Source organism: Brassica napus, chromosome C7, assembly GCF_020379485.1.
Source record: "Brassica napus cultivar Da-Ae chromosome C7, Da-Ae, whole genome shotgun sequence".
NCBI classification, from domain to species: Eukaryota; Viridiplantae; Streptophyta; class Magnoliopsida; order Brassicales; family Brassicaceae; genus Brassica; species Brassica napus.
The window spans coordinates 35,179,779-35,295,610 of NC_063450.1; the positions used below are offsets into that span (position 1 = coordinate 35,179,779).

General features: G+C 37.1%; 13 protein-coding genes, 1 long non-coding RNA gene, 1 other non-coding gene and 1 pseudogene across 23 annotated transcripts; 11 read left to right on the top strand and 5 right to left on the bottom strand.

Moving 5' to 3' along the window:
- The first annotated feature begins 4,784 nt into the window (after positions 1-4,784).
- Positions 4,785-4,891, top strand: LOC125590786. Its single transcript, XR_007326788.1, has one exon. It is a non-coding gene; the product is annotated as a small nucleolar RNA R71 (small nucleolar RNA).
- A 2,632-nt stretch (positions 4,892-7,523) lies between these two features.
- On the top strand, positions 7,524-9,818 carry LOC106411144 (nudix hydrolase 8). Of its 2 annotated transcripts, none has more exons than XM_048762564.1 (7): positions 7,524-7,913; positions 8,020-8,288; positions 8,382-8,447; positions 8,726-8,866; positions 8,988-9,116; positions 9,209-9,379; positions 9,466-9,818. In XM_048762564.1, the coding sequence occupies exons 1-7, from the start codon at positions 7,793-7,795 to the stop codon at positions 9,688-9,690; spliced, it is 1,122 nt and encodes a 373-aa protein (XP_048618521.1). In that variant the 5' UTR covers positions 7,524-7,792; the 3' UTR covers positions 9,691-9,818. The 2 variants fall into 2 exon arrangements, with proteins under 2 accessions (XP_048618521.1, XP_013707292.1); XM_013851838.3 differs by having other exon boundaries at positions 7,562-7,913; positions 9,209-9,352.
- Positions 9,819-30,374: 20,556 nt separating this feature from the next.
- On the top strand, positions 30,375-32,448 carry LOC106411392 (deSI-like protein At4g17486). Of its 2 annotated transcripts, none has more exons than XM_013852145.3 (5): positions 30,375-30,530; positions 30,760-31,018; positions 31,407-31,694; positions 31,790-31,867; positions 31,939-32,448. In XM_013852145.3, exons 2-5 carry the CDS (start codon positions 30,844-30,846, stop codon positions 32,127-32,129), a joined length of 732 nt encoding a protein of 243 aa, XP_013707599.1. In that variant the 5' UTR covers positions 30,375-30,530; positions 30,760-30,843; the 3' UTR covers positions 32,130-32,448. The 2 variants fall into 2 exon arrangements, with proteins under 2 accessions (XP_013707599.1, XP_013707600.1); XM_013852146.3 differs by having other exon boundaries at positions 30,415-30,660.
- Positions 32,449-36,244: 3,796 nt separating this feature from the next.
- LOC106409183 (palmitoyl-protein thioesterase 1) lies at positions 36,245-38,250 on the top strand. The gene is made up of 7 exons (XM_013849859.3): positions 36,245-36,575; positions 36,658-36,784; positions 37,077-37,190; positions 37,301-37,366; positions 37,464-37,502; positions 37,591-37,713; positions 37,794-38,250. Exons 1-7 carry the CDS (start codon positions 36,400-36,402, stop codon positions 38,085-38,087), a joined length of 939 nt encoding a protein of 312 aa, XP_013705313.3. The 5' UTR covers positions 36,245-36,399; the 3' UTR covers positions 38,088-38,250.
- A 7,453-nt stretch (positions 38,251-45,703) lies between these two features.
- On the bottom strand, positions 45,704-47,873 carry LOC106407198 (pentatricopeptide repeat-containing protein At5g47360-like). The gene is made up of 2 exons (XM_048762263.1): positions 46,040-47,873; positions 45,704-45,952 (listed from the first exon to the last, which is right to left on the bottom strand). Exon 1 carries the CDS (start codon positions 47,752-47,754, stop codon positions 46,321-46,323), a length of 1,434 nt encoding a protein of 477 aa, XP_048618220.1. The 5' UTR covers positions 47,755-47,873; the 3' UTR covers positions 45,704-45,952; positions 46,040-46,320.
- A 2,471-nt stretch (positions 47,874-50,344) lies between these two features.
- On the bottom strand, positions 50,345-51,950 carry LOC106411533 (homeobox-leucine zipper protein HAT2). The gene is made up of 4 exons (XM_013852317.3): positions 51,552-51,950; positions 51,155-51,444; positions 50,986-51,065; positions 50,345-50,893 (listed from the first exon to the last, which is right to left on the bottom strand). Exons 1-4 carry the CDS (start codon positions 51,697-51,699, stop codon positions 50,587-50,589), a joined length of 825 nt encoding a protein of 274 aa, XP_013707771.2. The 5' UTR covers positions 51,700-51,950; the 3' UTR covers positions 50,345-50,586.
- Positions 51,951-63,852: 11,902 nt separating this feature from the next.
- LOC106411176 lies at positions 63,853-67,391 on the top strand. The gene is made up of 5 exons (XM_048761857.1): positions 63,853-65,487; positions 65,611-65,757; positions 65,980-66,096; positions 66,399-66,920; positions 67,151-67,391. The coding sequence occupies exons 1-5, from the start codon at positions 63,991-63,993 to the stop codon at positions 67,238-67,240; spliced, it is 2,373 nt and encodes a 790-aa protein (XP_048617814.1). The 5' UTR covers positions 63,853-63,990; the 3' UTR covers positions 67,241-67,391.
- A 69-nt stretch (positions 67,392-67,460) lies between these two features.
- BNAC07G20190D lies at positions 67,461-69,663 on the top strand. The gene is made up of 10 exons (XM_013851887.3): positions 67,461-67,686; positions 67,957-68,016; positions 68,094-68,133; positions 68,213-68,391; positions 68,510-68,548; positions 68,646-68,735; positions 68,896-68,956; positions 69,043-69,170; positions 69,267-69,358; positions 69,424-69,663. Exons 1-10 carry the CDS (start codon positions 67,639-67,641, stop codon positions 69,536-69,538), a joined length of 852 nt encoding a protein of 283 aa, XP_013707341.1. The 5' UTR covers positions 67,461-67,638; the 3' UTR covers positions 69,539-69,663.
- A 1,869-nt stretch (positions 69,664-71,532) lies between these two features.
- LOC106411382 (formyltetrahydrofolate deformylase 1, mitochondrial) lies at positions 71,533-73,283 on the top strand. Its single transcript, XM_013852129.3, has 7 exons — positions 71,533-71,794; positions 71,877-71,989; positions 72,083-72,307; positions 72,382-72,541; positions 72,726-72,824; positions 72,901-72,987; positions 73,081-73,283. The coding sequence occupies exons 1-7, from the start codon at positions 71,645-71,647 to the stop codon at positions 73,225-73,227; spliced, it is 981 nt and encodes a 326-aa protein (XP_013707583.1). The 5' UTR covers positions 71,533-71,644; the 3' UTR covers positions 73,228-73,283.
- LOC106411383 (VAN3-binding protein-like) lies at positions 73,281-78,505 on the bottom strand. Its single transcript, XM_013852130.3, has 6 exons — positions 74,642-78,505; positions 74,185-74,578; positions 73,926-74,102; positions 73,804-73,853; positions 73,665-73,722; positions 73,281-73,575 (listed from the first exon to the last, which is right to left on the bottom strand). The coding sequence occupies exons 1-6, from the start codon at positions 74,936-74,938 to the stop codon at positions 73,334-73,336; spliced, it is 1,218 nt and encodes a 405-aa protein (XP_013707584.1). The 5' UTR covers positions 74,939-78,505; the 3' UTR covers positions 73,281-73,333.
- A 601-nt stretch (positions 78,506-79,106) lies between these two features.
- LOC106409614 (aquaporin TIP2-3) lies at positions 79,107-80,680 on the bottom strand. Its single transcript, XM_013850212.2, has 2 exons — positions 80,219-80,680; positions 79,107-79,635 (listed from the first exon to the last, which is right to left on the bottom strand). Exons 1-2 carry the CDS (start codon positions 80,594-80,596, stop codon positions 79,258-79,260), a joined length of 756 nt encoding a protein of 251 aa, XP_013705666.1. The 5' UTR covers positions 80,597-80,680; the 3' UTR covers positions 79,107-79,257.
- Positions 80,681-81,332: 652 nt separating this feature from the next.
- On the top strand, positions 81,333-83,046 carry LOC106410117. The gene is made up of 3 exons (XR_001282266.3): positions 81,333-82,409; positions 82,557-82,686; positions 82,775-83,046. It is a non-coding gene; the product is annotated as an uncharacterized LOC106410117 (long non-coding RNA).
- Positions 83,047-85,530: 2,484 nt separating this feature from the next.
- Positions 85,531-87,211, top strand: LOC106407630 (protein NONRESPONDING TO OXYLIPINS 2, mitochondrial). 7 transcript variants are annotated; one of them, XR_001281846.3, is made up of 5 exons: positions 85,531-85,826; positions 85,949-86,123; positions 86,362-86,412; positions 86,675-86,719; positions 86,952-87,211. XR_001281846.3 is itself a non-coding variant. In XM_022705778.2 (4 exons), the coding sequence occupies exons 1-3, from the start codon at positions 85,648-85,650 to the stop codon at positions 86,692-86,694; spliced, it is 318 nt and encodes a 105-aa protein (XP_022561499.1). In that variant the 5' UTR covers positions 85,533-85,647; the 3' UTR covers positions 86,695-86,719; positions 86,952-87,211. The 7 variants fall into 7 exon arrangements, 4 of the variants coding, with proteins under 4 accessions (XP_022561498.1, XP_022561499.1, XP_013703958.1 ...); XR_001281848.3 differs by having other exon boundaries at positions 85,540-85,826; positions 85,949-86,067; XR_001281847.3 differs by lacking the exon at positions 86,675-86,719.
- LOC106407629 lies at positions 87,180-89,678 on the bottom strand (annotated as a pseudogene).
- Positions 89,679-96,812: 7,134 nt separating this feature from the next.
- On the top strand, positions 96,813-98,854 carry LOC106409639 (WAT1-related protein At5g47470). The gene is made up of 8 exons (XM_013850234.3): positions 96,813-97,052; positions 97,127-97,366; positions 97,448-97,513; positions 97,596-97,712; positions 97,790-98,012; positions 98,087-98,251; positions 98,335-98,486; positions 98,559-98,854. The coding sequence occupies exons 2-8, from the start codon at positions 97,179-97,181 to the stop codon at positions 98,683-98,685; spliced, it is 1,038 nt and encodes a 345-aa protein (XP_013705688.2). The 5' UTR covers positions 96,813-97,052; positions 97,127-97,178; the 3' UTR covers positions 98,686-98,854.
- Positions 98,855-101,156: 2,302 nt separating this feature from the next.
- LOC106410692 (protein transport protein SEC16B homolog) lies at positions 101,157-107,647 on the top strand. Its single transcript, XM_013851247.3, has 13 exons — positions 101,157-103,245; positions 103,396-103,719; positions 103,822-103,947; positions 104,048-104,170; positions 104,254-104,415; positions 104,677-104,802; positions 104,912-105,046; positions 105,218-105,345; positions 105,431-105,539; positions 105,654-105,974; positions 106,054-106,206; positions 106,286-106,572; positions 106,835-107,647. Exons 1-13 carry the CDS (start codon positions 101,668-101,670, stop codon positions 107,280-107,282), a joined length of 4,020 nt encoding a protein of 1,339 aa, XP_013706701.3. The 5' UTR covers positions 101,157-101,667; the 3' UTR covers positions 107,283-107,647.
- The last annotated feature ends 8,185 nt before the right edge of the window (positions 107,648-115,832 follow it).

The following is a 115,832-nucleotide window of genomic DNA, read 5'->3' on the forward strand; positions in this document are numbered from 1 at the left end:
CCGAGTACTCCCCAATTTTTTGGTAACTCGCTAGGTCCGGAGTTACCGTCCGACTAGCGTCTACCGTAGTTCCGTGATATTAAGAGTTTTCAAGGCTCCTAAGGCAAATGTTGTAGTATAGTGTTTGTCGAACCAGTTCTGAGGGATATCAAAGCACTGAGAATGCAAGTACTCACTTAATCTAAGTGCAACCAATGATTTAAAAGGTTTCTAAACTAATGATTAATGATAAATGAAATGACTTTCTTTACTAAGAGAAAAGAGAACTCATGGGCATAGGGATTAGACCTTGGGTGATCAAGTATCGAACTAAGGATGGCAAATGATCAATCAAACTATCAACCTTAAGCCTAGACACAATTCTAAGCAAGTTCTATGTCTAGATGAATGCTCATTTGCTAACATATCTCAAACATCAAATGTCTTTGGTTGAATAATATGAAAGCAATCATTACTAACAAGTCTATTAGCTATCTTAGCACCTTTAACAACAAATGTCTTTGGCAAAGTATACTAAAAGCCTAGGAGAGTTGTCTCAGGCATTTCATCAAACACCTTTTGGGTGGGAAATGTCTATTGATCAACTTTTGAGTGGCCAACTCAGAAGATGCATTATGAATACTCTACTAGCAAGGAACAAGAATGATCTACACTAAAACATCCTAGAACTAACCTAATCACCCTTAATCTCCCTAACCCATGAATTCAAAAAGTGATTACTCACTAATCTCCATGATTCCTCTTAAACCCATATTGGATTTCAGATTAATCATGTAGAGAAAAATATAAGAAATCAACAATAACACAAGAACATAACAATCAAAATCCAAGAGATGAACTTCTCAAGAGAGTTTTTGTGTATTTCTCAATAGATCCAAGATAATCAGCCTCCGGTGGCTACAAAAGATCTTTAAAACATAGGTTTTTCCAAGTACAAAACGTCCAAAATAAATTGCAAAAAAGTCCTTGAGAAATCATGATTTTCGGCAGCAGAACAACGCGGAGCGACTTGCAGGTGTCGCTCCGGGAAGTCACTCCAGGGCCGATGGTCGCGAGCGACTTTGGTGTGTCGCTCCAACGGGTCCCTCTGGATCGGGAGCGACCTGGTAGGTGTCGCTCTGAGAGGTCGCTCCAGGGTCATCTAAGACTGTTCGGAGTAACGAGAACGCGAGCGACTTCATGGTGTCGCTTTAGGAAGGTCGCTCTGAGAGGTGGGACACAACGACTTCGTGATGTCGCTCCGGGAGGTCTCTCCCATGCTCTGATCGTTTAATGATCACCTATTTCACCTCCTTTGAGCTCCAGATGCATCCAAATGTCCCCAAGAACTCCATGTGGCACTCCAGTACCTAATAGAGACTCATGTATGCAAAATGCAACCTAAACATGTCTAAATCCTAATCTCTATGATGAAAATGTTTATGAATGAATGGATAAAACAATGCAAATATGCAAGATATCAACTCCCCCAGACTTGTTCTTTTACTTGTCCACAAGTGAACTTTCTAGAACTCATAGGGAGAGAGGTTTGAAGATGGGAGCTCTTAGCCAAGAGAAACACAACTAGCACTCAATTCAACATCTAATCCAACATGAGCACACTCTCTTATTACACTCTAGCTTCTCTAGGCCTATCTCAACTCCTTTTTGCCCTTATACTCATCATCAAGCATGCACACATTCAAATCAACCAACTCTCACATTCATTAAGCATAAGACATCAAGTGAATTCTTGCAAATGGTCAGTTGGTCCAAGTCATTTGGTTGGGTAAGGGAAGGCTTTTTAGTCAAGTGAGTCAAGAGGTTCAAAATATATGATCTTTAAGGTGGTTTACTCTCAAAACAAGTAGCCTTGACATTGCACATAATATATCTAAGAAAGGGACCAACTCATGCATACAATGCTCAATCTCCATTGTTCTACCCTTTTCCCAAACATACAAGTTACACAATCATTCCCAAATGTCAAACCCAACTCACATCTCTCACCAAAGATCCTAAGAACATTAACTCCTTCTCTTTGAAATCTACAAGGATTTTTCACAACCTCAAAACATTACTTAGCTCCTAACAACTTTGCTAGCCCCTTTTTCTTTCTTTTTCTTTTCTTTCATTTTTTTTTTTTTTTTTTTTTTTTTTGATGGGGGCCAAGACTTTTCATAACTTGAGCTAGAGGTTTTTCTACTTATCCCAATAAGACAATTCACTTAAACACAAAGAGTCATTTCTTTTCCTTTTTCATTGCTCCCAAATCATAATCACAACTCTCACCCCCACCTATAGCTAGACAATAGAGTGCCTAATCTAGCAAGAATGAAGATCAAGCATTGTCGTTCCCGATACTCTCAACATTATGCACATGTAAGACTTTCCGAAGAAGGCCTCACTCATCAAACAATGAAAGCTTAAAAGGAGGGAAAGGTTTTGGGAGTGGTCTACCACTAGATTTTGTCAAAATAAGATTGGCATAAAGAATGTGACAACTCAGGTGTGTATAGCCATGACTCAGTACACAAGGGACCATGAGCAAGAAGCATTAAGTTCGTTCAGTTCAAATAAGGTTGTAGTTGGCTTCAAAGACTGAGTTTCAGCAACTAATGAGATTCAGGAAGAGTCTTCAAGGCTCGAAGCATACAAGTGTTTTTGAGGGGTGGAAAAGCTACTCAAGTGCAACGTAGTGTTCTTTACAATGCATTTAAAATCATTGCTCCCAATGCAAGTGAATGCAACCTATATGCTCTAGACTCTCCTAAAAATGCAAGTGATGCAATCTATATGATTTTTTTTTTTTTTTTTTTTTTGCTAAAAGGTATGTATGCAAGACTCAATGAAGATCATCAAAGCAAACATGTCAAATAATTGGTACCTCCCCCAAACTTAAATGACACAGTCTCTGTGTTGTCAGTAGAGAGAGATACCCAAAAGAGAAAGCTAATATGCAAAAATGAAATGGTATATACAAGGGAAAGTAGAGAAGTACCTCAAGTGGAAAGTGGAGAAGGAGGATCCTTCTCAATGTAGGGGTCTCCACAAGTGATGGTTCCACAATACTCAACATCCAGTGGAGGCTGAATTGGGTAAGAGACAGCTTTGTTGACATTGAGGAGTGTGACCTTCTTGTTGGCGAAATCGATGCAAGCACCCACAGTAGTAAGGAATGGTGTGCCCAGGATCAATGGAACTCTCTTCTCAGTTGCCATCTTCAAGACAGTGATGTCTATAGGGATGGTGCAAGATCCAATCTTCAAAGGGAAATCCTTGATGAGACCAATAGGGGTAGTAGAAGAAGAATCCCCAAACGTGAGAGAGGAAGTATCGTGCTCCATGTGTTCAATCTCAAGACTCTTCACCATCTCCATTGAGATCACATTCACAGTTGCACCAGAATCAACAAGAGCATCATCAAAGGTGAGCTTACCAAGGGAGCAAGACAAGGTGAACTTCCCTTGGGATTCTAGTTTAGGGAGAGACTTTGGTGTGATGGCTGGATCAAGTTTCAAAGTTGAAATGTTGAGAAGCTCTGCTACTTCTGCTTGGTGGTCTACAATGTCCTTGATGAGCATCATTTGGACATGAGCCTCACGCATACCCGAGATCTCTGGAAGCTTAACTCCAATATCACTTAAGTCTTTTCTGAACTTGGAAATCACCTTCTTTTGAGTTTTGGTGAGGACCCTTTGTGGAAATGGGAGCTTGTCATAGGGTGACTGCTCAACCTCAATGGTGTCCTCCAGCTTGACCCCTTTCAGCTTCTGGGTAGCTCTCTTCGCAACTGGTTTCTCAGGCATGGGTGCATCTCCCTTCAAAATCTTTACTTCAACCATTTTGTCAGCTTCCTCCACAATCTTTGTTTCAGCTGTTGCTACAATCAGATGCTGAACCTATTCAATCTCAGCTCCAAACACCAATCTTTCAATTTCATCTACCTCTTTCTTGTGGTTACTCAATTCAATCCCTGAAGAAGTTGTAGAGAGGACAACATTGCAATACTCCTTGGGTTTTTGCTCAGATTTTCCAGGTAGAGACCCTTGCTGGCGATTCTGGTGAGTTGTCATGGAAGCAAACTGGTTTTCCAAAGCCCTGAACTTGTTGTTGAGCTCATTGTAACTTCCATCAATCTTGGAGTGAAGGTTCTTCAACTCATATCCAACCTGCTTTTCACTTCTAGTCTGAGACTCCAAGATCTGTTTCAGTAGAACATCAGTGCTGCTTTCCTGAGGAGTAGAGGTAGAAGGATTAGGTTGTTGTTGAGAAGACTGGTTCCCTTTGTTGGAGAAACCAGAAGGAGGGTTTTGCTGAGGCTGATAGTTGCCTTGCTGGTTATTCCTAGGCGGATAACCACTCTGTTGGTTGTTAGGATAGGATTTCTGTTGGTAGTTGTTGTACTGAAAGTTGGGCTCTTTCTTGTACCAGCTACCATTGTTGTTGATGAAACACAACTCTTCTTGCCCTTCCAAACCCTCAACTTCATGGACAACATGTGTTGCTTCTTGGTTTGGGTTACCAACAAAGTGCAGCTGCTCTTGTGTGGCTTTATCAGCAAGGAGGATGTCTATCTTATCCTGGAGAGCTTTGATCTCTTTCCTCGTCTGCTTATCATCACCCCTACTGCCCTGTCGTGATCTGCACTGTAGACTGCATCACTCTTCACCATGTTGTCAACCAGCTCTTCTGCATCATCTTCAGTTCTTCCTAAGAAGAACCCATTGCTAGCTGTATCCAATCTGGCTCTGTACTTAGGAAGGGCACCTCTGTAGAAGGTACTGAGCAAGCTCTCCTTAGAGAAACCATGATGTGGGCATTTGGTTTGATAGCCTTTGAATCTCTCCCAGGCTTCACTGAATCCTTCCAAGTTCTTCTGTTGGAAACTGGAGATCTCATTTCTCAGCTTAGCAGTTCTTGAGGATGAGAAGAATTTCTCCAAGAATGCTCTCTTACACTCATCCCAAGTAGTGATAGAGTCGCTGGGTAGAGACTTCTCCCACTGACGTGCCTTATCCCCCAAAGAGAAAGGGAATAACTTCAGCTTTAAGGCATCCTCTGACACACCATTGGTTTTTGACAACCCACAGTAGCTGTCGAACCTGTCCAAGTGATCGAATGGGTCCTCTAAAGCCAAGCCATGATATTTGTTGTTCTCGATCACATTGAGGAGTCTGGACTTGACCTCAAAGTTTTTGGTTGCCACAGCCGGTGCTCGGATTCCCAGTCTGTGACCATGAATGTTGGGCCGGTCATAAGTACCAATGGGTCGAGCTGCCCGCGGTTGGTGTTCTGCCCCTTGCGGTGGATCTGCCATATCAATATCCAATCTCTGCAAGTGGGCTTGTTGTTCTTCTTCTCTTCTAGATCTAGCACACTCCCTCTCAAAAGCTCTGATGTCTGCTACTATTGGAACTAGGTTTGATGGACCCCTGCTCCTCAAGTTCATACACCTGAAAGTGAAAGGTAGGTGAAGAAGAAGAATCAGTAACAGTACAAAATTAAAATGACTTAGTCTCAAGCAAGTGACTAAATCTCAATGTTTAAATCTACTCAGAATTTGGCAACGGCGCCAATTTGATATTAAGAGTTTTCAAGGCTCCTAAGGCAAATGTTGTAGTATAGTGTTTGTCGAACCAGTTCTGAGGGATATCAAAGCACTGAGAATGCAAGTACTCACTTAATCTAAGTGCAACCAATGATTTAAAAGGTTTCTAAACTAATGATTAATGATAAATGAAATGACTTTCTTTACTAAGAGAAAAGAGAACTCATGGGCATAGGGATTAGACCTTGGGTGATCAAGTATCGAACTAAGGATGGCAAATGATCAATCAAACTATCAACCTTAAGCCTAGACACAATTCTAAGCAAGCTCTATGTCTAGATGAATGCTCATTTGCTAACATATCTCAAACATCAAATGTCTTTGGTTGAATAATATGAAAACAATCATTACTAACAAGTCTATTAGCTATCTTAGCACCTTTAACAACAAATGTCTTTGGCAAAGTATACTAAAAGCCTAGGAGAGTTGTCTCAGGCATTTCATCAAACACCTTTTGGGTGGAAAATGTCTATTGATCAACTTTTGAGTGGCCAACTCAGAAGATGCATTATGAATACTCTACTAGCAAGGAACAAGAATGATCTACACTAAAACATCCTAGAACTAACCTAATCACCTTAATCTCCATAACCCATGAATTCAAAAGTGATTACTCACTAATCTCCATGATTCCTCTTAAACCCATATTGGATTTCAGATTAATCATGTAGAGAAAAATATAAGAAATCAACAATAACACAAGAACATAACAATCAAAATCCAAGAGATGAACTTCTCAAGAGAGTTTTTGTGTATTTCTCAATAGATCCAAGATAATCAGCCTCTGGTGGCTACAAAAGATCTTTAAAACATAGGTTTTTCCAAGTACAAAACGTCCAAAATAAATTGCAAAAAGGTCCTTGAGAAATCATGATTTTCGGCAGCAGAAAACGCGGAGCGACTTGCAGGTGTCGCTCCGGGAAGTCGCTCCAGGGCCGATGGTCGCGAGCGACTTTGGTGTGTCGCTCCAACGGGTCACTCTGGATCGGGAGCGACCTTGGTAGGTCGCTCTGAGAGGTCGCTCCAGGGTCATCTAAGACTGTTCGGAGTAACGAGAACGCGAGCGACTTCATGGCGTCGCTTTAGGAAGGTCGCTCTGAGAGGTGGGACACAGCGACTTCGTGATGTCGCTCCGGGAGGTCGCTCCCATGCTCTGATCGTTTAATGATCACCTATTTCACCTCCTTTGAGCTCCAGATGCATCCAAATGTCCCCAATAACTCCATGTGGCACTCCAGTACCTAATAGAGACTCATGTATGCAAAATGCAACCTAAACATGTCTAAATCATAGTCTCTATGATGAAAATGTTTATGAATGAATGGATAAAACAATGCAAATATGCAAGATATCATTCCGAACACGGGATATATCCGATTATCCATAACCTTGGAACTCCTGAAGATTCCTTGTTACAGACAACTCTCTCGAAATTGTTGAAGATTCTCTGATACCAAAACTTTGATTCCTTTTTCCTGCAAAGTTTTTTTTTTTTTTTTTTTGTTTGGTACTGGTATAACTTTATTAACAAAAAAAAATATGGCACACTAGTGCGTCAGTTTACAATAGTTCTTTTTCATCCAAAAGCTTCGGAATGTTTATGGACTTCATAGGTCATGAACTGTTTCTTTTATTCCAAGTTCAGACCATGTGGTGGTTACATTAGTGTAAGCAGTTTCCGGAAAGATGAGTATTTAAAGAAGACAAGTTAATTAGATACTGAAGCAAATTAGTATTCCCGTTACTCCAAATTATAAGAATCTAAATAACGTAAATTAAAATGTAAATTTTAGATATTTATATCGAATTTAAACCATTGTGAAAGATAATATATATACATCTATGTAACTCACCCTAACCTTTATTAAAAAATATCTCACGCTGGCATTCTCTGGTCGGTTGAAATCGTAGCTCGAAGAAACCACGTGCATTTTGTCTTTGATGTAAGATATTTGAACTGTTCTTCTCTTTCCTTTTCTCATTTCTCACTTAACCACCACTTGGCTTCACTCCACACATTATAAGCGTGTCCTCAAAAAATCTTTCGTTACTCTCAAAACACGTTCCTCTTTCTTCTTCATTTCCTCCCTCAGCTTCTTTTCATTCTTAATCAAGATAGGAAACAAATATCTGAGTTCTCTAATCAATTTCCTTTCTTGGAAAACTGTTTTCTTGTTTTCACATAGATTTTCTTGACCTCCAATGGATTCTGTTTCCCTTTCTGAGGTTACTGTGATGAGAAAAACACATTTGGGATTTATGCACAGTTTCAGACAACCATTTTCAGGTGTTACAATATCTCCCAAGTTCTGCCACTCCAAAGGTAAAATTGATACCTTCATATCACTTCCTCTTCACAAGAATCTACATTCAGTAACTTCTTGAAGTTGAATTAGCTTCTTTTTCTATATTTGTATTTGGATGAGAAGTTGTAGGATCAAGGGCAATATCTTCAAGTGTTTCCAGTACAAAGAGCCAATATGTTTATGGAGAAAGCTTAGCTGCAACTGCAGATTCAGATTATAAGATGAATGGACTAACCCTAAAAAACAGAATCAGTTCTGTTAAAGAAAGATTATTACTTGATGCTTTTGATGATGAGTATGGTGGAGTAGTAGTTGATCATGGAAAATTACCATCAAGCCCTACCGTTTTCACATCAATGCTTCAAAGCTCTCTATCGGATTGGAGGAGAAAGGTGAAGCTAGTTAAAAAAAAACCTGAAAATCTAAAACCATTTTCCTTAAAAAAGTCATTATCTTTTAATCAGTTTGTCAAAAAATATTTGTAGGGAAAGAAAGGAGTTTGGTTGAAGTTACCTGTGGAACAATCTGAATTAGTCCCAGTTGCTGTAAAGGTAAACAATAAATTTCTTGATTACCTTGTTCTGTGATCAGGGCCGGCCCTGAAAGTTTGGAGGCCCAAAACCATTTAGTAAAGATTTTAAAAATTTGGGGGCCTAAAAAATTTTTTTTTACAAATTGGGGGCCTATTTACATATAAAGATTTTCAAAAATTTTGGGGGCCCAAGGCGAATGTTTCATTGGGCTTGGCCCAGGGCCGGCCCTGTCTGTGATTAAGCAGAGAAACTTGTTTAATATGCATGTGAATTAAAAAAAATTTGGGATTGTGCAGGAAGGATTTGAGTATCATCATGCAGAGAAAGGATATGTGATGTTAACTTATTGGATACCAGAGGAGGAGCCTTGTATGCTTCCTGCAAATGCTTCACATCAAGTTGGTGTTGGAGGTTTTGTCTTAAACCAATTTAAAGAGGTATGAAATATGAAGATCATTTTGTTAATTTAAAATCTGAAAATCAAACCAAAACTTTTAATTTTTTTTTATAGTTCTTTTAAAGATTTTCTGATTTAAAAAAGGTGTTTGATCTTATTAGGTGCTTGTGGTGCAAGAAAAGTATTGTACTTCCTCGAACACAGGTCTATGGAAGTTGCCAACTGGATTTATTAATGAATCAGAAGAGATCTTCTCAGGCGCTGTAAGAGAAGTCAAGGAAGAAACTGGGGTAGCTAATTTTTCTTAAAAAACATTAGTTTGATTTAAAAATTCTCAAGACCATAACCATAAATTGGCGTTGTGTTGTGGTGTGTGCTTCAGGTAGATACAGATTTCTTAGAGGTTATAGCTTTCAGACATGCTCACAACGTCGCGTTTGAGAAGTCTGATCTGTTCTTCATCTGTATGTTGAAACCACTCTCTGATAAGATCATCATCGACAATCTTGAGATCAAAGCCGCAAAGGTAATCATCACAACTAAAAATCTTGAGGTCAGATCACTGACATAACACAAAAAAAAAACAGGATAACTAGTTTTTCGTCCCAAATCATAAGATAACTCGTGTTGTTGTTTCAGTGGATGCCATTGGTGGAGTTTGTGGAGCAACCGATGATAAAAGGAGACAAAATGTTCAAGAGAGTGATTGAAATATGTGAAGCGAGACTAAAACATCGTTACTGTGGTCTTTCTCCTCATCGACTTGTATCTGCTTTTGATGGCAGGCCTTCTTCTCTCTACTACAACGTTGTTGATGATGATGATGATCCTTCCCACTCCAATTGTAGAGCTGAATTTTATTAATAACCGGATCAAACCGGACCGGATCAAAATCCAAGTGGTAATACTCTGTGTATATATACTTCCTCCCCCATGTAATGTATATTGTCATTTGAACATTCTCTCCAGTAAAGTAAATAGTGTTAGCTCCTCTGCCAAATCCATCTGCCACACCAATTGTATATGCAGTCTTTAGAATCAACCGGTTAAACCGAGCTGGCCTAAAATAACTGTAACAAATTCAACCGAATCAAAATAAAACAATTCTGAATTCTCTTTTAAAAGTTTTCATACAAGTTTACAAAATAACTGTAACCTGAATTCTCTCTTTTAAAAGTTTTCATTCAAATACAAGCTTAACAAAAATTTGGAAGCATGACCAAATTGATATTTTCACAAAATATATGTGCCTTCTTCACCAGCTAAGGGCCATTTATGGCATAACCCTGATGACCAACACAGATCAAGTTGCAAGTACTCCCTCCGTTTTTTTAATATAAGTCGTTTTAGAATTGTACGCACAAATTAAGAAAATCATTAATTTCTTACATTTTCTAAACAAAAACATCATTAATTATTTATCTAACCACAAATCAACCAATAATAAAACAGAAGGTATATTATTATTGGTCATATAACATTAACTGTTAATAAATTTTACACAGAAAACCGAAAATGACATATAATTTGGAACATAAAAATTTATTTAAAACGACTTATATTAAAAAACGGAGGGAGTATTTCATAACGAGCATTTATGGCATAACCCTGATTCTCTTCTCCTGAGTTTTTTTTTTTTTTTTGCTAAAAACAAACACACATTATTCTCTTCTCCTGAGTTCTCATCATAAATAGATAAGACTCTGCAAAGATGGACCGCAATAGTAAATATGTTAGTATCACCACCAAAGGAAACCGTCTGACCAAAAGAGTTTCAAAGGCAGCCAGATAAAAGGTTAAGAACAGATGTGTCGTCTTTGTAGTTCATATAATCAAGATGCAGAGTATTAAGGGACTTGAGACAGATCTTGAGAACTGGCAGTGGGCTCCTAATATTTTAGTTATCTGAAGATGAACTATCTTATGCCGTTAAATTGTTTTTAACTAACAGCTAGAAAGGTGGATATGGAAGAAAAGGCTCGAAGTTTGCATGAAGATGTGACAAAACATATATGCATGTTGCTAACTTGTTTTCTTTATTTGACATATATCATGTAGAAGCCGGAAAACCGGACTGACATAAACGATAGAATAAAAGCGATGTTAAGGAAATAAACGAATGTAAAAGACGAATACAAGAACGATAATAAATCGTATTCGCAAAGAGACATGGAGTCGAGATATGATCTCTTTCCTTAACTCAAAATATTCGCTCCGTTAGTGAGACGGGACTGTACAAATATAGAGTCCCAGGATACAACCATGGCAGACGAATCACGTCTCACTCGTGATCGCCCTATCGAACTATAAACTCTACGAAACACTCTCTAGACTTACGTTGAGGGATTTGGTGATTTTTTGTTGCGTAAAAACTTAAAGAGAAATGAAGGAGGAGACGAGTTTATAAAGAAGAGAAGACGAGCCACTTTCCGTAACTGATGCCGCACGTTGGCGGAAATCTCGCGAGGATCTCGGAGGCGAGGCGTTACAAAACTTCCTCCACAAGATCTTTTCTCGTTTAAACTGATCGTCAAGAAGAGAGACAACGTGTTGTTTTTAAACGAACTACGTGTTGTTTAAAATAAAACGCATGTCGTTTTTCGGGAATTAAATGGCAAAACGTTGAGCTTAACTTGGTCAAAAAGAATATTCTTATCGGGCCGGAGGCCTTCCACCAAGACCCAAGCCCACGCCCACGCCCACGCCGAGCCGAGCCGAGCCGAGCCGGCCGGACGGTGGCGGGGCGGCGCGCGCGTGGGGAGCTCTCTCTTCCTCTGAGCCGTTTAATCTAGTGTAAGTGTACACTTATATATACTGCTCGTTTTCTCCTCAAGTAGCCGATGTGGGATGTCTCTAACCTTCTTCATTAAAGTCATTTAAAGGCTTCTTTAGTTAACACCCGCAGGCTCATTTCTTTTCATCATTACCAATTTTTATTAAAGCCTTTGTGCTTAATAGATTGGTCCAACAATCCCCCACATGAATAGAAATGACTCTAGACATATGCAGACTAAATGCAGACTCGATAGACTCTAAGGAAAAACTATACTTATTCTAATCCTGACTAGACTAGACAGACTTATCGAGAGTGTTTGCGAAAAATTCACTGTGTTTGAGTTGGTGGCATTTTTAAGCCTTGAACCACTCATAGTTAAAATCTGTTGGGTTTACTTTACCAGAAGGTGAACATGATGTCTTGAACCAACCGGTGTTTTATGTAAACCGAGACAACAGGCATAACGCAGCTTCATTTTCTCGTAGAACTTAGTTCTCTATTGTGTTCATTGTGGCCCTGAACTATTCCTGGTTTTCATGAGTGAACTTAGAGAATATAGCCTTGCATTCATTCTCCTAGAAACGACCCCATTTCACACTCATTAGGTGGTTGACCATGAAAAGTATTGAGTAATACTCCGCTTAGAAGCTATGGAATCATTAAAAGCTTATGCTTATCCTTCACACATTTGTTAGCACTTTTATCATTTTTGGAGCTGGGAAGAGACTACTTTGTCTCAAGTGCTTTGGTTAGATTCTGCTTGATTTTGTTTTCCCTTTGAACCTACGTCTTGGGATCTCTAGTCATGATAGGTAGGGTTGCAATCAAGCATCCTCATTCGTTATAGGCTTTAAACCCATTCCTTTTGATGATTTAGCAACAACATCTCGTGGAAAACCTTTAGTAAATGGATCCGCTAGGTTGTTAGCCGATTTGATGTAGTCTATTGTGATTACACCAGTTGAGATAAGTTGTCTAATGGTTTTATGTCGTCTTCTGATGTGACGAGATTTACCATTGTAGAGATTATTCTGAGCCCGAGCTATTGCTGATTGACTATCACAATGTATGCGTATAGCTGGCACAGATTTCTCCCACATAGGAATATCTTCCAAAAAATTTCTAAGCCATTCAGCTTCTTCTGCTGCTTTGTCTAAGGCTATGAACTCAGATTCCATGGTAGATCTGGCTAACACTGTTTGTTTGGTAGATTTCCATGATATTGCTGCTCCTCCTAGTGTAAAGACATATCCACTCGTGGATTTTGAGTTTTTAGAATCTGATATCCAGTTAGCATCAATGTATCCTTCTAAAACTGTTGGTTCTTTACCATAGTGAAGCCCAAAATCTTTGGTGTAGCGCAAGTAATTGAGTACCCTCGTTATAGCTTTCCAGTGTGTATGACCAGGATTACTTGTATATCGACTAAGTACGTTTACTGCATGCGCCAGATCCGGTCTAGTACAATTGGTCAAGTACATGAGACTTCTGATCACACGTGCATACTCGTTTTGTGAAACAGCTTCACCTGAATTCTTTGTCAAGTGCATTTGGGGATCTAACGGAGTTTTTGCCGTATTGTTATAGTACTTTTTAAATCTCTCTAATATTGTTTGAGCATAATGAGATTGAGTTAAGATAATTCCGTTTGAATTTCTTATAACTTTAACCCCGAGAATTACATCTACTAATCTCAAGTCTTTCATCTCAAATGTCCATTTGAGCATGTTCTTTGTTTGATTGATAATGTCTTTATTGCTTCCAATAATGAGCATATCATCTACATATAAACATAGCAAAACATACGCATTTTTGGTAGTTTTGTAGTATATGCATTTGTCACATTCATTTATTTTGAAACCATTTGACATCATTGTATTGTCAAATTTTTCATGCCATTGTTTAGGAGCTTGTTTAAGCCCATAAAGTGACTTTACAAGCCGACATACTTTGTCTTCCTGTCCGGGAATGACAAAACCTTCAGGTTGTTTCATGTAAATTTCCTCTTCTAAATCACAATTTAGAAAAGTAGTTTTTACATCCATTTGATGAATTTCTAAGTCTCTTAAGGCTGCGATAGCTATCATCAGTCTTATTGATGTTATTCTCGTCACTGGAGAATATGTATCAAAATAGTCAAGGCCTTCCTTTTGTCGGAATCCTTGAACTACAAGCCTAGACTTGTATTTTCCACCAGGTTTTCGTGTCATTATCCATTTATTCCCTAGTGCTTTGCAGCCAGGTGGTAAATCCGTTATGTAATAAGTATAATTTTGCATGATCGAATCAAATTCACGCCTGACAGCTTCATTCCAAAATGGAGCTTCTGGTGAAGCCATGGCTTCTGCCAAAGTTTTTGGAACATTTTCTACTAAAAATGCCATTAGGAAATCTTCTCCAAAAGATTTTTCTTTCCGAGCTCTTTTGTTCCTTCGAGGTTCATTTTTTTTCTTCATTTTCTGAAATATCATTTATAGAAATCTCGACGTTTGTCTCAGTTTCTAAGTTTTTGTCATTGTCTCTTTCTTCTCGAGTTCGTTTTGAACCTTGTTTTTCCTTATATGGAAAAATATTTTCGAAGAAAGATGCATTTCTTGATTCCATGACTGTATTTTCATGAATGTCTGATATTTCAGATTTATGTACCAGAAATCGATAAGCATTACTGTTATGTGCATATCCGATGAAGATGCAATCCACTGTTTTAGGTCTAATAGTGACCCTCTTTGGTGGCGGTACTGCAACTTTTGCCAGGCAACCCCACACTTTGAGGTATTTATACGAAGGTAAATTACCTTTCCATAATTCATATGGAGTTTTGCCAGTTACTTTGTGTGGAATTTTGTTGAGGATATAATTAGTGGTAAGCAATGCTTCCCCCCCCCCCCCCCCCCCACATGTTCTGGGGTATCCCAGATTCCTGCAACATTACATTCATCATCTCTTTTAGAGTTCGATTCTTGCGTTCAACAACTCCATTAGATTCTGGTGAGTAAGGAGCTGTAGTTTGGTGGATTATTCCATGTTCTTTACAGAATGCATTGAATGGACCATCATACTCGCCTCCCCTGTCGCTTCTAACTACTTTAATAGTTGTTTTAAGCTGATTTTCGATCTCGAGTTTAAATTCTTTAAATTTTTCTAAGATTTCGTCTTTGCTATGTAATAAATATACATAACAATATTTTGTGCAGTCATCTATAAAGGTCACAAAGTACTTTTTACCACCTCTAGTTTGTAAGTATTTTAAATCACATAAATCGGTGTGAATTAAATCTAGGATTTATTAGTTCTTTCAACACGAGGTGATGGCGTTTTCGTGAGCTTAGCCTGTACGCATACTTCAAATTTTTGTTTACTTGTTTTGCTTTTAGGAATTAGATTTAAATTCATTAATCTTTGTATAGATTTGTAGTTTACATGGCCTAATCTTTCATGCCATATATTAAAAGACTCAACCAAATAAGCAACTGGCTCTTTCTTATTCATTGAAACTTTTGAAGCTACAACTTTCGAAGGGACTGTCATTACGTTTAACTTGACAAGTCCACCCTTAACATACCCTCTTCCCAAATACATCCCATTTTTCCTAATCAAGAGCTTGACCGCCTCAAAATTTGTGGCGAATCCATTCTTGTTGAGCAAGGTTCCCGAGACCAGGTTCTTCCTCATGTCAGGAACATGCTTCACATTCGTCAGAGTGACCTCATGTCCAGATGTCATCTTCAAAATCACATTGCCGCGTCCTTCAATCTTGGAGACTGCAGTGTTTCCCATCTTGAGCTTCTCCTCAGTCATGCTTTTCTGATAGGTGCTGAACATCGCCCTATCGGTGCAAATGTGGGTGGTTGCACCAGTGTCATACCACCATTTCTTGGGGTTGTTGCTTTCAACCATGTTGGCTTCAGTCACCACAGCAACGAAATCCTCCTCAGTGAGATTTGCCTGAGCCTTCTCATCCTTGATCTTTTTTCGACACTCAACAGTCCTGTGCCCCACTTTGTGGCAGTAGTGACATTTCCCCCTGAACTTCTCCACATTCGCATTCGCATTGATTTCAAAGCCTTTGTTCTTGAAATTTTTTCCAGAAGCCTTCAGGGCTGCAGCAGTTTTGGAAGGCTTGGCAGGAGAATGGGCGTGTGCCTTTCCTTTGCCTTTGTGCTCAGCCATGTTGACACTGTGCTCCTTAGTAGTGACCTTGTCAGCAATTCGGTTTCTGGATTCCATCAGAAGCCTCATGATGAGCTACTTGAGCCCCATCTTCTTCTTCTTGTGCTTCAAGTAGTTCTTGAAATCCGCATAGCTTGGAGGAAGCTTTTCCATGAAGCTGGGAGTTGTGAATGTCTCGCAGATGGACATTCCTTCAGCAGCGATTTCATGGCAAATGAGCTGAAGCGCTTCCACCTGATCCATGATGGGTTTTGAATCCACCATTTTGAAGTCGTGGAACTTTGAGACCACATACTTCTGGCAGCCAGCGTCCTCACCTCTGTACTTCTTGTCCAGTGATCTCCATAGCTCTTTCGCCGTGGGGATCTCACTAGACACGGTACAATGGGTCAATGAGAAGACCCAAAATGTAACCTTTGCAGATGAAGTCGGAATGCACCCATATGTCAACAGTTGCAAGACTGTGAACATCATCAATCCCGTACGGAATCAGCGGCTTGTCCTCCTGGATGAACTTGTCCAGTTTCATCATTGTCAGGAAGAACATCATCTTCTTCTGCCACGTTTTGAAGCCTTTGCCATCAAACTTGTCTAGCATCAGTCCTTGAGTGAACAAGCTAGGTACAGCCGAAGGAGTTTGAACTGCCACCGGACCACTTGCAGTTGCTGATACTGAACCCGTCTGATAAAGACCAGCACCGAATAGGCTACGGCGAGTGGTTTCATCAGCAGCATTACCCACAGGGAGGATAGTGCTCGTTGTTGCTGCAGCGGTTGTCACACCAGTTGCATCAGTTGCTGCAGCGTTGAGTGGAGTCTGAATGAAATCCGTGGTGTCAATGGGGGTGTTGTTATCGTTTGTCATTTTTCTGTAGAGAAAACATGAAAAAACGGATTAGTACTCCATTCATCAAATAACATATTATTTTTAAGAAAATAATAGTGTAATATCGATGTTCATTTTTGGTGTTTGAACCAAATCATATCGATATACGTCTGGAAAAACGTTTTGCAAGCTCGCTTAGAAAAACGTTCGCAGAAACCGTTTTGTGTAGACTTAGAATGTTTCATAAACTCGCTTAAGGAAGCGGTTATGAAAACGATTTGTATACTTTAGTTTTAGGAATCGTATATCAAAAAACGATTTGCGATAATGCTACAAAGCAATCCGCAAATCGTTATGAAATAAATAAGAAACGTTTCGCGGAAGTGCTAGGAAGCAAATCGCAAACACCGTTATTAGATAAGAACAAACGTTTCGAGGAAGTGCTAGAAAGCAAATCGCAAACACGGTTCCAAAACCCGTTTTTATAAATCGTTATTCAACCCGATTCGAGCTTTTGACATAAAGCGATTTTGAGTTAAGATTGTAGAAGCCGGAAAACCGGACTGACATAAACGATAGAATAAAAGCGATGTTAAGGAAATAAATGAATGTAAAAGACGAATACAAGAACGATAAGAAATCGTATTCGCAAAGAGACATGGAGTCGAGATATGATATCTTTCCTTAACTCAAAATATTCGCTCCGTTAGTGAGACGGGACTGTACGAATATAGAGTCCCAGGATACAACCATGGCAGACGAATCACGCCTCACTCGTGATCGCCCTATCGAACTATAAACTCTACGAAACACTCTCTAGACTTACGTTGAGGGATTTGGTGATTTTTTGTTGCGTAAAAACTTAAAGAGAAATGAAGGAGGAGACGGGTTTATAAAGAAGAGAAGACGAGCCACTTTCCATAACTGATGCCGCACGTGCGCACGTTGGCGGAAATCTCGCGAGGATCTCGGAGGCCAGGCGTTACGAAACTTCCTCCGCAAGATCTTTTCTCGTTTAAACTTATCGTCAAGAAGAGAGACAGCGTGTTGTTTTTAAACGAACTACGTGTTGTTTAAAATAAAATGCATGTCGTTTTTCGGGAATTAAATGGCAAAACGTTGAGCTTAACTTGGTCCAAAAAGAATATTCTTATCAGGCCGGAGGCCCTCCACCAAGATCCAAGATCCAAGATCCAAGATCCAAGACCCAAGACCCAAGACCCAAAGCCGAGCCGGACGGCGGCGGCGCGCGCGTGGGGAGCTCTCTCTTCCTCTGAGCCATTAATCTACTGTGTAAGTGTGTACACTTATATATACTGCTCGTTTTCTCCTCAAGTAGCCGATGTGGGATGTCTCTAAACTTCTTCATTAAAGTCATTTAAAGGGTTTTTTAGTTAACACCGGCAGGTCCATTTCTTTTCATCATTACCAATTTTTATTAAAGCCTTTGTGCTTAATAGATTGGTCCAACATATCAAAGATTTACCCTCACTCTATTTATCTCACATTTGAAAGTGACTATCATGGTAACTTATGCAGCACACAATACTCTTAAGATGATAAACCTAATACTGTTGATATGTCAGATTGTGTATGAAGCCGCAAACTTTTATTCAGAAAAAGTGATTTATGTTTGTATTTCCATAACTCTCAAACTTTGGGTATGGGAGGCGTAGGCAAGAGCACCCTCTTCACTCTAAGTAATAGAAAACAAGTTCCTTGATGCTTATATCATTTAGGTTAAAGTGTCTAAATATACTGAACCGGGAAGATTCAAGGTAAAACGGGGAAGCATCTATATGACGAAAAGTGGTGCAGGAAGGGAGAAAGCCGCTGAAATATGCAGAGGGTCCTAAACATACGAAGTCGTGTTTACTACTCGTTTTATGAATATATGTGGGAGGGGGGGAATTTTGACATAGAAGCTTAATGATTAGGCGTCCATGGACGCAAGGGAATTGTTCAAGCAAAAGTCAGATGACACATGTTAGATGTCATAAGAGATTGTGGAGATTTGTCGTGGTTTTTTACACATAGCAGATATTCCAAGAGATCTTCCTTTTTTCTTAAGCAAAAAACTGGAAGAGGTCCTTCTTCTTAGACAGGGCTACTCCTCAGAGTTCGACCATAGCAGTTAAAGGCTTATGTATTGACATCCCAAAGGATAGTCATGCCATTTTTCTCCACCGAAGAATATTTTCTGGTTGATTAACAAGAAATGGTTTGGAACAATTTTTACAAGTCTATTTGGCCGAATAAAAATGAGCATCTCTGAATATAATTTTTACAAACCTAATACACCGGATAAAAATCTAGTCTAATCTGAAATAAATGTTAGATTTTATATGGAGAATTATCACTACATTTTGTATGCCCCTGACCGGATAAAATGTTGAAGTTGTTTTTGGACAATGAAAAAAACTTAAACTAAACTGCTAACTAAGATAAATCTATTTGGTGACAAATAAATAACTTAAGATAAATAAACTCGAGGATTAAGCTAACTTAATGACTAAGTTAAATCAATTTAGTGATAAATAGATAAAATAAATACATTTGGTGAATAACTAAGGTGGGGGTATTGGATTTAGAAATTTGATAAGATAACTTTGGGACAAATGGCTAAAGCTTAGTAAAATTAGTGACAAATGTCTAGTTTACTGTATGACTAAGCTTGGTAAATCTCTTTTATATATAGACATCTTATATCTCTATTCTAATTCACTCTCTTACAGAATTACAAGTATCATATGCTTTGATAAGCTTTCACATACTGAATTCCAACAAAATCTCTAATCTTTTTAAAGTAAATTTTGAGAGCATAGCGTAGATGTTAAGTTCGCTAATTCGGTTTTAGGTGAAGCAAAACAGCCTCATGTGATTTTATCATGAGACTCAAAACTCGAACAATCTATAGACGATTTATTGAATTAAGGAAAGATATCAAATTTCGACTCCGCATATTATGCTATTTTCTTAATGTTTTTCAAACTTTTTCCGTTATAGTTTTCTACTCATTTGTAATTTAATCCGAATTCTCTGCATCCTAACAGAACGAGGGTTTTTCCTTCATCACTTCGATTATATGAAAACATAACATATGTTGTAGATCTTCGTAGAGCTCACTCTACAAGAAAACATGACCTTAACGACTATAGTATTAGTAGCTAGTTGGTCATAATATGGACATTACGACCAATTAACTTCGAAAATCGATTGGTCGTTAGAAGCTGGTCGTAATTAATTATTAGAGGCACATTGGTCGTAATATTACGACTAGACATGTTAGTCGTAAATCAGACGTATCTTTACGACTCAAACAGTTGGTCGTAAGTTAATCGTAAATACGTTAGTCGTAAAGGTGACGTACATTTACGTCTGACATATTAGTCGTACACTAGTCGTAACCTTACGAAAAATTTACCTCTAATGTCGATGTTAATTAGTTGTAAGGTAACGACCACTTTACATCGACTTTAGATGTTCATTGGTCGTAAATTTGACCAACTTTATTTATTTATTTTCGAATTTTATATTTATTAACGAATTTTATATATTAATTAAAATCAAATACTTAAATTTAGTTTGATTTAATTTTTTAAAATTTGATAAAATTAAAAGAAAATATCTAACATCCGTAAACATAATAATATCCATAATATAAAACATTCAAAATACAAATTAATTAAAACCGAAAAAAAACTAAGCATTAAGGTTTATTTCGTCGAAGAAGTCGGAACTATGCTCATCCGCACGTCGCTCTAAATCCGCATGCCCTTCCAGAGTGGGGTCGAGGATAAAGGTCGGACGTAGTGTCTGCCACCTAGAGGCAAGAGCCGGGTTTATGTTTGGGTTTGACTCTATCATCAGATCGAACATATTTACCATAACCGTAAATTTGTCCCTGTGGTCGGCTATGACTCTGTTGGCAGCTGTCAAATCCCTCCGGAGAGAGGAATCTTCTTCCATTCTTACAGCGTGTTCAGCTCTCGCCTCGGGACATCGTTCGCAGTCCGATCCCGACCATACGTCCCCTTTTCTTCGAGACAACCTTCAATTAATAAATATATATTAATTAGTACATATGTAAAACTAAGTTAAAGAATAAAAAATGTATATAAACATATATTTTAAAGATCGAATATTTTACCTGCTCAAAAATTTTGTCTTGTTCGACGGTGGACAGCTGGACCGGTGCACCTTCCGGATTTTGTTGCGACAACTAAGTCTAGACCTCCTGGATCCGAGCCTCAACATTGTTGCAGATCCTCTCTGCTTAAGGATGCGAAAAGGTGCCATCAAAATGCTGGTGTGTCGTCTTGTAAAGTCGGGCCAGAGATGGTGGTGCTCCTTCTTGGGCAGCCTGTATTAAAAAAAAAAATTTTAATTAAACTCACGCATTCAATAATAAATACTTAATTAATATATATTTAATAAAAATTAAGAAAGATCGAAGAATTACAATTTGTAGTGCCCTCCCAACGTGTGGAATCTGTCCGGAAGTATGAGGTATTGGCAGGTTACCATCATCATCACGGGTCAACCGAGCCGTAGAGCAAGTGAGAGACCTTTGAATTGACTTAGGCAAATTCCAATAAGCCTTCAAGCCCTTCCAAATGTCATTGCTGAGGTAGACTTCTTTTGCGTCATCCCCCATAACCCTCCACTTGTCCTTCCAATCACCAACAAATTTCTTTAGGCGAGCCATCGCCTTTTTGTAGAACGTTGCCTTCACTGTTTCGTTGACAGCAATGGACCAATTCCATTTTTGGTACAAAAAAATCTTTAATTAAAAAAATTTAATTAATTTAATTATTATTTTTTAAATCAAAAATAAATAAAATTATATTTAAAACTAACCGCGAAGCACTTGAACCAAGTCTTCCGAACGTGGTCCGGTGTAAGAGACCAATTCGGATGCGCTTCCCGGAAGTTTGCCCTGATGATATCTCCAACGCTCTGTCCCACACAATTGTCCGTAAAAAACATACAAAATTTGAAAGAATACATATATTTAGACCAATATGTATAATTAGTATATTTAAATACAATAAAAACTTTAATATATTAAAAATTACCATTAAGTGTTGGGTGGTCGATCTGGATCGATCATTGGTAAACCTTCTCGTCCCGGCATCTGGAGAAGGTCTTCCACTGTATATCTTGCATATGGTGCATTCGGTGGCACCATCAAATCTGGATGAACAGCTGCAGGAGCCGGAGCAGCTGCAGGAGCCGGAGCAGCTTCAGGAGCAGTAGACTGCTGCTAAGGATGGTGTGGAGGATGATGCTGATCATACCGAGGCTGCTGTGGAGGCTCATCGTACTAGGGACAAAATGGAGCAGGGTCATCAAACTGTGGATAGTAAGCTGCAGGGTCATATGCATGTGGAGGCACATACGGAGCAGTAGGAACTTGGCTCTCAGGGACATTCTCTTGGCCGGATGATGTGCCGGAGGTAGAAGCTGATGGATTCGGCTGTCCGAGAAAGGTACTCGCGTAAGAGTTTTTAGGCGCAAGGTTCCTAAGTCTCTGTCTACCGCCAGCCATAGCAATATCGTCAATCTGGAAAAAAAAAGATGGTTATAAACAATTCAAATTTTTTATATAAAAATAATCTAAACCTATTCTAATTTCATCATAATCTAACTCCATCCTAATCTACTTCCATCCTAAACTAATTCCAAACCCAATCTAATCACCTAAAACTTAAAAAAAAAAAAAAAACTTACCTAAAGAGAGAGGGGAAGTCGTTGTTAGAGAGAAGGGAATGATCGACCAAATGGCTTCGCGAGGTCTGAGTATATATAGAGTTTTGGTGTTAGTCATAAATCGGTTGTAATTTTACGACCAATGAGAGACTAGCGGCCGTAAAGGAGTCGTAAATTTACGACCAATGGGGGACCAAATAATATTACGAAAAATTAGGGACTAAATAATTTTTTTATTTACGACTAATGAGAGGCCAGCAATCGTAAAAGAGACGTAAATTTACGACCAATGTGGGACGAAGCCCTTTACGACCAATGTGGGACGACCGTTGTAATAAACGTAGGTCTCGCCTTGTCTCCGCCCACCTGTGTTCCAGTATATTTCTTCTCTTTTTTCAAATATTTCTAAAAATTATCTCTGATTTGAGAAGCAAACTGGTGAGTATTTATAGGAAATTTTGAAAGATATTACGACCAATTAGGGACCATTCAAGCAGTTTAATCGTAACTGAGACGTACGTTACGACTAAGTAGGGACCAACAAGACGACCAATTAGCTTCGACTCATTTTAGATTAGTCTTAACTGAGTCGTATTTTACGACTAATTAGCTTCGATACCTTTTAGATTAGTCGTAACTGAGTCGTACTTTACGACTAATTAGCTTCGACTCATTTTAGCTTAGTCGTAACTGAGTCGTACTTTACGACTAATTAGCCTCAACGCATTTTATATTAGTCGTGCCTGAGTCGTACTTTACGACTAATTAGATTCGGTTTGTGTTTATACCCTAAAACCGAAACTCCAAACCCCAAACCACAAACATCATAAGTTTTATACATTTCTAAACCCCAAAGTACAAAGATTTTTTTTTTAAAACTAAGTTCATATATAATTGAGCAAACATGATCTAATAAGTTTTATATATATTATTTGTAATGCAATACAAAGAGTTTAATAATATAATAAAACACAAACACTGTAACATAATCAAACTCGATCACTCATCATCAGAAACATCATCCACTTCATCATTTTCTTCAAATTCATCTTCGTTGGCTTCGTCTGTTGCATCGTCTGGAAGTTATTCATATTCCTGGTTGTACGGATCAACATGTAAGATATCATTTGTAGCTTGCTCAGGTAGTTCTATTTCATTTACGGCATCTTGTTGTAAAGGCGGTTGTTCATCAGTCAAGACTCGGCCCCGAGGTGTAACCACTGAGGATAGAATGGATCATCATAATCAACCTGGATCATCAACATATATATATATAAATAAATAACTTCATTAATTATATAATAAAATAACTTATTTAATTAATTATATTGTGATGTATACCTGCGTTTTCAACCACTTCACAAAATGTTGGTCTTTCCTTTTGTTGAGATCATTGGTTGATATTCCTGGTATAGCTTCTTTGACTTGGGCGACGAAATCGCTGTTTTATGCCAATATGATCATTAAGGAGTACTATATATATGTGTGATAAAATGTAACGGCCAAATTTATTTTAATCACCTTTCAAATGACTCAATCTCCTTGCAGTTAAGGAGTATATATGTGTGGGCACTGTGAGCGTCATATGTAATCGACCACCAAACTTCTTTCAGTTTCCCACCTAGATGTCCAATCTGACAGAATATGTCTGGAACATCTTCAACAATATATGTCGGCATAACACCACCATCATCATATCTGCTCGCAGTCGTTTTCCGTGTCCGGACTTGGGACCCAAAGTAGTACGATGTGAAGTGAGATGTTTCCTCATTCAAACTCCCAGCAACTATTGAACCTTCCACCCTAGCCAGATTTTTTGCTTTCCCTTTCAAATATTTCATGGCTCGCTCGTAAGGATACATCCATCCATTATGAACAGGTCCACGAAGCAATGCCTCGTACGGAAGGTGACAACTAAATGTTCCATGACGTCAAAAAATGACGGAGGAAAATTTTTCTCCAAATTGCACATCAAGATCGGGATATTCTCATCAAGTTGTCTGATGACATCTACAGTTAAGGTGCATGCGCTAAGATCTCTGAAAAAATTTCTGAGGCCTAAAAATGTACAAGCCAACGTAAGATACTTTTTATAAGTTTTTTTCCAACAAGAAGTAATAATAACTTTATTTGTTACCTGCAAGTGCCTCGTGAACATTTTTTGGAAGCAACTCCGCAAATGCAAATGGTAGAAGTCGTTGCATAAACACATGACAGTCATGACTCTTCATCTCTAAAAATTTTTGTCTCTGCTGATCAACACATCTTGATAGATTTGAAACATATCCATAAAAAAACTTCACATCTGATGCCACCCACTTGAACAACGCTGCTTTTGCTTCTGCTGACAATCTGAAAATGGGAACCAGAATTTTCCCATCGTTTTTAATATGCAGCTCAATCCTAGAACATAATGCAGGCAAATCCAACCTTGAGTTCTTGTTATCTTTTGTCTTCCCGGGGACGTTCAGCAATGTATTGATGATGTTGTCAAAGAAGTTATTCTCAATATGCATCACATCAAGATTGTGGCATAAAAGTAGATATTTCCAATATGGAAGTTCCCAAAATATACTCTTCTTGTGCCAATTATGTTGTGTCCCAGACATATTTGCAGTAGTATGCCAATTACCCCATTTCTTGACTGTGTCTTGTCCACCATAGTAATCAATATCCTTCTTAATTTCCTCTCCAGATAAATATGGTGGAGCGGTGTCTCATACAACCCTTTTTGACCGAAACAATTTCTTGTTCCTTCGGTACAGATGGTTAATGGGAAGAAATCTCCGATGACAATCAAACCAGGACGTCTTCCTACCATTCTTCAGCTGAAATGCGTATGTGCTTCCCATACAAAAGGATAAGATAGCCTCTCATGTGTCGTCCAACCTGACAACATCCCGTTAGGCTTGGGAATATGAGTCTTTACCTGCGGGGCCCGGCCCGTTTGACCCGCCGCGGAGCGGGTGCGGGTCGAACAATTTGGAAAAATCGATTCGCGGGTGCGGGTTATGAGCATTTTATGCGGGGCGGGTGCGGGTTGGTGGATTTTGAAACGCGGGTACCCGCCAACCCGCAATTTTTTATTTTTTAATTTTTTTTTAAGAAAAATTATATTTTTTTTTGTGAAAATGTATATTTTTAAAAGAAAATACGAGAATTTTAAAAAATAATAATCAAAATATTTAAAAATAGTTAAAATTTTAATTATAAATATATTATTTATATTATATTTTACAAAAAATAAATTAAATAAATATTTTTAAAATAAAAATATAACCCGCGGGTTACCCGCAAATTAAGCGGGGCGGGTGCGGGTACAAATTTATTTGTTCGTGGGTTGTGCGGGTCGGATTTTTTGACAAAAAAAAATTTGTAACCCGTGGTTAGTGGGTCAGCGGGGTGGGTTTGACCCGCAACCCAGCCCTACATCCCGTATGCAGGAAAGTCACTAATGGTCCACAAAAGAACTGCTCGCATTGTAAAGTTTGTTCTCGTGGAACAATCATATGTCTGCACGCCTGTTGAACATAATTCCTTCAATTCTTCTATCAAAGGGTGTAGAAAAACATCAAGGGACCTCTTCGGATGCTTTGGCTCAGGTATCAATATTCTCATGAAAAGCAATTCCTTATCCATACACATTTCTGGTGGAAGGTTGTATGGCGTCAAGAAGACTGGCCAAAACGAGTATTGTCTTCAGTACATTCCAAATAGACTAAATCCATCTGTGCAGAACCCAAGATAAACGTTGCGGGGGTTGCTTGCAAAATCAGGGTACACTGAATTCAAGTGTTTCCACGCTTTTGCATCAGAGGGATGATTGATCTCGCCTTCCTTCTGAGTATGTTCTGCATGCCATCTCATCGCTGCTGCCTTCTTTTCAGATTGATATAATCTCTTCAGTCTATCCTTAATAGGTAAGTACCACATCCGCTGGTACGGCACCCTATTCCGCCCACGTCCTTACGGTTTATATCGTGGCTTCTTGCAAAATTTACACTCTAACAATTCTGCATTTTCTCCCCAGTATATCATACAGTTGTCTATACACACATCAATCATCTCCGAAGGTAAGCCAAGGCTATGAACCAGTTTCTGAATCTCATAATAGGATTCACCACACTGATTATCTTCAGGCAAATACTCTTTAAATAACTGAGCCCATGCATCCATACAAACTTCAGGTAAGTTATGATCAGTTTTGATATTCATCATCCTAGCTGCCAATGATAATTTAGAAAGACCTTCTCTACAACCTTCATAAATTGGCTCATTAGCTGCTGCTAGCATTTCATAAAATCTTTTTGCATCCAAGTTAGGCCCCTCTACATTTTCTACCTCCTCTATTACTGATCTTGTTTCACGAAATGCATATGTAACCATATCATGCATCCTATCATGATCTACCATATGATCCTCTTGAAGGTTATAACTTTCAGAAGGCAAATGTGGTTCATCTCTATTACGAACATTTTCAACCTGATTACTACTACTAGCTTCAATCCTATTATCACCTTCTTTGTGGCTAAACCATATATAGTAAATGTGGAGTAAATCCTCTATTTACTATATGTTTCCAAACCGTTTCACTAGCAGCAAACTTGGTATTGTTGCATTTACGACAGGGACATAATATTTTACCCGTTTCCAGTATGAGAGACGCTTGTCCGGCCTGGTACATGAATATCTCTGCTCCGTTGAGAAATTCTTCTGTTACTCTTCCCCTTGAATCTTTATGCGCATACATCCAACTCCGAAGCTCACAGATATTTCTAGACATTTTTTTTACTCTTTTCGTCTTTTTTTGTGCATCTTAAGAATGAGGGAGAAGATCATATTTATAGGGAAATTTCGATTTTGGTAGGTAACAATGTTATAACGAATTTACGTTTGATAATAACTTAACCACGAATATGCAACTACGTTTCTCGTAAATTGGTCGTTAATCAGATGGTAGCTGGTTGATGTAATTTAGTCGTAAAATTTACGACCGCTTTACGACTACCTGAAAGTATAGTCATAAATGCGAAGTTAGTTTACGACCAATTTACGACTAACCTTTTTAGTAGCAAAATTACGTCTAAGTTACGACGAACTTTAACATAGTCGTAACTTAGATGTAACGTCGAAGTTAATTTACGACTACACATTTGTAGTCGTAAATGCTAGTCCTTACTCTCACGTTTTCGTGTAGTAAAACTTGAAAGTACTTTGCTGGCTCCTTACTCAGCCTTCTATGGTTAAGTTAAGATTCTCCAAAATAATAAAAAAAAAACAATTGAGAAGCCTTTCTTACCCGTGGTGATACAACTCAAATAATTAAGAGTCTCAATAAATAATATGATAACTAAGTGAAGACTCACTCCTTGCATAGAATGAAGACGCACAACGAATATTATATATATAAATTACTTTTACATACTATTATTTATTTTATGTTCATTACGTATTATGAAATAATAAATATATTGAATCATTGAGAAGCGAGTAACTATTATGTATATAATTAAATTGGAGTAATCACATAAATCAAAATAATCCATCTTATTTATTTACAATAATTTTTTTGGTAAATAAATAAAAAATCATTTTATTTATTTTATATAATTAAATTAAAACGATATTAACATAGATATATAGTATATTTTAATATGGATATTTATTAATTGAGGCTTCCTACTCATATAATTTTATTAACATTTGTATATTTATTGTACCATAAAATTAAAACATTAATCACAAAATTTTCAATGTGAGATTTTTAATAATTTTAGTAATTTATAATTGTTTTTAAATATTCAATGCAAATTTCAAAACTAAAATATTAAGTTCTCAATACTTTTGCAATGAAAATTTTGAAATTAACATATTTATGTATTTTTATACAGTATATAGTTTAATTTTAATAGTATTAATATATATATATATATATATATATATTTAATCTGAATATCTATTAAATAAAACTTCTGATTCATTTGATTTTATGATCATTTGTATCTTGTTATAACAAAAAAGTTGAACCATTGATCATAATTTTTTTAATGTGAGATTTTTAACAATATTAGTAATTTATAGTTGTTTAAGAAAAATAAAAGTAACATATACGAAAAAATATAATTTTTTATTATATGATTAATGTGATTGCTTAGTTTCTTTTAAGAATATAAAATTAAACAAAAATGATGAAAGATATAAAAATTGTTATCAAATGTTTATTATTCAAAATCATTAATTATCATATATATATTAATCATATTAGGTAATTTCGTAGCTTTTATTTAAGGAAAGAAAAGAAAATATTTTCTTGTACACTAGTAATCAAATTTAATATATATTTAGATGCACCAACTAATTTTTCTAAGGATTCTAAGAATCATCTTAGTGATGACACGTGACTACAAAAAATTGTTTTAAGGCTCCTCTCGATTAATATAAGATTTTCAAAAACCGAAATAAATTGAATTAACTTTGACTACCAAAAACAAAATGGGAAAATTGTTTTTTTAGGCCAAAAAATGATAACTATGTCCTATTATGCTAATCTCATATACTTTATGTCTTATTAGTCTAAATATTTTCAAAATGGCAATATTGTCCTTAATTTCAATTAAAAATTAAAAATTACAATTAATAAAAAATGTTAAATATTAAAAAATATTTTTTTTTTTTTTAACTAAAATAATTTTAAAAATATTAAAACAAGAGTATAAAAGTCTTTTATCGGTTTATATCAGGATCGACCGGTTCAGATCAAACGGTTTCCAAATCGATGTTTTAATTTTTTAATTTAAAAATTGATTTTATAAATCACGATTTTCTTTTTTTTTTAAAAAAAAAATCGATTTAATCAATATAAGGAAAATGAATATTTCCAAATATTTTATTCCCATATTTTTGGAACTGATTATCTTTATCCGTAGAATCTGTATTCTACTATATGTAGAACACTAGTAAACATGTTTGAAATCGATTTCTATTAGTTTTATATTTATAGTAATGTGTAGATTTCGATTTCTACAGGTTTTACATTTATAGTAATGTGTAGATTCCAGATTCTACAGATTTTAGAATGATAGGTTAAGTGCGGAATGTGTTTTCTAAATATTTTTAGATTACTATTATTTACGTAGATAACGTATTCTAAACATATTAGATTCAATGAAAAAGTGGATTACATTTTCTACTATGTAGAATGTCAATTCTACTTTTTGTAGAACAAAATATGAAATTACGATTTAAACACTTTTAGAATTATAAAAAAAATACCAATAAGTTGATATAGGTATTTTATTAGTAGTTACTATTTTTGAATTTTTTTTGTTTGTAAAACTATTTATTTGAATTGTTTTTGAAAATACTAAAGGGTATTAAAGGAAAAAGTGCTACAAAAAAAATTAGTCCAGTAGTTATCATTTTTAGGGATGGGCAAATAAACCGAACCCGAAAACCCGAACTGAATCCGGTCCGATAAAAATGAATCCGAACCGATCCGAACCCGACGTAAATACCGAGTGGATCTTGTTTTGTGGTATTTCGGGTTATGGGTATTATCCGAACCGAACCCGAATCTAAATGGATATCCGATAGAACCCGAAACATTCAAAACTTCGAAAAGATCGTGTACCAAACATGATCTCAATTCCTAATATGTATCTAAAATACACTAAAAAATATTGAACATCTAAAATACTTATCTATTACATGAAGGTTGGTGATTCTATTACACGAAGGTTGGTGGTTCTATTACTCATGTTTTGGTTATAAAATAGGTAAAAATCAGGTACTTTTAAACCGAAAAACCGATTGGGACCCAAATCCAAAAGTATATTGGGTTGTACCGGTTTTTTGAAGATTTACTAACCCCGACCCGAACCCGATAGAACCCGAACCGGTCCAGAACCGAATTTTCATATAATCCGAATGGGACTGATTTTGATAAACTCGAAAAACCAAAACCCGATTGGATAAAACCGAAACCCGATTGGAATCCCGAATGCCCAGGCCTAATCATTTTTTTGCCCTAAAAAAAACAATTTTCCCAAAAAAAATTAACTTTTCGGTTTTAAAAGAAAACCTTATCACATCATTACATTAATTTCCCTTACATTAACGCAGCATTGTGTCCTCAGACTCTCTTTCCTCCCGACAGATCAATCAACCTGTAAGGAAAAAAAAACGTCATTTTCCTCTAATCTCCGATCCCCAGATTCTTATGTAAGCTCTCGCTCTCATCTTCTCTCTACGGACTAGATCTCCCTCTCTTTTTTTATTTTGGTCTTCGGGATCTATCCTATGCGTTAGGGTTCCTCGTGTGCTTAAGCTTCCGATTTTTCTCGAAATTCAGGTTTTTGAATATTGGGTTTCTTTGATCTGTTCTCATTAGCCACAAAAGGAGTTCCTTTTTGTCACAATTCAGATTTCTTGATTATAAATATTTTTGCAGAGATTTTAGGAGGGAGGGGGAATGATTGTTTGATCTTGGATTTGAATTGAGAGAGAGAAGTGGTTATTGGTGAATCTGTGTAAAATGCGGGTGCTTGGGTTGAGCTCAAGCTTATGCTCTACTGAGGAGAAGGAGGTTGAAGAGATGGTTGGAGACTCCTCAGGTCTCACACCGGTCTATCTCAACGTGTATGATCTAACACCTGTCAACAATTATCTCTATTGGTTTGGTCTTGGCATCTTTCACTCTGGTATTGAAGGTAATTGTTCTGCCTTCTTCTCTTTACTCTACAACTTGACTGACCTATAATCAAATATTTATCCACAATGGTATTTGTTAGTCTTATGTATCCTGCAAATTCATAGAATAGTGTGGTTATCTCTTTACTTTAATACATATCTGGTTTGGTGTGATATCTTGATTAGGCAACAATGTTTGGTTCTTTAGACAAATATTGTTTCATTATTAGGAAAGTGGTTTTGTAATGAATATTGAGGAAATGTGAATGGAAACCTTTACAAATCCTTGTTTACATTTAGTACTTACCTAATGAGTTATATTTGTATTTTCTCTGGAGTTATGGCTTTAATGATTGTTAAATGCTTATCTAACATGATTTCTTTTTTCACTTGTATACCTCCTACTAGCTCATGGTTTCGAATATGGATATGGTGCTCACGAGTATTCGAGCAGCGGCGTGTTTGAGGTTGAACCTAGGAACTGCCCAGGTTTCATCTTTAGGCGTTCAGTTTTACTGGGAACAACAAGCATGTCTCCCTCAGATTTCCGCTCATTCATGGAGAAGCTTTCGAGGAAGTATCACGGGGACACATACCATTTGATTGCCAAGAACTGTAACCATTTCACTGAAGAAGTGTGCTTGCAGGTAACAGGAAAGCCTATTCCCGGATGGATTAATCGGATGGCTCGTGTAGGTAAGACTATCAAACTATCTTATCTATCTTCCAACTTGTTTCTTATGTTGGTTCTTGTTTGTTTACATGTCTGCTTGTTCTTGAATTCGTTCTAGGTTCATTCTGTAACTGTATCCTTCCAGAGAGCATACAGCTCTCAACTGTTGGACAGCCCGAAGCCCTTGAGTTCTCTGGTAAGTTTGTTCCAAAGAATCTCCTCTTTTTCTCTCCTTGTCTAGTTTCTGATGAAGCTAGTTTTTTATAGATGATAATGATGGATCAGAAGAATCAGTTGCATCTTCTCTCTCAGACGAGACAGATGGAGAAGGACAAGATCATCATCTCATAACAGCACCAAACAGCGACATTGCATATCTTCAAGACAGACCAGTGCGACTTGCCCGTGAGCTCCTCCAAGAACCAAGCGATGGATCTCCTATGTTGAGACGGTCTTGAGCTCTCTAAAGCATCCATCCACCCCCCCCCCCCCCCCATGGAAACATCACTATGGAAGCAGAAGCGAGTATTTGTCTGAAAATTTCCATCTTGTGAGTATATTCTTTGGGTCTAGAAATGTATAAAAGATTTGAATTTAAGTGAGAAACCCATGGTAGTAGTGAGTGTAGACATTATGATGTGAACTTGTTTGACAATATTTGTGTTCCCTCTTCTCCTGAAGGCAACTCTTTATGTTCTCTTTTCACACTTCTGATTTGTATGTCATACATTATGAAATCTGCGGTGCTATTAATTAGTATTCAAATTTTGTGATCAATGTAAGACAGTTGTTTGGTTATGGATTTGATATGGGCAGAGATGATGTCTTCTAGCCTAAGGTCTTAACTTTAGTTCACATTATGTAGCTAAATTAGTCAAAGACTGGCCTTCGAAAACGAGTAAAATTAAGCCACGACTTTTTATTTGTAGATTTCCACATTATAAAATTTAGGTTAAAAGTTTTTTTAATATGCATAATGTTATAAAATTTATTTGTAGATTTATGAGGTAAAAGAAAGTAAAGTTTTGTGTTGGATCTTGTTGGATATGTAAACATTTTATTACAATAATTATTAAATTTACTAAAAAACGTCAACAAAGATGGAAGGTTTTTCTGCATTTCAATGTAATCCTAATATTTTGCTTAGCTTCCTTTTTTTTATGAAATAATTATAAAAATACTAGTATGCAATAAGTCAATAACTCTCTGTAAATGGTCAGTTGGGACCAGATGTGGCCATGGAAGACGTCAGATGTATTACTTCTTTCTTAAATGAGTTTACATTCCAATGATAGAAGATATTAATACTTATCTATCATTCGGCATCCAACGTCAAAAATATTTGCTCCCAAGTTTTTAAGATGAGCAACAGAAGACCTATAAGTCTATAACAGCGACTGGCTAATAGTGTTGGCATAACAAGTAACTGGCCGTGACATTTATCCCTCTCAAGTCTCAACACGCATTCACATTTCTCATCATGCTTGTCAGCTTATGTATAAAGTTCCATTTTCACTTATTTTTATTTTCTTTTATCATTCTTTATCCCTTATATATAGAGTTCCATTTTCACTTATTTTTCATTTCAGTTGATTAGTTTTTGTATGCTACAACAAAAAAAGTTGTTTAGTTTTCGTATATAGTAGAAATCTTATAAATTAATAATAAACACGATAAATTAAATTAAATTAATCCAATTTAAAATAGGTACAAACCAATAAAACAATAATTTTTAAAATTATATATAAATATATGGTTATGTTAAAATTTCAAATTAATAATTTATATATATATTGTTTATATAAATACAAACAAAATATTATATTATTTGTTTTATATTTTCAGTTGAGTCTATTTCTATTTTGCTTAACATTTTAAAATATTTTGATAATATTTAGTAAAATTATATTTAAAACTAATATAACAAGGTAGTAGCGGAAAGCTTTACGACTAGGGTTAAGTCGTAACAAGGTAGCCATAGAATTTGGATTTAAAAAGGAATAATGCTTCTTAAAAATATGTATAAAAGTTAAATTCATAACAGTAAAATTAGTTGACAAAATAAAGTTGACAAAAAATCAGTAAAATTAAATATTTTACTATATTGCAAAAATACACATGCCTAAATATATAAATATTGTTTTAAAAAATTAATAATTTCATGAATTAATAAAATAAGTATTATTAATTAATAGAGTTTATAGTATCAATCCCTTAAAATTTTACTAGTTGATAGTTTGACATTTATTTAAAAGGTATTTTATGTGCAATATATTCTTTGAAACCGTCTCTCTACAGGTAATCGTACCCAAGCTTGGGGAGAACACCAACACTGCCGCCTCTGTGGTGAGCCACATGAAACGCGAGATCATCTGTTTTTCGCATGCCCATATACATATACGGTCTGGACAGAGACGACTGGTTCATTGCTGCCGCGACCGAACCCAGACTGGAACATCACCATCACGATGCTTCTCTCTAGCCGACGATCAGCCACTGGCCCACTGTTACTTGTCTTCTTCGTCTCTCATTCCAAGTTGTTCTCCATACTGTTTGGGGAGAATGTAACAATCGAAAACACAACAATATCTCTCGCACGGCTCAAGAGCTTACTCGTCGCATAGATAAGCTGATCAGGAACAGAGTCTCCTCCTTGCATCACAAGAATGGGGCATTCTATGGTACCATGATGATCGAGTGGATGGGAAGAACCACTTAGTGCTATAAGCCTCTTTGCTCCTCAGCTTAATGTTTTGACTTTACCAAATCTTTCAAAACTTCACGTATTGTAAACACTTTTTTTCTTTGTTGATAAATAAATTTAACATTTCAACAAAAAAAATATTCTTTGAAAATGAAAAATTAAAAACATTTAAATTTATAGATAAATAGTAAACCATTATTCTATACATTTTATATATTTATCATTTATAAAGCTGAGTGGGTTTAATATAACACACGCAACTATTTAAATTTTCAGTAGTTACTCACATATTTAAAATTAATTGATTTTGATTTATGTAAAATTAGAAAGGTAAAATAAAATTTTATTATAAATTTAAAATCAATAAACCATGTAGTTATATTTAAATAAAATCAATTGTAAGGGGTCAATATTTTCCATAATGTGAAAATTTAGAAATACTCACTTATAGATTGTTTCTAAAATTTTTGTCAAGAATAAAAAATGATCTTTTCTTCTTTCTTGTTTAGATGATGAGTCAATATTTGACCTAATTATTATTATTATTTGACTAAAACTAATTATTTTTATTTTAGCAAAATAAATTTTCATTATCCAATGAAAATATTTACCTGGATCTAATTTTTTTTTATTATCTACAAATACAAAATTACAATAATGTATCACAAATCGTGTACAATTTCAGATTTTTTTTCATTATTACGAATTAGAATCCAATGTTTTGTTAATAGTATTTTCTAAGTAGCTTTTCTAATAAAATGAGAGTATTCTGAGTCTATGAAACGGTCCAGACTAATTCTTAAGAAAGCAACCGTTTGCGGATGGACACTCTTTACGGATATTTATATGAGACACAAAGTCAGTGTTTTGAAAACTTAAACGGACCGGCCAATCAAACTGTTGTGATTGTGACTCGTTAGATAAGCCAAGTCCTAGTTTAAAAACTGATTTTGAGGAAAAATGGTAAAACAAGCTAAAACTAGTGACCATATTAACTTTAAAACCCGGTTCTAAAAAGAACACATAATTAATGTATTTTAAATTGTTATTTTTTTTTTGACAACTATTAAAATTATTATTTTATAGCCAATATTTGACTATCATTATTTAAATATTTTTCGTTTATTTTATTTTTGTAAGAAATGAAGTAAAACAATTTCATTTGACTTTTAGTTGTAAAAATAAATAAATGTGATAGTTTGAATGGTCAATCAGAGCATTTGTGTGTTTATCAGTTTCAATTCTTCACTTGTTTACTGTATATATAGTAGATTTATATTTATTGTTTATTTTTCTAATTAATGGAAAAGAACTTGTCATATGTAGAACTACACTCTTAAAGTTGAGCTAATGTAAATATATGATTATACATATATCTAATTTCTGAAAAATAGAAAATTTGGTTTAATCGGTCTAGTTACGCCGAATCAATATCCAGTTTGGTTTTTAAAACATTATCTAAAACATAGATACATATCCGCATGGCCACAAAACAAATGTTTTGAGATGTTTCGTAACCAGATTGCTTAGATCTTCAAAATCCACTTACCATTAAACCACCATGTTTTTTTGTGATGCAAAGATCCTAATCTAGTATTATATCAACTTTTAAAAGAAAATATCAGGAAATTTATTGTAAATCTTACAAAGTCGTAAATATTATTGGATTTATAGTAAACAATTAATATGAAATCCATGAATATTTTCTGGAAAAAAAAAATACTTGCATATTTTATCGCATACATACAAGTACACACAAAACATACACGCATATTAAAAGAGGCTGCGAGAAGATAGCATAGGATTAGGATAAACAAAAAAAAAGACGAAGAAGAGAGTTAATGCGATCGCAGGAAGACATGAGCAATCGTCACCGTCCATTTTACAAAGACACTCACTTACTTGGCCGCAACTCCCAACCACATCACGCTCTTTCTATTCCCTACTTATATTCCCATCTCAAAAAACTTCCTGGAGACAACAAAACATTAACACAAACGCAAATCTCATCTCTCGCGTTTACTATGGAGAAGAAGCGTTTTGGACTTGCGGCTGCGGTTGTATTCTTAATATTGGTTCAAGTCTCTGTATCGGTTCCGTTTATAGTGCTTCATGGAATTGCAGCTGCATGTTCGGAGGGCAAAGAAGCTAACTTCACACAGCTTCTCTCTAACTTCTCTGGCTCTCCTGGTTTTTGCCTGTAAATCCACACAACATCCTCTTATCTTTTTTAAGTTTTTTATCATATGATCAAACTCTTTTTGTTTTGGTATTGAATCCAGAGAAGTTGGAAATGGAGAACTCGATTCATGGTTCATGCCACTTGCGAAACAAGCAGAAATAGCGTGTGAGAAAGTGAAGCAAATGAAAGAGTTGCGTCAAGGATACAACATTGTTGGAAGATCTCAGGTTCTTGAAAACCCAAGAATATAAGTTTTTGATCGTTCATTCTTTTTCCTTCCCGTCACAAAAATGGGAGCATGTTTGAAAAAAAATCTTAAAGTGTCTAGGGTTAGGCCAGTAGAGTCTTATAACTTTGTAGCTCGCATGAATCGCTATTGGTTTGATTCTACTAACGAAAATCATTGCAGTATGATAAACGAAAATCATTTTAGTATGATAAGAATACATATGTATACGCTATCAGATCCACTGTTTTGATGTCATGGATGATTGATAAGGATGATGTGTGATGGAACAGGGGAATCTAGTGGCTAGGGGCTTGATTGAGTTCTGTGATGGTGGACCTCCGGTTTACAACTATGTATCTTTAGCAGGTCCTCATGCTGGAATCTCCTCTGTTCCTATGTGTGGTGTAAGTTTTTCTTATTCAACTTTAAGTATTTTCAAATGACTTGATTTTATTTAATCAATGACAGTGTTTCTCTGTTGTTAATTTGTTTGTCTTTTTTTCATGGGGTAAAGTCTGGATTATGGTGTGAAATAGCAGATGAGCTGATCAAGTCAGATATTTATAGCGACTTCATTCAAGTAAATATATATATATATATATATATATATATTTATCTATCTATCTATCTATATATCAGGATTAGTTTAATTAATCACTTCTTTAATGACTTTGCAGGATCATCTTGCTCCTAGTGGTTATCTCAAAATCCCTACCGTATGTTTCACTCAAACTAGTTAGTTTAGAAGATTAAGAACATTTTTAACTAGATTGTAACATAATCTTTATTTTTGGTTTTTCTCAGGAAATGAAAAAGTACCTGGAAAGTTCCAAGTATCTACCTAAGCTTAACAATGAGATACCAGGCCAAAGAAACTCCACTTACAAAGAACGTTTCGCCAGCTTACACAACTTGGTTCTTATCATGGTTCGATCTCCTCAAAATAACATCTCTCTAATATTTAAATCCATTGAATCCTCTCTTGATGATCATGCTTTGTTTTACAGTTTGAAGACGATAAGGTCATTGTTCCAAAAGATTCATCTTGGTTCGGGTTTTACCCGGATGGTGATTTCGGACCTCTTCTCACCGTTCGAGAGACAAAACTCTTTAAAGAGGACTGGATCGGTCTAAAACCATTGGTTGATACTGGGAAAGTGGAGTTTGTGAGTATAGATGGCGCACACCTAAGAATGTCGAATGTCGATATCGTCAAATACGTTGTGCCGTATCTCCAAAACCAATCTTCTTCCGAGCAAAAAAGATTCAACCGCAAAACCAAGGAGCCTTTGCGTACTTAAAAGAGAAAATATCTCATCATTCATATGTAATAGTGAAAAAACCCTAGTGATGATTGTGTAGAACAAAAATCCTTATTCATATAGTTATTATTATAATAATGTATGCATAAGTATTTAATCATATAAAATCCAAAAGGCAAATGGGAGAGTTAAATTCTGATTATTGCAAGTCATTAAGTCAACTTTCTTGCTGTATGCGGTAGGTTTATTGTGTTGATTATGTGACAGCCCAATAAGAACAAATGGGCCGAGTTTTAAAATAGCCCCAAATAACAGTCGGGATATCAAACGAGAAAACTTATTCCCCGCTCTCCTCCTCTCTCTCGTTTACGTTAAAACCCCCTTTGGCCCTTTCTTATTTTTCTCAGTCTCTCTCCAAAGAAGAACCCAGTGAGAGGTTTGTGAGAGGTTTCTTGATCTGTGAAAGTTTCCCAAAAATGGTGAATCTTCCTGGAGGTTGTACGAATGGAAAGCAATTCTCCAATTACGTAACTTTTGATATCCATCCAAATCATGGATCCTTTTACGACTACTGAATATATACTATCAATCTCTTATTTCTTTCTTTGATCTGTTTCAGGTTCATGAAAGAGTCAGGGAATGCATCCTGAGGTACATGAGCAAGGAAGAAACTGCGAGACATCTACGTGATCGATACCCAATCGCATACGGATGCACAGAGATAGGTAACACTCCTTTTACGCTGAATCAATTTAATTGGTCTATTGGCAAAAAAAACCTTGGAGTGATTCTAATTCTTGATTCTGTAGCTTGGTGTAATATTGAAAGATGGAATTCAGATTTCTTCAGAACGAGAACGGTGCACTGATAGATTTAAGATATCTGTAACTCTGAGAACTTGTATAAACTCTGTTTAAGAATCGAAATAGCTCGAAGTCTGATTACAATTACAATCTCATAACGAAGGTAAAGGTAATCAACGATCTCATAGCGATAGCGCAAGAAGACTCGTAGCGTCTTTCAAATACAACATCAAGCATGAACTTCTAATAATATCTTCACTCCTTATTTATAAGCTCAACGGCCTTCTTTCTTACTCCAACGGCAAAGCTTCTGCGACCACCAGAGTCTTTCCTTCTTTATTCGAAACTGCATCCAAACGTGAAGCCTCTGACTCATCCCGAGACTCTTCACTCTTTTCAAATTCTTCTAAACTCTTCCCGCCTTTGCGAACATAAGTCTGCTTGAACTTATCAATACTTCCCCCTATGAAATCAAGTTTGCCCTCAAGCTTGAAATCAGGAAACTGTGCTACAAATTCACGGTAAGACATCCAAGAATTCTCATACTCAAGCAACACGCACCACTTAACCAGCAACTCCAAATACCCAGTCGCGTCATACCATTTCGCAACCACGTCCTCAAGAACCAACCTCTGTTCCACCTCATCCAAGAGCACCGTAGGTAGGGGTTGAGCTTCAAACCCTTTACCGAGCGCAGCCTTCAATTGCGAAACATGAAACACCGGATGAATGCGTGATGGTGCAGGAAGTTGTAACTTGTAAGCTGTTTTCCCCACACGAGCAATCACAGAAAATGGACCATAGAATTTTGCAGCGAGTTTCTGACAAACCCTACGAGCCACAGTTTGCTGACGATACGGCTTGAGTTTCAAATAAACCAACATTCCCACTTCAAACTCCACATCATGACGATGACCATCAGCATTACGCTTCATCAAGTCATGCGCCCGCAACAAATTCTTCTTAATGTTCTCCAACATCAAATAACGTCCCTTCAAAGCAAACTCCAGTTCATATAGTAGTCGAACCTTCTTCAAAACGGATCAAAGGTGGTGGCTCTCTACCATACACAACCATGAAAGGAGACGTTTTAAGCGAAGTATGGAAAGTTGTATTATACCATAACTCAACCCAAGCCAGATACTTATACCAAGTACGGGGGTGTGAGGACGCAAAGCAGCGTAAATATGTTTCAAAACAACGATTCAGCACTTCTGTCTGCTCGTCGGTTTGAGGGTGAAATGCGGTACTAAACTTCAATTTGGTACCCGCCAACCGAAATGCTTCTGTCCAAAATGCACTGAGAAAGATCCTATCGCGATCCAAAACAATGCTCTTTGGAAACCCGTGTAGTCGCACCACTTCAGTCACGAACTTAGATGCGACATCAACAGTCGAGAACAGATGTTTTGATCCAAAGAAGTGCCCATACTTGCTTAAACGGTCCACAACGACCAAAATCACATCAAATCCACCAGAAGTAGGCAGCCCTTCAACAAAATCGAGCGAGATATCTTCCCATACACGCTCAGAAACCGGCAATGGTTGAAGCAAGCCAGCAGGAGACAAGGTAGAAGACTTGTGTGTCTGGCACACCACACACTCTGAAGCATATTGTTGCACCGTATTATAGATACCTTCCCAATAAAAAGATTGTTGAATACGTTTCAATGTCTTCAAAACGCCAGAGTGGCCGCCCACTTTGCTATCATGAAACTCACTCAAAATCAATGGAATGAAACGCGAAGACCGGGGTAGGAGTAATCGTCGTTTGTACCATAAGCGACCATGAATGATCTGATAACAAGCATTCTTCACGTCCCCCTCCAAAATTCTCTCTTTTTAATGACTGTAACTCGGAATCAGTATCCACCTCCTTATAAATGTCTTGCAACTGCAGCACTGATGGAATAGTCAAGGCCGAAAAATCTCCTTGAAACGATGACTGCCCATCCTCCAAACTTCTCGACAACCCATCTGCCGTTTTATTCTCACACCCAGATTTATAAAAAATCTCGAAATTAAATCCCAAAAGTCTTGTCAACCACCTCTGATACTTCATATTAACCTCCTTCTTCTCCAACAAGAATTTAATACTACGCTGATCTGTATGAACTTCGAACTTCCTCCCAATAAGATAGTGTTTCCATTTAAGAACCGCCATCACTACTGCCATAAGCTCGCGCTCATATGCCGGCTTTAACTGCTCACGAGGAGTGAGGGCATGACTGAAGAACGCAATAGGTTGCTTGTTCTGCATGAGAACAGCCCATAACCCAAAACCCGAAGCATCCGACTCAATGACAAACGGTTTTGAGAAATCAGGCAGTGCCAACACCGTAGTAGATGACATAGCCAACTTCAACTGATCAAACGCAGCATGTGCCAACTCAGACCAACAAAATTGATCTTTCTTCAACAATGTAGTTAATGGTCTTGCGATGGTACCATAATCCTTTACGAATTTACGGTAGTAACCCATTAAACCCAAAAGACCTCTCAGCTGTTTCACATTCCTTGGTGAAGGCCATACTCGCATTGCTTCAGTTTTAGTGGTCTCTGTAGCCACACCAGACGCCGAGATTATGTGACCAAGATATTCCACTTCAGTAAGCCCAAAAACTACACTTCTTTTGATTCGCGAACATATGATTATCACGAAACACGTTCAATACAGCCTTCAAGTGTTCCACATGTTGCTCCACTGACTTGCTGAAGACCAACACATCATCAAAAAACACTAAGAAGAACTTTCGAAGAAACAGCTTGAACACTCTGTTCATAAGAGCCTGAAAGGTAGCAGGAGCGTTGGTTAAGCCGAAAGGCATCACCAAAAACTCATAGTGCCCTTCGATAGTACGGAAAGCAGTCTTGTGAATGTCTTCGTCCATCATCCTAATCTGATGATACCTCGATCGCAAGTCAAGCTTCGAGAAGATTACTGAACCGTGTAACTCATCAATAAGTTGGTCAATGACTGGAATAGGAAACTTATTCGGCACGGTAATTCTGTTAAGAGCCCTGTAATCAACACAGAAACGATGACTTCCATCTTTCTTTTTGACGAGCAAGACAGGGCTCGAAAACGGGCTGTTACTTGGACAAATTATCCCACTGTCCAACATCTCATTCACCATCTTTTCCATCACCAACTTGGTAGCATGAGGATAACGATATGGTCTCACTAAAACTGTAGAAACCCCCGGTAGTAAAGAAATTGAATGTTCAATTCCATGAACCGGTGGTAACTGCGTAGGGACCGCAAACACGTCTTCAAACAGTTTAAGAACCGATGACACCGCTGCAGGCATAGTAGGAGTCGAAAGAGGAACCACCAAACTTGAACATTGAATCTCCTGCACAACCTGAACCATTGGGTCCTCTGTCACTACCATCTTAAACGAAGCACCAGTATCATGTAAACTTCGGTCACCCAACAAAGTCACTCTTTGGCCTCCATAATTGAACGATAATTCTTGTTCCTTCCAGTCAACTTCACACTTCCCTAACGTCTCGAGCCATTGAATCCCCAAAACCACATCCACAGAACCAAGCTCCAACGCAATGAAATCAGAAGTAAACGTCGTGGAGTTGATATGAAATTTCACCGCTTCACAATCACGCCATTCCCTAAAAGAACATCCAAACCCGTAGCTTCACCCACCGACAAACTCAAATTCTGCACAATGCCAGGAGAGATAAGATTGTGAGACGCTCGACTGTCAAGTAACATTGTAACTCCCTTCTGACCAACATAACCCCACAGCTTGATAGTACGAGGAGAACTGATCCCCATAAAGGCATTGTATGACAAAGTCTTTAACTCACTCCTCTCAGCCAACACCGCCACAGCCTCAGCCTCAACATCATCCACATCATCCACTAACTCCATTTACAATCCATTAATAACAGTCAAGATACGCAATTCACGTTTGGGACAAATACTTGCATGAATCTTTGACCACTTATCTCCACATTTGAAACACACACCTTCCCTTCTCATACCATCCAACTCAGCATCAGAATACTTCAACCTCGCCCACTGTGCAGAACGGTCCTGTTTATTATCCTTCCATTCTCCTTCAACTGTTTATTATCCCCAACCGCTCACTTAGAACGGTCCTGGTTACCACGGTTCTGAATAAACGGCCCTTGAGTACGAGTAGTAGTCCCAGTAGCAGACTTCTGAACCGGCGTAGAACCAGCGTTTGATTCACAAACGACTTTGCAAAATGCGCTTGTCTCCATACGCAACACCGCAGCAATAAAATTTTGCAAACCTTGGGGATCCTTCATTCGAATCACTTCCTTCATCTCCAAACTCAATCCATTGTAGAAAAGGCGTTTCAGATGATGATCTGCCAAATCAGGAACTTGCGCTAAGAGCTCTTCAAATTCTGAGACATAGTCAGTCACAGTACCAGTTTGTTTGATGGAAAATAGTCTCGTCTCAGGTTCATCATCAATGAAATCCGAAAACCTCACCAACAATCTCTGCTTAAACTCCCTCCAGTGAGCAAAACCACCTCTCCTTAACACCTAGGCATACCATTTCTTCACCGCTCCCTGCAAACACAATGGTACCAAATCCAATTTCGCCTCATCGCTATGCCTCCCCAAATTGTAAAAATACTCCAGATCCGTAATCCACTCTAATATCTTCATACCATCACAAACCAGCATCTCTACTTTCTTAAGCATACTCTCTCGATTATCCAAGTTCAGCTCATCAGATCTATAGGATAATGAAGATCGATTGTTCCGCTCCGAAAATGGAGTTCGTACCTGAGGGTACGGTTGAGACGACGCGGAATGTTATTCCAGCTCCTGAACTGGCTTCTTCCCCATCGATTTCAACACTGTTTGCACCGATGAAGCTAGATTCATAATCACCGCCTCCATCGTTGTCATCTTCCCATCAATCGACGACGTCTTAACCTCCACCACCGCAATCGCCGCATTCGCTACTCCTTGCTCCTTGTTCAAACGAAAGAACGCACCAGATAGAAACTCAACCTGACCATCCAACCCCAAACATCGCAGATTTTCCTCATCGGCGATGTGTGAATGCACCGGAGAACCACTCGTCGACATCAGAATCGTCGTATCCGAACTTTTCACCGCACCAATGATAGATTTAGGATATCTGTAACTCTGAGAACTTGTATAAACTCTGTTTAAGAATCGCAATAGCTTGAAGTCTGATTACAATCTCATAACGAAGGTAAAGGTAATCAATGATCTCATAGCGATCGCGCAAGAAGACTCATAGCGTCTTTCAAATACAACATCAAGCATGAACTTCTAATAATATCTTCACTCCTTATTTATAATCTCAACGGCCTTCTTTCTTACTCCAACGGCAAAGCTCCTGCGACCACCAGAGTCTTTCCTTCTTCATTCGAAACCGCATCCAAACGTGAAGCTTCTGACTCAACCCGAGACTCTTCACTCTTTTCAAATCCTTCTAAACTCTTCCCGCCTTTTTGAACATAAGCCCGCTTGAACTTATCATGCACCAAGTACGCAAAAAATAGAAACCCTAAACCACGATTTTTTTGCTTGTCACGCAAGTTTCATGCTTTTGATTTATTATTGGTTTTTGCGACTGGTGAAGATGCAACAGCTCTTGCTAAAATGACAAAAGAAACCGCTCTTGCTCAAATAAAAGAAGAAACTGGATCTTGTAAGACTCCAAGTTAGTGTAACAGAGTTCTTATTCTGAGTTTTTTGTTTTTGTTTGTGTGTTTGCTTGTCACGCAACCCTAAACCACGTTTTTTTTGCTTGTCACACCAGTTTCATGCTTTTGATTTATTATTGGTTTTTGCGACTGGTGAAGATGCAACACCTCTTGCTAAAATGGCAAAAGAAACCGCTCTTGGTCAAATAAAAGAAAAAATGGATCTTGCAAGACTCCAAGTTAGTGTACATATGAGAATAAAACAGAGTTCTGAGTTTTTTTTTTTTTTTTTGTGTTTGTTTGATTCTCTTGTGGTTGTTTGTTGTATAAGATTCGCCACCAAAGGGAGAGTCAGATAAGGCACCGTGTTTGTGCTCTGCTGATACAAGGGCCAGAGAACAAGAGCAACAAGGTAGATAAACTTGTGCCTTGTTCTTTTGAGTTACTTAACTTGAAGAATCTGTTTGTTGACATATGTCTTTGCTTCTCTTTAGTAAGGGAGTCTGCTCGAAGCCTCTTCTCACAAGTGCCTGAAGATGCTGCGTATGCACATGATGGTAATCCCATAGTCTCTGTGGAGCAGAGTTCAAGTAAAGCAGGACAGTCCCAAGCTCTAGAGAAACAAACGCTTCAAGCCTCTCAGCAGCAGCAGCCAGTTTATCCCAGTAAGTAAAAACTACTCATCTTTCTCTTCTGCCTAATCTCACACCTTGTGTTTGGTTTCTTTCAGCAGCCGAATTTTGGCAGAATCTTTCTGACTACTTTAGGTCGGATTCAGAGCAATACAGACCAAATGGTTAAGCTAATGAGTGATGGACATGGATCTGCACCACATCCTTCTGCTGTGGGATCCTCCAAGAGACAGCGAGTTGAGCAGGAGAAAGAGAGAGGTGACACTGTCGAAGCAGACAAGATGCAGGATCAGAACATTCAACTGCCACAGCAAACGCATGGACAATCTCGGGGAACCAAGGCTGCAAAGAAACACTAGACGATTGACAGAGAGATGCGGTTCTCACATTGACAGAGTCATTTATTACCAGAAAATATTGCAGAGACATATGTTATGATGCTTATTTTTCTTATTGTCATCCTAGACAATACTACTAGCTACGCAATCTAAGAAACACTGGAGAGAGATTTTTATGGGCTCTCTCAAGAGACAAACATGTAACAAGTTAAAGAACATATATTCATATTAGTGTGGCAAAACACAACAAAAGAAAAGCGAAGCACAAATGTTTGTGATGCTTATCCCTTTAACAAGAAAACCAAAAAGAGAAGTGCACAACCACAAGGCCGAGAAACTTGTTGCCTTCCATTTCCCAGAGGTCTTCCTGATTGTTGTTGTATCCAAAGAGCCTTCAAGGTTTTGTGCTTCTAACTTCAGGTTGAACCAATTTTCCCCATTAACTGAATGCTGAAATGATCAAAATGTACAAAATATAACCAAAGCCATTAAAGGTAAATCTCAAAAAGAGTTTAGGTGAGATGTTTCTTATCTCACCTTCAGCTGCAGAGTGTAACGACAATACAGTAGGAAAAAGCTAGAATCTGATCCTACAAATGGAAGCCTTCCCTCACAAGCATAGCATTTCAGAACATAATCATCACCTTGGCTGCAGCTTCATCTTCTTTGACAACAATACGAATCGGTTCAGTACTTACTAGGAAACTGATGCTAACGAGGAACTTGTTTATCTTCAACTATTCTGAGTTCTTTCTGCTTGTTGTTATACAGTAACATCATTACAAAACTTCACTAATGCAAAAGCTAAAATAATGGAATTAACTCGTTGAGAGACGACGCATGAGATCTTCATCACCAGTTTTCTTCAAAGCTTGAATGATTTTCTCAACCTGAGAAACTTTCAATCTCATTTTCTTATCGAGCATAGACTTCGCAAGCTTAGCAGCTTCCCAAGACCGCCCTTGTTCGCATAGACCGAGCAAAAGAACCGAGTGCACATCCGTGTCTATCGTTGACACCACATCCACCTTCTCAATCTCTTCATACAGAAGGAAACAATCATGATACCTTTCCAACAAACACAGCTCCCTGAGAACAAGACTGCACGCAAGACCATCAGGTCTAATCCCACGGACCAACATCAAACGGAACATCTTCTCCGCCTCTTCCCATCTCTTCAAACGAATCAGCGACACAGTAGCAGAACTAAAACATTCAGAGAGAGAAACACCACCGAGTTTCACCAACTTATCGACCAACTTCGAAAGATCCTTAACATCCTCACCGTTCTCCAAAACCCCTTGGATCAAAACACTAGCGGTAACACGATTCGGCGAGCATCCTCGTTCTCCCATTCTATCCAATACCATCAACGCCTCTTGAACCCGCTTCTTCTCAACAAACGCTTGAATCACCAAAGTATAAGTAACAGCATTGGGACTAATAAACCCACCATCCTCTTCTTTCTCCATCTCTGTCAACAAATCTAACGCCCTCTCCATCTCACCACACTTGCAAACCCCTTCCAGAATCCTCGAATACGTCACGGTGTTAAGCACGCAACCGTGCTCACTCATCCCCTTAGCCAGCTTCCAAGCTTCATCAACTTTCCCCGCATTGCAAAACCCATTGATCAAAGACGTATAAGTCATCACATCTGGAGAAAGATCAATACTTTCCATCTCTTCCATCAACTTCATACCCATACTCAGATCTCCCTTATCAGCAAACAACCTAATCACCACATTATACGCAACGGTGTCTGCAGATAACTCGAACTCAGGGAACTTCCGCAACACCCACAACGCCTCATCAGCGAGCTTCGCTTGGCTACAAAGAGACAGAACGATCCTCATGGTCTTAACACTAACAAAGCCTTCATCTTTCTTATATGATTCAACAACGTCTCTGATGAGATCTGGGTTCGCTCTAATTTTAAGAAAGTCGCAAGCTTTGGTATACATGTAAGGACTGTGTCTATGTCCGGACTGAGTTCCTGCCCATATGAAAAACCTAAGACCCAATTGAATTTGGTTTGGTTGGCATCTTCTTATTACCTCGTTGATACAAGACGCGTCGAGTTTGGCCTTCGATGACGTGAGTTCCTTCTCGAGGTTGCTCATGGATGACTGAAGATGGTTGTATAATCTCTCGGCGGTTGAGAGAGTTGTGGAGAATCGTAAAGGTGAGAGCTTTGAGGGTTGGGATTGAAATGAGGGAGAGACCCGACGACGGATCAAGTGACGTAGCATCTGGCTGTTCGCAAAGGTGTACCAAGCGATTGAGAAGATCTTAGAAGGAACGACGGGAGTTGAGAATTGATTGAGAGAGAAAAGAGAATTTAGCTCATTGGAGACGATGACGAAGAGTATAGTTTATGGGCTACATAGATCGGCCCATTAACATCTAATTAGAAACCCAATAACAGTTGTATTTGTAGTAACAAGACAAGGTCACGTGATTGTGTCAACACCCCCGCCAAAATATTCAGCAACTGCGATCGTTTGATGAAATTTTAATTACTGCGCCTGATTACATTGTTATTCAATACGTAGACATCATCACTAAGCTTGAAGAGGCGTTATTATTGCTTGAGCCAAAGAAACATGCTGGGATTATGGAATGGTTTCATGGTCTCAGAAAATCACGTGATAAGGGAATCTCTTTATGGGGTTGGAATCTGATTGGCTAGCATTCTACTCATCATGCGCTATTTCCTTGGGCCTTGACTGTATATGTTGGTACTAGCCTATGTGACTTTGTCTGAAGGCTACCTTATTTCTCTCTGTATATTACTTGTAATGTTGCTTCTGTTTGTAGGTGAGCCTGACCCAGAGTTAAAGCTTTCATGTCGACAAAGATCTCCCTTTCTACAAAACAATTACCGAGATAGTAGCTTCAAGCAGCTATTTTCGTATATAATACAGTAAGTATTCTATTTATCAAGTGGATATGCATATCGAAATCTTGTGCTGCTTTTGTAACTAGAAAAAGCATTATTTCTGAAAGCATGTGAAATAAGACTTTATGAAAACAACCTTTGGAATATCTAAACCGTGCACATTTCACATGTGTGTGTGTCTGTTTTCATACTTTTTCCTTAGTTGATGGACCTCTACACATTGTTATATTTCAATATCTGAAATGGTAGCACTTGTAGAGTATCCTGCAAGCAGAATCTGAGGAAAACCTTAAGATTTACTACTTTTGTTTAGTTGGTGAACACTGGAAAGGAAAGAGCAAAAGTGAGCCTTATTTTTTACATGGGCGGTGAGTTGGCATCTGATTCCTTTCTATTACATTACTTCCAGAAGAGCAGATGTTTACCAGCTTTACATTCTACATAACTCAATTGGTGGGACCTCGCATATGTCAGGGGGTCATGTAAATGAGCCATTCATGTAAGGAGGAATATGTGACATATTTCCATTAGTGATTATGGCTTCAAGTCAATGTGTAATTGTTTTTTGTTTGGCTCCGTCTTCCTTTCAGAAGTGAAGATGGGTCTCTGGCGTCTTCTTAAATCACAAGTAAGTCACTTTATCTTGATAGCTTTAAAAGTAAAACTGTTGGTTTGCATATATCTCGTGGTCCACGTTGACATTCTTTCTTATTGGTTTAATAGAAGACAATTAGGAAAGGCAGTACCTGAAGTTTTATTTGTTACAAGCGACCTTACATTTCAAGTGTGCTAATATAATTGATCTAATGAATGAAACAAAACAATAAGATTTGTTCTCTAAACCTGATGTCAAAGTTTTGTTCTTTAATCGAATCTCTTTTGTGTTAAACATAGGTTCCACTACTCCACGCAGAGATTCACATGCTAGGCTTTGGCACACTGATACTGAGTGACGCCGGTCAATCAGGAGCGTCAATATTCATTATCATCATCATATTTCATTTCAGTATATGTGTTTTTATTATGTCAATAAAAGTAAGTATTCCCTTTTTTCAAAAAGAAAACAGAGTATTCCCCAAAGTACAATATAACAGTAAAAAAAATCAAAAATAAAACAAACTTTAATATCATGCATTAAACAAAAAAAAAAGTGATTACAAAAAATCCCTTACACAAGGAAACAACAAATTAACAAATATATAAAGATCCTTATTAAAATAAAAAAATAAAACTTTTGCTAAAAGTTAAAATACATAACTAAAGTATGTTGATATCTACTTATCACAATTTTCACAATATTAATAACATTAAATTTAAATAAATAACAATCATTAAATAAAGAAATATTTAAGGTAAAAATCACTGCAACGTAGCGCGAGTATTTACCTAGTTAAATTTAAAAGTAACAAATGAATGAAGTTAATTTAACTTTTTTGTATGTATTCAGGACCGGCTAATCAGGGTACAAGTGCTTGCGACCGTTTCGGTACAAGTGCTAGCGACCGTTTCGGTCCAAGTCTGTGTCCTCTCGTATATTAAAGGTTAAGGGGATCAATTTTTTTATAAATCTATATTTTATAGAAAGAAAAAAACTAAAATTGGAAAGACCCAAAAATATTTGATATATATATATATATAAATTATTTTCATCACAAAAAATACAAAATATTATTAGTTAAAAATATTTTAAATATATAAATTTTAATCAGCAAAAAAAAAAATTTGCCGTAGGACCTATAACAATATTAAGCCGGTCCCGTTTGTATTAATAAGAAAATAGTCTAGGATAAACAAGTAGTTAACTCAACAGAAAAGAAAAAAAAAACATTAGAGACAGAGCATAGAGTCTCGATCCATCGTTAAATGAATAATGGTGTAGGATAAATAGTTTCATGATTTTGCCAGAGTTGTAATTAAGATTTTTCAGCTAGTCCAAGGTATCTAGAAAGATCATTTTTGTTTTCACATCAAACTTGTTTAAAATAGCTTCACAATTTGGTTACTATTGCGACTAATCTTTACTAATTTATATGTATATGAAGGTTACATCATACATAGCACTTAAACTTAAGAAGGCCAATCAAACTTAAGAAGGCCAATCATCGAATAATACAATGAACCCCACACAGCCACATAATATTCAACCATCACAACAACGGAAAGCAACAAAACACCGTTCATATCACGATCGGGGACGCAAGGCTTCAAAGTTCAGCCCATGAGTCACTTGACCAGCACAAGCAACCCACGGGTTGACCGGAACGGGCCGGTGATTGTGTTGATGGTTTGATGCTGGCCCAGCCACACGCTCACACGATGGACACATGATGAGCGTAGTCGGTGGAGTCATTTGGCCATAGAACTGTGGAGACAGCTTCAGAGTTCGTAGCTCCATAGCTTCTTTCTGAAGGCGCCTATTCTCCTCCGTTAGTTTCTCTACGCATCGTTTCAAGTATTCACAATCCACCTCCGTTTGCTTTAATTTGGTTCTGTAACCAAACCAAACAAATCTTAGTTGAACCGAACCAAAACTAAACCGGTTATAAAAGTAATTTAATGCGAGTTGGAGAAAATATCTCACCTTGCTCTTCTGTTCTGGAACCACACTTCCACTTGTCTTGCGGTCAAGTTCAACTTTTTGGCCAAAGCTAACTTCTGTTTCTGCATAATGACAAAACTACCCTCGTTATTTCAGAGTTATTACAATTAAACCATTGGGTTCTCTGACAAAAGATTGTTTTTCAACTTACGGGATTGAGAGTGTTGTGTTCTTTGAAAGTCTCTTCAAGAAAAGCAGATTGATCCTTAGATAATCGGAGCTTCTTCCTTGACGTCTCCCCGCCGTCTTCTTCTTCGTCGGAGTTTCCACGTGAGTAACCTCTATCCGGAGTGATCTCATCGTGCTCGGAGATTCCTTCTCTCTCACTTCTCTTCCCGCCGCTTATGGTGCTCGAGATCGTACTGTTAGGAGAGGAAACCCCTGGTTCCTCCTCGCAATCCACGGTTCTTGGAAGACTGTTCACATCTATTTTGCCAAGATCTACAAAGAAGCAAAAACAAGACAGTCAAATACTGCAAATTTTCAAATAGCACATACAAGATCTTGGGGGATTAAGTTGAGATCTGAAAGTTTCATTGAGCAAATACCTGATGTAGAAGCGAATGTTTGGTTCCATGGAAATCTATGGAGATTGTTGGATATGGACGAGTTAGGATTCTGACTCTGGAGAGGTGTGTGATCCTGTGAAAGCCCTAAGCTTAGGCTCAAACCAAGATCTTCTTTTCTCATCATCATGACTTATTCTATTCTTATAAATCTAGACAAGAACAGAAAACAGAGAAAAACAGAACACTAAAAGGGTTTTTGATCTTTCTGTGAAGAGAAAGAAATCAAGAAGAAAGATACAGATGAGAAATGGTTTGTTTCTAAAGAGAGAGATCAGGTTTGTTGTGGAGAGATGATGTGTGAAGATACTGAAGGCAAATAAGGGATTAATATAGGAGTTGAATGATGAGATTTTGTCAGGTGGCTAATTACAATCCATCATTATTGGTCTTATTTTTTTCCAGTTTATTACTTTATATCCCCAACTTGTCCCCTTTAGCTTTTGCCATGTCTTCCTTTTTTCTTTTTTTTTTTTACTTTCTCGATCCCCTGAACAATATTTGAGAATTGATTTGTATATATGTCATCACTACATTAAATTTCACAAAAAATGATGACATTGCTTAAAAATAAATATGACATGACATAAATCTAATTATGACATGTAAAATTTATTATATTTAGATTTATGTTTTTGGTAAGATTTCTTAAATATAATAATGATGATTTTCTATATACGGATTTATATTTTTGGAAAAGTTTCATAATATAATAATAACTAATAAATTTTATATCAAAAATATTTTTCCTCATTAAATATTCATTTTGGTAAGATTTTATGATACCTAATAACTTTTCTATATCAATTAAAATAATATGTTTTTATATATAAATAATAATTACGAATATTAAAAATTTAACATCAATATATGAATCATATTTTTATTATTAAAATAAGTGTAGTTTAAAATATATTTTATCAACGTATATAAGTTATTTTTATTTAATGTATATATTATTAGAAATAATTTATATATTTACAAATAGACATATTTAAAAATGGTAATTAAATAAATAATAATATAATAAAGTAACTTTATAAATTTCAATTATTTTTATCAAAAGTAAAATAATGCAAAATTAAAAGGTCAAAGTAAACTTGAATAAATCAAATTAAAAACAATTACATTATGGTTTTATTTTTTAAACTAATAAAACTAAAATATAAAAATAGAAAATTTTATTTATATATAATATTTTTAAATATTTTATATATGCGCATAACGCAGGAAAACTACTAGTAACATTGATGTATCCTCTCTTTCTTCTTCCACAAAACACATCCTACTCCATTTTGTGTAATAGTGTACACATGGGCATTGTTGTGTCTTGAGATTTAAAACCAGTGTTAAAACCAATAAACTGTCTGGGCTACAGTTGAGAGAATTTTCATAGTGCTTTACGAACATAGTTTAGATCATGTAATGTAGTAGTACTCGAAGTCAATGAATAATAAATTTCGTTTTTCCACGTAATCTAGTACCTCAGCATTATCAAATAATATCAAGCATCTTGTTTTATACGTAAGAATAATAGTATGTGGAAATATTTTGATTTTGATTTGTTACGGCACAGTAGGCTGAGTCAAATCTTCAACAAAGTAGCCAGTTTGTTTGTCCAGTTTTTTTTTTTTTAAATACTTCAAGAAAGAGGAAATAGTTATTTGGGGTTGGATATAATGAGAGAATTGACTAATTCGAGTGGTTGGTACAAAACACAATACAAATGAATCTGAACTTCTTCAAAGTTGTGGGCCAATCACTGGTTATAAACCAATCATATACTACATGTGAGGTAGTGAATATTTACATATGATTATGAACAACATCATCATGGTTTCTACTTTTGTGAACAATGACATTTTCAAAGCTATTCTTTTCTTGTTATTCCCTCGGTAACGTTTGTGCTTTTGCCTTTATCTCTAACTTTAATTTGACATGTTTTAAGTTTTAAATGTGAGCAATATTGGTCAAGGGTTTTAGTTACTTTGCATACAGTAACATGGGCGATGGAGCATGTGGGTCATCCCGTGTGATCGTGCGTGTTGAGCTGTTTCCTCACGCGCCAAGACACCATGCGAAATCACGCGCCTCCATCAATGAAACAAGTACTAGTTTTTTACGATCAAGTTACCTTTTTTTTCTTTGGCAACTCGATCAAGTTACCTAATTGTACTTATCTCAAGTTCTCAACATGCGAAGAAGATAGGAGACTTAAACAAGAAACTAAAGTACTTAATGTGATGGAATTATCAATTGCCTTGGTGGCAACGATGGTTAAAACATCATCAGATAATAGTTTTGGTGAGCATCTTAACTCTGCGAATATAATCATTTATATTACAATTCTTAGAATTTTTAGACAAACTTGATGGAACATCTAATTCAGAGGTGGGGTTATGGCCATTTTTACAGTCAAAGGCGGTCATGTACTAGACTTCAAATTTGATAGTTAATCTGACTCGGATACAATCTTGAAATGAAGCATTCATTTACAGATTCGCTAGTATTCATTATAATAGGACAGCAGCCATGACAACAACTTTCTCTCTGCCTATTTGATATTTCTAGACACAGTCTCTTTATGATCAAAATGATCACACTTGGTGCACTTGACTTGACATCCATGCAGTACCATAATACAATAATTGTATCGCATGATTAATTTGGAGTTTTTTAATCTTTTCAGAAAAGGTTTATCTCTAATTTTACCTCTACTACAATCCACTTCATTCTTTTAATTGAATACAATTGTTTGAAAAATCTTCAAGAGATCAACCAAGCTGGAACTATTGTGATAGTGAGAACAACGTTTGTTGCAGGAGACCAACCCAGTACAGACATTAACCATATTCATCCATACTGCATAGACCTTTTAGGAGGGGATAGTCTCAAATCGAATGTAAAAATTACGATGAATTATGTAAATGTTGTAACCCCGTTTTGGAGGGAAGTGTTGGTCCATAATGTTTTTCTATACATTATGAAAGTATTTGTGAGATAAACAGGCTAAAATTTGTAATATTACAAACAAGAAGTTGTTTTGCTAGTTTATAGTACCGATTTTTATAGCAAAACCACTAATTTAATATCTCAAACATTGATACAGACACACATTATTAAAATGATTTCATTCCTTAGAAATTATTACTTTTTCTCTTCAAAAAACTCAAAGTTCGGTTGGTTTGTTACCAAACTAGCTGAAACATAGTTTTAAAGATTTTTGTGACAATTGCTTGTTGTCTGTTAAATTACTACTTGATCGTTTTAGCGTCGTAAATTCATACTTTCACAATTGATATTATTATAAAATGGAGTATACTTTTAAGTAGTTTATTTCACTGAATTAAAATTTACTATTGAAATCTGATAAATTTCTTGTCCATGAGTTCAGCTTATTTTATGACTATATATATGTGAAAATTTTAATTAACTTCTATCGTAAAAATGATCAACTGAACATTGATTATAACAAAGTTGACAAAAAGAAAACATTGATTAGAAAAAAAAAAAGAAAGAGGAAATGTGAACTTTTAACAGCATTTTGCTCAAAATAAAACTTTTAACAGCATCAATTATTCCAAATAGAAGTGTGCACACGCGCCCTCTTAGAAAGTGAAGAAATTCGGCAATTGGCGACAATTATTGAGAGCATATGATGATTTTGTAGCAAGAGGTATCATTATTGGTAGGACCCATGCTTTTACAGAAGATCCGACAGTATGTCGGAGCAGTGTTTCAGTGTGATCTGCTGTCCCACGTGTCCATGAGCACACGCATTAACTAAATGTGCGTTCGTTCACGCGCGCGTGTTTCCTTTTGATCATTTCTTCCTGATTAAAAAGAATCCACATTCCAACACATGAGTCTATGAATATATTATGAAAACAGAAAATAAACACAATTAACAAAAAAAAACAAAAAATCATAGACAACGGAATAATATAACGGTATCATTGTAATCATTCTATATATTTTGCATTGTGTAGGACTAATAATTGTGGTTTTGCTTAATCATATCTTTCATGCATGTGTATATTAGCTTTGATTGATCTTTACAGCATTGGCCGTAGAATGAAGTCATCATTGGCGATATCTAATCATTTTTCGATATTCAGCATGGTCTAAACCTAACTACCAATAATTTTCTAACTAAATATATTTGTCCAATTGTCTTATCACATGTACCTGATCTACTTAATGGAATATTTGATTTTTTTCCAGATTTAGGGAAAGATTAATCATCAGACAAATTTGCGTCACATGATTGTTGGATTGTTATATTTTCCATATAACTGAAGCTTTAGTAACATATACTTATCAAAGAGTAACAGTTTGATGATTTCTGACGTTTAAATTTTGGCTTATTATGACTATCAATAATATGATCATGGAGATTCCCATGCCAAAAATAAAGAGACCGATTTATAATTCATCAATGATATATACTATATAGATAAATTTGATTTAAAGTCATAGTTGCCTCAGTGATAAGGAAAGAAAATGAAAATGGTTTGAGACTTTGAGGAATCTTCAGCAAGCTTCGAAACTGTAATAGAAAATAGAAAGAGAGGAGCAAATTGATTGGTGCGTAGTGCTTAGTATCCCATGTGGAACTGACGTGGCGCACATATTCCTACGAAAGCCAAAACCACCCATTACAGCGAAGCACACGTGTGAATGACACACCCGCACGTGCATTCCTAGTTAATTATTTATAGTTTACGGTCAAATTGTTACAAAAAAAATGTCGGTCAAACATTCGTTCCTTTTTTTTTTTTTGTCAACATCCCCAATATATTAACGGAAAAGCATTTGAAAAATTAGAACCTTAATTTTGTATTAATTAAAAAAAAACCTAAATCTTAGGTGGCACTCTAAATGCCTTCTAAATTCCATTTCAAAGAATTCTAGAGCATTTAATATAAAATATAGTTTAATTCTAATGGTGTCACATTATTCCATAATTATATAACACTAGAGAACATTATATTAACCTAAAATATAGGAATTGTGTATTCTTTTCTTAAATAAAAGATACATAATTATCTAATATGATTTATATATATATGGCAATTAATGATTATGAATAATAAAGATTTGATAACAATTTTTGCATCTTTCTTTATTTTTGTTTAATTTTATATTATTAAAAAAAATAAACAATCACATGAACCATATAATAAAAAATTAGATTTTTTCTTATATGTTATATTTTGAATTTTTTAAAATGACTTTAAATTACAAAAAATGAGGAAACCTTATATGTTATATTTCTTTTTAAAGCGACTTTAAAATACAAAAATGAGGACACCTTATATATTATATTTTTATTATATGTTAGATTTTTCCTTATATGTTATATTTTGAATTTCTTAAAACGACTTTAAATTACAAAAACGTAAGTTTTCCTTAAGTATACGACTAAAAACATTAAAATGACATGTATCAATTAGATGGTTGATTTGAAAGGTTTCAAGACCATATGGAAGATAAAAATCAAAATAATTTAACTGTGGAAACAATACTCTTTTTTCAAGAATGTGTTCGATGGAAAAAATAAGGTTTTTATGTTATAATTTGTTTAATGTCCACTAGAGAACATTATATTAACCTAAAATATAAGAACTGTGTATTCATTCCTTAAATAAAAGCTACAGAATTACCTAATATGATTTACTTATACATGACAATTAATGATTATGAATAATAAAGACTAGGTTAAGATCCGCGCCTTGCGCGGAATCAGCATTATATATAAAAATTATTTTATGTATTGAATATTTTTACATATTATGAAATAATAAATATATATTAAATAATTAAAAATCAGTAACTATTAAATATATAATTAAATTGGTGCGAACATATAAATCAATTTTATTAATCCAAATTTTTTTTTATATTTGATAGGATATGTTATTAAATTTAAATGATACTAATATAGATAATATATTTTAGTATATTTTTAATATTAATGTATATTAAATGATGATTTCTACTCATATAGTTTTTTTGATCATTTGTATCTTTTATAGAAAAAAATAAATTACTGATAACAAAATTTTCATTGTGGGACTAATAGTTTTAGTAATTTATAATTTTTAAAAAAATTAGTTGTCAATGATTTTTCAAAACTTTTATCAAAAAAATTGTTCAAAGTAAATTTTGAAACTAAAATATTGTATTTTATATGGTCTATAGTTTAATTTAAAACGATATATATATTAATCTTAATAATTAATTAAATTAGTTTTTTTACTTATATTTTGTAATCATTTGTATTTTGTCATAACAAAATTTTTAAACCATGGATCATAAAATTTGAATGTGAGATTTTTAACAGTTTTAGTAATTTATAGCCGTTTGTAAAAATTCAAAATATAACATATACATAAAAATCTAAATTTTTATTATATGGTTATTGTGGTTGTTTAATTTATTTAATAGTTTAAAATTAAACAAATATGATAGAAGATACACTATTTTTTATCAAATCTTTATTATTCAAAATCATTAATTGTCATATATACCTTAGCCACATTAGTCATTACCTTAAATTGTATTTAAGGTAATGATAAAATATATTAATGATGAATTTATTGTTAGTTTAATAAAAAGCTTATTATATAATTAGATGAACCAACATATTTCTCTAATGATTCTAAGAATCATTCTAGTGATGACATGTGGCTACAAAAAGAAGTTGTAATGCTTCTCAAATAATATATAAGGGATTTGATAACAATTTTTGCATCCTTCTTCATTTTTGTTTAATTTTATATTATTAAAAAAAATAAACAATCACATTAACCATATAATAAAAAAATTAGTTTTTTCTTATATGTAATATTTTGAATTTTGTAAAATGACTTTAAATTACAAAAATGAGAAAACCTTATATGTTATATTTGTTTTTAAAAACGACTTTAAAATACAAAAATGAGGACACCTTATATGTTATATTTTTCTTATATGTTAGATTTTTTCTTATAAGTTATATTTTGAATTTTTTAAAACGACTTTAAATTACAAAATTGTAAGTTTTCCTTAAGTATACGACTAAAAACATTAAAATGACATGTATCAGTTCGATGGTTGATTTGAAAGCTTTCAAAACCATATCCAAGATAAAAGTCAAAATCATTCAACTGTGAAAACAATACTGTTCACTTTTTCAAGAATGTGTTCGAGAGAAAAAATAAGTTTTTTATGTCATAATTTGTCTAATGTCCACTAGAGAACATTATATTAAGTTAAAATATAAGAAGTGTGTATTCTTTCCCTAAATAAAAGCTACGAAATTACCTAATATGATTTACATATATATGGCAATTAATGATTATGAATAATAAAGATTTGATAACAATTTTTGCATCTTTCTTCATTTTGTCTAATTTTATATTATTAAAAAAAATAAACAATCACATTAACCATATAATAAAAAAAAATTAGATTTTTTCTTATATGTTATATTTTGAATTCTTTAAAATGATTTTAAATTACAAAAATGAGGAAACCTTATATGTTATTTTTTTTAAACGACTTTAAAATACAAAAAATGAGGACACCTTATATGTTATATTTTTCTTATATGTTAGATTTTTTCTTATATGTTATATTTTAAATTTTTTAAAACGACTTTAAATTACAAAAATGTAAGTTTTCCTTAAGTTTACGACTAAAAACATTAAAATGACATATATCAATTCGATGGTTGATTTGAAAGCTTTTAAAACCATATAGAAGATAAAAGTCAAAATAATTCAATTGACTGTTCACTTTTTTCAAGAATGTAATCTATGGAAAAAAAAAGTTTTTATGTCATAATTTGTTTAATGTCCAATCCGATCAACCCATAATATATTAATTATAGTTTTGTCCCATTATTTTTAATAAAAATTGATCCGATCAATCGGAAAGAAATTATATAATAACAACAAAAAATATTTTATTTATATAAATAAATGATCAAATATATAAAAGAAACTATCAATAATATATACAAATAAACTCACCCTGCGCAAGACGCAGGTCTTATCTTAGTATATATTATTAAAACTAAAATACAATCGAGAATTATTTGGAAACATAAATATCAATATAAATAAAAATTGTTTGGAAACATAGATACCAGTATAAATAGAATTATAATACTATCATTTTAGTAATTTCATTAATTATATTACTTTAATAGTACATCACATTATTAATTATATTTACCTTAACAATACATCAAATCATTAATTATATTACCATAAAAATAATAATGCAAATTTTTATTTATAAGTTAATCAACATTAACTTTTTGAAAATTACAAAAAAAATATAAAATTATCGGGTTTTGCATAAGGTTAATAATTTGGTTTTATCTGGTTTACTAAAACTTTCTTTTTTCTTAGTTCCAAATGTGAAAAATCTTGCAGCCAAACACATAATTCAAAGACATAATTTATGTGAACAAAATAATAACTTAAATCAAAATAATTAAAATGTATTACATTTATTGACACTTCATGTTTTACTCCATATAACTATTTTACTAAATAAAATATTCATTCTATTTTCCCTTATTTTAGTCAAAATCAGTTGGGTATAGACATTTGGGTAATCATTCATGTACAAGTTGTTTTTCTGGATCAATTTTTTGGGTTTAAAAATTAGGTCCCCCTTGGATAATATAAATTTATATGTGCGGTTCGAGTTGGGTCCTCCCGGGTCTGAATGATTTTGATTATGATATGTAGGAACATAAAAATATATAAACAACCATTGTATCTGAAACAGGTTCGGATATTTGTACCAAAAATAATCTTATTATATTTATACCAAAAATAATCTTATTATCTGATTCAGTCTGTGTCTTTTAAATACAATTAGTTATACATTGACATATCAAAAATATATAACACTAATCATGAAAAACAAATAACAATTATAAAAACGTAAAAATCTATATCCGCACAGGCGGACGGACCAAACTCTAGTTTCTTCTTATAGTTCAAAGGAATCAATATCATCCACATACCCGGTAGAAGTACAATCCCAAAAGTATCTAGCTAAGTTAAAACATGAACTTGAATTTGTTTTTCTCAATGTTAAGAGTCTTATAATTAGCTAACGAATATGAATAAAAATATTTCAACAAAACAAATATATATTAAAGTACTCAGATATAAGCATTAGAATGTTTCTTATTTTGTTTAGGCAATTGGAATTAACGAGGGAAATTTGCCAAAACTACCACTTTCCTTGGAACCGTATTTCATTTTTACCTTAACCAATTTTACCATTAAAATTTTAATAACCAAAATACCTTTATACCCCTAACTAATTAAAGGTATAACTAATCTCTTTCTCCCGTAATATCTTCCGATCACGAGCTCTATATCTCAAATTCTCTTCGTATAAAATACAATTCCTAGGTCTTACTTGCATTCAGTGAAATGTTTGGCAGATTGAAGCTCCATCACTAGAAATATCATAAATCAGAAATTACTTCAGTGAAGAAGTGTTATCAACAAAAAAGGAAGAAAATGCTGTAATTGAGATTTTTTAGAGCATCTCCAAAAGAAATTTTATAACTCCAAATATAGAGTTTTTTGCTCTCTAATAGCATCTCCAAAAAGGAACTTTATTTTGAAGATTCCAAAATTCTAGATTTGAAGTTTAAAAGTGTTATTCTCCAAAAGCAAAACTTCACACTTAACTTCAAAATTATTTGTATTTTATATTATGGTCCTTATATTTGTCATAACTAATTTGAATTCATAAAACTTTTATAAATAACTAGCACATATATAAACATATTACAACAAAATTAATTAATAAAATATTATATTAAAATATAAAATTTTAAACAAGATAACTTAATTAATATTAAACTTCAAGAAAAATACCATATTATTTCATAAAGTGATTTTCGTAATGCATATATGATCTACTAGTGCATTTCGAAGTAAAAATAGCCCTCTTCATTTCTAATTTGTAGATTAGAGATAAAAACTGTTGAAATCCGAAGATATTAATACTTGTAAATACATTAGATCATGACAAGAAAGTAAAATAAAACATAAAATATTGCTAAAAGAATAACTTTTATCGATGATATTAATACTCGTGAATATATTCAATATGAACAAGAGAGAATTGTACGAAAAGACATCATCAACAACAACAACAACCATCTTCAATTACACAAAAAAAAATTGGACAATATTTGGAAATTTTGAAGGTTCCGGATCAAACTTACCTGACTACTAGTGTTGTTGTAATATTTAAATCTGTGTAATAGTTATGTCTTCGTGTAATTTTTTAAAAGTTTTTTTTGTTAAGTTTTTTTTGTATATTTTTGTTATCTAAATCTAGTTTTAAATATTTTAAATCTTATTTTAAAGTTTTATTTAATTTTATGTGTAAACTTAAATTTTGTAAACAAAACTTAAAATATTTATGAGATATAATTTTTATAAGGATTAAAATAATAAACAAGAAAATATTTATGAATTATAAATGTGATGTGTAATTGTTGGGACCAAAATACAAATAAATATATGAAACTTCAAATTTGAAGTTTTGAATAGTGAAACTTCAGATATAGAGTTTCACTCCTCAAAACTTCAAATTTGAAGTTTTGAAGTTTTTTTTTTGGAAAGCAAAAAACTTCATATTTGAAGTTATAGAGTGTCTTTTGGAGATGCTATAAAAAGGAACTTCAAATTTAGAGTTTTGAGAAATGAAATTTCATATTTGAAGTTTCACTACTCAAAACTTCAAATTTTAAGTTTCATCTTTTATTTACATTTTGGTCTTTAATATTAATTACATATCATATTTATGATTTTTATGTATTTTTCGTTTATCATTTTAATCCTTAAAATAAGATTTATAATATTTCAAAACTAAAATTTGGCAACATAAATATTACAAAAGAAACTTAATAAAAACTTTTTAAGAAGATACAAGAAGACATAATTATTGCACAAGTTTAAATATTACAACAAAATTAAAAATCTGGTAAATTTTCTCCGGAACCTCCAAAATCTCCAAAATATTGTCCAAACAAATTTTGTATAACCGAGGATGGATCATTACATAAATAATTTTACGGAATAATGTGGTATTTTTTCTTGAGTTTAATATTCAATTATGTATTTTATTTATAATTTTAATATTTTAGTGTAAAATTTTATTAATTAATATTGCTGTAATATTTTATGTATGTGATAGTCATTTATAAAAGTTTTACGAATTTACATTAATTATGATAAATATAAGGAGTATAGTGTAAAATACAAATAATTTTGAAGTTGAGTTAAAATTTTTGTTTTTTGAGAAGAATACTTAAAACTTCAAATATAGAGTTTTAGAAACTGTAGAAATTTTTTTGGAGATACTCTTAATATAATAGTCTATATATCTTTCTCGTTTAAGCAAGCACTTGGAGTACAATAGACACCGAGAATAACTTTCAGACCCTGAAGTTTAAGGGTTTTATTACACATTAATGGAGTTAACATATAGATTCAACGTAATCAAGATTGAGCGTAAACTCAGCAAGAATACCTTTCGAGCCGTCCGTGTTTATGAGAATCCGGGTAATGCCAATCAATAATCTTCATTTTTCTGTTTATTCTTGCTTTTTACATCCTTAATAAAATAAAAATCACATGAGAAAATGATAGTAGTCTCCAAAAAATATCAGTGACATGGTTGTTGAACTGCATCCAGTTCATTTTTGTCAATATATTTTTGGAACTAGTTCCTACCAAACAAAAAAATAGTACTAAAATTTCATAATTACCATGCTCAGTAATATTTTTTGGACGCAGCATGACTTGGGCCTTGAGATCTGAGTAGGCCCAACATCTTGGGTCAACCTCAATAAAAAACCTTATTTATTTTGGGCCAAACATTATTAGAAGCTTAATCAAACAAACATTTACTTGCTCCAGGCCCCATTGCATGATAAATTAGATAATACATGCCTCCAGATTTTAAGAGATCATATTGGAAACTTTTCCCTTAGCTGGATTCTGCTTGCAGCTTTGAGTAGGTGTTCAATTCTGGTAGATGCACAGATGCAGAAATCCAGATGGGCTAGACTTAAATGAGCTTTTAATGGGCCTTGACGACGTGTCGAAATCAGAACCGTTCAATTTAGGGCGCTCACTCGAGAATGTTCCCGCGTTCACCCGATGACCTCTTTGGTAAAAGTTGAGTTAACCACGGTGACATAAGCAGATGCCACGTGTCACGTAACGCCCTCTTTTTCTTTTTCGTGTTGATTTTATTTTTGTCCCATTCGTCCTTTTGGGTTTCTCATTCACAAGGCGCGATTTAGGTCTCACTCGCATTTCAAACCCTTCTTCTCCGGCGTAAACCCTAAATTCGTCTGCAGTCTACTCCACCGTATCTAGCTATGCTTCCGCACTCGTACACCGTCGATTCGCTCTCGCAATCGCAAGACCTAGCATCAAACATACTCGCAGCTTCGACGCCGTCGGCTATCTCCGCGGCTTGCTCTTCCGTGGAATCGTTTCTTCACTCGCATACGCCTGATCAGTACCGCCATTTCTTCTCTATCACCTTCCCGAGCTTAATCTGCAAGATCTTCGGCTTCGGCGACGCAACCGCTCCATCTCCGGCTCAATCTTCTTCGCCGCAGAACGGTTGGATCGATGTAATCACGGCGACTAACGATTCGGATCTATCGGGAAGAGTTTTCTCTCTCTTATCCCCTAGTGGAATACTCATGAGCTCAATCTTTGCCGTCGACAAGTTATCTCTTGTTAAATACGTTTTCCCTACCGAGCGTCTGCCTGAGTATGCTCGATTCATGTTATCAAGCGAGAAAGATCGAACCGCGTTATCTAATTTGTGCCCCTTTCTGAAAGGTAAAATCGAGGAAGGTGCATCGTATGAAGTTCGTCTAAATGTTTTCGAGTACTACATGTTTTGGCTCTCGTATTATCCGGTTTGTAGAGGAAACAACGAGAGTTCATCTATGAATATGATTCCCATTCCGAAGAAAAAGATGTCTAGGCTAGAGAGTTGGACGCGTATCAAAGGCTTTCCAGGGAGTAGCAAGCGTGATTCAGATCAGAAGCTGGAGTGTAATCTCTACGTGAAGATTCTTTACTCTTATCTGAAAGCGTTTGTTCCTGTTTTTGATTTGAATGCGCACCAGCCTTATCGTAGCTCTCTTTTGCAATACGGAAATGGATATGATGGATCAGTTATGGCGAGAGCTGAGTTCTTGGTGAATCTGTTTGTGCATTATTGGATAGTTGAGAATGACTTCTCACCGTTTCCTGTTATTACGGCTAAATCTTTTGGTGTGGCTCCTCCTTTCCGTTCTGCTGTGGAAGAGATTCCACCTACTTGTGGGTTGCAAGAAGTTGTGAAGTTGCTTGTCAAGTATCTGAATTTGAGCTGGGTTACAAGTGGTGTTGGGAGTGAAAACTATATTGAGTATGGCGAGAGTCCACGGTGGAAGACACCTACTTCAGGATCATCGTTCCATGTCGCTAATTTGAGCCTCAGGCCACTCACTTCCTGGAATACCCATTTACAGAGGCCTCTTTACCGATATATATTGAGGAGTTTCTTGTTCTGCCCCATTGGGAGTTCTATTAAGAATGCATCTCAGGTGTTCTCCATATGGGTTACGTACCTGGAACCATGGATGATCAGTTTGGATGATTTCTCAGATCTCGAAGCTGCTTTAAATGGATCTGTAAAAGATGCTAAAAAGGAAGAGTCTTATGAATCACGTGGCTGTGGATACACGTCTTTGTGGCAGAGCTATGTGATATCAAATTATCTATACTACAGTTCTCTGGTTATGCATTTTATTGGCTTTGCGCACAAGTTCCTTCACACAGATCCAGAAACAATAACTCAGATGGTTCTGAAGGTTTGATCCTTTGCTTAAGCTATATTTCTCAGACATGGTTTCATGTGTTAGAATATGGATTGCAAGACTTCTGTTTCTAAATCTTAACGTGACTGAATCAATCTACTGCGTTTTTCTAAACAGGTGATGAGTATATTGACATCGTCCAAAGATCTTTTGGTTCTGATGAAGAATATTGACAAAGCCTTTCACTCTAAACAAACTGGACCAGGAAATTCAACAGTGAACGAGCTCTCTAGATTTGTTCCATCTATCCGTGAGCAGTTGAAGGTATGCCTATGTTTTCCCTCAATACCATTTGTTATCTGTTCTCTGGGATCATCATAAAGTAAACAAAACACTGTAGAAGCAACCCCTCAATATTATTTAACTTCGTCATCATAGCACCCTTGGAAATTTAGGCGCTTGCAACTAACACTTTTGTTAAAGTAAACAAAACACTGCAGAAGCAACCCCTTTGAAATTCATGTTTAATTGCTTGTTGAACTTCAGGACTGGGAAGATGGGCTGTGTGAGAGCAATGCTGATGGGTCATTCTTGCATGAAAACTGGAACAAGGACCTGAAACTCTTTAGTGATTGCGAAGATGGCGGGCAACAACTGCTTCAGGTTAATGTCTTCCCTCTATTATCTACTGCAGTGACAGTTGAGGAATATAAAGCAGAAGGTTGATATTTTGTAGGATAGTATCTAGAACTGTGTTTGGAAATTGCTCTATATAAACATACTTTCAAAACTTGTTCTTCTGTTGTAGTTTGTTTCAGTCCTCTAGTTATCAGAATCCCTGAGCACACGTCTGCACACTTGCTATCTAATTTCAGTTGTAGAGGCACTTGAATCCCTAAGTCAAGTGGAGCTTAAATGTATTCAACATTATTCATACCGTCTTTTGTTCTTTTGTACAATTGCAGCTATTCATTCTGCGCGCAGAAGCCGAACTGCAAGCTGTGCCAGAGAAAAACCTCTCGGAAGCCCTAAAATGCGTAGATTCACTAAAACAAGTGGTGTCAAACTTCTTTGGCGGGCATGTCATAAAACCAATCGCTTTTTCCTTAGAGATGGACCATCCCCAGAAAAACCGTGATGAGCTCTTCAAGCCACGCGGTGCTAGGAACCAAATGGCAAGCAGTGCGAAGTACAAAGGAGACTGGATGACCCGTCCCGTGTCAGAAGACGAGGTTGCATGGATGGCTAAGCTGCTAATCAACATCTCCATCTGGCTCAACGAACGTCTCGGGCTAAACCAACCTGTGATCAACAATGACAAGAAAGAGAATTCAGAGTCAGTTTCGTATGTAGACGTATCTGAGGTGGATGCGAGGAATGTTGCTGGAGCTGGAGATGGTGGGAGGATGATGGTGCGAGGGGTGGTGATGGCGTGTGGTTCGGTGTTGCAGCTGATGAGAAAGTACGGTGTTCGAGTCAACCTCCGGGTCATGGCGTCCAAGAAGTTTCTAACGCTTTTATTTCTATATGTCGTGTTTGTTGTACTCAAAAGGTTTGTCACTAGGATGATTTGGTAAAAAGTCCCGAGTATAGTATGTAATGGCCAATGGGTATAGCACAATGATGACCCTCCTTCTCTTGGAGAGTGTTTCGAAAGCATTAAGACGGAGGTTTTTTTTGGGTGATGAGAAAGTACGGTGTTCGAGTCAACCTCCGGGTCATGGCGTCCAAGAAGTTTCTAACGCTTTTATTTCTGTATGTCGTGTTTGTTGTACTCGAAAGGTTTGTCACTAGGATGATTCGGTAAAAAGTCCCAAGTATAGTATGTAATGGCCAATGGGTATAGCACAATGATGACCCTCCTTCTCTTGGAGAGTGTTTCGAAAGCATTAAGACGGAGGTTTTTTTTTGGGTATTTACGTGTTGCTGCCACTAGCTATTGATTGTTTTTTTTCTGAGACGTGTCTTCGCTTGTCACAACCAATAAGACATCTCCACGAAGTCATTTCCACGTGTCTTTCGCTAAGATCCACCGTTCGCAAATTTTTTCATCTGTCGTTCGTCGTGAATTCGCTGACTCGCCGAACACATCGTACTCTGAATTTTCCAATTTCGAAGGGTTCGTTCCCGAGATAGAGTGGTGGATTCTCCGATCCGTCGAGGGAATAGTGAAGCTTCCAGATTATCTGTGGTCTTCACCACACAATGGCCGCACCGTTCTTCTCAACTCCATTTCAGCCATATGTCTACCAGGTTAGTTTCTTCTCTCTTCGATCATTTCGCTCAAGATGATCATGTATTCTATTTGCAATCTGATGGTAGTTGAGATTCATTGTAAGTAGGAGTTAGATAATTCGATGTGGATTTTGTTGTCGCCTATACTTAGATTTATGATTGCTCAAGCTAATATTGAGAAACTTCTCCTCGGTCATACTTTTCTGAGATGATGCGATTACGCCACTGATAAGCAATGTTACGTCTGTATCAATCTTGTGTTATCTTATAAGTGATCATGTGATGCAGAGTCAGCAAGATACGATTACACCTTTCCAGATTCTTGGTGGTGAAGCCCAAGTTGTTCAGGTGAAAGAGCTTTGATGTTTTCATTTGCCATATCCTCCTCCATTTAGTTCTTACAACCATGGGTCGTTTCTTGGCAGATAATGTTAAAGTCGGAGGAGAGAGTCATTGCTAAGCCTGGTACCTCCCCTGTAAATTGATTTCTCTATTAAGTTTATTTACTATTGATTTGTGTTATTAATTTGGTATGTTGCTCTAGGTTCCATGTGCTACATGTCTGGGTCCGTGGAGATGGAAAATACATATACCCCTGAACAAGAAGTTGGAGTCTTGCAGTGGATTTTGGGCAAGAGTGTAAGCAGCGTAGTTCTTCGTAATACGGGGCAGAACGATGGATTTGTGGGTATTGCTGCACCTTATTTGGCTAGGATTCTCCCGGTTAGTGATTTTAAGCTTTCCATGTTGCCATTATCCTCTTCCTTATCACCCTTGATGTACCGTCTGGTATAGGTTTCTCATTGTATTTTTGATATTTGGTTGTTTTGTTTCCCTGTAGATCGATTTGGCAATGTTTGGAGGTGAGATCTTGTGCCAGGTAGAGTCTTTGTTCCTAAACTCTCAGCTTCTTCCTCATTTAAATCAAGGTTCTTCATAAGTTTAAGACCTTTTGTCTTTTTTTTTTTGTTGTGTAGCCAGATGCATTCCTTTGTTCCGTCAATGATGTAAAGGTTGTCAACTCCGTTGACCAGAGGGCAAGAAACATCGTTGTCGCTGGTTCAGAGGTAAGAAGAAACAATTCACTGCGGTTACCTTTACTACTGATATGTTTATCTTTACATAAGAAAGACTCGCATATTAATGTGATGCAGTTTCTATATTCGTATTCTTACCAATTCCTAAAATCGTTGTCTAGCTTCTATTCACATTAGTATTTTGTTTTAGGGATTTCTGAGACAGCGCTTATCTGGACAAGGTCTTGCTTTCATCCTCGCAGGTGGCTCAGGTGAGTTTTAATCTCAACCAAAATGCTGTTTGTGTTTACGCCTTATCCCCAAAAAGAGACTGACATTACCATCTCAAACATGTTAGTTGTACAAAAAGTGCTGGAGGTAGGAGAAGTTCTTAACATTGACGTGTCTTGCATCGCTGCTCTCACTCCCTCTATCGATGTTCAAATCAAATACAATAATGCTCCTCTGAGACGAGCAGTATTCGGGGTATATTTACACTCTCCTTTGCATCCTAAACTTTTTAAGGAGTAGAAGATTCATTACTTCTCTCATTTATCTGACTTTCTCTGTGCAATCGAAAAGGGTGATAACGTGGTAATGGCGACTCTAACGGGACCAGGCATCGTCTTCATCCAAAGTTTACCGTTCCATCGGCTCTCACAGCGTATCGCAAGGTAAACCCAACAATCCCAAATCTTACTTTTGGTAGCTTTGTTGTAACAAAAGCTTTTGGTGACAGGTCGGTGACGTCACCAAACATGAGAGAGAATCCAAGGTTGTTGATACAGATAGCGTTGTTTGCGTTCCTTGCATACGTAGTGATTCTATCTTCGTTGATCTTAACCGACGTTTGAAAATAGAAAGACAAGTTGTGCTTTTATCCGACCAAACATCAAACTAACGATGCTATTGTCTCCACTTATTAGCTTGGGGTTTTGGACGTTTGGATAGAATGAAAATGAAATCATACAGCTCACCATTTCTTTTTTTGAGTTACGAGTGGGTTTAGGCACGTGTTTAGTTACAAGATCAAATAACCTCTTTTTCTTTTAGTAACTAGTCGTTAAAAGAATTGTTGACCGTCTCTTACCCCTGAGTTAACATGAATTTAAGTGTGTTACCACTTTGCTCTGTTTTACAAAACTAACGTGTGTTAGCACCTAGTACTTAAGCTTAGTCAGGTATGAATATGTCATTTAAACATCTGATACCACATTGAAGTGTCTCCAGTCCACATCACAAGGAAGACTAGAGTTATAGGCCCAAGATTGGCCCAATTAGTTTTCATCAGTTTTTCAGCCAATGTAGGCGTTTCTTCATTGACGAGGAGAAGAAAGTCGTTGTTGTTATTAGTAAAGACGATGATAAAACTAGAAACGTAGCTTACATGATTAGTGGAGAAGATGGATACTTTAGAGAGGTGTATCTTGGAGAAATTAGGCACACTTATTATTGGCCACTTGTGTGTTCTTATGTTCCAAGTTCCTCCCATATCAATCATCCTTTTTGTTAACTTGTGTTGATTATTTACCGAAACTGTAATATTATTTTCTCGAATGCTTACTTATATACTAGTTAGTTATTAAAAAGCAATTCATGTAGCTTTCTTTACTTTATTCACCAATCATTTTGCAAAACATTTGGAATGAAAAAACGATATATTACATTTGTCAAAAACTATGATCCAACTGAAAATACATTTGGGCAACGGAGATGTAGAGAGCTAATGCCTAAAACAAAACTCAGAAAACCCCCTCAGACACCATTGCCAACAAAACCTACGCATAAAGTTAATGGAGCAGCGCATATATAGGAAATGCCAACAAAACCAGCAATCTCAACCCTGAAATGCCAACAAAACCAGCAATCTCAACCCTGAGAATAAAGTTAAAGCTACTCACTTTCTTTCTAACCCATTCTCTCTTTGACGGCAACCAAATGAAAATCTCTCAAAGCTCAGTCATCAACAAAGAGCATGCTGGTGCTGGACCAAGAGGAAGTCAAAGGCAGATAATAAGCTAATCTAACAAATAAGCAGTGCCCAACACATATCATTGCTTATAGCCTATGCCTTATCATATGGAGACCCATTGACGAAGAACACAAAAAAGGGACAATTTTCTTCGGTAGGGTTGGACAAAAAAATCCAAATCCGAAGAACTAAACTAAATCTGATCTAAAAAATTAGTCTCGAACCCGAACCAAAACTTGTTAAATATCCGAACATGTTCAAAAATTTGGTATCTAGAAAACCAAAACTGGACCCGATCCGAACCGAAATATTCTGGATATCCGAATATATTTGAATAAGAATTATAAAATTAAATATATTAATTATTTTTATATTAATATCCAAAAAATATCCATTATATAAGATATCTTAAAAAAATTCAAAATACATAAAACATATAAAACTAGTCAAAAGTGAATGCCTAAAATAGCTAAACAATAGTCAAAACACCAAAAACACATGAAATATCTATTGATCACCTTCCAAATATTTAAGTTAAACCAATTTTTATGTTAATTTTTATGTATTTTGACATAAATTCTTCAAATTTATATGTTATATATTATTTTTATTTTTATACTTTGAGAAATTTAAAGTATATATGAATTTAATTATTTTTTAAAATAGTTTAAACAGTTATCCGAATCCAGACAGAACCCACAAAGATCTTAATCTGGCCCGAACAAATTTTTATAAATATCAAAATGAAATTAAAATCTTTAGTCTCAAAAATTTGAAATCCGAATAGACCTGAACCGAATCTGAACGGATACCCGATTGTTCACCCGGAGCTCGAACATTATTAAAAAAATAAAAAGAGAACACAAATTTGATATAAAAAGAAAATAAAAAAGTAGTAAAAGTAGGACAAAAAAAGGGAAAGTATAGTGGAGGGATCCTCTCGGGAACCGGGACCGTGATTGGTCTCGTTGAGGCCGAGAGTGAGAGGATGATGATGCGAAGAATCTCCGAGAGAGCTGCTACTGGTTTCTCTAAGAACTTGATCCTCAGATCCTCTGCGTCGCGGTTTCACGGCGAGTCTCTCGATTCCTCCGTCTCACCCGTTCTCATTCCCGGCGTCCATGTCTTCCACTGCCAGGTTTACACACGCCCCCATATCAAAAAAGTCTCTTTGATTTCAAATTCGAAATCTCAAAACGAATCCCATTGGTTGGTTACAGGACGCAGTTGGAATCGTAGCGAAGCTATCAGATTGCATTGCAGCTAAAGGCGGAAACATTCTCGGGTACGATGTCTTTGTTCCTGAGAACAACAACGTCTTCTACTCTCGCAGGTAGAGTGAAACTTGCTGTGGAAGTCAAAAGCTTTTGATAGTGGAATCACAGATTTGGTGATGTTTTTTTTAAAGATGGTTTCTTTTTGACAGTGAGTTTATATTTGATCCGGTGAAATGGCCGAGACAGCAGATGTGTGAAGATTTTCAAGCTATTGCGCAAAGATACGGTGCCATGAACTCTGTTGTTCGTGTGCCTTCTATAGATCCCAAGTATAAGATTGCTCTTCTACTCTCAAAACAGGATCATTGTCTGGTCGAAATGTTGCATAGATGGCAAGACGGAAAACTCCCTGTTGATATCACCTGTGTGATTAGGTGTGATCATAGTTCCTTTTAATCAAGCTGAATCCATATGTTATCTGAGCATGTATGTTTATGTGTGTTTACAGCAATCATGAGAGAGCTTCAAACACTCATGTTATGCGGTTTCTTGAGAGGCATGGCATTCCGTATCATTATGTAGCCAAAACTAAAGATAATAAACGAGAAGATGAGATTCTGGAATTGGTTAAAGACACTGACTTCTTAGTTCTCGCTAGATACATGCAGGTATATATCAGATTCTTGTTGGTCTTTGCCTAATCTGTTTTTCTTTCCTTAATCAAATGGGGTTAGGAACAGATTGTTACTAAAAACTAAACAGTCATGTTCAGCCTTTTGGATGAGTGTTACAACTTAGTCACTCCTCTTTCTAAACCGAGAAAGGACTAATGAGAACATTTTCTTCTGGCAGATTCTGTCGGGTAACTTCTTGAAAGGTTATGGAAAGGATGTAATCAACATCCACCATGGTCTCTTGCCATCATTCAAGGGCGGATATCCAGCCAAACAGGTCTTTCGGTTTTCTCATGGCTTTCTACCTTGTCTCTTTGTTATGTGTCTCTTAGTATTCTAGATTCTTTGTGCAGGCCTTTGATGCAGGTGTGAAGCTGATTGGAGCAACAAGTCACTTTGTTACTGAGGAACTTGATGCAGGGCCTATCATTGAACAAATGGTAACTTTGTCTACCTTCCCTTCTGAGAATATTTTAGTGTTCTTCATCATCTTCTCAATTATTCTGTCTGAACTTTGATTTTTACTTTTAAAGGTTGAGAGTGTTTCCCACCGGGACAATCTAAGGAGCTTTGTCCAGAAATCTGAGGACCTCGAGAAAAAATGCCTCACAAAAGCTATAAAGTCATACTGTGAACTACGGGTGTTACCTTATGGAACAAACAAGACTGTTGTATTCTAATACTATTTGTTGTATGAACTACTGGAAAGAAGGTTATAACAATTCTCTTGAAGATTTCTGATTCACTTGCAGTAACTGTGAACAAGTTATTTACAGGATTGATTCTCTATCGCATACGATCACTGAGGCTCAAAGATTCGAGAGTGCATTTGTCAGCCTCGAGACAAGTTACTTGGCGGAGAGTAGACTGAATCCCAGCAACCCATCTCTGCTTCTGAATCTTACTCTTGCACTTGAACTCCAAAAGACCCTGTCCAGTTTTAAGACCAAAGTAGACATCTTCTGAGTTTTCATTATCTTTACTGTAAGGCCATGCAGATATCTCGTCGCAGACTCCATAAACAACGCCTTCAAAAGGAAACAAGAAAGCTTCAGACTCCCATGTTCTTTCAAGTAATTTCCCTAACTCTTGGAAGAAAAAAATAGAGAATGCTTACATTTGATCTTCTTGGAGAATGTCCCTCCAATGTGTTTGCTTTTGAGTTTGATCATTACCTGAGAAATTCATAGAGCTCTATTGTTAAGCTTCTAGTATACAATATGAAACAATATAATTTGTGTCTCTAACTCAAGTACCTGAGACTTGTTGTTGATATAGACACAAACTCGCTTAAGTCGATGGGCTCCTGCTGACAAAGTTTAGTATAAGCATCTTAACTAGTGGAACCAGTCTTGACTAATAGAAGAATAGGATTTACCGTTTTGTGCACATTGTACCAAATCACCCTCTAAAGGAAGATTTGGTTCATCCAATCTAAACTGACAATTTGCAGTCCAGCTAGAGTCAGAGAAGCTCCTCTCACAAGGTGTGATTGTCGCGTTCTTCCTTGCTTCCTTTAGCTGTCTCGCTTTCAAAGCCGCTTCTCCTCTCAAAGCTGGTTCAGTTTTCAACAAAAAAGTTAGATCAAACACCCATCTTACTAACCCAACCAACTTACCAAAGTATATAACACTTACCAGTTGCAGCTGCTGCTGTGAGAGTGGTGAGATCACCAGGGCTGTGGATATCAATGGAAGATCTAACCGCAGCAGCAACACATGCGCGATCAGCACCTGCTTGCTCAGCCATCTCAATGCAATGTGAAGCTAGTAGCTCGGTAGCTGAGGCTAGAGCCAGCGTCATCATGGAGCCTGACTCTTTACCGCAGCTTTCATTGGATGTCACAGACGCTAACCCAGCTGCCAGAGCTGCGATGGACACAGCTGAGTGGACACAGGCTCTCTCCACACGCGCTTTGTCTTTCCTCTTCGGATTCCTCATGGTGTTTGGGTTGGTGTGTTGTTTTTGGTGAAACCACTTTGATAACTTCCCTGATTTGCGTTTGCCACTTGAGTTCATGATCTTCCCTGCCTGCATTTCCAACAAATCGTCAAAACCAGAACTCAAAACCGGTCAAACGGTCTTAGATCATACCATGAGTGGGTTTGCAGCAGAATCTTGGAAGAAGACATTAGGACTGTTATGGGAAACAGTAGGCAGACTCTGATGTTGTCTCTGTTTGTGAGCTAGAGCTTTGGAGATTTCAGAAGCGGATAGACTCCATGATCTGGACAGAAACTTCATTGACTCGCTTGGTGTCTGAGGTTGAGGAATCCGAGAGAAAACCTCTTCAGCTCTCACAGTTACCACTTCTAACTCTTCCTCCAGATTCTCTGATCCAAATAGCGATGAAGAACTCTCATTCCAATCTGAATAGGACCTTCCTTCCATGTTCTCCTCAAATTTGCAAAACAAAAAAAATCAAAATGATTATAGAAGTTTTAGAGATAATGTTCAAACTCAGTCAGAAAATACTATGTACATCAACGAAGCTCCGTGTTACTTATATAGGTGATGAGAAAGAGAGGTGTAGACATAGGGTTCACAGAACCAAGTATTTGTGCTTTGAACGCAGTCCATAGATTCAGGGAATGTCCCATCAAATGGGTACAAAATGTAGATTAGAGAATGTAAATGAAAAAATTAAGACAGCGAGTAGGATAACATGGAGACATGTGCATTGTTTTAAGAGCCGTAAGCTGCTCTTTGTGTCGTGTCTTTTTGGGTCCAAAGAAGATTTGACCGGACAACTTTTAACAGAGTTTGTGACTGTACCGACCAGTTTCTTTCTGCTATATAATTGTCATCACACGGAACCATACACACTTTTCGCTTTTACTATAAAGATACTCCCCCCACGAGTTCAATCGTGTTATAGATGGTTCGAATATCCATCGACTGTTGTGTATTTTTTGTATTAGACTTTAAATATCTATGGATAAATCAGGTAACAAAAAGAATCAGTAGTCCACTGCATGGTTCCACAAAAACAATGTGTATTTCGAAATTAAAATGATGTTGAATGGTATAGATATGTTAAAACAGTATTGCTATTCAACCAAAAAAAAGTTGGTCTAGAGATGTTTCTCAAGAAAAAAAAAGTTGGTCTACCGATTAAAACTATAAAGGAAAATTGGTCTGTATAACGTCAAAATAAACCATAATTCACTGGATACCCAAAAACCCTAATTTTTCAATATACCTATTGTCTTTTATGTATTAATTCTATTTTTCTCTTCACGCCAACCGGCGAAACCTGCAAAAAAGAAAATATAAAAAATTTCTAATTATCAACTGTCACAATTACTCGTGGCTAAATTAGAATCACACCATCTCTTGTTTTATCTTCATGTGATAACTTTTGGGAAACTGAAAGGATTTCGTCGCCGGTTTGCTCACTCTCTTCGAACCCATCGAACCCATCGCTTTCATCTACACTGTCGCCACCGTTGGACTTATCTACTTTTGAAGTCCGGTAAAAAGGGAAAAGCCGAGCCGACTCAGAAATCGATTGCGAACAAGCGTCGTTACAGTCCAAGCGGCGAGAAGGAGCAGCCGAGCGTATTCTCCTTTATGGAGGCGAATCGACTGAGAGCGGTGTCAACACTGTAAGTTCTCGGTTTTATGTCTTCCATTCTATGCTTGCTCTGCTCGTTTCCCTTATCTGGGATATCATAGTTCTATCTGCCTCTACGTTGTTAAATCTAACTCATCGGTTCAGTTGCATGTTGGATCTGGTAGCCATAGTTCCCTGAATTAATTGAGGGTTTTACTTCTCTGTATTGTTGGAATCATATGTTTACTGCAAATTTTGGGGTAAATTTGCGTTTGTAATCGAAAGGAACAAATGAGGGTAGAACTATATTTGTGCTACTATGCTATGTTGCATGGAATAGCGTAATAACTATGTGTGAAATGTAATATCTTATTTAATAGTTGTGTAAATGTACCATTCCGTGTAGTATGTGGGAATGAAGTTCCATACTAGTATATGTTGCATTTCCATTCCATTTCATTGAGTTGAATTTCCATTCTATTTCATTTAATTCCATACTATTTCGGACGGACAATGCTATGTTCCATAAAACTTATTATCTTTGGCTTTGTTTCACTATTACTTTGTTCATCGCATATTCTCTTTTTTAATCATACATCACTGACCTGCAATTTTGCATTTTACTTCTTTTTCCAGATTTGTCATGAATGAGTTGGACCTTCTTAGGGGTGGGATATGGTTGGTGTCCTAAACAACTTTTGTAATATGGAATATAATATGTCGGCTATTCCGTATAGAATGGATGTCTTCATTTTTTTATACTAAACATATGGAATATGAGAAAATTATAAAATAACTCAAATATGTGGTATGTGTACTTCTACGTCTTCATAAGCTTATTTGTAAATGTCACCCTTAACAATTACTGATCTATATTGTATTGTTTACACTTTAAAGTATATTATTACAATTACCGATCTATATTGTATATTTTAACGGTATATAAATTTATGTACTATTTTCAGAGTTGCATATTTGGGTGTACGGTTTTAAAATGTGTGTATGGTTTACAAATCAGAGGTTAGGGTTTAGTATTCCCAATTATATTGTATACTATTTATTTTGTTGCATTCTATTTGGGGTTAGTGTTTATATTTGGGTGTACAGGTTATAATTATTGGGTTTAATGTTTAGTTATCAGAGCTTAGGGTGTTATGATAAGGATTTAGGGTTTAGTATATTTGGGTTGGGGTGGTGTGAAATTTTGATTTATTTCTTAGGGATTGAGATGAGGTTGGTGTCTTAAACAACTTTTGTAATATGGAATAGAATATGTCGGCTATTCCGTATAGAATGGCTTTATTCATTTTTATACTATACAGATGGACTCGAATACTGTTTTTTCAGTTTAGTTTATGTTAGTTTCGGGTTGGCTGGGTAAGCAGTACATACTTCGATGTCAGCATAGAAGTTCAAAAATGTTACCATTAAAATTATTTACTGTCAAAAATGTAAACTGTAAGAATATTTCCCCTCCGTTCTTGATAATTTTTTTTTGTGTTTAGTTATGTGGTTCTCGTTACGACACACAACGCAAGACATCACATCACGTACTATCATTTGTAACTGGTTACCTGTTAAGGTAAGGGGCAAAACTGGATAGTTTGTGTATGAAATGTCTGACACTAAATAACGTCAAAATCAAAGTTACTCACTTAATTTGTTTTTGATTTATGGCTAGTACGCAAAACTAACCCAACTATAAATGACTAAATGGGAATTTTAGAATTCACGTGTTAAAGCCATATTAGGAGTGATATGATCTCCAAGTGATGGTGAAATTACATGATGAAAACTTCGAATTAGGAGATGTAGGTAGGGGTATCAATTCGGGCTGGCCCGACCCGGTCAAGACCCGCTAAGCCCGTAAATATTTGAGCCCAGTCTGGCCCGGTCCAAAAATATTTTGGGTCTAGAATTCAAAGTCCGGGCCAGTCCTTATAGGACTATAGGGTTATTCGGGCTTTTTGAGCTTTTCGAAAAATAATTTGTCATTGTCACTTTCATCGTTTTAATACATGTGAATTTTCATTAAAAAAAATACAGTTTCATTTAAAAAAAATATAAACTGAATTTGAACTTTTCTTCTTTATCAAAAATGTTTTACTATTTCGTATGCTTTAAAAAAATATTATAAACAAATCAAATTTAATAAAATTTAATAATATTTAAATAATCAAATATAAATTAAAACTAAATATTAAAGAACAAAATTTATGGTAAACATGATCAAACGTTTCATACTTCGTATTTTGAAATAAAAACATGTTATACATATAAAACAAGGAAGGTACATTTGCAAAATTTTAAAATGTAACACTTGTAATGATCAAACAATGAAGTGCATTAACAACTTTAATATTTGCTTTAATAGAGTATGAATAAAAATATTAAAATAATATATCAATACTAATAATGGTTTTGATTGCAAGAACGATAACATTTAGGCTAAAATATAAAATTTCGGGTTTTTGGGGCCGACCCTAGTCCAAACGGGTTTAGGCCCAGAATACCCAAATCACAAATGGGCTTAGCCCGAAAGGCCTAAATTTTCGTGAACTAATAAAACTAAACTCAAACTCGATAATTTATAGGGCTGTGCAGGCTCAGACTGCGGACTTCGGTCCTAATTGAAATGTCTAGATGTAGGTGGTAATCTAATGATAATCTTTTGGGGCGCAACATCTACTTTTGTTGGTTACGAGTTTGTTCTTGTTGAAAATTTAAATGATCATAATTGGACCAGTTTGGATTTAAGTTTCGTGGAAAACATGGTGGTCACATGTAACAGATTATCTGTTACATCTCTTTGTATTAGTCAGAAAATATTCTAAACTTGGATCAGATAGCATGATACTTTCTCAGGGTAGTCCACTATGTAGACTAAATTTGTATTTCGCGAAAAAGGTATATATATAAAGAAATTTAAGGATCCATAATTTTGATTACTTTTTAAAAAAATTGCCATTCATAAAACTATCAAATTTTCACGAGACAGTGGAATAATATACAATTTCTTATTATTAACAAGAGATGACTCTTTTCTCTACGTACAATCTTAAAAGAAAAGGGACATCAAACATACGCAAGCAAAACACATACAACCATCAAACCAACCAACAAGCAAACAACAAGCAATCACAAACCCGGTTGATTAAACTCGGATCTCGCGGGTTTCAACAGCTTCGTAAGGAGAACCGATGAACACGTCTCCGTAGATGAGTCCAGCAAGTGCACCACCAACGAGTGGACCCACCCAGTATATCCAGATTTGTGACAAGTCTCCACTGACAATAGCTGGTCCGAACGACCTTGCTGGGTTCATGGAGCCACCGCTAAATGGACCAGCAGCGAGGATGTTGGCACCAACGATGAAACCAATAGCGATTGGTGCGATGGTTCCGAGCGATCCTTTCTTTGGATCAGCAGCTGTGGCGTAAACGGTGTAGACCAAAGCAAAGGTCACGATGATCTCCATCACGATAGCTTCGACCGCTCCTAAACCGGCTCCAACTCCATGGGTAGGTACGCTCTGTAGCAAACCGGAATAACAAAATAAACTCTTTTAAACCATGTTCATGTAATATAATATTTTTAGTGTAATATAATTTTTGTCAGATATGCTTAATAACTTAAAACAAGTTTTAGTGTATGTATGACTGTACATAAGACTAAATAAATCATTCTACTAGCTTTACATATTCTCTCCTTTCTTTTTATTTGGGCTTTAGAGTTGTGCACACAAATTAAAAACATTTAATTTTATATTTTTTTTGATAAAAAGTCAAATAACATAAAACAAATAAATTTTACATTGAAAATTTAAAACGTCATGTAATTTAAAATAAAAAATTCTAAAACATCGTCTATTAAAAATTGAGGGAATATATTTCTTCTTAAAAATATTTCTATTCGTGAAATCACTGATAACCAAACCACCTAGTTACTAATAAACCTAAAATGGTCCAAGCCTAAGCTAACATGAAAAAAAAACATGTTAAATAATCTTAAAGTGGTTGTTCAAAAAAAAAAAAAAAAAAAAAAAATCTTAAAGTGATGCAAACCAAAGTGAAATTAAAAACAAGAATAACTAGTTCTACGTTACTAGTACGTACCTCGCCGTTGGTAACGAAGACAAGGAGAAGGCATGCAACGGTGGAGCCAAGACACTGAGCAACCCAGTACAAGAAACCTGTGATCAGTGTGATGTTTCCTCCAACAGCAAGACCAAGAGTCACAGCTGGGTTTAAGTGGCCACCGGAGATGTTAGCTGCTACCGAAACTCCGACGAACAAAGCGAAGGCGTGAGCCACCGCAATGGCCACAAGACCAGCTGGATCCAAGGCTGCATCAGAGGTTATCTTGCCAAAAGCAATAGCAGAGCCAACACCAGCGAATACAAAGATAAGAGTTGCGATGAACTCAGACAAGTAAGCCTTTAGAGATGCAACACTGAATGAGTCACCCAAACTTCCAACTGCGATCTTCACCATTTTTAGAAAACTCGAAGACTTTTGCTTTTGGTTTGTTTTTGGTGTGTTAGTTTTTTTCTTCTTCTGTTCTTGAGGCTTTGCATGGCTCTAGTTTATATAGTGAAGAGCATGAGCCAATGATGGGCACATATGACGTGGTGGAGCATTATTGGATGCCGCCCAAACCGCCTCTTATTTGATTAATCGAAGGTTAGGAAATATTTAACATGATTAGTGACAACTATAATGGGGTTTAATATAATGTGAGGATAAGAATCTTCTGTTGGCATTTTGATATTCCGCTGTTTAAATAAACGTTGTGTCACACCAATAATGATGGATGATCTTATTATACTAACTATTTGTCATTTTAAAGTTCGTATTGGATTAGATAAGTTGGAAGATGCTAATATATTTGTAGGGATTATGATTTATAAAGTCAATTAATTAATCTAATACGTTTGATGTTTTATTTTGGAGTTGGTAGACTTGGTCAGTTTATATTTTTCAAAAAAAAACGAAAGTCGAGTTTTAACTAGGTGCGATTATGACTTTTATTCTATTATACTCAACATTAGAGAGAATACTTATCCGTTTGAGGGTGAATTGGGATCAGAACTGACTATCTGTAATGATATTTATCCATCTCTGCTAGTAGTTTTTAGGAAGTCATAGGTTCGAATAGATGTGAAAGTATTTAAATATTTTTTCATAATTCAATTAGGGATTTTTTCTCATTTTGTATATATTTAAAGGTTTTATAGAAGTCTGCTCTAGAAGTTGTATATTTAGGCCACATATTCAAGCCGAGACTGCTGAGACTGTGTCAGTATGTTCCTTTTTTGTGACCATAAAGTATAAAGAAACAAACAACAATCTGTAATTTTGCGATTCAATCACAAGTGGCAGCGAGCAGCAAACCAATAGATCATACATTTGTAGATAAATGTTATAAATTTTGGATCCCCAGAGAAATACTTATAAATTTTGGAAAAGGTGCTCCACGATGATGACAAGATTATCTTTTTTGAGCCGACTTTTATTTTATTTTATTCGTCTTATTACCATATACTTTGAATAATATTCAATACTTAGTTGAAAGAGAAAGGTGATTAATCAACAGTTATTTAATGAAAAGGTTTATGGAGAGATAGCATTAAGAAAGATTTACATCCAAGGTCACTTTATACGACTTAAATATCACGGGAGGTCACTTTCTTATACAAGAGCACTTTCCTTACAACTCAAGTGGGTGTTTTACCTTTCCAATTCGATCCCAACTATAAAACGTGTAACTAGTTTTTTTAATTGGCGGGCTTTTTCCCCTAGCCACTGATCTTTATAATACACGGTCGGCTGAGATTTAATGAGACATATCTGAATACAAACACAATTCTTTATTTATTTCTCTCTCATTTTTCAATCTCCGGTAAGCTCACCAAATCTTTTATTTTCACCTTCAATTTTTGATGGAATCTCTTAATCAAACCAAATTCAGATGTATGATTCCAAAATCTGAGAACAGAAAAAGATGCTAGGATCGATTCATGCATGGGGCAAGACACACTAACCTTTAAGGAAGCTTAAGTTTCTGTACAAGATGTTGTTGAAGACTTGTTACAGCTCTCGATATTGTGGTTTTCTCTCACATGAACGTAGCTCTCAATTTCGTCCGATGAAGCTCCTCTGACTGTGGTCTTCTCTCTCACATGAACAGAACTCTATGTTACGGTGTCTATATCTCTCTCACATGAACAAAGTCATGGCGTTTATATCTCCAATGAAACTCCTCCGACCGTGGACTATCACCGATGAACTTCGTCCTATAGGGCTGGTGATGCTTTGACATCTTAGTCTCTCGATTAATTCCTATATGTCATGCCAAGATACTCTATGTCTTTGCTGCTGATAGATATGACTATTGACTGTTCAAGCTAACCTCATAAGCTACGCAACTTAAGACTTTATATATGTTTTGTAGATTATAGTCAGAGTGAAGCCTCTAAGCAAAGGTGATAAAGAGCAGATGATAGTTAAAAAAGATCTCTAGTGATGCCCTCACAAAGCATACTTTCACTCTCAGTTAAATCGCTGACCCGGACTCAACTCAGGTAAGCATTTAGTTTTCATGATGGAAGTGCACTTGTCTCGCATGTGATTTAGATAGGCTAAGTCCTTAGTTTTTGGTATGCTTTGCAGGATGAAATCTTTCAACTTGTGGGAGCCCCTCTTGTAGAAAATTGTCTGGTTGAATTTAACAGTTCTGGATTTGAAAGTTTATATCTTTGAATCAAATATGTTATTTACGTTTATGTGTTATATCATGTATACACTCCCTGTCTGGACAGTCTTCTCTATCCATGTGTACACACGATCCCATGTACAACTATTTTTATGATATTACAAGTGAACTAGTGTACATGTGAATCATTGACAATGATAGTAAAAAATTTTGGGTTTTCTTTAAAAGAGGTCTTACAATTTGTCTATATTAGCCATTACTTTGTATAATTTTAGCTTATACGTGCACTACCAAAATACATTTTCAATAGGAAGAGTTTTACTTAGAATCAACTTTACATTACAGACGCAAAAAAATCTGAAAATATCATAGTATCATGCCAAAAATATTCATCTTTCAATACCAACAAACACAACAGGTACATGTCAAAAACACACCACATATCTACACATTCCAAGTTGTACATTTACTCCATGTTGCACACATGTACGAAGTTCGTGTTGTACACATGTACACACTTCTTTGTGTACACATAACATTTTAGGAAAGTTTTACAAAAGCACCAAAAAGACCTTAAACAAACAACATCAACAACTCATACACATTTCTAAAATAAGTCCACCTTACACAATTTCACGTGGACAACAATATCTGAGTGTACATGATGTTCACATGCTTGTTTGCATGTAATAATTATATAACATGTATTGGGTGCATCGTTGGCGCTTAAACTTTTTATAACTCACGGATTTCCCTCCTGCTCTGCTCATTTGCTTGTTTAGACATGGTTGGCACTCATCTACCATATCGCTTACAAACTGTTCGAATACAACTCGTACACATGTACATTCATTTACACATCTCTATATGTACAACCCCAACTCCCCTCCCCCCAAATCGAATATGCTCATAAATTATGTCATCACAACTTGAAATTTTACAGCTTTAGCGATTCGTTCTCCCGTTCATAAATTATGTCATGACTATTTCAAATTAAGTCAAATTTGTGTAAATAATATGTACCAAACTGTCTATTGTCCATGCGTACAACTACGCTTTATTGTACGCATGTACACGCCACCGAGGCACACTTCCATCAAGTTTCACATTACAGAAGCCGCATAAATTCAACGCCCAACTTAAAAATTATACACACATGTCGCTTACTTGCTTGTTTAGACAGGGTTGTCACTCATCTACCATGTAGCATACAAACGGTTCAAATGCAACTCGTACACATGTACATTCATTTACCCATCTCTATATGTACAACCCCAACTCACCCCCACCCCCAAATCGAATATGCTCATAAATTATGTCATCACAACTTCAAATTTTACAGCTTAGCAATTCGTTCTCCCGTCCATAAATTATGTCATGACTATTTCAAATTAAGTCAAATTTGTGTACATAATACGTACCAAACTGTCTCTTGTCCATGTGTACAACTACGCCACCGAGGCACACTTCCATCAAATTTCACATTACAGAAGCTGCATAAATTCAAAATTCCAACTTAAAAAATACACACATATGTACACTGATTTCAATTTCCACAGTCATCGGCCCCTACTTGTATACAATTTTTTTTTAATGTCCATGAGTACAACTACCCCTCTTTGTTCACATGTACACGTAAACCGTTCAAATATAGAACATAAAATGAGCCCATAAGCTTTTCCCTCTTTGTACGCAACCATCCCTCTTGTTTTTAGCCTAAACAGGTTGCCAAAGCATGAGCCCAAGAAGCTTCTCCATCTCTTATGTCCCTTCAAGCACACCCCTTACTAGAAGAAGATACTCCACTGCTTCTTCCTCTGGGTCCGCTACCTCTGTAAGACACAAGCAACACAAGAGAATCTTAGAAATCTCAACAATCTAAACCAGAAACCGGAGAACCCAAAATCACTTCCCCTACACAGAAACCCTAGATCGGAACCCTAAACCAAAATACGAAATCCAACATCCGTAAGCCCCCGCAACACAATAACGAACTTAGATAATGCGGAAATTGCAGCCCCATCACGAATACATCCACAAATCCGCCCAGAAAAAACCCAACGAGTTGGGGAGCACGGTGAAAACTAACCTTTTCCTTTCCCTTTCAAAGCTCGCTTCTTTCTCGCCAACATCGTCTCTCCCGTCTATTTCCGGCGTCTCAACGTTCTCCGGCGGTAAGATCGATTGTCGCCTTCTCCGTCGGTAAGTCCGTTCGTCGCCTCTCGATGAAAAAAAAAGAAAACACATTAAGTTTCACTTTTACACGTTCCCAAAGTAAAAAAATAAAATAAAATCAACTTAATTTCAAATCTACCAATCACAACCCGTTTTTTTTTGAATTTCGAATTCCCTAACTAGACCAACTAGAAATAAATCGGCTAATTACCTAAAAGTCCATCCTTGGTTTACCTTTTAAGAGGGTAAATAGGTATTCAACCACATCAAACTACCTCAGTACCATATTGTGTCCTATGGTGTAATAAAAACACACAAAGTGACCATTTATGTTAATAACTCTAGCATCGCAGGAAAATGGAAATGTACCTTTCTAGTGTGAGTAGTTTGGCTGACACGTATTGTTGCTCTCACAATTGCCAAGTCATATAACTTTGGATGACGTAACTTTTCACTACATGGGCCCTAAGCCCATTGAAATTCTTTAATGGACTCTGTCAATGTATTTCTCAAACCCAACAGAAACAGCGATATTTATTTTCCGGCTTCTCTCTATCCCTCCGGCGTCTCCCTAAAACCCTATAAATCCATCCTCTCTGTAGAAGAAAACGACGACGGTCGAATCTCGCATCTCCGGCTTTATCCATTTCTCACAATGGCTTCCGCTTGCTGCAATAGATTCATGAACAGATCCTCCGTCTCGTCTCTCAGATCCGCCATCAGATCTGCGCTTCACAAATCTCCAGTTGGCACCGGAACGCCGCCGAGTGCTTCCTCCGCCGGGTTTCGGATTCCGTCTAAACCCGCTGCTTCTCCCCGATTCTCCTTCTCCAGGTCTGCTCATTACCAATCAACACACTCTGTTACAAATTTGCTTCAGTTTCATCATTTCTTTGACTTTTAGTGCTTCGTGAGTCTTCGTCGTTTTAGGGTTTCGTTTGGTGAATTGTGTGTAGGTGTCCATCTGAGCTTGGTTGTGTTCAGTCGCTGTTGCCGCTTCACAGCACGGTGGCGGCTGCGCGGCTGACGTCGTGCCTTAGCGTAACATCCAGAAGCAGCCGAGCTCTCTCTCAGGGTACTCTCTGCTGCACCTCTCCCGACCTCTAATACATTAGATTGCTGTGAGGAAAGGTTAATACTTGTTTGATTGCATGTATGAAGTGTTTCATGCTCTGTGATTACTTTATGACTCTGTTTATTTCTTGCTTGAGGGGATAGTTGCATCTTTTAGTGTTGGTAGATTAATGTTTTACTCTTGACGTGTAGGAAAATTGACCCTAGTAAATAGGCTGAGTGAATCAGTTTCTATAGTAGCAATAGAGTTTTGTGCCGTTGTGTCTGTCTAATTATGAGTACTTGATTCATGCAGGCACATAATTTCACCGTTACCATGTGGGATCGATCCTTGCATCTTTATCAAGTACGAGCCTTTTTTTTTTGAGTTATAGTTATCCAAATAAAGTATTGGAGAACAAGAATTAGTAGAAAAAAACGCCCCGTAAAGACTTAATTTTGAAGGGGGTAGCTTATTGAACCCAATGTTAAGCCGTGCCAGACTGTCACTGTGTTTCTTGATGTTTTTCTTTTGATATGAATGTCAGTCTAAGAAAACTAGTCCATGATCCATGTATAAAGAGTGGCAACAATACTCTAGTAATCTGTAAAAGTGCTTTTTGTTCCAGATGGAATCGATGACACGTGAGACGTATTTGCAGTTGTTTTTAAAGGTGGGCTCTGTCAACAAATGCCTTGGTGATGATAATTTAGATTTAGGAATCTGTTTAGCTGAGATTGCTTGACTAGTTTGTTGTTTCACTTGATTCACAAGATGTTGTGTTAAAGACTCTTACTGTATAGAACATATAAGCGGAAAGCATCCGTCTTTTCCTTCTTCTTTACCAAAGACCAGTTTTTTGTCTCTGTCCTAATCGTTCTTTCTCTTCCTGTGTACTACTCTAGAGATGGGCCTTTCAGTCCCAAGGTGACCACCTGCTACATTCATGAAGATTATTACTCTCAGAGCCTCAGAGGAGACGAGGAGTTTTTTTTTTTTGCGACACCAAACTCTTGTTCATGAAGAAAACTGTGTAATACTATTTCGGGCTCTTTACACAATTCATATCTCAGATTCTATCCATGTTTGACATTGTATTTACATTAACCAAAAACTCAAAACTTGAAAAGATACTAAAGTTGTATAGCAACATTTTTCCCTTGAATCCAGCTTGAGCCAACTTCTTTAATCTTTCATAATCTTCCTAATGTGACTAACTTCTCTCCATCTCTCATGGTAAGCATAGAAATTCGACATCACTATATATACGTACTCGTCTTCATCAACTCCCCCTAACACAACCATCTTAGCAGCAACGGCTTTTGGAGCTCTCAGATCCTTCCCAGCACTACAAGCACCAAGCAACGCCCTCCAAGCCACACCATCAAACCCAAAACCGAATTCTTGAATTACCATTTTCGCCTGCCAGATCTCTCCTCTCTGTACCATAGCTCTGATAAGAGAACAGCAATGCTCTACACTTGGTTTGATTCCATACTCGTTAGTACCCAAGCGTGAGCTCCAATGGAACGTCACAATGAGAACACACAGCTAAGAGATTCAAGAATGTGATTCGATCAGGTTTCAAGAATCTTTCTTGTTTCAGTCGGTTGAAGAGCTTGATTGCCTCGGTTGAATCGCCAGTACGAGCATAACCAGAGATCATTGCGTTCCAGGCAATCAAATTCTTTCTAGGCATGGTCCAAAACATCAGCTCAGCTTGCTTTAACATTCCGCATTTAGAAAACATATCTATCAGAGCACTGGCGACAACAACCCGAGAGCTAGGCCAAGCTTGAGAGCACAAGAATGGATGAGACTTCCCCATGGCACCACAGCGAGAGCAGCAATGGCGGCCAGAACTATTGACAAGCTGTACTCGTCCAATCTAACGCCTGACAAATGCATTGTGGTGAAAAACTCAGTAGCTTCTCTTGATTGCTCACTGTCAATATGGTGTTCCATGAAGATGAATTAGGGTTAGGCAAACTCTTTAGAATCTGAAAAGCATTGTTGAAATCTCCGGCTTTGGCGAAAGCATTTATGAGCTCGTTGTATGTTACAGTGTCTGGATTTGGCGTCTGATGGAAAAACCAAAGCCCTAGGCTCAAGTTTATCGTTCCTTGAGCAGGAAGCAACGATGACATTCCAATAGACTGTGTCCTTTTCTTTCATGTGTTCGAATATCAAAACTGCATCATCCATGGAACCGCATTTCCTATACATGTCGATAAGACAATTACCCACAACGACATTGCCTTTCTCCATGCCAAGTTTCACAATCTCTGAGCAAATGCATGCTCCGAGCCGCAAGATTTTCAGTCGTGCACAACAAGCTGGCTGTAAAGGAGAACTCGTTAGGGAACACATCAGATCTGTGGAGCTCAAGAAACAAAGAAAGTCCTTCCTCTAACCTTCCCGACTGAACGTAACCAGAAACCAACGAGTTCCAAGAGATGGTATCTTGTTCAGGCATTTCATCAGACACTTTGTGAGAATCTTCCAACGAGTCGCTTCCCTTATAAAATCTCATCAGCGAATTGGAAAGACGCGATTCTGAGACAAACCCATGTTTCACGACGTAGCCATGAAGCTGCCTGCACAAAGAAACGTAGCCATGGTTTCTGGAGACGCGGAGCAAGTGAACCAACACAGAAGCATCCTCCGACTTGTCGCCGTTATTGACCAACTCAACGTCAGCGTGTAACGCGTTTATGACACCGGACTGAGCCAGAGCATGAACGATGTTGGTCCATAAGTTCGAAGAAGCAATGGAACCAACATGGCTCCTCATGGAGTAGACACAACATGATGTCAGAAGAACTGTAAGTTTATTCGACTCAAGTCTAAGCATTTGGCTTTATTCTTTATAATCAGATGGACACATGCAAATTTTCTGAAAACTTAAATACTACTGCAGCTTCATTTTAAATGGTGTTCAAGGTAAATACACACAAATTAAGAAATTACAAAATACTATACAATTTATCTTGTTTATGTTAAACTATAACTAAATAATATAAATCCAACCAATAGAAAAATGAAATATTATATAATTGGTTACAAATGTCAACAAATGGTCTTGTTCTGGATTGCGATGCATAATCGGTTGTCCACTGGAGACAAAATGCTCCTCTGGAACTCTGGAATAAACCCTGGATGTGTTCTATGTCAACATCAATTGGAAACCAGAGAACATTTGTTCTTTGAATGTAGCTACTCCCTAGAGATATGGCAGAACCTGACTCGCAACATCCTGCCTTCCAGATTCTCCTCTCGGTGACAAGATATCAATGAGTTACTGTCAGATAATACCCAAACGATGCTACAGCTCTATCTCCTGAGATATAGCTTTCAAGTGATCCTCTACACAGTCTGGAGAGAACGAAACAATCGTAGGTATGGAGATTCCCCAACACTGGCCTCCATGATGATCAAGACTATTGATAGACAGATTCGAAACCAGTGTCTCTTGTTGGGTTCAAGGAGAGCTCGACGTTACAGAACTATTCTTCAGGCTTGGTTCGCCACATGATAGAAGCTTTGGAAAAGTTTGTGCTCTGTTTTTTCAAAAAAATCTCTAATTTCAGTAGCTTAGTCTGTAAAACATAACTTTTTCTGAATAAATTTTACATATTATTCAAAAAAAAAAAAATACAAATGTCAAGCATCATTAAAATTTTATCTAAAATAATGACAATATATATTATTTTGCAGCAAGATAAAAATATTTAAATACCACTTATATTGAAAAAGAGGAAGCATTTATTTTGGGAAAGATTGAGCAGTTTGATAAGATTGAAGGTTGAGAACTTGGGATTAAGAAAGAGCTTAAAATAGATATGAGAGTTATTTGGAAAGTAGCAAATATAGGTGGAGTAAGAATGGAGGGTATGTTTCCCATACGGAGAGCAACAAAGTAAATGATATGGAACTAAGTGAAACACACCTGAAAACTAAAATGAAACAACAAAGAGTAGATGCTTCCTTCGAGTGAATCTCCTATCATACCCTTCTTCTTCTTCCATTGCAAAGATAAAGATCCACTATTAGTTATAAACCAGATGAAGCCATGAATCAGGAATCAAATTCTCAAACTTACTTTCCGTTCAATCACTCAGCCGCCTCTATTATTAGGCATGCTAATAGCTTTGGAGATGCCGATGAGACACACAATGATGATTATTGCTGGTACAATTGCAAAGTTTGGTAGAAACCAAATTTCTCAATGACTAGAGAGACATGAGTGGGTCATTCCCCACAAGATAGAAAATTAGTAGATGAAGCAAATGTCATGTTTGCCTTCAAGAAAAGAGAAAACAGTTTGAATAAGGTTCAAATAAAAAAACTAACACAAATTAAAAAAGGAATTTTGTGTTTCGCAACGAGAGCTATATGCCCACTTCCAGCATACAAAACACGATCTGAACTCTAATGATTTCTTGTCCACCTTTTCATCTCCCCTGAAATCAAGTTGGTAAAGAGTACTGATCCAAGCTGCACAAATACCATTTAAAGCTACCAAGAGCTGGGCCATTTCATCCTCACTAACAACCACAGTACTAGTTCAACCACTAGTCCAAGCATAGTCTCTTAATTTGCGTTGATTATTGAAAAGTGATGTAAATCACATATTTAGTGTCAATTTTTAAGTAAATGATTCAAATTAGAGTCAATTATTATTCGGACACTTTATAAGTGATGCTATCTATTTTTCTTTTCTTGTAGTGCCACCAGAAATCAATTAGAAGACAAAATATTAAAAAGAACAATGAGTATTTTTTCACTTTAATTGAGATTCAACTGACTTACAACTATAATTTGTGCAAACTTTGTAAAATGGCTAAAAACTTGAAAAATATAATGGTGGAAGTTTATAAAAATCTTCGGAACATTTTTTGAAAAATCATACATCTAAAAGATATTACTGAATGGAAGGACGCGATTCTGAGACAAACCCCATGTTTCAAGATGTATCCATGAAGCTGTCGACACAAATAAACGTAGTCATGGTTTCCGGAGACGCGGAGCAAGTGAACCAACGCAGAAGCATCGTCCGGCTTGTCGCCGTCATTGAGCAACTCAACGGCAGTGTGTAATGCGTCGATGACAGCGAACTGAGCCAGAGCGTGAACGACGTCGGTCCATAAGTTCGAAGAAGAAGTGGAATTAAAAGATCTCCTCTTAAAGAATGTGAGGATAAAGAGATGCAGATGAAGAACATTGAAGAAGAGAGAGAGAGAGAATAATCTGGGAGAAACTATATTTCCTTAAAATTTAAATTGTGGATTTACGTACAAGTTTTTTAAAGGCAAGTTGCCCCAGTACACAATATAATAAAATATTTATTGTTTAAAATGTTCAACGGTCTCATTCTCTCTTCTTCTTCTTCCTTGCTTCTCAAGTCTGGTCTTCTGCTTCTAAACTCAAGTCTGGTGCATCTTATAAAACCTTATAAAACCTTTATAAAACCTTATAAAACCTTATAAAGCCTTTATAAAACCTTATAAAACTTTATAAGTATTTTCAAGTCTGGCAGCTTGATTCTCAAGTCTAGCTGCTTAATTCTACTTCATGTCAACACTCCCCCTCAAGCTTGACCATGTGGAACAAGTCAAGCTTGGAAGCCATGAAGTATTCCCTCATTAAAACTTCAACTAGGTAAAACCCTTTGGGAGAAAACCCAAGTCAAGGAAAAAGAGTAGAACACTTCATGAAGGAGAGATCATTGACATGATAGGTCTATGAGTCCCAATTTTGGATGAATGAACTCACATACCTTAGTGCTTGCTGCCTTGGTGAAGATATCAGCTAGCTGATCTTCACTCCTTGTGTAGCACGGCAATATGATCTTTTGCTCCACGGCTTGTCTCACTTTGTGGCAATCTAACTCTATATGTTTGGTCCTTTCATGGAAGACTGAGTTGCTAGCAATGTGTATAACAGCCTGGTTATCACAATGCATCGTGATTGGCGTTGTAACTTCAATTCCCAAGTCCTTAAGAAGTCCCTTGATCCAAATCAACTCGCTTGTGAGCTTCCTTATAGCTCTATATTCTGCCTCAGCACTTGAACAAGACACCACCTTCTGCTTCTTGCTCTTCCATGTTACCAAATTGCCTCCAATGAAGGTACAATATCTAGTAGTTGATCTCCTATCAACTCGATCTCCTGCCCAATCCGCATCACAGTACCCAACAATCTCAGTGCTTCTATTGCATCCCATCCATACTCCTTGGCCTGGTGCCTCTCTTAGGTACCTGAGAATCCTCTCAACCATGTTCCAGTGGTGTACCTTGGGAGCTTGCATGTGTTGGCTTACTTGGTTTACTGCAAAGCATATATCTGGTCGGGTAATGGTAAGATAAATGAGTTTTCCCACCATTCTCCTATAGTGCTTTACATCTTCATATGACTTGTCTTCAATCTCCCCCTCACGCATCACTTTGTATCCTTCCTCTAGAGGTGTTTTGGCAGCTCTTCCACCAAGATCTCCAGCCTCATTTAGTAAGTCAAGGGTGTATTTCCTTTGAGATAGAAACAACCCTTCCTTAGACCTACACATCTCGATCCCTAGGAAGTATTTGAGCTCTCCCAAGTCCTTGATATCAAATGAAGCCTTAAGGAACGCTTTGGTCGAGATGATCCCTTCTTTGTCACTGCCTGTGATGATAATTTCATCAACATAGATGAGAATGACAATGATTCCTTGCTGGATAGTGAGGGTGAATAGGGTATGATCAGCTTCAGACTTGACAAAACCTCTTCCATTGAGTGTGGTGCTTAGTTTGTGGTACCACGTTCTTGGTGATTGTTTCAAACCATAGATGGCTTTCTTCAGCCTCAATACATTTCCTGGTTTGGTAAGGTGTTCCATACCAGGTGGTGGTCTCATGTAGACCTCATCTTCTAACTCTCCTTGTAGAAAAGCATTCTTGACATCTATTTCCCAGAGATCCCATTCTAAGTTCACAGCCAATGAGAGTACAATCCGTATCGTGTGAAGCTTAGCTACTGGTGCAAAGGTGTCAAGGTAATCTTCACCATAGACTTGAGTGTAGCCTCTTGCAACAAGTCTGGTTTTTTTTCCTTTCTGGTTGCCCATTAGCCAAGTACTTGATAGTGAATAGTAACATGCTTGTGACAGCCTTCTTGCCTTTGGGGAGCTCACTCTCAAACCAAGTTCCATTTCGGATCATGGCACTGACCTCATCATCTACTGAGTCTCTCCATTCCTTTATCTCCATTGCCTCCTCATAGGTCCTCGGAATATACTCTTGATTTATATTGGTGATGAAGGCTTGATGATCTCTTGGATAGTAAGCAAGGGAGAAAGTTGCTTGAGTGGGATGGGCTACTGCTTGACTGTTGAAATACTTCCAATTTGATGGACGCTTTCTCACCCTTGTGCTTCTCCTAAGCGGCTGGACCTCTCCAATAATCTCAGCTTCAGCTTCATTTTGTTGATCTGATTCCTCTTGTTGTTGGCTTTCATCCTGATCATGAACCTCTTGCTCTTGATCAGTAGTCTGCGGATCCTCTTGACCCATGTGTGGTTCCTCTTGACCAGTAGACGAATCCTCTTGATACCCCCCTTCAGGATTAGGATGAGAAGCCTCTTCAGCCGCATCCATACCATTGGCTTGATCTAAACTATTTGTTGAACCAGTAGTTCTTTCATTTGGTGTCATGATGATACCTAGGCTCTCCATGATAATCCGTAGGTTGTTTGCCCTATATGAAGCTCCTTGAGATAGATCCTTGAGATTGTCCCAACACTTCTCCTCATAATAGCCTCTAGATTCTACAAACTTGACCTCTCTGGATACTAAGACTCTTCTTGTCTCTGGAGAGTAGCATTTGTAACCTTTTTGAGTGGTAGAATACCCAATGAACACTGCCTTTGTGCTTCTGGCCTCAAGTTTGTTCCTATGATCACCTGTTTGCAATACATAGCACAAGCACCCAAATACCCGTAAATGGTCAATAGATGGTTTTCTTTTGTTCAATACCTCATAAGGTGTGGCATCATCAAGGACTCTTGTTGGAGTTCGGTTGATGAGATAGCATGCTGTCATGACTGCATCACTCCAGAACCTCTTAGGCATGTTGGTGTAGAACATCATGGACCTGGCCACTTCCATCAGATGTCGGTTTTTCCTCTCAGCTACACCATTTTGTTGTGGAGTGTAAGGGCAGCTGGTTTGATGGCTTATTCCATGCTTGGCCAAGTGGGATTTGAAAGTTGTGCTTGTATATTCCCCTCCATTATCTGACCTGAATACTTTGATCTTAACATTGAACTGATTAGTTATGTAGCTCTGGAAGTTTATAAATGCATCTAGTACTCTATCTTTAGATGGTATCATAGTCAGCCATGTATATTTAGATTTCTGGTCTATGAAGGTGACAAAATATCTATGATTTTCTCTAGAAGTGCATGGTGCAGTCCAGACATCAGAGTGTATAAGATCAAAGCATTTCTCATAGATAGTAGATGACTTGGGAAACACAGTCTTGCAATGTTTACCAAGAATACATGCTTCACATCCATCATTTTTGAAATAAACATTAGGCAATAACAGGTTCAGTGCTCTAGAATGGGGATGGCCTAACCTAGCATGCCACAATACATCATTTTCTAAGACAGGGATTGAACTAAAAGCATAAGGTAAACATGATCTAGTCGTGGTGTCTTCAAGCAGGTACAAGTCCCCTTTAGTAACACCCTTTCCGATCATCTTAAGAGTCTCAATATCCTGAAATACGACATCATTAGGACTAAAAATAACCTTGCAGGTAAGATCAGTGGCAACCTTCTTGATAGATAATAGATTAGATGCAAAAGATGGCATATAAAATGCTTTAGTATCTTCTCAAATAGTTTCAAGTTTCCTACACCTTTTATTGGTAGGCTGTCGCCATTTGCAATCATAACATTGCCTAAGGCAGGCTTAACATTACTGATTAACCTAGCATCACTAATCATGTGGTGAGAAGCTCCAGAATCTATAACTACTGGCTTAAAGCTATCAGATGCATTCAAGGTTGTAACAAGAGCATTGGACAATTTATAAGAGGCATTCAAAGATAAACCAAGTGTGTTACCAGAGTTCTCCTTGAGGGCTTTGATGAGAGCATCAAGGTCAGACTTCTTGATTGTCTCATCTTGGGTAGTCCTCATGATAGAACAGCCATTGAATCCCAAGGTCTTCCCTTCTCCAGCCGCAACCGAGTTCATGGGACGAGGAGTAGATGGCTCGCCCATTTCACCAGATAAATTCCCCCTTGCATCAGAGTAAGGTGTCCTGAACTTTTGAGGCTTGAGGTGTGGGTGAAGGATCCAGCATTTGTCTTTGCCGTGACCTTTTTTCTTGCAATGGTCACACACCCACACTTTCTTATCTTCTGGTTTGTGATACCCCTTGTTAGCTATGCCCTCATGTTTGTGCTCATTTCCTTCAGCCTTGTTAGCTATGATAAGGTCTCCTTTGCCACCAAAGAGTCCCACTGAGCCTTGCTCCTTTTGAATCTGAGCACAAAGCTCCTCAAGTGATGGAAGCTTCTCACTTCTTAGAATGTGTTTGATTAGATTACTATAACCCGGGTTGAGAGTGAACAACAAAGCAAAGACCTTGTCTTGCTCCTTTCTCTCATTAAGTACATCCGGATCAAGACTGGCCGGTCTTGGCATCTCTAACTCGGCCCACAACGATCTGAACTTCCCAAAATGCTTGGAAAATTCAGTGTCCTCTTGACTGAGAGTGTTGATAGTCCCTCTTGACTTCAAACACCCTACTGATGTTAGATATATTTCCATATACCTTCTGGAGAGTATCCCACAGCTCCTTGGAAGTTTCACAGTAGGAGTAAGCTTCCAAGATAGAGGTTTCAAGACTATTATGAATGATGGAAAGGACCATGAGATCCTTCTGACTTCTCTTTCCACCTCCTTCAGCCGCAGCAACAACTTCTTTACCATCCTCTCCTAGGATGGTCTTCTTGGTGTCTTTGCCGTCAACAACATACTCCCAAAGACCTCTGCCTCCAAGAGCGGTTTTGACAAGTCTAGACCACAATAAGTAGTTGGTTCCCTTGAGGGTAACCAGAATAGACACGGATTTAAAGACATCAGTGTATGAGTTTTCCATTTTTTTTTTTCTGGTAATGAAGAACAACTTAAGAACAGGATGAACTTTACCAAAAATAGAAAGGGAAAATCAGAGATTTGTGGAAGTAAAGAGAATAGAGTAGAGAAGAATGAATCTCAGGAGCTTACTTGCTCTGATACCATGAAAGAATGTGAGGATAAAGAGATGTAGATGAAGAACATTGAAGAACAGAGAGAGAGAGAGAAAGTAGATCTGGGAGAAACTCTATTCCCTTAAAATTTAAATTGTGGATCTACATACAAGTCTTTTAAAGGCAAGTTGACTCAGTACACAATACAATAAAATATTTATTGTTTAAAATGTTCAACGGTCTCCTTCTCTCTTCTTCTTCTTTGCTTCTCAAGTCTGGTCTTCTGCTTCTAAACTCAAGTCTGGTGATTCTTATAAAGCCTTATAAAACCTTTATAAAACCTTATAAAACATTATAAAGCCTTTATAAAATCTTATAAAACCTTATAAGTATTTTCAAGTCTAACAGCTTGATTTTCAAGTCTAACTGCTTAATTCTGCTTCATGTCAAATTCCTCTTGGAGTAGACACGGCATGTCGGAAGAACTATAAGTTTATTCGACACAAGTCTTAGCATTTGACTTAAACTTTTACTAAAGAAATTGAATATTTATTTTGGGGCAGTTTGATAAGATTGAAGGTTGAGATTAAGAAAGGACTTAAAAATAGACATAAAAGTTATTTGGAAAGTAGTAAATATAGGTGTGCTTCTAATTCTTGCAAGAAGCAACGTATTGAAGAATATAATGAGAGAGATAGAGTAAAAGGAGAGAGAGATAACGATAGGAAGAAAATGGTGAATTCAGAGTTATCTTCTGGATGAAGGTAAAGAAGAGAAAGAGATAAGCAATCTAATCTTGAACACATTATGCTTTATAATGGGTTTCTTGTCAATGCAGTTTTTTCCCCATAGATTTCTATCAATCCCAATTTCACTAAGAGGAGGAGAAGATGAAGAAGGAGATGATAGAAGAGGTGGTGATTGTAGGAGGTTTAGTAATGGTACAATTTGTATACGCAGGCAACTCTTTGCTCATGAGTTATTTGATGTCACTCGGTCTCGGCCCTTTCACCATTGTCATCTTCTCTACCTTTGCCACTTTCTTAATCCTCTCCCCTTTCGCCATTCTCTTCGAAAGGTTTGTCCATAAACAAATCCGCTTAGTTCTCTTCAGACAGTAAAAAATGTTGTCTTTGTTTTGTTTTTGTTGTTTCTGAAGGAAGCAATGGCCAAAAGAGCTTAGCGCTAGGCTGATTGGTAAGCTAGTTTTGATCTCCTTTGCAGGGTAAGTATCATCCTCCATTAGTTTTTTGTCATAAAAAGTATAAAACTATGTTAAAATTTTGTATTTGTTTTGAAATAAACAGGGTTACTCTGTTCCAGTCTCTGTTTCTGGAAGGAATCAGGTTGACGTCACCAGCAATGGCCACAGCGATGCCTAATCTCGCTCCTGGTCTCATTTTCTTTATTGCTTGGATCGTTAGGTGAGATCAATTTTGAACAACGTCGGTCCCGTGCTCCAACATTCACTAAATTGTCTATGTTCTGCTCTCTTGGACAGGTTGGAGAAGATGAATATGAAATGCGTGTACAGCAAACTGAAGATCTTAGGGACATTGTTGTGCGTGTTCGGCGCTTTGACAATGAGCTTAATGCACAGCGCTTCGATCATTCAAGATGAAAAAGATAATGCTTCAATATTCGTGTTTGATCGAGACAGAGTCGTGGGATGTATCTACCTTCTCGGAGCTGTCTTTGTCTTATCCACCAACGTCGTCCTTCAAGTAAGTAAACCGGTTCTTCATAACCGGGTCGGTTTAGTTTCTAGTGTTGGTCTAAAACTCGGTTATATTTACAGGCTTCGACGTTGGCTGAGTTTCCAGCACCGATTTCGTTAAGTGCGATAACGGCATTGATCGGAGTGTTGATAACAATGCTGGTACAGTTATTACAAAACCAGAGCGGGAAAGTACTTACTAGATCACTCATTAGTATTGGTAACCTCGTCGGTTTTTCTCTTCTGGTGAGCTTAAATAAATGTTTCATAAATTAACATAAATAATGAATGGTTTTATGGTTATAACATATAGTATTTGAAATTGGTAGGGAGGGATGGTGAGTGGAGCATGTGTTAGCTTTAATGGATGGGCGATGAAGAAACGTGGACCGGTTATGGTTTCAATGTTTAGTCCTTTCGCTACGGTTATCTCAGTTGGTTTCTCTGTTTTGACATTAGGAGAGTCCATTTGCCTTGGAAGGTAAAATTTGATATATGATCATATAGTAATTCATGTTTGTTTGTTTTTAATGAATGATTAACAAAAATGCAGTGTGGGAGGAATGGCGTTGATGTTTATGGGACTGTACCTCGTGTTATGGGCTAAAGGCAAAGAAGGATTCTCACAAATTGAGAGTTTTGAGTGTGAATTCGACGCTAAGAAGCCTCTTTTGTCTTGACAATTTTTTTTTTTTCTTTTTCTTCTTTCCCACAGATCAATCTGTATACAAAAATTGTCAGATATTGAATATATTGAGGGTTGTAGGCTCTATATTTGTAGTCAAGATTTTACACAGTCCTGTTTCATATTTTTATGCTGCAGTGCATAAACGTTACAAAAAACGAAAATAATCTTATAGAAACTGATGGGGTCATGATACACTAAAAATAAATCCTAATCTACTGTCAAGCTAACAATGGTTATTGTAATACTTTAGATTCAAATCTAGAGAACCAGTTTATACTTTATCTTATTGGATCAATACTTAGCTAAAACAATATGGAGGTTTTAAAACCAGTGAATTGTAACAAGCAAGTAACATGTTTGATTTGGGGTTTTCAGTTGATTAAAAGAGCTAAGCCTAAGGTGAATAATTGAAAATCAATGAGCATGAGCCAAACATCTATTTGCATCAAGTCTTAAACTCGAACAATAAAGCAAGATCGATCCACTTTCGTGGCATCTATCCTTTTATCATGCATTCCTAACATCTAAACTGTCGTTTGAATCGGAGAAAGATGATAAACATTAAGACCAGATTCGATAAATTCACAATTTGCCCTAACATCTACTTTCGCTGATTAGGGACAAAATTGCACATTCATGATATTTTAACCAATCTGAAACACTTTTGATGATCAGATTAAACCTAATTTCAAATACTAAATGTAATCATGAATGAAGACAGTCAAAACAGCAATCCATATTTGTGTTTAGTTCATGAATCTATGACCTCCTAACACCCTATACTAAGCAAATCGACTAATCAACCATCTCACAAGAGACCAAAGACATGACTCTGAATAATACTACCTATAAAATAAAATAGAAACAAGAGGGTTCATGATAATTTTCTCTAGGCGAGAGAGATAGAGCTTTCTCCCTAACAAGTAGCAAATCGCGATGTAGAACTTTAGGATCTGGTTTCTTCTCCCAAAAACAGCGTAGTAAAACAAAGAAAAAAAAAGAAAAAGAAGATATATCAAGATCGTTGGATCCAATGCAACTCAAGACCTGTAATGACTCAAAAATGACTAAAAGAACTCGATAAAGACTCAAAAGCACTTTGGAAAACATTGTTAGAATGCGTCGAAAATACTATATATCAGGTCAATGGGTGACTACGTTACCAAAAATAAACCATGTTGGGTTCATCGTCTGCTCATTCATAATCATCTCTACACCATAATTAATCGTTGTAGATAATGCTCATGATTATAGTCATACAATACATATACAAGGGTAGTTTCAGAAAAGGGAAGGCAAAAAATAATAATCAAAAGCTTTCTCTCTATCTCATTTCACCAAATGCCATGACGAAGAAAACCAAATACACAAGAACATCATTATGGGTAGTTATACCCCACCAATCTCACAGGATTCGAATCAATTCTGAGCTCGTAGATGTATGGGTGTGCGTGCAAGGTAAATAGCCCACTTTGAGACATTTGTCCATGGTTGTGAGTCTGATAGATTTTTCAGAAAAGCTGCTGCATGCATTGAAATCAGATGTTGCCTTGTTAAGTAGATAATAAAGTGCTTTATAGGTGGTAATTTTACTTTCTTTTGGGCAGATACGTTGACACTTTTAATCAAGGCCGTTGAAACTCACAGACCATGTATCAGTGACCTCCTGCACAATCTGCTAAACCAACAATCCCTGCAAACACAAAGTTCTTCATCCCAGCAGCACATGCATCGTCTTCAAACGACCAGGTAACGGAAATGGCTGCTGCTGAAACCAGACAAGCGGAATACTTAGCAGAAGAAGTAGCCACCTCTACGGAGGCTTCACCACCACCATCTCCAATATACAAAGATTTCCAAGTCTAGATAACATCAAAAGAAGTGGGTCAGGAATAAAAGTGACCTTCCTCCTGTCAAATTCCACAAGGACGGCCTCATGGAGCGGAAGCTTCAACAGCTCGTTTACATCACCAACGGGTCCATCACCATTCAAACTAATTAAGCCCACTTAAAAGTAGCAGCAGCAACAGCTTAGGAGAGGAGCTTCAGGGAGTAGAGTTGTCAGCTGAAATATGTAGTATGAAAAAGTTTTGCTCATTGTGACAGTTAGACCCAATCAAATGTTAATCCATGAGTTTACCCAATACATGTAAAAAGACTCGCTTCAGTCAAATGATAGGGGCAAATCTGTACTGTATTATTTTTTTAAACTTATAAACAAAAACATCGTGTGTCCGAAATAGTGGTTGGTTCTACGCGCGCTTTGGACCGGTAATGCGGAGATATGCGTTGTGTTGGCCACGCACGTGCCTATTCATCTGATTTTTGTTTTATACGGGCTGGTGGCCATTAATCATTGGGCCGATAATTCGGGTTTAGTAAATATTATTAAAAAAAAAAATTAATTAATTATTTTACTTGTCCGATCGAGCTATAATAACTGATCAACGGATGAAACGGTTGGTTAAGGGAGAAATCCAACCGTTGGATTCAGCAGATCTGTGGGAAGAAGAAGAAGAAACAAACGCCCAAGAGTTTCCTCGTCTAACGTAAAAACCAGAAATCAAAAAATGAGGTAGGAGAGATGGATGACATGTGGATCATAAGCATTTCGTCGAGCACGTTGCGAGCATCTCCCCAGCCGATTTGATTCTCTTGTGGGAATCTCAACACGAAGATTAGAATCAAAGACAAAACATAATATATTTTGATTGATGAAGCTGTCGGCACAAAGAACCGTAGCCAATGTTTCTCCCCGTCGCTGAGTAGATACGAGATGTCGGGTAATCTGTAAGTTTCTTTAGATACACAGATCTTAGCATTTGAACGATCGATCCCGTATAGTTAGACAGATTTCAAATCGTATCAGAGATGTGTTTCGTGGGATAATGACATTCGAAGATTGAGAAAGAAGGAGCTGCTTTAGATCAAACGAGTAGGTTCTGTTCCGATCTTGATCTCGTTTTTTCAATTGATGGCTTCGGCTTCTCAATACATGATGGAGGATCAAACGGACGACGAGGATTTCTTCGACAAACTTGTTGATGATTCCTATTCTCCCAGCCAAGCTCAGGCTCAGGCTCAGGCTTCATCTTCTGCTAAGCAGCTGACATTCGACGACGGTAGTGACTCAGATGACGTCAGAGCTTTTTCGAATCTCTCTGTTGCTAACGGTTCTGTGGGTGATGGAGATGGAACATTGAAGGAAGCAGACCCGGGGAACGATGTTGCAAAGGAAGGCTCAAGTAAAGAAGAGCCTTCATCGGAAGAAGATGTCGTCCACAGTGATGCAAATAAGTTAAGTGATGATGTGGTGAGATCGGAGGTGGATGATGTGCCACTGTCTGAAACAGCTAAAGAAAGCAAGGTAGTTAATGAGCCCGGGACTCATGGGGTTAAGGAGATTGATTGGGGTGCGTTTGCTGCAGATTCTTCAGTAAATGACGGTCGTGGGTTTGGTTCTTACTCTGATTTCTTCACTGAGTTTGACGGACAGTTACAAGGAAAGGCGGAGGTTGATGTGGTCGCTGGAGGAAACTTAGCAGCATCTAACGATACGAACAACACAAGCGTTGTTGCCTCGGCAGGTTTCGAGCAACATCAGGGTGAAATGCTTCAGGATTCTACAAGTGGGCAGTACGTGGATAATAGTCAATCTTGGGAAAATATGTATCCTGGATGGAAATATGATGCAAATACTGGCCAATGGTATCAAGTTGATGCAAGCATTAATTCACAGGGGAGCTACGGAAACTCAGCAAATAACTGGGAAGCCGTTGCTTCTACTGATGACTCAACATCTGCAGTGGCTGGTACAGCTTGGAACCAGGTTTCACAAGTGGTCAATGGATATCCAGAACACATGGTCTTTGACGCGCAGTATCCAGGGTGGTACTATGACACAATCGCTCAAGAATGGCGTTCCCTGGACAGCTACAACCAGGCTTCTCAAACAGCTGGAGCTGGTCAAGCTCTTGATCAGCAAGTTCAGAATGGTCATTCTCTTACAGCCATGTATCACAGTAATACTGAGAATAGCATGTATAATGTGAATGATACAAAACAAACATTCAAAGGCCAAGAATTTGGTATACAGAGCCAACAAGGAAGCTGGGACCAATCTTACTATGCCAACAATCAGCAGGCTACGAAAGCATGGCAATCAGAAAATGGAGGTCAGGCTGAGGCGGCTGCCTCGTTACCAAACTTCGGAGGAAACCAGCAAGTAAATAATTTGTACAGGACAGGATCTGTGGCTGAACAGTTTAAGCCAAATGAGATTGGAGTTCAAGGCTTCATCCCTCAGCATATGAATGTGGCTAGTGTCACGCAAAATGGACCACTGAGTTTCTCAAACGATTTCTATAATGGACAGCAGCAATACGTAGATGACGTTCAGTCATTTCAGAGCAATCAGCTTTTCTCTCCAAGTGCAGGAAGATCACCTGATGGGCGTCCACCACATGCACTTGTCAATTTTGGATTTGGAGGAAAGCTCATTGTTGTGAAGGATGATAATGGCTCACTCCAGAATTCATCGTTTGGGAGTCAGGTTAGTCCTTTTCATTTTTCATTTTACACTCTTGGAAGTTTATGCAAACTATATTTTTCAATATTAGTAATAAATACATTCGTGAGTTATAAAATCATCAAGTGAATTGCAAACCTGTTTGTACTGCTAACCTTTTGTTATCTTACTCAGAAAGGAACTGGTGGAAGCTATATCTCTCTCTTAAACTTGGCAGAAGTTATTAGTGGGAGTGCCTCTTATTCAAGTGCTGGGGACAACTCGTTGAGTTACTTCAGTTGTCTGAATCAACAATCTCTTCCAGGTCCCTTGGTTGGAGGGAATGTTGGAAATAAAGACTTGCATAAGTGGCTTGATGAGAGAATTATGAATTGTGAATCTTCCGATATGGACTTTTCAAGAGGGAAGCTTTTGAAGATGCTTCTTTCTTTGCTCAGAATATCTTGTCAGTATTATGGGAAACTCCGGTCTCCTTTTGGAACTGATACAACGCAGAAGGTAAGCAGTTAAGGATATATATTCTCAATTTGCTTTTTGCTTCTTAAGTTAACATTTATGTGTATTATAATTTTCTCATCCTTGTATCTACGCTGCAAATAGGAAACGGATTCTGCCGAGGCAGCAGTCGCTAAACTTTTTGCATTTGCCAAGAAAGATGCCGTGCAAAATGGTTATGCTCCTTTTAGCCAGTGCTTGCAGCAATTACCACCTGAATCACAACTCCAAGTGAGTATTCGACATCATATCACATTTTCAAGGCAAAAAAGTTCTAAAATTTACAACGGTAATGTTTTTACATATTAACTCATTTGGGAGAATTTGCCAGGCAACTGCTTCAGAGGTGCAGAATCTTCTGGCTTCTGGTAGGAAAATGGAAGCTCTCCAATGTGCACAAGAAGGTCATTTGTGGGGACCAGCACTTGTTATTGCGGCACAACTTGGCCAACAGGTTCGTTTCCTATAATTGATATAGGTCTAACGTTTCTCTCTTGTGGGTCTTTGCTGACTTTGTCGGTGCTTATATCGATGCAGTTCTATGGTGACACTGTCAAACAAATGGCCCTTCGCCAACTCGTACCTGGGTCTCCCTTACGGACATTGTGCCTGCTGGTTGCAGGGCAACCCGCTGAAGTGTTCTCCACTGGAAGTACAGGCGATCTCAGCTTTCCTGGTTCGCCTCAACAGCAAGCCCAGGTAATACATATACCGAGAATATGACATAGAAAATGTATAGAAGAAAGATTACAATGGTAATAGGAATACAAAGTATTCCCCAATAAAAAATACCCTTAGTTAAAGTAAAGAGCTTATTAAAATAACTAAACAGGACATAACTCTCATGAACTAGCTTCCATGACATACCTGTGGATAAAACGTACCTTTCATGAACAAGTTCTCTGGACATAATTTATACCCAGTTGCAGCTAATAGTGTCTTTGTTTCCTTGAATTGCAGTTTGGAAGTAGCAGCATGCTTGACAATTGGGAAGAAAATCTGGGTGTAATAACGGCCAACAGGACCACAGATGATGAACTTGTGATAACTCATCTTGGAGATTGCATGTGGAAAGAAAGAGGCGAGGTAGTTTTCTGCCTTGTAGTATTGTTCTACTCCATGGAAAATTTATCATGGCTTTTTTTTTCATGACATTTAAATTACTGTTAACATTTTAACTACTGTTATGAATCAGATAATTGCAGCGCATATTTGCTATTTGATCGCGGATAAGAACTTTGATCAATACTCAGATAGTGCCAGACTTTGTCTTGTCGGAGGGGACCACTGGAAATATCCTCGAACATACGCAAGTCCAGAGGCTATCCAGGTGATTTTTTTTGTCACTGTGGTTTATATATCATCATACTAGCTGGAAGATTCTATTTTTGCATCTCCAAAGATTCTATACGCAAGTCCAAGAAAATTCATGGCGGACACCATTCTTTTTGTTACTTGTTTGATATTTTCCTTATTTGTTGGTTGATATTTGCATGGGCAGAGAACAGAGTTGTATGAATACTCTAAGACGCTGGGAAACTCTCAGTTTATCCTGTTACCTTTTCAACCATATAAAGTCATATATGCCCATATGCTGGCTGAAGTTGGTAAACTTTCAGCTGCACAGAAGTAAGAAGATTCATTTTCTACCAACTTTTCCCTGGTTAGACTGTATATATGTATTCCTGATGTCGCTGTTCTGCGGCTGAATCAGGTACTGTCAAGCAGTATTAAAGTGCCTCAAAACTGGCCGATCTCCTGAAGCGGACACGTGGAAACAGTGTGTTTCGTCACTAGAAGAGAGAATCCGTATCCACCAACAGGTACAGCCCACACAACTTCTAGTTCCAGTAGACTTACATGTAACTGTTGATTTTTAGCGGTCTATTTTCTATTTCTCTAACGATCCAACTTAACCGGAAATTTATTTATTTCAGGGTGGATATACTGCGAATTTGGCCCCAACAAAGCTTGTTGGAAGACTGCTAAACCTTTTTGATAGCACGGCAAATCGTGTTGTTGGGGGCATGCCACCACCTGCACCACATTCAACAACAGGAAGCCTTCAGGCAAAAGAGTATCATCAGCAACAGCAGGAAGCCACTAAGTTACCATATAGTCAATCGGTGAATACAATGTCATCACTGATGCCACCCGCTTCAATGGAATCCTTACATGAGTCCGGTGGTACCGGGAGGAGAACGGCAGTCCATACTAGAAGTGTATCGGAGCCAGATTTCGGTAGAACGCCAATACAGGTCTATACCAAAAAACCATTATCACGCTAAGAACTGATTGAAATATGGAACGTATGAATGGTTTGCCTTTTTTTTGTAGGATCTAGCTGACTCGCCAAAAGAAAAGGTTGAAGGGGTGACAAAGTTGAAATCATCTGGGAGTGTGGCAGGTTCCCGGTTTAGTAGATTTGGTTTTGGCATGCTGAAGGACACGGTAGGGAGGGTCTTACAAGCTCGGTCATCATCGAAAGAGGTACACTTCTAAACGCTTTTGGTCTTGGTGCTTCATCCTTGAGCTTATTCTAATTCTTTTGGTCATGTTTTGGAATAAGGCAAAATTGGGCGCAGAAAATCAATTCTACTATGATGATAAACTAAAGAGATGGGTTGAGAAAGGTGTGGAACCCCCAGCCGAGGAAGCTGCACTGCCTCCTCCTCCAAAATTAGGCACTTACAAAAACAACTCATTGGGTTATGAAAACAAATCTGACATGAACCAACCTAGTGGAAACTGGAGTTCTGGTGGGCCAACTCCGGCAGAGAATTCTTCAGGAATCCCACCAGTCTCACAGAGTTCGAATCAATTCTCAGCTCGTGGACGTATGGGTGTGCGTGCAAGGTAAACAAATATAGCTTGAGCCACTTTAGAATTAGAATATGTGTAGACTATCCTGGATCCTGAACCATCACCCAGTTTTATGGTTGCATTATAATGGCACTTAGGAGGATATCTATAAACCACATTTGGTTTAGTACTAGGAAAGATGAAGCAGTTTCCGGTTAACAATTTATCAATTGTAATTGTTTGCAGTCTTGTTAGTGTTTCACTGTAGATTATGTACATACTTATCGTTATAATGTTTTCCTCTCTTTTGTGACAGATACGTTGACACCTTTAATCAAGGTCGTGGAAACTCTCAGACAATGTTTCATTCATCTTCCATGCCATCCCCTAAACCACCAATCCCTGCAAAAGCAAAATTCTTCATCCCAGCAACACCTGCATCGTCTTCAAACGGCCATGCAACGGAACCGGCTGCTTCTGAAACAAGACAGGAGGAGAATTCTGGAGATGAAGTAGCAGCATCTTCAGGGGCTCCACCACAAATGACGATGCAGAGATTTCCAAGTATGAACAACATCCAAATGAATGGATTGGGAATAAGCGCCAATGGGGATCATCATCCTCCTCCTGCTTCCAGAAGAACAGCTTCATGGAGCGGAAACTTCAACACCTCGTTTACGTCTCCAACTAGTCCATCAACTTTCAAACCAGTCTTACTAAACGGTAGCAGCATAGTAGAGGAGCTTCAGGAAGTGGAACTTTAAGTCACCAAGTTCTTGATCAATGTTGCAGTTAGGGAAGTTCTCGACACATGAACCAATTAATTCCTTATTGATCCATGAGGAAAATAGGGAGCCTCCTTCGTCTTCTTCTTCTTCTTCAACGATAGGGGCATGCAGTATATTGCAGTTAGTATAGATGATTCATTGCTTCATTTGAGTTTTGAGAATGGAACCACAAGTGCAAAATTATAGCTTTTATAATAAGGTCAAATCTGACCAATGTTTTCCTGTATTTGGTATTCTTTTTTTTTTTTTTTTTGTGAAGAGAGAGGTAAGGAGGAATTGCAAAATGTTTACACAACTTGTATTAGTCTTTTAATACATTCTTTGACCATTGTTTTTCTTAATGGAATATATCCCTTGTGCTTATTAACCCACGAGCATTTTAAATAACAAACCTTGCTTTAGTAGATTAATAACAGTTTTGCCACTATAGCTGACGTCCATCCTCAACTAACTTAGTTAATACACCTTTAATTACTAGCATATTTACAAATACTGCCAAAAAAAAAAAAAATACTGCCATTGGTATTGCCATAAATAACATATGATATATAGTTCGTACTATTCATTATCAAGTGTCATGACGTTGTCAAAAATATAAAAAAACAGTAATGTCAAGACGATGCTCTGAAGCATTGACTAAACAACTCTATTCCCTGTAAGATACTCGAAAATTTCGTCAAGGAGCAGCACATCAATCCTCCACCCTCCGCTGAAGATCTCCCATGATTCTTTCCAGCAAAATTTCGAATTGCGTTCCAGTCTGTGAGTGGAGAGAGCATAGAAGACGACGTCGAGTCCGTACAATCGTCGGAGAAATGCGCGACGAGAGACGGAACTTTAAGGGATGCGTTTGGAAGGAAATTCTATGGTCATGAGGAATCTCAGTGATGATCCTAGGATTTCTACTCAGAAGAATAACATCTCTCGCTCCTTTTGATATTGATTCTCGCCGCCGCAAGCTCCTTTCTATTAGAGGAATTGAAGTTGAACAGAAACGATCAGAGCTCACACTCTCTTGAGAGAGAAAAAGATGAACTCTAGATAAGAAAATGAATAATGTTTCTGTTAATTGTAAATGACATTTACAAAGTGTTTATATACAACCTAAGCTATCCGGTATAAACCGGTTCTAACTAACCAAACCAATTAACCAACTATACATACTCTAATACTTTCCTCGGGTAAGTCTTCTTCTTTCGATCTAAGAATCGAAATCTTCCATGCTTTTCGATCTATGTTCAAAATGTTGAATTGATTTGGCAAAATATGAATACTTGTCTTTATGTTGATTTGTCTGTAGAATGCACCATATATATTTGTGTAAGAAATATGAGATTGTGTTGAACATTACTCGTGTAAGTGTATGAACTTTGCCAATTCTATCTTTTTGTCATGTTCAAATCACGTTAAGCTGTAAATACTACTTTACGGTTGCTGCATTTGAGTATGGCAGAGCTCTCTACTCTAATGTTTTTTATTAGAGATATAGAGATAACTTTGATCATATTTATTCATCGACAGTTTTGTTTTAGTTCGAGTTCAAGCTGTAAACTGAAGCACCGGGTGAGGGCCTGATTGTCTAATAATGCCTTTATAGGTAACATGCCGTCTTCTTGGGGAATCAAGTCCAGAAGAACTCCAAGTAGTGATGTTTCCTTTTGATATTCATGTAATCTGTTTGCATTTTATGCGTTTGTCTATACCTGATTCGAGCAATTTTTTATGCAGAAACAAGCAACTGTGAGGTCATCCGTTCTAGAATTTCTCAATAGATTACAAAGTATTGTGAATTGTATCTCATGGAGAGAGTTCTTGACGAAGAAAGCGAAGTGAGCAACAACTTCTTTTCCATTCAATGTTCCTTTCTTGGCTCTGTTATGGCACATCAAAGTAGTTGTGGCAATCATTATTAAACATGATTAGCTTAAAAACTGGGCAGTGGGTCATCAGTTCATAACATGATAAGAAGGGCCTCCTCCACACATTTATTTACATTATTGGATAAAGAGGCTAACTTCATTCGTAAAACTAATTGCTTGAGACGTGTATGCATTCCTGTAATATATTATTTGCTTGGTTAAGCAAGCATGTTTATTATTAGTGGTTCTGAAACTCATAGTTCGAATACTATGTGTTTGTCAAAGGCATAAACTCTGAATTCATTAGATCGAATTTTGTATGTGTATGTAGGTAAAAAAAGAGTCACTTCGCAAATTGAAAAATTGAATACCAGATTCTGTAGATTGGATGAGAATGGATACTAAGGAAAGAAAGATTTTATTTTATTTTCATTTTGTTGATATCATATAAAACAATTTCAAGTGAAATGGAGAAGGTTATTGTAAAAGAAAGGGGAATTGTCTGTGTATTATTAATGAATAATAGAAGTTACAAAGTATAGAAAAAAGAAAATTATTCAAAACCTAATACAACATGAAATAGGAAAAGATCTAAAACAGATAAATGGAAAACATCCTAAGTCTAAGGTCGGCCAAGGGATAGGCCGACTCTCTCTCCTCAGCCACCGACTCTCTCTTCTCCTTTGGCCACGGCTGGGCCTTGTCTTGGTCTTGGTTATGGGTCATCCACATAATGATTTATAACACTCCCCCTTGGATGCCATAACCATATGAGTTTGTATCATGCACGACGTTGCCTCATTAAAACCTCTCTAGGAAAACCAAAAACCCAAGGTGGGAAAAAATGAAAACCGTAGGCAGAAAAAAGAGTACAACACATGACACTCCCCCTGATGAAGGCATCACTGAAGATCCTTCAACTGGCGCATTCCTATCTGATGAACCAGCTTCCTGAACGTTGAGGTTGGCAGAGACTTAGTGAACAGATCGGCCGAATTGTCACTGGACCGAACCTGAACTACTTCAACTTCTTTAGCCTTCTGCAGGTCGTGGGTGAAGAAGAACTTAGGCAAGATGTGTTTCGTTTTATCTCCCTTAACGTATCCATCCTTGAGCTGAGCTATACAAGCTGCATTGTCCTCATAGATGATCGTTGGTTCTTCCTTTTCTTTTCCCACGGCCAGGCCACTCTCTTTAAGAATATGGTCGGTCATGTTCCTCAACCACACAAGCTCTCGGCTTGCTTCGTACATGGCTATGATCTCGGCATGATTAGATGATGTTGCCACTAAGGTTTGTTTTGTGGACCGCCAACTTACTGCAGCCCCACCGTGTATAAACACGTAACCTGTCTGAGATCTAGCATTGTGTGTGTCAGATAAGTACCCAACATCTGCATATCCGGCCATGTTCTCTTTTGGCCGATCGGTATAGAAAAATCCGAGATCGTTTGTTCCTTGCAGATATCTGAACAGATGTTTTATTCCGTTCCAGTGCCTAAGTGTCGGACATGAACTGAATCTAGACAGTAAACTCACGGCAAAACTAATGTCCGGTCTAGTATGGCTAGCCAAATACATTAAGGCTCCAATGGCACTTAGATAAGGTATTTCCGGCCCGAGCATATCCTCGTCCGGCTTCCTTGGTCCGAATGGATCCTTCTCAAGGTCTAAGGACCTCACGACCATAGGACTCGAGAAGGAATGAGCCTTGTCCATATTAAACTGCTTGAGTATCTTTTCTGTATATGTCTTTTGATGCACAAGGATTCCATTATCCACATACTCAAATTGCAGTCCCAAACAGAACTTAGTTTTTCCTAAGTCTTTCATTTCGAATTCTTTCTTTAGACATTCGACCGTTTGGGAAATCTCTTCAGGGGTTCCAATCACATTCAGGTCGTCCACATAGACAGACATAATCACGAAGTCCTTGCTGTCAAATCTCTTTATAAAGATACATGGACTTATTGGATCGTTCTTATAACCTTCTTTCATTAGGTACTCTGATAATCGGTTGTACCACATTTGACCTGATTGTTTCAAACCGTACAAGGCTTTATTCAGCTTAATGCAATGCTGTTCTCGAGAACCTTTCTTATCTTTGAGCTCAATACCCTCTGGAACTCTCATATAAATTTCATTATCCAGTGGACCGTACAGATACGTAGTTACTACATCCATTAGGCGCAGATCAAGCTTCTCTTTCACGGCCAGACTGATCAAATATCGTAATGTAGTTGCGTCCACCACAGGGGAATAAGTTTCCTCATAATCTATTCCTGGTCTCTGTGAGAATCCGTGTGCTACAAGCCGTGCTTTGTATCTCACTACTTCCCCTTTCTCATTTCGCTTTCTCACAAAGACCCATTTGTATCCCACTGGTTTGACATCTCTAGGTGTCACGGGTATAGGGCCAAAAACGCCTCTTTTCTTTAATGATTCTAACTCCACGTTTATAGCTTCTTTCCATTTGATCCAATCTGATCTTTGCATGCTTTCATATATGGATGTGGGTTCTAGATCCTCATCTTTTTCCATGATCTCAAGTGCTACTTTATAAGCAAATATATCATCGACGTCGATATCATTTCTGTTCCATTTCGTTCCAGACATTATATAGTTTATAGAGATCTCTTGATTGTCTGGCCCTTGTGTCCCATGAAGTTCGGCGTCCCGAACCCCATCATTTGGAACGGTCGGATTATTAGGCATGGCCGGCTCACTTGGCTCGACCGTCTGGGTCGGCTCGGCCGGTCCATCAATGTTCTGGACGGTTTCCTTGATGCTCTCGGATCCAGCACCTCTCTTGGACTTCCGAGGCTGTTTATCTTTGGAACCAATAGGTCTACCACGTTTGAGACGTTGTTTAGACTCTGTAGCTACTTGACCTTGTCCCTTCTGGACATCTATTCGTATTGGTGCATTACAAGCAGGGATATACGATTTTGTCACTCTATTTGGGTCAGCAAATGAATCTGGCAGTTGATTAGCTAGCTTTTGAAGATGTATAATCTTTTGGACTTCCATATCACATTCTTTAGTCTGAGGATCTTGCCAAGATATTGATGGTCGAGACCATTCGATTTCTTTGCTCAACCGGCCGTTATCTCCCCCTAAGGTCGGATATGTGGACTCATCAAACTGTGAGTCTGCGTATCTGGCCTTAAACAAATCACAGGTTGTTGGCTCAAGATACTTTATAATGCTCGGGGAGTCATATCCTACATATATTCCCATCCTCCTTTGTGGTCTCATTTTCGTTCTCTGTGGTGGAGCAATTAGAACGTAGACGGCACATCCAAATGTTTTGATGTGGGACACGTCTGGCTCATGACCCGTGAGTAACTGGGATGGCGAATATCTATGTTCCCCACGCTGATACCGGGAGCTGAGACCGCATGAGCAATGGTCTGGCTATCAGCTGGATACATTTAATGAATGATTCAGCCAAGCCGTTCTGCGTATGTACATGTGCCACGGAGTGTTCTACACTTACCCCCATGGACATACAGTAGTCATTAAACGTCTGGGACGTAAACTCACCAGCATTGTCTAGACGTATAGTCTTTAAAGGAAAGTCTGGAAAGTGTGCTCTCAGTCTTATTATCTGAGCAAGCAGGCGTGCAAATGCCAAATTCCGTGTGGACAGTAGACAGACATGCGACCATCTGGTCGATGCATCAATCAGGACCATGAAATACCGAAACGTCCCACTAGGTGGGTGTATTGGTCCACATATGTCTCCCTGAATCCTTTCTAGAAAATTTATGATCTCTTTATTAACTTTGGCTTGTGACGGCCTGGTTATGAGTTTCCCTTGTGCACATGCTGCACATGTGAGATTGTATAGGACAACTCCTTTGAACGTGTGCCCTTGTGAGTTTATCATCAACTTTCGCATCATGTTAGTACCGTGATGGCCAAGCCGGTTATGCCATAAAGTGAAATTGTCGCAGGCATTAGCCTCGATCATACTGACCTTTGCATAGTATAGGCCAGTAGACATTGCAAGTAAGGTTTCTAGGATCCTTTTATAGCCTTTGGTGATCGAAATTATGTTAAGGAATTCTTTATTTCCTTCTTCTCATGTTTCAAGATGGAAACCATTCAATCTTATGTCTTTGAAACTCAATAGGCTCCTTTTAGAGCTTGGGGAATACAAGGCATTTTTAATCTCTAGGTGAGTGCCCTTAGGCATCAACACATAAGCATGGTTGTGACCTTCAATCAGGCCGGCTACACCTGCAATGGTGTGTACGTTTGCACTTTGCATTGTGATATTTAAGAAATATCTTTTATCTCTAAGTATTGTATGACTTGTGCCACTATCCACTACGAGTATGCTCATTTCGTCATTCATTTCTATAAATAAGATTTCATTTCTCAGAGACTTCAAAACTTTCATTTATTAAAGTTGCAGAACACCGAAATTAAAAAACACCAAAGCAATCATAAAACAATCATAAAGCAATAAAACAAGTCGTATCGAAAATTTTAGTCTTTGAGACAATCAGAAGTCTCAAAATCCATCAGGTCGTCATTTGCAACATCAGATTCTTTATCAGCCTCATAACCAGAATCATGGACCATATGAGCTTCCGGGTTCTTGTCCTTAATGCTTTCTTGGTAGAGCTCACATAAGTGCTTAGAAGTTCTACAATTCTTGGCCCAATGGTTGCTCATCCCACATCTGTGACAAACGGATTTGGTTGAGTAAGACGGTTTGGATATACCGCCTCGACCTCGTCCATAACCGCCTCGGCCACGGCCGGGATTGGAACCACGGCCACGGTTATTGTGGTTTCCTTTCCGGCCGGCCAAGTACCTATCTCGACTGTTCGAGTAATTGTCACGGTTCATGTATCCATCACGGCCTTTGCCATGTGATCTCTTATCATTCTGGATGTAATTGCACTCGTTGGGATTTTTCTTTTCAACTTCATTGGCCTCTGGTAATGGGACAGATCCGACAGGTCTAGCTTCACTGTTCTTCATCAGGAGCTCATTGTTTGCCTCGGCCAATAGCAGGCACGAGATCAGATCAGTGTATGTGGTGAAGCCTTTCATTCGGTACTGCTGCTGCAGGATTATATTTGAGGAATGAAATGTAGAGAATGTTTTCTCAAGCAACTCTTCTTCGGTTACTACTTCACCACAAAGTCTCAGCATCGAGACCGTCTTGAACAAGACCGAATTGTACTCATCCACTGACTTATAATCCATGAATCTTAGATTCTTCCAGTCATTTCTGGCCTTTGGGAGTAACACCGTTTTCTGGTGATCATATCTATGCTGTAAAGCATCCCAAAGCTCTAGTGGATTTTTCATCGTAATGTACTGATCTTTTAGACCTTCAATGAGGTGATGGCGTATAATACTTATAGCCATGTACCGATTCTTATCAGTCTCATTGTTGCCCTTGATGATTGTATCACCAAGTCCTTTTGACCTTAAGCTGATCTTTGTATCTAGCGCCCACTGCAAGTAGTTATCTCCGGAGAGATTAAGGGCTGCGTAGTCTCTATTTGAGATTTTCGACATCTGAATCACATCATCATTTCAATTTAGGTTCACAATGTGATCATGTGGCCGCATGGTATAACAAGCTCGGCCACAAACTTGTCTTACGCATCTATGAGAAAACAATCAATCTAATCGACCATGGTGCGAATCAAACAAGCCGCACGGCTATGTGGACAAGCAATAGGATCGGACGTGTAAAACTAATTGACCATGGTGGGAACAATCCTAATATTTGGTTCTACAAGTGCTAGAGGGATTAAGGCCACACGGCCATATGAATTTCAATGCAATCAGATTCGAATTCATTATGTTTCTACATGCTGGTCGATTTCTTTAAACAATACGAATGCAATTCAATTCAAATTCATATGTAATGCAAACAACCTTAGCAATTTATGAATTTAGGGTTTCTACTTTTAAAACTAAGGCTGCCGGTTTTAATTAAAGGTTTCAAGGCCTTTAGGATTCAATTTCTAGATCAGATTACTTCAATCAATCTAACAATCCTAAAACCTCAAATCAACAAACAATTCAATCAATTGAAATCGAATTCAGTCCTTTAGGGTTTAGGGTTTCGATTCCTAAATTAGGGTTTCTCAAAATCAAATCCGGAACAATCAATTTAAATTCTAAGGAATCGATTTCTATATTTCTAGTTAAGAGATTGCCGATTTTAATCTTGTAGGTTTTAGGGTTTTGATCAAGATCAAAGTTTCCATAATTATGGATTAGGGTTTCTGATCAATCTAGGTTCTCAGATTAAGTTATACCTTTGCTTTGTAGGGGATTTAGAACCGGACCACCTTTAGAGAGAGAGAGAGATCGAACGGATGCAATCGGGTCGCGGATGGGAGCAGACGCGAGCTGAGGACGATCGCCGGCTGTCTCGGGTGCGAGTCTCTCGGACGCGGGTCGTGTCGGGTGCGATCGCGTCTCTGGTGTGGATGCGAGCTGGACGGGTTCTTCTGAGCTGAGAACGTGATCTGAGAACGTCTAGGATTCAAGAGGGATTTTCTGAGTTCTTGGATGAACTAAGAACGTGATTAGGGTTTTAGGTGTGGTCGCCGGTTTTGGTTTTTAGGGTTGAGAGGTTTCGATTTGTCTCAGGGATCTAGAGACGATCGTGCTGATAACGTGTTGTA

What these genes read in the sequence shown, in the direction of transcription:
- LOC106411144 (XM_048762564.1), top strand. Translation starts at nt 7,793, where the DNA reads ATGGATTCTGTTTCCCTTTCTGAGGTTACTGTGATGAGAAAAACACAT. An exon ending in CAAGTTCTGCCACTCCAAAG is followed by an intron (nt 7,914 to 8,019) that starts GTAAAATTGATA and finishes TTGGATGAGAAG; the next exon opens with TTGTAGGATCAAGGGCAATA. An exon ending in TATCGGATTGGAGGAGAAAG is followed by an intron (nt 8,289 to 8,381) that starts GTGAAGCTAGTT and finishes AAATATTTGTAG; the next exon opens with GGAAAGAAAGGAGTTTGGTT.
- LOC106411392 (XM_013852145.3), top strand. Translation starts at nt 30,844, where the DNA reads ATGCGGGTGCTTGGGTTGAGCTCAAGCTTATGCTCTACTGAGGAGAAG. An exon ending in TAATCGGATGGCTCGTGTAG is followed by an intron (nt 31,695 to 31,789) that starts GTAAGACTATCA and finishes AATTCGTTCTAG; the next exon opens with GTTCATTCTGTAACTGTATC. An exon ending in CGAAGCCCTTGAGTTCTCTG is followed by an intron (nt 31,868 to 31,938) that starts GTAAGTTTGTTC and finishes AGTTTTTTATAG; the next exon opens with ATGATAATGATGGATCAGAA.
- LOC106409183 (XM_013849859.3), top strand. Translation starts at nt 36,400, where the DNA reads ATGGAGAAGAAGCGTTTTGGACTTGCGGCTGCGGTTGTATTCTTAATA. An exon ending in ACATTGTTGGAAGATCTCAG is followed by an intron (nt 36,785 to 37,076) that starts GTTCTTGAAAAC and finishes GTGATGGAACAG; the next exon opens with GGGAATCTAGTGGCTAGGGG. An exon ending in ACAACTTGGTTCTTATCATG is followed by an intron (nt 37,714 to 37,793) that starts GTTCGATCTCCT and finishes TTTGTTTTACAG; the next exon opens with TTTGAAGACGATAAGGTCAT.
- LOC106407198 (XM_048762263.1), bottom strand. Translation starts at nt 47,754, where the DNA reads ATGCTACGTCACTTGATCCGTCGTCGGGTCTCTCCCTCATTTCAATCC.
- LOC106411533 (XM_013852317.3), bottom strand. Translation starts at nt 51,699, where the DNA reads ATGATGATGAGAAAAGAAGATCTTGGTTTGAGCCTAAGCTTAGGGCTT. An exon ending in AACACAACACTCTCAATCCC is followed by an intron (nt 51,066 to 51,154) that starts GTAAGTTGAAAA and finishes GTCATTATGCAG; the next exon opens with AAACAGAAGTTAGCTTTGGC. An exon ending in TTCCAGAACAGAAGAGCAAG is followed by an intron (nt 50,894 to 50,985) that starts GTGAGATATTTT and finishes GTTTGGTTACAG; the next exon opens with AACCAAATTAAAGCAAACGG.
- LOC106411176 (XM_048761857.1), top strand. Translation starts at nt 63,991, where the DNA reads ATGCTTCCGCACTCGTACACCGTCGATTCGCTCTCGCAATCGCAAGAC. An exon ending in TAACTCAGATGGTTCTGAAG is followed by an intron (nt 65,488 to 65,610) that starts GTTTGATCCTTT and finishes TTTTCTAAACAG; the next exon opens with GTGATGAGTATATTGACATC. An exon ending in GTGTTCGAGTCAACCTCCGG is followed by an intron (nt 66,921 to 67,150) that starts GTCATGGCGTCC and finishes GTCAACCTCCGG; the next exon opens with GTCATGGCGTCCAAGAAGTT.
- BNAC07G20190D (XM_013851887.3), top strand. Translation starts at nt 67,639, where the DNA reads ATGGCCGCACCGTTCTTCTCAACTCCATTTCAGCCATATGTCTACCAG. An exon ending in GAGAGTCATTGCTAAGCCTG is followed by an intron (nt 68,134 to 68,212) that starts GTACCTCCCCTG and finishes ATGTTGCTCTAG; the next exon opens with GTTCCATGTGCTACATGTCT. An exon ending in CATCCTCGCAGGTGGCTCAG is followed by an intron (nt 68,957 to 69,042) that starts GTGAGTTTTAAT and finishes CAAACATGTTAG; the next exon opens with TTGTACAAAAAGTGCTGGAG.
- LOC106411382 (XM_013852129.3), top strand. Translation starts at nt 71,645, where the DNA reads ATGATGATGCGAAGAATCTCCGAGAGAGCTGCTACTGGTTTCTCTAAG. An exon ending in AACGTCTTCTACTCTCGCAG is followed by an intron (nt 71,990 to 72,082) that starts GTAGAGTGAAAC and finishes TCTTTTTGACAG; the next exon opens with TGAGTTTATATTTGATCCGG. An exon ending in GCGGATATCCAGCCAAACAG is followed by an intron (nt 72,825 to 72,900) that starts GTCTTTCGGTTT and finishes TTCTTTGTGCAG; the next exon opens with GCCTTTGATGCAGGTGTGAA.
- LOC106411383 (XM_013852130.3), bottom strand. Translation starts at nt 74,938, where the DNA reads ATGGAAGGAAGGTCCTATTCAGATTGGAATGAGAGTTCTTCATCGCTA. An exon ending in CTGCTGCAAACCCACTCATG is followed by an intron (nt 74,579 to 74,641) that starts GTATGATCTAAG and finishes TTGGAAATGCAG; the next exon opens with GCAGGGAAGATCATGAACTC. An exon ending in ATTCTCCAAGAAGATCAAAT is followed by an intron (nt 73,576 to 73,664) that starts GTAAGCATTCTC and finishes TTCCTTTTGAAG; the next exon opens with GCGTTGTTTATGGAGTCTGC.
- LOC106409614 (XM_013850212.2), bottom strand. Translation starts at nt 80,596, where the DNA reads ATGGTGAAGATCGCAGTTGGAAGTTTGGGTGACTCATTCAGTGTTGCA. An exon ending in TCTTCGTTACCAACGGCGAG is followed by an intron (nt 79,636 to 80,218) that starts GTACGTACTAGT and finishes GGTTTGCTACAG; the next exon opens with AGCGTACCTACCCATGGAGT.
- LOC106407630 (XM_022705777.2), top strand. Translation starts at nt 85,648, where the DNA reads ATGGCTTCCGCTTGCTGCAATAGATTCATGAACAGATCCTCCGTCTCG. An exon ending in CCCCGATTCTCCTTCTCCAG is followed by an intron (nt 85,827 to 85,948) that starts GTCTGCTCATTA and finishes AATTGTGTGTAG; the next exon opens with GTGTCCATCTGAGCTTGGTT.
- LOC106409639 (XM_013850234.3), top strand. Translation starts at nt 97,179, where the DNA reads ATGAAGAAGGAGATGATAGAAGAGGTGGTGATTGTAGGAGGTTTAGTA. An exon ending in CCACCAACGTCGTCCTTCAA is followed by an intron (nt 98,013 to 98,086) that starts GTAAGTAAACCG and finishes TTATATTTACAG; the next exon opens with GCTTCGACGTTGGCTGAGTT. An exon ending in TCGTCGGTTTTTCTCTTCTG is followed by an intron (nt 98,252 to 98,334) that starts GTGAGCTTAAAT and finishes TGAAATTGGTAG; the next exon opens with GGAGGGATGGTGAGTGGAGC.
- LOC106410692 (XM_013851247.3), top strand. Translation starts at nt 101,668, where the DNA reads ATGGCTTCGGCTTCTCAATACATGATGGAGGATCAAACGGACGACGAG. An exon ending in GAACTGATACAACGCAGAAG is followed by an intron (nt 103,720 to 103,821) that starts GTAAGCAGTTAA and finishes CGCTGCAAATAG; the next exon opens with GAAACGGATTCTGCCGAGGC. An exon ending in GAATCCGTATCCACCAACAG is followed by an intron (nt 105,540 to 105,653) that starts GTACAGCCCACA and finishes TATTTATTTCAG; the next exon opens with GGTGGATATACTGCGAATTT.